Source organism: Sus scrofa, chromosome X, assembly GCF_054392235.1.
Source record: "Sus scrofa isolate SSC_HxYL_T2T_F1_AM1 chromosome X, Sscrofa_HxYL_maternal_Yorkshire_Landrace_v2.0, whole genome shotgun sequence".
NCBI lineage: Eukaryota > Metazoa > Chordata > Mammalia > Artiodactyla > Suidae > Sus > Sus scrofa.
In genome coordinates this window covers 74717252-74861430 of record NC_139401.1, presented here as the reverse complement: position 1 = coordinate 74861430, position 144179 = coordinate 74717252, and positions in this window count along the sequence as shown.

Below are 144179 nucleotides of genomic sequence, written 5' to 3'. Positions count from 1 at the left end.
AGAATCTACCACTCTCCCCATCATCCACATTGGTATATAATGGATAAGATCATGATCACATCTCACTGGGGCTTCTGGGAAATGTATACTATCAAGGACAACATTCTACGGTGGTACTTTGTCCAATTCTGCTTGATCCCCCTTATAAGAGATTAAAGGAAACCTTAACAATATTGGATTTTGCCCTGCTGTTATAGCTATATGTGGATATATGGATACCTGGTTTGTGGCAGAGCTTTTACTAATACTTGATTTCCTAGATCACCTTCACAAGCCAATTTTCACAAAACTGAACCTGTGTGTGGGATGTATATGACCTTGTCTGAATCATTTTTTAAAAGGAGCAATTGAAAGCATTTACAAATGTACTTCATGGAAATTGAATACAGATTGGTGTTATTTGTTGCCTGCAATACTCCCACTATCTTCCAACTGTTCAAGAATGGGATTTTTTTTAAATTTTCAAGAGTGTAATTTAATCATTTGCCTGCATAAAACAAATATGTTTTACCCCAGCCTATTTATTCACTGAAGTTGTGTTCTCACAAACCCATAGGTTTGGGAAGTCTAAACAGATGACAGTATCTTTGCATTTTTGCTTGTCTGAAAAGTTCTTTATTTTTCCTCCTAATCTAAATTATAATCTTGCTATTTAGAGTATCTTCGGTTGTATATTCTTCCTTTTCAGGATTTCAAATATGTCATGCAAATTTTCTGCAAAGAAATCATCCAATAGGATTGAAAGGATTCCTTTGTATATGACTCATTTTTTTTTCTTTTTTTTATTACTCTATCTTTTGCTTTAACCTTTACTCTTGTAATTATGGTATGTTTTGGTGTGAGTCTATTTGGGTTCATCTTTTGGTGACCAACTGTTCTTCCTGTACATGGATATCTGTTTCCTTCTTCAGGTTTGGGATGCTTTCAGCCATAATTTCCTCAAATAAATTTTAAATCCCCTTTTGTCTCTCTTTTCCTTCTGGGACCTCTATAATGTGAATATTTTCATGCTTAAAATTATCCTAGAGAGGGAGGCCATGGTGGCTCAGCAATAACACATCCAACTAGAATCCAGGAGGATGCAGTTTTGATCACTGGCCTTGCTCAATGGATTAAGGATCTGACATGCCATAAGCTGCAGTGTAGGTTGTAAATGTGATTCATATCTGGCATTGCTGTGGCTGTGGCATAGGCTGGCAGCTATAGCTCCAATTCGAACCCTAGACTGGGAACTTCAATATGCCACAAGTTCAACCCTAAAAAAAAAAAAAAAAAAAAAAAAAAAGCACCCTAGATATATCTTCAATTGCTTCTTATTTTAAATATGTTTTTCAACTTGTGGTTCTGATTGGGTAATTTCCATTCTATCTCCCAGATGATATACACGTTCTTCTGTATCACTATGCTATTAATTGCTTCTTGTGTGGGAGGGGTGGGGGTGTGTGTGTGTTTGTGTTAATTTCAGCTATTGAAATCTTCGCTTCTGATGGGGCTTTTCATTGTTTACATCCTTTCTTTTCCCTAATCAGTTAACATTTTTATTACCAATATTGTGAATTCTTTATCTGGTAAATTATTTGTTTCATTATTTATTTTTTCAGGGGTTTTCTCTTGATCTTTCAATTGAAAGTAATTCCTCTGCTTTTTCATTTTGTTTAAATTTTTCTGCCTCTGTGACTTTATGTGAAACAGTTACCTATTTCATATTTGAAGAGGTGTTCTTATATGGGGGCATCCCTATGCACATTGCATATGGAAAATGCCTTTGGTAGGAAAACTTTTTTTTTAAAGTTTGCATACTTATTTATATATATATATATATATATATAATGATTTTAATTTTTTTCATTATACTTGGTTTACAGTGTTCTCTCTGTCCATCTTCTACTCTACAGCATGGTGACCCAGTTACACATACATGTATAGATTATTTTTTCTAACATTATCATGCTTCATCATAAGTGACTGGATACAGTTCCCAGTGCTACAGAGCAGGATCTCATTGCTTATCCATTCCAAAGGAAATGTTTGCATCTATTAACCCCAAGTTCCCAATTCAATCCACTCTTTCCCCCTCCCCCTTGGCAACAATGAGTCTATTCTCCAAGTCCGTGATTTTCTTTTCTGTAGAAAGATTCATTTGTGCCATATATTAGATTCCAGATATGTGATATCATATGGTATTTGTCTTTCTCTTTCTGACTTACTTCACTCAGGATGAGAGTTTCTAGTTCCATCCATGTGGCTACAAATGGCATTATTTTTTTGAGATGGCTGAGTTGTATTCCATGTGTATGTATACCACATCTTCCTAACCCAATCATCTGTTGATGGGCATTTAGGTTGTTTCCATGTCTTGCCTATTGTGAATAGTGAAGCAATGAACATGCAGGTGCATGTGTCTTATTCAAGGAATGTTTTGTCTGGATATATGCCCAAGAGTGGGATTGCTGGGTCATATGGTAGTTCTATGTATAGTTTTCTAAGGTACCTCCATAATGTTCTCCACAGTAGTTGTACCAGCTGACATTCCCACCAACAGTGCAGGAGGGTTCCCTTTTCTCTATACCAACTCCAGCATTGGTTATTTGTGAACTTACTAATGATGGCCGTTCTGACTGGTGTGAAGTGGTATCTCATGGGAGTTTTGATTTGCATTTCTCTAATAATCAGGGTTGTTGAGCAGTTTTTCATGAGCTTGTTGGCCATCTGTATATCTTCCTTGGAGAAATGTCTATTCAGGTCTGTTGCCCATTTTTCCATTGAGTGGTAGGCTTTTTTGCTGTTAAGTTGTATAAGTTGTTTGTATATTTTAGAGATTAAGCCCTTGTCCATTGAATCATTTGAAACTATTTTCTCCCATTCTGTAAGTTGTCTTTTTATTTTCTTTTTGGTTTCCTTTGCTGAGCAAAATCTTGTCAATTTGATTAAGTCCCATTGGTTTATTTTTGCTTTTATTTCTGTTGCTTTGGGAGACTGACTTGAGAAAACATTTGTAAGGTTGATGTCAGAGAATGTTTTGCGAATGTTCTCTTCCAGGAGTTTGATGGTGTCTTGTCTTATGTTTAAGTCTTTAAGCCATTTTGAATTTATTTTTGTGAATATTGTGAGAGTGTGTTCTAGATTCATTGATTTGCATGCAGCTCTCCAGGTTTCCCAGGAATACTGGCTGAAAAGGCTGTCTCTTTCCCATTTTATGTTCTTGCCTCCTTTGGAAAAGATTAGTTGACCATAGATGTTGGTATTTATTTCTGTTTTCTTTATTCTGTTCCATCGGTCTGTATGTCTGTTTTGGTAGCAATACCACACTGTCTTGATGACTGAGGCTTTGTAATAATGCCTGAAGTCTGGGAGAGTTTTGCCTCCTGCTTTATTTTTGTTCCTCAGAATTGCCGTGGCAATTCTGGGTCTGTTGTGGTTCCATAGATATGTTTGCATTGTTCTAGTTCAGTAAAAAAATGTCATGGGGGAGTTCCCGTCGTGGCACAGTGGTTAACGAATCCGACTAGGAACCATGAGGTTGCGGGTTCGGTCCCTGCCCTTGCTCAGTGGGTTAACGATCCAGCGTTGCTGTGAGCTGTGGTGTAGGTTGCAGACACGGCTCGGATCCCGCGTTGCTGTGGCTCTGGCATAGGCCGGTGGCTACAGCTCCGATTCATCCCCTAGCCTGGGAACCTCCATATGCCGCGGGAGCGGCCCAAGAAATAGCAACAACAACAACAACAACAACAAAAAGACAAAAAAAAAATGTCATGGGTAATTTGATAGGGATTGCATTGAATCTGTAGATTGCTTTGGGTAGTATGGCCATTTTTACAATATTAATTTTTCCAACCCAGGAAGGATCATGGAATGTCTTTCCATTTATTTACATATTCTTTAATTTCCTTGATTAAAGTTTTATAATTCTCAGCATATAAGTCTTTTACCTCCTTGGTCATGTGTATTCCCAGGTATTTGGTTTTTTTGGGGGGTGCAATTTTAAAAGGTATTGTATTTTTGTATTCCTTTTCTAATATTTCATTGTTTGTATACAGAAATGCAACTGATTTCTGGATGTAAATCTTATATCCTCCACTTTGCTGAATTTGTTGATCAGTTCAAGTAGTTTTTGTGTTGAGTCCTTAAGGTTTTTTATATATATAGTAAAATGTCATCTGCATACAGTGACAGTTTTACCTCTTCTCTTCCTATTTGGATGCCTTTTATTTCTATTGTTTGTGTGATTGCTGTGGCTAGGGCTTCCAATTGTATGTTGGAAAGCAGTGGTGAGAATGGGCATCCTTGTCTTGTTCCAGATTTTAGTAGGAAGGATTTCAGCTTTTCTCCATTGAGTATTACAGCTGCTGTGAGTTTTTCATAAATGGCTTTGATTATGTTATGTTCCCTTTATAGCCACTTTGATAAGAGTTTTTGTCATGAATGTATGTTGGACATTGTCAAATGCTTTTTCTGCATCTATTGAGATGATCGGGTGGTTTTTGACTTTTCTTTTATTAATGTGTTGTATGATGTTGATTGATTTGCATATGTTGAACCATCCTTGTGCACCCGGGATGAACCCACCTGGTTGTGTTGCATGATCTGTTACATATGTTGTTGGATTCAGGTGGCTATGATTTTTTTGAGAATTTTTGTGTCTATATTCATCAAAGACATTGGCCAGTAGTTTTCTTTTTTTTTTTTTTTTTTTTTTGGTGGTATCTTTGTCTGGTTTTGGAATTAGGGTGATGGGGGCATCATAGAATGTCTTTGGGAGTGTTCCTTCTTCTTCAACCTTTTGAAAAAGTTTAAGGAGAATGGGTTTAAGTTCTTCTTCGTATGTTTGGTAGAATTTGCCTCTGAAGACATCGTCTTCCTGGAATTTTATTTGTAGGGAGTGTTTTAATGACATATTCAATTTCATTTCTAGAGATCTGTCTGGTCAGTTGATCTTCTTGATTCAGTTTTGGCAGGCTGTAAGTCTCTAGAGAGTTGTCCATTTATTCTAGGTTGTAAAAATTGTTGGCATAAAATTGTTCATAATATTCTCTCATGGTTTACTGCATTTCTGTAGTATCCGTTGTGACTTCCCCTTTTTATTTCTTATTTTGTTTATTTGGGTGTTTTTTTCCCCTCTTCTTGGTAAGTCTTGCCAGAGGCTTATCAATTTTGTTTAACTTTTCAAAGAAGCAGCTCTTGGTTTTACTAATTTTTTCTATTTCTTCTGAATCTCTATCTTATTGATTTCCTCTCTGATCTTTATGTTTTCCTTCCTTCTGCTGACTTAAGATTTGTTTTGTTCTTTTTAATTCATTTAGGTGGTGGGTTAAGTTGTTGATTTGAGATTTTTCTTCTTTTTTGAGGAAGGCCTGTGTTGGTATGAATTTCCCTCTGAGCACTACTTTTGTGGCATCCCATGTGTTTTGAGTGGATGTGTCTTCATTATCATTTCTCTTGAGGTATTTTTTAATTTCCTTTTGATTTCCTCATTGACCCATTTGTTTTTTAATAACATGCTGTTTAGTCTCCATGTAGTAATTTTTTTCTCATTTCTTCTCCTGTGTTTGATTTCTACTTTCATGTCATTGTGGTCAGAGAAGATGCTTGAAATAATTTCTATACTCAAGTTTTTTGAGATTAGCTTTGTGCCTCAGTATGTGATCAATCCTTGAGAATGTTCCATGTGCACTTGAGAAAAATGTATATTCTGATATTTTTGGATGTAATGCCCTGAAAATGTCTGTTAAATCTAATTTTTCTATGTTGTCATTTAAGATCTCTTGCCTTATTGATATTCCGTCTAGAGGATCTGTCCATTGATGTGAGTGAGGTGGTAAAGTCTCCTACTATGATTGTATTCCAGTCAATTGATCCTTTGATGTCTGTGAGTATTTGTTGGAGGTATCTGGGTGTTCCTATATTAGGGGCATATATATTGATGGTTGTAATATCCTCTTCTTGAATGGATCCCTAACCATTAAATAATGTCCTTCTTTTGCTTTATGGCCTTCATTTTAGGGTCTACTTTGTCTGATATGAGCATTGCAACTCCTGCTTTCCTGTCTTGATCATTGGCATGAAATATCTTTTCCCATTCCCTCACTTTCAATCTGTATGTGTCCCATGCCCTAAGGTGAGTTTCCTGTAGCCAGCAGACAGATGGTTTTTGCTTTTTTATTCAATCTGCCACTCTATGTCTTTTGATTGGAACATTCAATCCATTGACATTTAAAGTAATTATTGATAGATATGTATTTATTACCATTTTAAACCTAGTTTTCCCATTATTTCTATGATTCTTTTCTTTTCTTTCTTTTTTTTTTGTTTGTTTGGATGGTTTCCATTTGTTTTATGCTTGAGTACTTTTCAGTTTTTGTGGATGTAATGTTCACTTTTGATTTGTGGTTGCCCTTTTTTTTTTTTTTTTTTTTAATTTTATTTTCCCACTGTACAGCAAGGGGGTCAGGTTATCCTTACATGTATACATTACAATTACAGTTTTTCCCCCACCATTTCTTCTGTTGCAACATGAGTATCTAGACATAGTTCTCAATGCTATTCAGCGGGATCTCCTTGTAAATCTATTCTAGGTTGTGACTGATAAGCCCAAGCTCCCGATCCCTCCCACTCCCTCCCCCTCCCATCAGGCAACCACAAGTCTCTTCTCCAAGTCCATGATTTTCTTTTCTGAGGAGATGTTCATTTGTGCTGGATATTAGATTCCAGTTATAAGGGATATCATATGGTATTTGTCTTTGTCTTTCTGGCTCATTTCACTCAGTATGAGATTCTCTAGTTCCATCCATGTTGCTGCAAATGGCATGATATCATCCTTTTTTATGGCTGAGTAATAAGAGAAATGCAAATCAAAACTACCATGAGATATCACCTCACACCAGTCAGAATGGCCATCATTAATAAATCCACAAATAACAAGTGCTGGAGGGGCTGTGGAGAAAAGGGAACCCTCCTGCACTGTTGGTGGGAATGTAAACTGGTACAGCCACTATGGAGAACAGTTTGGAGATACCTTAGAAATCTATACATAGACCTTCCATATGACCCTGCAATCCCACTCTTGGGCATCTATCCGGACAAAGCTCTACTTAAAAGAGACACATGCACCCGCATGTTCATTGCAGCACTATTCACAATAGCCAGGACATGGAAACAATCCAAATGTCCATCGACAGAGGATTGGATTCGGAAGATGTGGTATATATACACGATGGAATACTACTCAGCCCTTTTTTTAAGTATACTGACCACTTCCTATATCTGCTTGCGTTAGCCTTATAGTCATATAGGCTGAAACACATCATTAAAATAAAAAGGAATGTATATTTTCTTACTTTCCTACCCCACATTGTATTTTTTTGATGTCTTTTTTTTTTATTTAACATTGTCATGTTTAGATCTGTATGCTGGCCTATTTAAGTGACTGCTTTCCAACTGTGGTTTCATCCATCCTAATTTCTTCTCTCTCTCTCTTTTTTTTTTTAATTTAGAGATGCCGTTTCAGTATTTCTTTTAGAATTGGTTTAGTATTGTTGTACTCTTTCAGCTTTTGTTTGTTAGAGAAATTCTTTATTTCCCCATCTATTTTAAATGATATTCTTGCTGGATAGAGTATTCTAGGTTGCAATTTTTTTCCTTTCAGCACGTTTAAGTATATCTTGCCCTCTCTTCTGGCGTGTAGTGTTTATGTAGAGAAGTCACCTGAGAGCCTTATGGGGGTTCCCTTATAATTAACACTTTTCTTTTCTCTTACTGCCTTTAGAATCCTCTGTTTATCTTTAAATTTTTCCATTTTTATTATGTCTTGGTGTGGGCCTGTTTGGGTTCAACTTGTTTGGGCCCTTGGTTTTTCCTGTATCTTGATATCTGTACCCTTTAGATTTGGAAAGTTTTCAACCATAATTTCTTCAAATATATTTTCAATCCCCCTTTTTTTTTTCTTTCTGGAATTACTATTATGCATAGATTGGCCTGCTTTATATTGTCCAATATGTCTTTTATATTGCTTTCATTTTTTTTTTTGTCTTTTTGTTTTTCCTTTTCTAGACCACTTCCTGTGGCTCATGGAGGTTCCAAGGCTATGGGTTGAATTGGAGCTGTAGCCACCAGCCTACACCAGAGCCACAGCAATGCAGGATCTGAGCTGCATCTGCAACCTACACCACAGCTCATGGCAATGCCAGATCCTTAACCCACTGAGCAAGGCCAGGGATCAAACCCACAACGTCATGGTTCCTATTCAGATTCATTAACCACTGTGCCATGATGGGAACTCCAACTTTCATGTTGTCTTAATTTGGTTTTCTTTCTGCTGTCCTGATTGGGTGATTTACATTTTTCTATCTTCCACATCACCACTTCATTCCTCTGCATTGTTTGTTCTGCTCTTCAGTGACTTTAGCTCAATTTGCATCTCTGCAAATTAGTTTTCTAGTTTTTCTTGGCTCCTCCTTATATTTTCTAGTTCCTTTCTAATGGAATCTGCATTACTGTTCATATCTTCTCTTAATTCCTTGATATTCCTTGATATTCTACCTAATTCCTTCTGTATTTTCACTATCTCCCTTTTGAACTCAAATTCTGTCAGACTGCAGAGGTCTGTTTCATTGTTGACTGCTTTAGGTGATTTCTCCTGTTCCTTTAACTGGGAGTGTTTTCTGAGCATCTTCATATTGCTTGTGGGTTTTTTTCCCTGTGATTTTGGGGAAACCAAACTGTAGTCTTGTAAGGCTACTTCTATCCAAGTGTACCCATTTGTATTTTGGGGGGGTTAGTCTTTATTTTTGCTGTGGGAGTTTGAATATTTGCTGCCTCTTTCTTCAGTGTGAGCAGACTGTTATCCCCAGGATGCTCAGTGTGTTTTGAGGGAGAAAGAGGCAATGGGTAGGGCCAGCAGTCAGTGCCTGGTTGTTGGACTCTCAAAAGCAGCAAGGACCTGCAGGAAGGTGACACAAGCTACTCCTATTTGCAGGGAAGTGGTAGTGAGCTCTGGGAAGATCTACAAGGTGCCCAGAGCATTTGTCAATAGCATCAGCAGGGTGCGTGAGTTCCCAGGGGAGTGAGAGCAACAACAATTTGTGTTCAATTGCAATGCCCTCCTCTGAGGTGATTGGAACTGCAGGTGGTGCCTGTTCAGGGTCCTCTAGTGGTAGTGGGCCATGACCACATCTGGAGTCAATGATAACTGAGGTGGTTTGCCCCTGCTACCTCTAGACCATGCCTGAAGCAACCTGTCTCAGCCCACATAGGAGATGCTTAACAGGCTGCTCCTAGCTGCAGGATCCTGAGAAGTGACAGAGATCAGGCATGTTGGTATTGTCCAGAGCATTTGGCAGTGGCAGCAGCAGGGTGGGTGTCTTCCCAGGGGTGTGAGAACACCAACAAGTGGTATTCAATCTCAGTGCCCTCCTCTGTGGTGCCCTTGAGGTGAATGGGGCTGCAAGTGGTGTCTGTTCATGGACCCTAGTGGTGGCAAGCCACTCCCATCTCTGGAGCCAGAATAACTGTGGTGGTTTGCCCCCACCTCCTGTAGACCATGCAAGAAGCACCTTGTGCTGCTTAGCCCCCACAGGAGGTGCTATAGAAGCTGCTGCTAGTTTCAGATTCCTGGGAAGGAAGAGTGATCAAGAATATGTGCACTTCCCAGAACATTTGGCATTGGCAGCAGCAGGGTGGCGTGTGCTACCAAGGGAGCGAGAGCAACAACAGGTGGTATTCCACTGCAATGTCCTTCTCTGTGGTGCTCTCTGAGGTGGTTGGGGCTGCAAGTGATTTTTTTCAGATATCCCCATTGGCAGTGGGCCACAGCCACCTCTGAAGTCAGAAATAACTGGTGGTTTGTCCCTTCCACCTGCAGACCATGCAAGAAGCACCTTGTCCCAATTAGCTCACACATGAGGTGCTGTACCAGCTGCTCCTAGTGGTAGGGCCTTGGCAAGGGATGATGACCAAGTGTCTGGGTGCTGCCCAGAGCATTTGGCAGTGGTAGCTGCAGGGCGGTGTTTTCCCAGTGGAATGAGAGCAACAGCGTATGGTGTTTGGTTGCAGTGCCCTCTTTTTTTGTCAATCCCTGAGGTGATGGGGGCCTCAGGTAGAGCCCACTCACAGGCCCCTAGTGGTGGCAAGTCATGACTCCCTCTGGTCTCCAAGATGACTGCAGTGGTCTGTCCCTGACACCTGTAGATAATGCAAGAGGCACCATATCTCACTTAGCCCCCTGGTGCCCTTAACCCACACAAGAGATGCCTGGCCACTAGTAGCCTAGACAAAAAGTGCCCAGTCTCCCTTAAATGAGCAAGAGTCTTCTTTCCACCTGTAGACTTCACCAGAGCCACCCCAACCTCTGAGATCCCATGCACACCCGCTGGAGCACAGGGAGATTCTTATGGCAGTCTGCTCCTCTTCCTCTTGCCCTCCCCAACAATAGTGCTTTACCTCTCCTGTGGACAAGGCCTTCTCCCAGTTCTCTCTCTGTGGCTTTCCACTCTCCAGCCTATAGCACACCACTCCCCCATCCATGGTACACTGCTCCTTAGCCCTTTAGGTTATTCCCACACAGCCAGCCCCAGTCCTCTCCCCGGGACTGGCCTCTGCAGCCTAAGTCTCAGTGCCCAGCCCTCACCTGAGCATCTCAGGCTGTGGTGTCCAGGCCAGTAGTTCAGATGACCTGTGCAGCTCTCACTCTGCTTTTCCATTCTCAGTCCTGCTGCTACACTTTTCTCGGGGACTTTGAGGTCCCTCTGTATCAGCTGATCTTTCCATCAATTAGGTGTCTTCCCAGGATATGGGTTACTTTTCTCCTTCACAGCTCCTTCTCAGGAATGCTAGTCCTGCCCTGATTCCTTCTCTGTCTCTCTCTCTCTTCTTTTTTTCTTTTGTTATACCCTTTTATGTCAAGAGTTTCTTGCCCTTTTTGGAAGTTTAAGTTCTTCTGCCAGCATTCAGTTGATGTTCTGTGTAAGTCGTTTTACATGTAGATGTGTTTTTCTGATGTGTTTGTAGAAGAAGTTGAGCATGACCTCTTACTCCTCTGCCATCTTGCTCTGACCTCTATGTAGTTCTCAGAGCTGGTTTTGACATATATCAAAGTTGCATTTTTCTTCAGGGTGTGTTGATGGCTGTCACCTTGCTATGGAGTGGGTCTAGTGATGGAGTGGCTTGAACCAGAGTTGGCTGTTAGACAGATTTCCCTTCTGCTCACTATCATTGCCCTACCAGCAGTGGAGTCTGATCTCAAGTTCCTGGAGCAGAAGCTCTAAGGTTAATGTATGAGCTGCTTCTATTCCCTTTCAGTGTGTGTTTTTCCCTCTCCCCTCAAGAAGATCCTTTCCCCAAGGTTGAGGAATGGCAAGTTAGAACTAGTAGATGAAGGCGTCAAGAGATTCTATAGTGAGAAGTTATTTCTTTGTACTCTTTTAAAAGAGCACCTTGCAATTTATAGACAGCAAAGTTTTGTTCAATGAGTAAGATAAAAGAAAGAAAATACTTATTAATATCATCCTATCAGACCATTCAATTTAATAGTGCCTTTATTCAAGTCATAAAAGGATTTTTCAATTCCCAATCACTTGGAAGAGGCAGTTTTTTAGTTTTCCTAAATTCTTCTAAGCTAACAAAATGTGTAACCACACATAGACGCCTAATATGTGAGCAAGTTTTAAGGTTTTTCTTTTTTAATATTTTTTTTAATTTTTTTAGTGCTGCACTTGTGGTACATGAAAGTACCCTGGCTAGGGGTCAAATCAGAGTTACAGCTGCCAGCTTACACCACAGCCACAGCAACTTGGGATATGAGCCACATCTTTAACCTGCACCACAGCTCACAGCAATGCTGGATCCTTTAACTCACTGAGTGAGGCCAGGCATTGAACCCACTTCTTCATGCTCATCACCACTAAGACACAATGGGAACTTCCAAAGTCTATTCTTTTTATATATCAGTATAATCAAATATTAAAAAAAACACTACTAGAATGATTCCTCTCATGAGACTGAAAGTGAGTGTGTTTTAGTTGTTAAAACATGAATATTTACTTTAACCACTTTATATAAAATCATATCAAATCTTCTAAAAATACATTCCCTGAAAAAAATGTATGCTTTCATTTTAAGACAGGGAGCATAGGCCTAAAACATGAAAAGTTTGAATCCTTTCTGTTCCAAGCAATGTATATGTTCCTATTCAGTATTTTATTGGAATTGAAAAATCATCAGTTCTTACAGCTTGGCTTTAAGTTAATCTTTTGGTATCCTTCTTTATGATCTGAATTCAGATGGTTCCATCTTGTGGTGAAAATCAGAATAGATTCTGTGTAGTTTTGTTTTTGTTTTGTTTTGCCTATAACAATCCTGAAATAAATACCACCATAAAAATAATAGAACCTTATATCAGAGGTGTTTGAATGTTTTTCCTTACCCTCAAGAAATTTATGGTATAGTAGGAAAAAAGTCTCATAGGCAGATATTACAATATAGTATGATTGATACTAAAAGAGGTTTGTACACCTCTTTTGATACTACTGTAAAAGATCAGTAGTAGTGCAAAGAAGGTGCCTGACCCTCTTAATCGCTTGGTAAGATCAGGTAGAAAATTATCCTGGTTTGTTTATCCTCCATGGCTTGAGTTATTTAACTATGATTTAATGAAAAGAGAAGACAAATGTCAGAATTCTTTCAGAAGCAGAATGACAAAACTTCAAAAATAAGATCAGAAACAGGACTGAGGTAAATATCAGGGTGACAAAATTGAGAGCTAAAAAGGGATCAAATATTCAGAGATGATTTTAGAGAGAGCAATAGAGACAGGCAAAGATATGGATATATGATATCATATGATATGGAAGTTTTCTAAAGATAATAAGTTTGTGAAATGGGATTTTGAAGGCAGGGCAGAGGGTGTAGATTTCCAAAAGACATGGCATTTTGAGGTCATTTTGAGGCACTATGCTGTACCAAACACACAATAATGTTTGGTAAAATATAAATAGTAAAAAAATGAACAAATAATTAGACCAAAAATTAAAACATTCTCTGTGAACACTAAATTTTTTAAAAAAGAAAAACAATGAATAAAGCTAAAGCTATGACCTGCTATTCTATGAGCCCCAAATCTGGCAACTGTTTTAGGAATGATTCTCCAAAAGAGTCCTGGGACATGAAAGTGCTTCATGCAAATTAGTAATCTAAAACTAGGCTTACCAATTATACTAATATCTGTGATTAAGTCCTCCCATTCATGAAAGAAGTTTGAAAAAAGCTAAAAATCTCTGTTTAAGACAGCTTATATAAAGCAACATACCTTGGGAGGCTCAAGAACACAGACCACAGAATCATGAGCAGAAGCTGAGTCAAGATCCTGTAGGGTGAGTGACTGAATCTGAAATATGTCCAACATGACTGTAAGACAGCAATCCCAAATTTTCAATATATACTATATATTAGACACTAATAGCACTGCACTAATCTGATTTCAAAATGCCAATACTGAATTTCCTTTCCTGTAGGTTATCTCTGGCATTGAAAACCCTTTTTATTACCCATGCAACAAACCAGAAATACCAAGGAATTAACGTCCCTTAGAGTATCCCTCAGACAGTGCCCAATGAAATTTGGTGAATAAATATTCCAGCTCCCTCATTCTTTCAGGAAGATATGTATGAGGTGGGTATTTTACACTATATCCCATAATTCCCCAGAAGAATAAAGCTTTGCTTCTCCACAGCGATAATTTTCTTAATAATAAAGTTTTTACTACCTTCTCTTTAACTCACTTCTTCGTGATATTTAGAGTAATTCCTTGGATCAACTCCAAATTAAGCTAGTTAAACTGAAATTACTCTTTCAGTTTCTGATTCGAGGTAGCCCAAAATAAGACACAATAGTTTTGGACTGAAGATATAAGGGGCCTGGGTGAAGGTAAGATCAAAACTGCTAGAAATGAAGAGCTTGGGATAAAATGAGGGAGAGAAAGTATCTCTGATTTTAAAAGCAAATTATTATTATTATTATTACTATTATTATTGACGTTTTAAAAGGCTATAAAATAAGTGTGTTTAGGATACTCATAGAGATAAATAAATGAATAATATTTACAAAAATTATAAAAGAAACAGAGGAAAAAATAAAATGGATATGAATACTAATCTATTAGGAACTTTAAAAAGGAAGATTTTAGTAATTGAAATAAAGAATAGTTGACCCATGAACAACAGGATCGTGTACTATGTGGCTCCACTTACATACAGATTTTTTCAGTAGTAAATACTGTAGTGCTAGACAATCCAATTTGATCTGCAATTGGTTAAATATTCAGATGCAAAACTGCAGATATGGAGGAACTCCAGATACAGAGGGATGACTATAAGTTTTATGTGATGTGTGCAGGGTAATTGCCCCTAACTCCCATGTTGTACAACAGTCATTTGTGTTAATGAACAAGATGAAATTCTATTTAGACTTTGAAGAAGAAATGAGAAAATTGAAAAATAGTATTGAGGAATTCACACATTATACAGAACAGAGAAAAATTCATGATACATGAAAAGGTGGTTTAAAAGTATGATAGACTGAAGGGTGCCAGTATATATTAATAGAAGTTCCAGAAGAATAGAATAAGGGAATGATGAAAAAGTGATATTTGAACAAATAAGAGTTAAAAATTTTTGAGAGTGAAGGATACATGAATTATCAGACACCAAATAGACTCTATTATACTAAGGAAGATAAAGATAAATCTACATGAAGATGTATCAGATGCCTAACAGTTGAGGAAACAGTTTTAAAACTCATGGGATATTTGCCAAGGTGTGTCCTTCAACTTGGTGAAATGAAGCTCTGATTTGTGACTTCCACAGTCAGTGCCCAATAGCGACAAGCTCTAGCACTTGCCACACTGTGCTGTAAATACTTCTGTGTTGGTCTACATCCTCCATCTATATGTTCCATGTACATCTGAGGTGGGGGGCTTCTATCTTGTGTTAATAACACAAGAAAGGCAGTCAGGAAATATTAGGAGTGGATAGAACAGCAGAAAAAGTACAGTTACAGATATACCTTTACAATATGGAGATATTGGGTCCTGACACTTGGGCTAATGTCCATCTGCATGGGACAGTCCTCTCCTTGATGTCCCTATCATTAAGGGAATATAATGTGGTTTGGAGTATGATTTAGGGTAAAGACATTACTCTATTTGAATTAACTGGTAGTTTGCCTTTTTCATTTTAAGGATCTTTGTCTAAACCAGGACTGTTTTCATCTGAGAAGGTACCTCCAACTCAGTATTAGAGTTATTGGCCAGGGTGTCCCTCAATTCCAATCTGTAACACCCCTCTGTGTTTTCATGCCATTTACATTTTCTGAGCTTTCTACATAAATGCTCTAGCCTATACTTCTTCTGACCATACCTGTTGACCTGATTTAGTGCCCAGCACATCACTTTGGATAGTAAGCAACACAATCCCAGACTCTCCTCCCAGAAAATGGCCATTTCTTACAGACACAGAACATGAGGACTTTCCCCTCACCATTTCTGAATTACTTACATGTGGATTGATGCCTCCTACCTCTTATTTTAAGCCTGGACTTCCTTCAGTTTCAGAGTTGCTCATCTCCCTGCTGGACATCTCCATTTTTATGTCCCACTTTGTACTCATGCTTTCTGTGTTCCCTAAATCAGAAATTAGCACACCTTCCTTCCAGTCACCTGTGGGAAATCTTCCCCATTCACCTGCCTTACCAGGTTGAGGTGAGGATGAAAGAAAAGAGAGGGTCACTTTGCCCTAGAGTGTGAACTGTAACAGCCAGTAACCCTCTCTTTCCACTTTTGTATCCCCATGTCTAGTGTTGAGACAGGTCCACATAATAATAAATGTTTGCTGAATGAATACTGTGGGGAGCTGAGAAGATACAAGGAGCCAAGGAAGAGAGCTTGCCTAAACAGTGCAATTCCAAGGGCAGGCTCCTAATGAGAAAAAGGGGCCTGCCTGAACGGTGCAATTCTGAAGGCAAGTTCCTAATCAGGAAAAGGGGCCTGTCTGAATGGTACAATTCTGAGGGCAGGTTCCTAAACAAGGGGATGCCTGCCTGCAAGGCACAATTCTGAGGACAGGCCCTAGAAGACAATAAGGCTTGCCTGCTGACTTTGGTGGGAAACTGAATTTTACAGGAAATAATTTCCATTTAGTGTTACTGAGTGGGGATTGTTCCATGGATGACTTAGTCTTTTCTGTTATTCACTTGCTATTCAGGTTTTTCCTCAGTCTTTCCTGATTATTTGCTTATTATTATTATTTCCCATTCTTATTTTCCTGTGGTGTTTTGTGATTTAACAAAATTACAACAATAATGTAATAAGAATTTCATTCTGAAGGACTTTCCCCTATTTAAATCCAACTTAATTAAAACATAGTGTTTATCTACTAACTAGTTATACAGTAAACTTTAGAGTTAGGATTTTAATGAGGTTCATAGAAATTAGACATATATTATTCTTGACCAAAAGAAACCCAGCTGTGAGTTTTGTCCTTGATTTTAGAAGCTTTTAGTGATAACTGGCTAAGTTGATTTGTATTTTCTCACACTGTCTCTCTGCCAAGGACACTTTGAAGATAGACACTAGTCTGAAGACAGGATTTTTTGTGTCTGTAATTTCTTCAGCTTGTGGGAACTGGCTGGCCATGAGATGGTTTGTGCTGAGTCTCTTCTTTCCCACAAGATATGTTATGCCTGTTTGTCCTTGAATGGTACTCATTAAATTTAGTTAAACTGAAGATTTTAAGACATGACGTATTGCTACTGTACCATATGATCAAAAAACAAAGCCTAATAGTTAACCAATGTACTTTTAACACTATGATGTAATCTATAGTGAAAAACTGTCTTCATAATTAACCACTTATGCCAATAAAATTTGAGCAGTCCAGTGCCCTGAAAGAAGGGACAAAGAGGCTGTCTCCATGTGCAACCGCCAATGCTCATCCATCTCCTTCGGGAAAAAGTGTACACTCCCTGGCCACCGGAGCTGGCCTCTGGCAGAATACATGAAAAAAAAAAATTAAGGGAATAGATAAAATAGAATTTAAGTCAAAATATCAATAATAATTACAGAGATAGTACATAAAAATTAAAGAAAAATCTAAAAAGCTCAATAAAACCATAATATTTATACAGCAGATAATACAGTCTTGAAATACAAAAATATAAAACTAATAGAATGAAATTTTGAAACTGACACATATATGACCATGGTGCAACATTTTAAAGTACCTCTACTAAAAATCAGTTGAGGAGTTCCCGTCATGGCACAGTGGTTAATGAATCCGACTAGGATCCATGAGGTTGCAGGTACAATCCCTGGCCTTGCTCAATGGGGTGGGGATTTGGCATTGCCATTAGCTGTGGTATAGGTTGTAGACACAGCTTGGATCCTGTGTTGCTGTGGCTCTGATGTAGGCCAGTGGCTACAGCTCCGATTCTACCCCTAGCCTTGGAAACTCCATATGCCACAGGAGCAGCCCAAGAAATGGCAAAAAATAAATAAATAAAAACAAAAATAAAAATTTGGGGATAAAGCAGGCGAAAAACTAACTAGAATTTAAAACATTTAAACATGAAAAGTAATAAGATAGCATCAATAGAAGGATTGGGGAGGAGGCAAGATGGCTGAAGAGTAGGGCTACACACTCACCCTCTCCCACAAACACAACAAAAAAACCACATCTACAGGATAAACGACTCACACAGAACAGCAACCAATCGCTGGCAGAAGAACCTAAACTCCAATAATGGCAAGAAGTTCGTGACATTACTGGGTAAAACAAGAGAAAAAAAGAGAGTGAGAGAAGGGGAATCCGAGCTGGACTGACGCTCCTGAAAGGGAACTGAGGAGGAGAAAGGGATCCTGCACCCTGGAAAGTCACCTAGATTGTCGGAAAGATCAACTGAACCAGAGGAATTTCCAGATGCAGAGAAGAGTGTAGCAGTAAATAGGAGTTCTGAAAAGCAGAGCAAGGACTGAACAGATCATCTGAACTATGGGCACAGTCACCAAAAATTGAGACTCCGGGGTGGGGGCTGGACACCGAGACCTCGGCTCTGGAGGTTAGTCCCCAGGAAAGGGCTGGGGGGGTGGGGTGGAGCAGAGACTGCTTGGGAGGTCTAGAAACAGGTCTGTCAAGTTTGATGGGGCAGGGACTGCCTTGGAGACTAGAAAGCAGAGCATCGCAGGGGGAGGGAGCAATACTCTAAGGGCAGGGAAGTGGAAAGCCACATCAGAGGGAACCTGGGAGAAGAGCTGGGTCTGTGTTGGGGAGGGGAGAGAAGAAGGGGAGGGCCCCCATAGAATTCTCCCCACACCACAACGAGATTACTGGCCCACTAGCTATCAGAAAGTTGTGCTTCCCAGTGCAATCCGCCCCCCCCCCCCCATTACGTACATGCTGGACCTGGGGCTGCCTGCCATCTGGGAGGGCTGGCGTCAACAATTGCCAAAAGCCTACCACCACAGGGGCTGTCCCTGCCCTGGCCTGCTTGCCCTTTGGAGGGGCTATACCCCCATAGAGCAGCATCAAACACCGCCAGCCCCTGGGAAAAGACCTGCAGCCCAGAAAAGCTAGAACAATCTTGGCCAGGCAGTGAAAAGATCTGCCTAATTCTCAGACAGTCTTCTGAGTTGGGCTACTCTGGGGAAGAGCCTCTTGGATTTGCAGTGGCCCAGATAGCTGCCTAGCTCTCAGAGGGTCCACACTCCGGTGGAATAGCTGCTCAGCACCCACAGCCCAATGGAGGATACCCTGCATCCCAGAAAAAAGCTAGAACAAGCTTGGCCAGGCTGTGAAAAGATCTGCCTAATTATCGGACAGTCCTTCCGAGTCAGGCTGCCCTGGGGAAGAGCCTCTTGGGTTCGCAGCAGCCCAGCTAGCTTCTCCATCCCTTGGGGGGTGCTGCACTCCTGCAGAAAAGCTGCCCAGCACCTCCAGCCACCTGCAAGAGCCCCTGAAGTCCAGAAAAGATAGAACAAGCTTGGCTGGGCCTTGTAAAGATCTGCCTACATTCTCAGACAGTCCTTCTGAGTCAGGCTGCCCTGGAGAAGAGCCTCTTCAGTTCTCAGGGACCCAGCTAGCTGCTCCAACCCTGGGGGAGGGGCACTGCACTCCTGCAGAACAGCTTCCTAGCACCACCAGCCACCTAGAAGAGCCCCACAGCCCAAAAACACCAGAGCAAGTTCTGCCCGGCTGAGTAAAATCTGCTCCCATCGTGGTGTGGATGTCCCAGTCCTGTCTGCCCTCAGGAAGTCCTCCTTTGCTTCAGAGAGACCCTGTTAGCTCTGCCAAAACTCCAGAAAAGCCACACTGCCTCAAAAAGATTGACCAACAACGCCAGCCCTCAGGAAACATTCCACGGCAGTGACAAGGCAAACACTGCCCAATAACCAAGAGTACAACTCCCTCAGGAGAAAGAAAACAACAAGCAAGATGAAGAAACTGAGAAACCACCCCCAGGCAAACCAACAGGAGAACTCACCTAACACAGTCAACAATGAAACAGATCTCTGCAGTCTGACAGACCTGGAGTTCAAAAGAGAAATAGTGAAAATACTGAAGGAATGAAGAGAAGATAGGAACAGTAATGCAGATACCCTCAGAAAGGAGCTAGAAAATATAAGGAGGAGCCAAGAAAAACTAGAACATTCATTTGCAGAGATACAAACTGAACTAAGGGCAGTAAAAACCAGAATGAATAATGCAGAAGAAGAAATCAGTGATATGGAAAATAGAATAATGGAAATCACCCAATCCGGTTAGCAGACAGAAAACCAAATGAAAAAACAGGAAAGCAATATAAGAGACCTATGGGATAATATAAAGTGGGCCAACCCATGCATAGTAGGAATTCCAGAAGGAGTAGAAAAAGATAAGGGAATGGAAAATATATTTGAAGAAATTATCACTGGAAACTTCCCAAAATCTAAAGGATAATGAGTTCAGGATACAGGAAACACAGAGGGCCCCCAAAAAGTTGAACCCAAATACACCCACACCAAGAGACATTATCACAAAAATGGCCAAAGTTAGTGATAAAGAGAGGATCCTAAAGGCAGCAAAAGAAAAGCAGAATGTTACCTACAAGGGAACCCACATAAAATTATCAGCTGATTTCTCTACAGAAACACTACAGGCCAGGAGGGAATGGCAAGAGATATTGAAAGTGCTAAAAGGAAAAAAATATGCAAACTAGAATACTCTATCCAGCAAGAATATCATTTAAAATAGAAGGGGAAATAAAAACTTTCTCCAACACACAAAAGCTAAAAGAATACAGCAACACAAAACCCAGGCTAAAAGAAATACTGAAAGGGCATCTCTAAACCAAAAAAGAAAGGAAGAAAAGAAAGGGAAGAAAAAGAAAAAAAAGGGAGAAGAAGAAGAACTAGGATTGAGGAAACCACAATCAGAGAGCAGTCACTCAAATAAGCCAGCATACAGATGTAATCATGAACATGTTTCAAAGAAAATAAAATTAAAAAGAAAAAAAAAGAGTCATCAAAATCATAAAATGTGGGCAAGGGATGTTAGGAAATAAATAGACCCTTTTTGTCTCTTTGTTTGTATGTTTCTCTTCTTAATTTTATTATAGTAATGGGGTGTTTGAACCTACAGGACCATTGGGCTAAATCACACAATTATAGGAAGGGGTAAGCATACTTAAAAAACAGGGCAACCACAAGCCAAAACCAAATATTGCATTCGCAAATAATGAAAAAAAAAAACACTCAAACAGATAATAACCGGGGACCATCCAGCCAAAAAAAAGAAAAAAAAGAAAAGAAAAGAAAGGAAGGATGGAGAACCACAGAATCAACTGGAACACGAGGTTCAAAATGGCAATAAATAATCATCTATCAATTATCACCTTAAATGTCAATGGACTGAAGGCCCCAATCAAAAGACACAGAGTGGCTGAGTGGATAAAAAGGCAAAAACCTTCAACATGCTGCCTACAAGAAACTCACCTTAGGACAAAAGATACATATAGATTGAAAGTGAAAGGGTGGGGAAAAGTATTTCACGCCAATAGACATGACAGAAAAGCAGGAGTCACAACACTCATATCAAACAAAATAGACTTTAAAACAAAAGACATAAAGAAAGACAAAGAAGGACACTACTTAATGATTAAGGGATCCATCCAAAGAGAGGATGTTACTATCATCAACATATATGCCCAAAATATAGGAGCACCCAGATACATACAACAAATATTAACAGACATAAAGGGAGATATTGATGGGAATACAATCATAGTAGGAGACCTTAATACCCCCTCACATCAATGGACAGATCCTCTAGACAGAAAACCAATAAAGCAACAGAGATCCTAAAGGAAACAATAGAAAAGTTAGACTTAATTGATCTCCTCAGGACACTACATCCAAAAAAATCAGAATACATATTCTTCTCAAATGCTCATGGAACATTCTCAAGAAACAATCACATATTGGGACACAAAGCGAATCTCAATAAATTTAGGAGCATAGAAATTATCTCAAGTATCTTCTATGACCACAACGCCATGAAATTAGAAACCAACCATGGGAAAAGCAAAGAGAAAAAACCTACTCCATGGAGACTAAACAACATGCTACTAAAAAACCAATGGGTCAATGAGGAAATCAAAAAGGAAAGTAAAAACTACCTTGAAACAAATGATAATGAAGACACAACCTCTCAAAATCTATGGGATGCTGCGAAAGCAGTGCTCAGAGGGAAATTTATAGCAATCCAGGCCTTTCTCAAAAAAGAAGAGAGATCCCAAATGGACAACTTAACCCTCCACCTAAACGAATTAGAAAAAGAAGAACAAAAAAGACCTAAAGTCAGCAGAAGGAAGGAAATTATAAAGATCAAAGAAGAAATCAATAAAACAGAGACTCAAAAAACAATAGAGAAAATTAATAAAACCAAGAGTTGGTTCTTTGAAAAGGTGAACAAAATTGACAAACCCCTGGCCAGACTCACTAAAAATGGGAGAGAAAGAACCCAAATAACCAAAATTATAAATGAAAAAGGAGAAATCACAACGGATACAGCAGAAATACAAAAAACCATAAGAGAATACTATGAACAACTGTATGGCAACAAGTTGGACAATCTGGAAGAAATGGACAATTTTCTAGAATCTTCCAGCCTGCCAAAACTGAATCAACAAGAAACAGACGAACTGAACAGACCGATCACTAGAAATGAAATTGAAGAGGTCATAAAATCACTCCCTACAAATAAAAGTCCAGGACCAGCTGGCTTCACAGGTGAATTTTATCAAACATATAAAGAGGAGCTGGTGCCCATCCTCCTGAAACTCTTTCAAAAGGTTGAAGAAGAAGGAATACTCCCAAAGACATTCTATGAGGCCACCATCACCCTCATTCCAAAACCAGGCAGAGATACCACCAAAAAAGAAAACTATCGCCCAATATCATTAATGAATATAGATGCAAAAATTCTCAACAAAATCTTAGTCAACTGAATCCAAGAACATATCAAAAAGGTCATACACCATGACAAGGTAGGGTTCATCCCAAGGTTCACAAGGATGTTTCAACATGTGCAAATCAATCAACATCATACACCACATTAACAAAAGTCAAAAATCATATGATCATCTCAATAGACGCAGAAAAAGCATTTGACAAAGTCCAACATCCCTTCATGATCAAGACCATGGCCAAAGTGGGTATAGAGGGAATATTCCTGAATATAATCAAAGCCATTTATGATAAACCCACAGCAAATATAATCCTCAATGGGGAAAAACTGAAAGCCTTCTCACTCAAATCTGAAACAAGACAGGGATGCCCACTCTCACCACTGTTATTGAACATAGTACTGGGAGTCCTAGCCAGAGCAATCAGCAATCAGACAAACAAAAAAAAAATAAATAAAAGGCATCCAAATAGGATGAGAAAGGTTAAAACTGTCACTGTATGCAGATGACATGATACTATACCTAGAAAACCCTAAGGACTCAAGCCAAAAATGACTTGAACTGATTAATAAATTCAGCAAAGTAGCAGGATATAAGATTAACATTCAGAAGTCAGTCGCATTTCTGTATACCAGCAATGAAATATTAGAAAAGGAATACAAAAATACAATACCTTTTAAAATTGCACCTCACAAAATCAAATACCTCGGAATACACCTGACCAAAGAAGTAAAGGACCTATATGCCGAGAACTATAAAACTTTAATCAAAGAAATCAAAGAAGATGTAAAGAAATGGAAAGATATTCCATGTTCCTGGATTGGGAAAATCAATATTGTAAAAATGGCCATACTACCCAAAGCAATCTACAGATTCAATGCAATCCCTAGCAAATGACCCATGACATTTTTCACAGCACTAGAACAAACAATCCAAACATTTATATGGAACCACAAAAGACCCAGAACTACCAAAGCAATCCTGAGGAACAAAAACCAAGCAGGAGGCATAACTCTCCCAGACCTCAAGAAATACTACAAAGCCACAGTCATCAAAACAGTGTGGTACTGGTATCAAAACAGACAGACAGACCAATGGAACAGAATGGAGAACCCGGAAATAAACCCTGACACCTATGGTCCATTAATCTTTGACAAGGGAGGCAAGAACATCAAATGGGAGAAAGACAGTCTATTCAGCAAGCATTGCTGGGAAACCTGGACAGCTGCATGTAAAGCAATGAAATTAGAACACACCCTCACACCATGCACAAAAATAAACTCCAAATGGCTGAAAGACTTAAATATTTAAGACAAGACACCATCAAACTCCTAGAAGAGAACATAGGCAAAACACTCTCTGACATCAACATCATGAATATTTTCTCAGGTCAGTCTCCCAAAGCAATAGCAATTAGAGCAAAAATAAACCCATGGGACCTAATCAAACTGACAAGCTTTGACACAGCAAAGGAAACCAAAAAAAAACAAAAAACAAAAAGACAACTTACAGAATGGGAGAAAATAGTTTCAAGTGATGCAACAGACAAGGGCTTAATCTCTAGAATATATAAGCAACTTATACAACCCAACATCAGAAAAGCCAATCAATCAATGGAAAAATGGGCAAAAGACCTGAATAGACATTTCTCCAAAGAAGATATACAGATGGCCAGCAAACACATGAAAAAATGCTCAACATCACTGATTATAAGAGAAATGCAAATCAAAACTACCATGAGATATCACCTCACACCAGTCAGAATGGCCATCATTAATAAGTCCACAAACAACAAGTGCTGGAGGGGCTGTGGAGAAAAGGGAACCCTCCTGCACTGCTGGTGGGAATGTAAACTGGTACAGCCACTATGGAGAACAGTTTGGAGATACCTTAGAAATCTATACGTAGAACTTCCATATGACCCCACAATCCCACTCTTGGGCATCTATCTGGACAAAGCTCTACTTAAAAGAGACACATGCACCCGCATGTTCATTGCAGCACTATTCACAATAGCCAGGACATGGAAACAATCCAAATGTCCATCGACAGATGATTGGATTCGGAAGATGGGGTATATATACATAATGGAATACTACTCAGCCATAAAAAAGAATGACATAATGCCATTTGCAGCAACATGGATGGAACTAGAGAATGTTATACTGAGTGAAATGAGCCAGAAAGACAAAGGCAAATACCATATGATATCCCTTATAACTGGAATCTAATATCCAGCACAAATGAACATCTCCTCAGAAAAGAAAATCATGGACTTGGAGAAAAGGCTTGTGGCTGCCTGATGGGAGAGGGAGGGGGTGGGAGGGATAGGGAGCTTGGGCTTATCAGACACAACTTAGAATAGATTTACAAGGAGATCCTGCTGAGTACCATCAAGAACTATGTCTAGATACTCATATTGCAACAGAACAAAGGGTGCCGGAAAAATGTATACATGTAAAGATAACTTGATCCCCTTGCTGTACAGTGGGAAAAAAATAAATTATAAAAAAAGAATAAAACTACTGAAGTTTAAAAAAAAATAGAAGGATTGAATTGGAACAGACAGTCTCTTGTATGTTCCAAGACAGTTTCAGCAAGTCCAAGGTAGAGTCTTCCACTTAAATTTGCCTTTTAGATAATCCTTCATTGATCAAAAATGGATTGCCATTAGTATTTCACCTTACTTCATCTTTGGTTAAGAGTAATCAAAAGGAAGCATGGCCTAAGCACTCACACAACCACACATAAATATTTCATATGTCTTCCAAAATATTCTATGTTCTACTTGTTAGATGCAGGTGTCTTAAAATTACACAGAACAACTGAACCAATTCTTCACTGGCAATAGAAAACTCTAATGGAAATAAATAATACCTGGTAATCTAATTTATGTGGAAATAGAAGTGGCCCAAAGTGAGAGTATATACATACTTCTTAGCAGTGGCTAATGGCTTATGCACTTACCCAGAACTGTTCCCAGTCATTGAAATACAGTGGGGATACCAGTGCCAGCATATTCTTTCTCTTGGGGACTCCATATAGGCTTTATACAACTTTACCAGAACTTCACTGTGATCTGAGGATCTTCTTACCCAATCCTTTCTTCCCCCTCTTGTTTTACAGGTGCCATACTTGAATCATGTCTCTTGAGTGACAATTAATGTTCCTCCTCTTTATTCTTATACAATTCACAAATAAATGTCTTGCACAACTAATACTATCTTGACATTTACTCTTTAGAAGATAAGAACTGACATACAGGCCATGACATTTAGTCTTCTAACTTTATGTGTATCAGACTAAACCTTCAGCTATGATATAGATAGGACTAATAATTTAAATACATTTTATATAGAGGAATCAAATAACTATCAGGAACATTATTCTGAACATAAGGTAAACACTAGTAGGTAAGTCTAATATTCATTCTGTTTCACATCTCAAGGCTAATTTTTTTGCAATTCATAAGTGATAGTCAATAAGCTGAGAAGCTGAACAGAGATTTCAGACATCTCAAGGAAAAGTGAAGCAAAATTTATAGTTTAAGGCCCAGGAAGGTGACAGGTTTGAGTTGGATTCTCTATGTGAATAAATTCAAGGTTAAAAGCAAAATGCATAAATAAACAAGCGTTCATAAAGACTAAAAGTCAGACTTCATTCAGTACAATTGGAAATTGGATTAAGATGGTGGTCCTCCATTTTAACTGTTTGGCCGAAATGAAAGCTAAATCTTTCCAGAAGATACAAGAAATATCTTCAAATTATCTCCACAACTTTTCAAACAAAATGTTCAAAATTTTAAAAAATTTATGATATAATGGATTTTTAAAATGACCAAAATTCAAGAGGAAAATATTCAAAGGTACATATCAACAAGAGTTCAAGATAGGATCCTCAGAAAGAAACTTTTAAAAATTTATGAAAATTATGTTCAAGACAATAGTGTATAAAATATAGAATTGCTGCAGAGAACTAGAATCAATAAAAAATCAAGTGCCGATTCTAGAACTGATGAACTAAAATTAAGAATTTTAATAGATTGACTAACAGTAGTGAGTGAAAAAAATAATTAAGAATTCCCATTGTGGTTCACTGGGTTAAGAACCTGACTAGTATCCATGAAAGGACAGATTTGATCTCTGGCCTCACTCAGTGGGTTAAGGATCCAGAATTGCTGCAAGTTGTGGCATAGGTCACAGCTGCATCTCAGATCTGGAGTTGCTATGGCTATGGTATAGGCCAGCAGCTGAAGCTCCAATTCAACCTCCAGCCTGGGAACTTCCATATGCCACAGGTGTGGCCCTAAAAAAAAAAAAAAAAAAAAAAGGAAAGAAAGAAAAGAAAAATATAATTAGTGAAATGGAATGTAAGTCATAGAAAAATTCTAGATTGAAGGATTAGAAGAAAAGAAGATGAAAAATGGAAACAGAGACATAGTGAAGCTATGTATAGGATAATATGGAAAATATGTACTTAATTTGTGTTTCAAAAGGAAAGGAGAGTGTGAGGCCAAAGAAATATTTTAAAAGATAATAAAAGAGAAAATAGCAAAGAATTTCCCTAAACTAAGGAAAAATGACATGTCACAGATTCAAGTAGTGCTAAATATCTTAAACAGGCTCTATACATATAAAACCACACCTACACATGTTCATAGTAAAAGTGCTAAATATAAAATCTAAACAGGAAAAGTTAAAAATTTCCATAAAGAAAAATGTATTACCTTTGAAGGGAATCAAGGGAAGCGAGAACATGATGATGAAATATTTTCAATGCACTGAAAGTGCATTTCCATCCAAAAATTCAATAGTCAGTGAATAAACAGAGGCAAAATAGACATTTCAGGAAAGGAAAACCTGAGAGAATTCATCACCAGACAACATAAAAGTAATGAAAATAATAAATGAATTTCTTCTGGCAGAAGTAAAATGATCCTAGATGGAAAGAAAAAAAAAAGGGAGGAAGGAAAGAAGCACAACAAAAAGGAAAACCATGTTAGCAAATTTAAATTAATATGGACATTACAAGTAATTATAATAATCACTCTAGATTTAAAATATTTGAAAAATTAATGAAACAGAACAAAAGACTGGAGGGAATAAAGTTATCTTTCCAAGGATCTTGGATTTTATGTATAAAATAAAATTTATATTTTATGGCAAGACAAGGAAAATTTAAACAAAATTTCCTCTGCCCTTTTCTTCTTCTGTCCCCTCTACTGTACATTGTGTATCTGCACTAGGCTTGGACCAAATCTCCCTCATTAGCAGGAATATCTTCTCAACCATAAAGTATGTTCTCCTAGCATCAATAACACAACTCCTTAAAAGATAATATTCTTTCTTGATCTTGTAAGGGGCCAGATTATTCTTTGCTCTGGATTATGTAAACCTCAAAATACATGATTTAATGTACAGACCTTTCTGTCTCGAAAACTGTATATAACTGCCTTAACTTCTAATAGGCAGAACAGTTCTTAGAGCTTTCTGAGATGCTGTTCCCAGGTTATAATACTCAATTTGACTCAAAATTTTTCACTTCTTTCTTGGATAGACTGATTAATTTTTGTCTCTCTCCATATATATTTTAATAATATGAGGATTCACAATGTCATACTGAAATGGAGTTTAAAGAACAACCCCCCCTTGGTTAAGAAGGCAGCTGCAAGCCTTTCCAGCTGTGCTAATCATTATGTCACCCTTCTTGTAATAATGTAACAACTGTGTGCTCTCTGTCCAAGCCAGCAGCCCTGCTAATTAGGTACCCAGCATTGCTTATCAGCTCTGCTTTTGTAACCTTGCTTGCTCAGTTTCTTAGGGAGGAACACTGTCTGCTTGGGGATGGGGGAGGTCCGGGATGCTTACATGGGAAAATCCAGACCTTGTAGTGTATAAAAGTTACTGAGAACAAAGACCTGGTGCTCAGACTCTGGAGGTGACTCCTCTGAGCCCGCACCGGTGCTGAATAAACCTTGCTTTTCCATATCTCCGAGTGCTGTTTGTCTCCTTCCGTTGTCACAGTTTTTGCGGTTTCCGCAACAACACTACAATTTAAAAAATAGAGGTTCCGTTTCAAGACGGCAATTTAAGAAGATTCTGAACACACTTCCTCCCATAGACACACCAACTCTACAGCTACATATGGACAATTTCTTAAAAAAAAAAAAAAAAAACCCAAAAACTAGCTGAGTGACTCCTATGCATTGGGCAAATAAGAAATAACGCACTTGAAGTGAGTAGAAGAGGCCAATATACAATCTTGCCATAAACCCCACCCCTGGAGTGTTGACCTACAATCAGGAGGGTACTCAAAACTTCAAGTTTCTCTCAGAGGAGTAAAGGATTTGAAACCCACATTGAGTGTCTCAACTTTTACAACCTGTATCTGATAGATGAGCCCCCAATACATCTATCTTTGGAGGTCAAGTGGGCTTGCATAGTAAGGCTATAGCTAGCTGAGAAACAGTTCTTAAAGGATGTGTGTAGATTGAACTTCCCCAGGGCAGAGGCAGAACAGAGGCAGCAGAATGAAAATTGCCCTTGTATTTTGTGAGAGGCTTATTTGGTTATCTTAAAGCATTGGTGTGAGGGGCAGGAATCTAATTTAACACACAGATAGTGACCTATTGAAATATACTACAGGGACAGAGGACAGTCAAGGCCATTTTTTAGAATTTTTAATCAGTTGCCACCCTCAGGGCAAAGCAGAGATAGAACAGACTGAAGCACCCAGTTTTTCTGTGAAAGAGGCCCATTAGCTTATCTTCATAGCTGCACTCTGAGGGACAAGATTCTTATGTAACACACAGCTAAGGGCCAACTATAACCCTCTCTGGAGACCTAAGAGGATAGTTGTTACCATTACACTATCCCTCTGCTGCACACAGAGTACAGTATCTCTTGGAGGGGGCCTGTACGTGCTTTTTTTTTTTTTTTTTTTTTTTTTTTTTGTCTTTTTGCCTTTTCTAGGGCCACTCCTGCAGCATATGGAGGTTCCCAGGCTTGGGGTCAAATCGGAGCCACAGCCGCCAGCCTATGCCAGAGCCACAGCAATGAGGGATCCGAGACAAGTCTGCAACCTACACCACAGCTCACGGCAATGCCGGATCCTTAACCCACTGAGCAAGGCCAGGGATTGAACCTGCAACCTCATGATTCCTAGTCAGATTCGTTAACCACTGCGCCATGACGGGAACTCCTATACATGAATCTTGTACCAGCTGTTGTGGTTGCTACCCAGGAAATGCCTCTTGATTGCCTGGCTCTGGTGATTATTGGGGCTTATATTCCTGAGTCCCATGAGATTGTAATAATGAGATAGTTCTTGGCTAATTAACTACTGTGAGGGCGAAGCACAGAAGAAAAATTAAATACACCCCCAGTTTTTCTATCAAAGAGGCTCATTTGCTTGACCTGGATCTTTGACTTAGGGAGCAGGCTTCTTGGTTGGTATACATATAGGGTCCTACTTAGGTGCTCTCAGAGTATGGAGGGTGGTGGATGTCATCTTTGCATTCTTCCTCTGCTTTGCTTCAACTCACTAAATAAAAATATATTCCAAAAAGGAGGTTGTACCCTTGTCTAGCACCATGATTTTAGTGGCTAATGTCCAGAGAATAACTCTAGGTCACTTATCTTGTGATTAGAAGAGCTAACACTTTCAGGTCCCACAGAACTACATGTGCTTGCTTAATTTAAAAGCTGCTGCTTCAGTTTATGTTTTCCAAATCAGCCTGAATCTAGGTGTTAACCAATATCCCTGACTTTAGGATTGTGAACTGGACTTTGGTACTTGCCATCAGACTCTATAAGGATTAAATCATGAGCCACTGCAGCTGCCAACACACAGCACTCCCTGACTAGAGCTCAGGGTGGAGACAAGGAATGAGGCATTCTGTGCTCTGGGAAAACTGGAAGAACAGGTCGTCTTCAGATAGTTAGATATCTTTAGGAGATTTTATGAGCCCAATTCTTACATCTCCTTATATCTAGAAAAACACTAAAACCCCTCATGATGACTGATATCTAACTAGTAGTGACCTTCATGAGATCAGAAGCAAACTCCTATAAAATGTGTTCATGGCTGCATGCACATCCTCCTTCACTTTTATCACTTATATCTTGATATTTCCCCTATCTTTTTTGGATAGTATTTCTGAACTGTCTGAAATACTTCTCCCTTGGCTGTAGTTAATTGGACCAAACAAAAGACCTCATGGCCACTCCCAAGCGTGACCCAGTGAGCCCTGAGGTAAATTATGAAAGAAACAAAGAATGCTGGCCCATAGCTGACATGCGTATCAAAGGAGTTATTCCAATAAAACCAGACATTTATATCTTCCCATAGAAACCAGTTTTATGTAAATCTGGTTTTCTGAAAATCTTTTTTGTTCCTACTTCCTTCCCTTTGTTGCAAAAATATATATAGCCTAACTCCCCTTCCTCCTCCTTGGAATGGTTTCACAGGGCTACCTGAGATGCTGTCTCCCAGGCTTAAGTCCTAATTTCACCCCAAATAAAATTTAACTCTCAACTTTCAGGTTGTGCTTTTTTTTAAGTCAAAAGAATTTTGACTGATTTGTCACACCTTCAATTACTGAGCGATATTAAAAATAAAATATGTTACTTGGAAAATGACAAAGGTTTAAATGACAACAAAGAGATAGGGTAAGTTGAACAATGTTTCTTCTTCTACAAAAGGCCACTCCTTCAAGACTGGGAGAGATGCCAGTTTTATCCAATGTATAGAAATTGACACAGAATGTCAAGGAAAATGAAGAAACAGAGGAATATTGTTCAAATAAAACAACAAGATAAGATCTCAGAAAAAGACATTAACAAAACTGAGAGAAGTGATTTAATTAACTAACAGTTGAAAATAAGAGCCATAAAGATGCTCACTCAGTTTGGGAGAAAAATGGATGGACAAAGTGAGAACCAAATAGAGTTTACAGAGCTGAAGAATACAATAGCTGAATTGAAAAATGCACAGGGTTTCAACAACAAAAAGAAGAAAGAAAGAAAAATTGAGGTTATTTTAAGGGATTTATGGGACAACATTTGCATTATTGAATCCCAGAAGGAAAAGAGAGAGAAAAGAAAGCAGAAAGCTTATTCAAAGAAATAATGCTCAAAATTGATTTATGATTAAAAAAAAAAGAAAAGTAGTAGCAAGCTAGGAATAGAAAGGACCTTTTCTTATTTTCATAAAATGTATCTACAAAATTCCTGGAGCCAATATCATATTTACTAGTATAATGTTAAAAGCATTCTCCTTTAGATTTGGAATAAGGTGAGGATAAACATGATCAATATTTTTATTCAACATGATGCTGGAGGTTTTAGCCAGTGGAATAAAGTAAAAGGAATAAAAATATAAAGATTAAAGAAGAAATAAGAATATTATTATAAATTGACACCATGAGTATGTATATAGAAAAGCAAAAAGAATCTGCAGATAAACAGAAATATTAATTGGATTTAGCTAGTTTGCTGGAAAAATAACAATTAGGAAAAAAATTAAAATTTAAAAATAATACTTTTTGCTATACATTCAAAACTTCAAGTAAATAAGAATGAATATTACTGAATATATACAAGATGTATGCACAGAAAATTACAAAAATTACTAAAACTAAATTAAAAAGGCATGAATATATAGAAGAATATAATATGTTCGTGAAAGAAGACTCAGTATTGTATAAAAATATTCAATCAGATTACCAGATTCAAGGGAATCCCAGAAGTTACTTTCCTGGAAATTAAGTGATTCTAAAAATTATATAGAAATGCAAAGAGCCAGAAAGGGCCAAGGCAATCTTGAAAAAGAAGAACAAATTAGGAGAATTATACTACCAGAACACCACACTTAATATAAGGCTCAACCAAATAAAATAATTTGGCAGTAATATAAGTAAAGAAAAACATGCCTATAGAATGAGTTCAGAAAGAACCTCCGCCCCCCCCCCACACACACACACTTCACTGATTTACCACCTCTATACTTTATTACTGGTGGTGCCTTATTTTCCTTCCTTTTGAGAAATAAAATATTGCTGGCCATATCAGTAAACAAGGGTGTCATATCAGTGATTGCAGCCACCTCCAAGGGTGAAACTGTGAGCCCTGAGGGAACCGAGGAAGGAAAAAAGAATATCTATCATCTAGCAGCCATCAGATTGTAGCCACTCCCAAGGTGAGCCCTGGGGAAGTTTGGGATGTGAAAACACAAGATCTTGGCCCCAGATGGCTCAGTAATGATTCACGGAGCCCAGACCTTGCATCTTCCCATACATAGTAAAGTTTAAATTCTTTTACTTGAAATATCTACTTTTCTGTTATTAGCAGTAATCTTTTGCTCCTACTATCTGCCCTTTGGTACACAACCCCTATAGATCTGCCAAGACTAGCTCAGCAGGTGAGGGCTGAAGAATGGGTGCTGTTAAACTTAAGGAAAAAGTTAACATAAAACAAGACACAGAGACTTTTATCTTAATTAAAGGGGGGAACTGGTGAACTCAAGGTCTCAGGGACCAAGAATGCCATCTCAAGAAACCACACTGCTTTTCTTGTGCTCTTTAGTATTACATCAAGTGAAGAGGGGGCTATAGGTGCAGGATATAGGTTTTTTTTAAGTTATTTTATTATTTTAAAAGTCACATTGCTGGTAGATGGTTAAGCTTTTACTCTGACCCTTAGGCATTTAACAATAATTAGCATTTGAGGAAGCTTGGTGTTAACTATTTATGCATAGCACCTAGAGAATCACCATTGTGCTTCTGCAAAGGGCATGCCTATCTGCAGCAACCCTGCATGCCTAGGTTTGCACCTTGGTTCTCTTTGCTAATGCATAATCTGCTAACAACTGCTCATAATCCACTTGGGGCAATAAGGTTCATCTTTCTTTTGTTTTAACAGGATATATCATGCTGTGCAAATGGCATGACAATCTGTACAGGTCCAGCATGCTTAGACCAACATTCAGCTGACCACATGAATAACTTATGCCTTTAGGTCTTTGTTCTTAAGTTTAAGTCATTTACCAGCACTGCTACTGTTTTTCAAGCAGGAATATGGGGTAAAGTAAAGCAGGACAAGATGGAGTTTTCAGCAAAGAGGCTAAGAAAATATTGTAGAAACATGTCTCGCAACGTATACCCTATGCACACCCCCCTCCTCAGAGCAGTTTTGTCAGGGTTACTTGAGATGCTGCCTCCTGGGCTTAAGGTCTCAGTTTTGTCCACCAAATAAAACATACCTCTCAACTTTTAGGGTATGCATATATTTTTTATTTGACACTTTTTTCTTAATTGTGACTAAACCTCTCCATACTTATTGGAATTTCATTTTAAAAGTCTTTGTACATGGAATGAAAATGTGTTCCTCCTGAGATGACTTTACAGTTTCTTCTCAGACTTAAAAGGAAGGAATTACCAGTCTTTGAAAACTCTAAGTTAAATTTTCTACTTGAGAATGTAATGCTGTGGGAGGAAATGGGTCTTCTCAATAAATAGTGCTGGATCAATTAGAAATCTGTATGAAAACTGAAGATTGACATTATACAGAAAAAAACACTATGAATCATAGATCTAAGTTTGAAAGATAAATGATACAGATTTTACAAAGTAATATAGAATGCCTTATAGACTTTGAGGCAAAATATTCTTAAATGAGACATAATATACTAACTTTAAAAGAAAAATTGATAAATTATACTTGATCAAAATTAAGACCTTTTCATCAAATAACTATTATATCAAAAAGAAAGTCATAGAGCAAAAGAAATTTGCAATACATATATATGATAAGGATTTCATATTCATAATAAATATATATAGAATTTCTACAGTTAAATAAAAAAGACAGCCATAGATAAGTATGTAATGTATTTGAACCCTTCACAAAACAGGACTATTCATATGCCTATTAAGCATATAAAAAGATAATCAACTTAATCATCATGTAGATACAAATTAAAACCACAATGAAATACTATAACAAACCCACCAGAACTACAAAAATTCAAATGATTAGTGACACTAGGTGATGGTGAAAATGCTGAGAGACAAATAATTTCCCTCATTTGTGTCCCATGTATAAATTAGCATGTTCCTTTGGTTAAACAATTCCACATATATAGTATTGTGTATAAAATGTATAGAATTGTGTATATTTGCGTACCAAAAGAAATATATAAGAATGTTTATAATGGTATTTTTCATAATAGAAAAATACTGGAAGCCATTCAAGTAAGTGAATACATTGTCTTACTTTTATAAAAGGAACAATCTATAGAAATGAAAATGAATAACTAAAGCAGAATGCAATGTGTGATAAATCTTACAAATATTGAGCAAAAGAAGGCATATGGAAAAGAGTATATACCTCATGTTTCTATATGTATAAAATTCACGATCCATAAAAAAATGTGGCTAGAAATTAGGAAAGTGTTTTTCTTTGAAGAGGGAGATTGCTAACAGGGAGGGGCAGAATGAAAGCTTTGAGAATGTAAAAAGTGTTGGGTTTTTTTTGTAATTTTCCAGTTTAATTAATGAAATATATATGGTTAAACAAATTAGCAAGACAGTGGATGAATGTGAACCAATACTTTCTGATTATTTCCTAAATTCCTGCATTTCTCTTAATTTTTTCTAGTTTTAATAAGCTATAATAGACATACAACACTGTAAAATTTTAAGCTCTACAGCATAAAGATTTGTAAAGTGTTTTATCTCATGATGTGGATAGTTGTCATGTGAGAGTATTTACTTTGTGAAAATACACTAAACAAAACAATCATGATTTATGCACTTTTTCTGAAAGCATATTATACTTAAATAAAATAATTAATTCAAATGTACATGAAATCAGAATAGTAGTTGCCTTGTTGGAAGTGTTGGGGACATGGCTCGGATCATCAGTGTCAAAAAATGAGATACATGAACACGGAGAGATCTTGACAAGGCTCTTTACTTCTGCAAAAGGGTGTGGGTGCTCAAAAAGCACATGCACCAAACAAAGGACCCTCCCCTATTTATCCCTAACATAGGTGATATTTCTGACCCCTTCCTATTGGTTGGATCAGGGCGCACATTCATCCTGGTTGGCTAATTTGAAAAACACTGTTACTGGTAGAAGAGGGAAAGAGGGGGTGGGGGGGGTCGCAGGAAGGTGAACAGGAGCAAAATGGAGTAACCAAAAGATTTCCTTTGATAGAAAAGACTTTATGTTACTTTCCACAATTCCCCCCTTTTATTTTTTTATCAAATAGTATTTTCTTCAAAATTTTTGAGCATGGTTTGGCTCTCATGTTCTATTGTATCCATCAGGAATATATTGGCTTGGTGGGGACAGTGTCCCAGTTGCTTTATTAAGGCAGTTTCTATTAATTTTTGAATAAGCCCCCTGGAACAAAGAATTAAATAACATGCAACTAAGACATTGACACTAACTATAGAAATTTGAGGGGTAAAGATTGAAGCTATTAGTCCATTTTATTTTATTTTTTAACCAATTTTCTAAAAGGTCTGTGAAGGGGTCATTAATACCAGAATTCTCTGAAAGCTTATCTGCTAAGGTCATTAATCTGCATAAGGCCTTGGTGATGGTGCTGTCTGGGGCAGTGTTTTGGGGAATGAATATACAGCACAGTACAGCATTACACATACTCCACCCTTTTCTGTCAGCATCATGTCTAAAGCAAGTCTATTTTCCCATGCCATCTTACTAGTTGACCTTAGCTATTCAACTATTTTTTTTATGGCATCTCTAGTGTAATTAATGAATCTTTGTTGATTGTAAAAGATGTAGTTTATCCAATCAACATTTTGTTTATGTTTGACCAACAAAATAGAGCAGACTCAAACTGGCAGCTACCCTATTTCCTGTCTTAAAATTGTTTGGAACACCTATTGAGTTGATATAGACCTGGGGGTCAAAGGACCACCACCCTCCATAGGGGTGATGTCTTGTTTTCTCAGGATTGGCTGAGTTTGAGATTGGGGCTTAAATGCCAGGGTGAAAGGGATGGCCAATTGCATCAAAGTACAGCTGTCACTTTGATATTCTGGAAGGATGCCCATTAGTGGACTCCCACAATACCACTAGACATCTGCCCAGGGCACTTGGAATTGGGATTTATTGTGGGGGTGATGTAGGACTGGCTTTCACTGAACCTGGTCAGATTGCCTAAGAAAGTCACCTTTTCCTCTTGACATTTTAGACATGAGGAGAAGTTAACATTTTCATTCAGCTACTGAACAGTTCTCAGGGGCTGACCCACAGAAGTTTTGACCTCAGAGAATAGTCCAACTGGACTCATTACTTCAAGCTGTTTTGTCCTAGAAAAGGGCTGTCATGCATTCAAGACCCTGTGGGTCTGATGACCATCCCAGAAGAAAGGGAACCACTTGGGCCTCTGGTCTCCCTGTGGCACAAGCATAACAGCTGCTGTTGTGTAGTGTGTCCACAGAATATTTTATCCATTTCAACCAGGCATTTGTGTCCCCATATCCTGTTTTTATACTCACAGTCAGCCTTCTTCCAAAGGTGAGTTTTCTCTTTCCTTTAGTTAATAGGGCAGTGGCAGCTACCAACTGTATGTACTCAGCCATCCTCTGTCAACAGGGTCCAGGAGGCAGGAAAGGAAGGCCACCAGCTGGTGGCTTCCCCCATGTTTCTGTGTGAAGACCCCTAGAGCCATCCCCTGGACCATGCTTACAAATAAATGAAAAGGTTTTAGAAAAGAATGGTAGAGCCAGAAGAGGGGCACCTGTCAGCACCTCTCTTAAATCCCTAAATTGTTATACCTCCTCCTGGCTCCATAGTATGGGATTGGGGTCTTCCTCTACAAGCTTGGAAATAGTCCTTTTATATTATGTCCTTTTTAGTATACATAGTCCCCTTGTTGTAGATTTTGGGGCATCTGATCTTTATCCAAAAATAGATTACTGAGATAAACTTTAGAAACAAGCTTAGAATGTTCTTTTAGAAGCTCAGTTAAACTTTGCAGCAATATAACATAATAGCAAAGAACTATCTAGAAAGTAAGACTTAGTGATACTGACCACACAATTAAAAAAATGAGATTAACAGATTTAGCAAGTTTTCATTGAAACATCTTTCTCTAAAATTACTATTTTTATCAAATATTAGCCAAACCAAGACTAATTTACTTGCCAATAAAGTTTGGTGTCAACAACTTTGGCCTGTTGATTTAAGTGAATAAAATTGATCATGCAGATTTTTTTTTTAATTGGCTTTGTTAGAATTTATGGGGAATCTTAGACCAAGCTTTTTTTTTTTTTAATATAGCAGTTAAATTAATTTCTTTTTTTTCCCATTTTTTATTACTCAAATGAATTTATCACATCTGTAGTTGTATAATGATCATGACAATCTGATTTCACAGGGTTTCCATCCCACAGCCCAAGCACATCCCCCACCCCCCAAACTGTCTCCTCCGGAGACCATAAGTTTTTCAATGTCTGTGAGTCAGCATCTGTTCTGCAAAGAAGTTCCGTCTGTCCTTTTTTCAGATTCCACATGTCAGTGAAAGCATTTGACATTGGTGTCTCATTGTATGGCTGACTTCACTTAGCATGATAGTTTCTAGGTCCATCCATGTTGCGAAAAATGCTGGTATTTCATTCTTTTTAATGGCTGAGTAATATTCCATTGTGTATATATACCACATCTTCTTGATCCACTGCTCTGATGATGGACATTTAGGTTGTCTCCATGTCTCGGCTATTGTAAATAGTGCTGCAATGAACATCAGAGTATATGTGTCTCTGCAAGTCGTGGTTTTCTCTGGATAGATGCCCAGGTGTGGGATTGCTAGGTCAAATGGTAGTTCCATGTTTAGTTTTCTGAGGAATATCCATACTGCTTTCCACAGTGGTTGCACCAATTTACAATCCCACCAACAGTGTACTAGGGTTCCTTTTTCTCCACAACCTCTCCAGCACTTATTGTTTGTAGACTTTTGGATGATGGCCATTCTGGCTGGTGGAAGGTGGTACCTCAGAGTGGTTTTGATTTGCATCTCTCTAATAATGAGTGACATTGAACATCTTTGCTTGTGTTTGTTGGCCATCTGTATGTCTTCTTTGGAGAATTGTCTGTTTAGATCTTCTGCCCATTTTTTGATAGGCTTGGTTCAATAAGTGGTGCTGGGAAAACTGGACAGCCACATGGAAAAGAATGAAAGTAGAACACTCCCTAACACCATACACAAAAATAAACTCCAAATGGATTAAAGACCTAGAAATAACACCAGACACTATAAAACTCCTAGAGGAAAACATAGGCCAAACACTCTCTGACATAACTGACAGCAACATCTTCTCAGATCCACCTATCAGAGTATTGACAATAAAAAGAAAAATAAACAAATGGGACCTACTCAAACTTCAAAGTTTCTGCACAGCAAAGGAAACCCTAAACAACACAAAAAGACAACCCACAGAATGGGAGAATATCTTTGCAAGTGAATCGACTGACAAGGATTAATCTCCAAAATTGATAAACACCTTCTGCAGCTCCATACCAAAAAAACAAACAAGCCTATCAAAAAATGGGCAGAAGATCTAGATAAAGCTTTTAAAAGGCACCTCAGGGCTAGGAAAGTCATGCCAAGGGTTTGTCTTAAAGATATATTGAGGTTTTTACAGGCTACATACAAGGTGGCCTTCCTAATTATCTGATAAAACTTCTGTGAACCTGAAAGTTTCCATTCTCTGCAGAAATCAGGTAGAGAAAAGAAAATGTTTTAGTTTTGCTTACAAAGGTATGAATACCAAACTGCTTGTTGGGGAGAATTTCTTTGTACCTAGAAAACACAGATTAAAAGCCAGTATTATTTTAAATAGAAGCCATAATGTTATAACCATATTCACCAGTTCACACAGTCCAATGTAACCAATCCTTTTTGTTTAACCATAAATTTTTTTTTCTAAATTTCCTACTCAGCTCACCCTTAAATTCTGGAAGTTAAAAACTGGTATTTCTTTAAAAAAAAAGTTCTTTCTATAAATATTCTAGAAAAGGAAACATTTTGCAAATGTATTGGAGTAAAGCCATTAACTAACAGTGACAAAAGACAAGGCACATTTTAAATCTGATTGCAATGCAAATTGACAATGAAACTTGGTAACTGTTGTGACATATAACAATTTGAATAACTAGAAAAAGAAAAGAATTGTAACATAGTACTAGTATATATCCAAATTTATGGAACTTTAAAAGTTCTAGAATATCTATATTAAAACATCTATGTATCTATATAATCTGAGGTTTATCACTTATTTGATAAAACTCTCTATGTATTTTAACATTTCAAATAATTTTAGTAAATTTAACTTTTTTTTAATGACTCAAGGATCCCATGAAACATTTTAAAGTTAGCTGAGTTAAAAGCACTTTAATTAGAATTTGATAATGTTTATAAATAAATCACTTTTTTTAATTTGGTCAGATAGAATCATAGCTCACTGTGGATAATACTTCTCTCTTAACCAAAATTACAAGACATCTCAGAAGCAAATACAGCAGAACACTTAAAAGAACATTATATAATCTGTTATCAAAGTAGCATTCCAAGGAAACTTTATTTTCTTAACAAAGAAAAGCCAAGTTCAAGTTTTGTAACAGCTTATTTTAAAATTAATTTACTCAATTAAACTTTTTTTTTTATAAATTATACTCCATAAAAAGTTATTGTAAAATACTGGCTATATTCTCTGTTCTGTATATTAAACCCTTGTATCTTTTAATTTATTTATTTATTTTTTATATAATTTTTTTATTTTCCCACAGTACAGCAAGGGGGTCAGGTTATCCTAACATGTATATGTCGCAAGACATGTTTCCTTGAAAACTCCATCTTGTCCTTCTTTACTTTATCCCATCTTCTTGTCTTACTTTATCCCATCTTCCTTCTTGGGAAAGCAGTCACAGTGCTGGTAAATGACTTAAGCTTAAGAGCAAAGACCTAAAGGCATAGGTGACTTAAGCTTAAGAACTGTTATGTGCCTAGAGGTCAGAGTAAGAGCTTAACCCTTCACCACCTAAGTGGCTTTTTAAATAGTAAAAGAACTTATATAATAGTGAATAAACCCTGTATCATCCACCCATAGCCACTCCTCACTTGATCTCACAAGAAAAGCAGTGTGGTTCCTTGAGTCCCGCGCTCTTGGTCCCTGAGACCTTGAGTCCCCTGGTTCCCACCTTCACTTAAGATAAATGTCTCTGTGTCTTGTTTTATGTTAACTATTTTTCCTTAAGTTCCACAACACCCATTCTTCAGCCCCATCCTGCTGAGCTGGCCCCAGCATGTATACATTACAATTACACTTTTTCCCCCACCCTTTCTTCTGTTGCAATATGAGTATCTAGACAAAGTTCTCAATGCTATTCAGCAGGATCTCCTTGTAAACCTATTCTAAGTTGTGTCTGATAAGCCCAAGCTCCCTATCCCTCCCACTCCCTCCCCCTCCCATCAGGCAGCCACAAGTCTCTTTTCCATGTCCATGAATTTCTTTTCTGAGGAGATGTTCATTTGTGCTGGATATTAGATTCCAGTTATAAGGGATATCATATGGTATTTGTCTTTGCCTTTCTGGCTCATTTCACTCAGTATAACATTCTCTAGTTCCATCCATGTTGCTGCAAATGGCATGATGTCATCCTTTTTGATGGCTGAGTAGTATTCCATTGTGTATATATACACCACTTCTTCCGAATCCAATCATCTGTCAATGGACATTTGGGTTGTTTCCATGTCCTGGCTATTGTGAATAGTGCTGCAATGAACATGCGGGTGTATGTGTCTTATCTAAAGAGAGTTTTGTCCAGATAGATGCCCAAGAGTGGGATTGTGGGGTCATATGGAAGTTCTACGTATAGATTTCTAAGGTATCTCCAAACTGTTCTCCATAGTGGCTGTACCAGTTTACATTCCCACCAACAGTGCAGGAGGGTTCCCTTTTCTCCACAGCTCCTCCAGCACTTGTTATTTGTGGATTTATTAATGATGGCCATTCTGACTGGTGTGAGGTGATATCTCATGGTAGTTTTGATTTGCATTTCTCTTATAATCAGTGATGTTGAGCATTTTTTCATGTGTTTGCTGGCCATCTGTATATCTTCTTTGGAGAAATGTCTATTCAGGTCTTTTGCCCATTTTTCCATTGATTGATTGGCTTTTCTGATGTTGGGTTGTATAAGTTGCTTATATATTCTAGAGATTAAGCCCTTGTCTGTTGCATCACTTGAAACTATTTTCTCCCATTCTGTAAGTTGTCTTTTTTTTTTTTGTTTTTTTTTTTTGTTTTCCTTTGCTGTGTCAAAGCTTGTCAGTTTGATTAGGTCCCATGGGTTTATTTTTGCTCTAATTGCTATTGCTTTGGGAGACTGACCTGAGAAAATATTCATGATGTTGATGTCAGAGAGTGTTTTGCCTATGTTCTCTTCTAGGAGTTTGATGGTGTCTTGTCTTAAATATTTAAGTCTTTCAGCCATTTGGAGTTTATTTTTGTGCATGGTGTGAGGGTGTGTTCTAATTTCATTGCTTTACATGCAGCTGTCCAGGTTTCCCAGCAAGGCTTGCTGAATAGACTGTCTTTTTCCCATTTTATGTTCTTGCCTCCCTTGTCAAAGATTAATGGACCATAGGTGTCAGGGTTTATTTCCAGATTCTCTATTCTGTTCCATTGGTCTGTCTGTCTGTTTTGGTACCAGTACCACACTGTTTTGATGACTGTGGCTTTGTAGTATTTCTTGAAGTCTGGGAGAGTTATGCCTCCTGCTTGGTTTTTGTTTCTCAGGATTACTTTGGCGATTCTGGGACTTTTGTTGTTCCATCTAAATGTTTGGATTGTTTGTTCTAGTGCTGTGAAAAATGTCATGGGTCATTTGATAGGGATTGCATTGAATCTGTAGATTGCTTTGGGTAGTATGGCCATTTTTACAATATTGATTTTTCCAATCCAGGAACATGAAATATCTTTCCATTTCTTTACATCTTCTTTCATTTCTTTGATTAAAGTTTTATAGTTCTCGGCATATAGGTCCTTTACCTCTTTGGTCAGGTGTATTCCGAGGTATTTGATTTTGTGAGGTGCAATTTTAAAAGGTATGGTATTTTTGTATTCCTTTTCTAATGTTTCATTGCTGGTATACAGAAATGCGACTGACTTCTGAATGTTAATCTTATATCCCGCCACTTTGCTGAATTTATTAATCAGTTCAAGGAGTTTTGGGGTTGAGTCCTTAGGGTTTTCTAGGTATAGTATCATGTCATCTGCATACAGTGACAGTTTGATCTCTTCTCTTCCTATATGGATGCCTTTTATTTCTTTTGTTTGTCTCATTGCTGTGGCTAAGACTTCCAAAACGATGTTGAAGAGCAGTGGTGAGAGTGGACATCCCTGTCTTGTTCCAGATTTGAGTGAGAAGGCTTTCAGTTTTTCCCCATTGAGGATTATATTTGCTGTGGGTTTATCATAAATGGCTTTGATTATATTCAGGAATGTTCCCTCTATACCCACTTTGGCGAGGGTCTTGATCATGAATGGATGTTGGACTTTTTGTCAAATGCTTTTTCTGCGTCTATTGAGATGATCATATGATTTTTGACTTTTTTTTTGTTAATGTGGTGTATGATGCTGATTGATTTGCGTATGTTGAACCATCCTTGTGAACCTGGGATGAACGCTACCTGGTCATGGTGTATAATTTTTTTGGTATGTTGTTGGATTCGGTTGGCTAAGATTTTGTTGAGAATTTTTGCATCTATATTCATCAATGATATTGGCCGACAGTTTTCTTTTTTGGTGGTATCTCTGTCGGGTTTTGGAATGAGGGTGATGGTGGCCTCATAGAATGTCTTTGGGAGTATTCCTTCTTCTTCAACCTTTTGAAAGAGTTTCAGGAGGATGGGCACCAGTTCCTCTTTATATGTTTGATAAAATTCACCTGTGAAGCCAGCTGGTCCTGGACTTTTATTTGTAGGGAGTGATTTTATGACCTCTTCAATTTCATTTCTAGTGATTGGTCTGTTCAGTTCGTCTGTTTCTTGTTGATTCAGTTTTGGCAGGCTGGAAGATTCTAGAAAATTGTCCATTTCTTCCAGATTGTCCAACTTGTTGCCATACAGTTGTTCATAGTATTCTCTTATGGTTTTTTGTATTTCTGCTGTATCCGTTGTGATTTCTCCTTTTTCATTTATAATTTTGGTTATTTGGGTTCTTTCTCTCCCATTTTTAGTGAGTCTGGCCAGGGGTTTGTCAATTTTGTTCACCTTTTCAAAGAACCAACTCTTGGTTTTATTAATTTTCTCTATTGTTTTTTGAGTCTCTGTTTTATTGATTTCTTCTTTGATCTTTATAATTTCCTTCCTTCTGCTGACTTTAGGACTTTTTTGTTCTTCTTTTTCTAATTCGTTTAGGTGGAGGGTTAAGTTGTCCATTTGGGATCTTTCTTCTTTTTTGAGAAAGGCCTGGATTGCTATAAATTTCCCTCTGAGCACTGCTTTCGCAGCATCCCATAGATTTTGAGAGGTTGTGTCTTCATTATCATTTGTTTCAAGGTAGTTTTTACTTTCCTTTTTGATTTCCTCATTGACCCATTGGTTTTTTAGTAGCATGTTGTTTAGTCTCCATGGAGTAGGTTTTTTCTCTTTGCTTTTCCCATGGTTGGTTTCTAATTTCATGGCGTTGTGGTCATAGAAGATACTTGAGATAATTTCTATGCTCCTAAATTTATTGAGATTCGCTTTGTGTCCCAATATGTGATTGTTTCTTGAGAATGTTCCATGAGCATTTGAGAAGAATATGTATTCTGCTTTTTTTGGATGTAGTGTCCTGAAGAGATCAATTAAGTCTAACTTTTCTATTGTTTCCTTTAGGATCTCTGTTGCTTTATTGGTTTTCTGTCTAGAGGATCTGTCCATTGATGTGAGGGGGTATTAAGGTCTCCTACTATGATTGTATTCTCATCAATATCTCCCTTTATGTCTGTTAATATTTGTTGTATGTATCTGGGTGCTCCTACATTTTGGGCATATATGTTGATGATAGTAACATCCTCTCCTTGGATGGATCCCTTAATCATTAAGTAGTGTCCTTCTTTTTTTTTTTTTTTTTTTTTGTCTTTTTTGTCTTTTTGTCTGTTGTTGTTGTTGATGTTGTTGTTGCTGTTGTTGCTATTTCTTGGGCCGCTCCCGCAGCATATGGAGGTTCCCAGGCTAGGGGTCGAATCGGAGCTGTAGCCACCGGCCTACGCCGGAGCCACAGCAACACGGGATCCGAGCCGCGTCTGCAACCTACACCACAGCTCACGGCAACACCGGATCGTTAACCCACTGAGCAAGGGCAGGGACCGAACCCGCAACCTCATGGTTCCTAGTCAGATTCGTTAACCACTGCGCCACGACGGGAACTCCGGTAGTGTCCTTCTTTGTCTTTCTTTATGTTTTTGTTTTAAAGTCTATTTTGTCTGATATGAGTGTTGTGACTCCTGCTTTTCTGTCATGTCTATTGGCGTGAAATACTTTTCCCCACACTTTCACTTTCAATCTATATGTATCTTTTGTCCTAAGGTGAGTTTCTTGTAGGCAGCATATTGAAGGTTTTTGCCTTTTTATACACTCAGCCACTCTGTGTCTTTGGGGCATTCAGTCCATTGACATTTAAGGTGCTAATTGATAGATGATTATTTATTGCCATTTGAACCTCGAGTTCCAGTTGATTCTATGGTTCTCCATTCTTCCTGTCTTTTTTTTTTTTTTTTGGTTGGATGGTCGCCTGTTACTATCTGCTTGAGTATATTTTTTTTTTCATTTTTTGCAAATGCAATATTTACCTTTGGCTTGTGGTTGGCCTGTTTTTTAAGTATGCTAAGCCCTTTCCATAATTGTGTGTTTTAGCCTGATGGTCCTGTAAGTTCAAACACTTCATTACTATATTGAAATTAAGACAAGAAACATACAAACAAACAAACAAAAAGGGTTATTTATTTCCTAACATGCCTTGCCCACATTTTATGGTTTTGATGACTCTTTTTTATTTTTTTCTTTTTAATTTTATTTTGTTTGAAGCATGTTCATGATTAAATCTGTATGCTGGCTTAGTTGAATGTCTGCTCTCTGATTGTGGTTTCTTCAGTTCTAGTTCTTCCTCTTCTTCTTTTCTGTTTTTTTCTCTTTTCTTTTTTCTTCCCTTTCCTTCCTTTTTTTTGGTTTAGAGAAGCCCTTTCAATATTTCCTTTAACCTGGGTTTTGTGTTGCTGTATTCTTTAAGTTTTTGATTGTTGGAAAAAAGTTTTATTTCCCCTTCTATTTTAAATGATATTCTTGCTGGATAAAGAATTCTGGGTTGCATATTGTTTCCTTTGAGTACTTTAAATATCTCTTGCCATTCCCTCCTGGCCTGTAGTGTTTCTGTAGAGAAATCAGCTGATATTCTTACGGGGGTTCCCTTGTAGGTAACATTCTGTTTTTCTCTTGCTGCCTTTAGGATGCTCTCTTTATCACTAACTTTTGCCATTTTTATTATGCTGTGTCTTGGTGTGGGTCTGTTTGGGTTCAGTTTGTTTGGGCCCTCTGTGCTTCTTGTATCTTGAACCCAGTATCCTTTAGATTTGGGAAGTTTCCATCGATAATTTCTTCAAATATATTTTCCATTCCCTTATCTTTTTCTACTCCTTCTGGGATTCCTATTATGCGCAGATTGGCCTGCTTTATATTATCCCATAAATCTCTTACATTGCTTTCCAGTTTTTTGATTCGGTGTTCTGTCTGTTGACTGGATTGAGTGATTTCCATTATTCTATCTTCCATATCACTGATTCGTTCTTCTGCATTATTCATTCTGGTTTTTACTGCCCCTAGTTCAGTTTGCATTTCTGCAAGTGAATGTTCTAGTTTTTCTTGGCTCCTCCTTATCATTTCTATTTCCTTTCTGAGGGTATCTGCATTACTGTTCCTATCTTCTCTTCATTCCTTCAGTATTTTCACTATTTCTCTTTTGAACTCCAGGTCTGTCAGACTGCAGAGATCTGTTTCATTGTTGACTGTGTTAGGTGAGTTCTCCTGTTGGTTTGACTGGGTGTGGTTTCTCAGCTTCTTCATCTTGCTTGTTGTTTTCTTTCTCCTGAGGGAGTTTTACTCTCCGTGATCGGGCAGTGTTTGCCTTGTCACTGCCGTGCAATATTTCCTGAGGGCTGGCGTTGTTGGTCAATCTTTTTTGAGGCAGTGTGGCTTTTCTGGAGTGTTGATGGGGCTAACAGTGTTTCTTTGAAGCAAAGGAGGACTTCCTGAGGGCAGACAGGACTGGGAGGTCCACACCACGATGGTAGCAGATTTCACTTAGTCATGCAGAGCTTGCTCTGGTGTTTTTAGGCTGTGGGGTTCTTGCAGGGGGTTGGCGGTGTTGGGCAGCTGTTCCTCAGGAGTGCAGCACCCCCTGGGGGCTGGAGCAGCTATCTGGGTCACTGAGAACCTAAGAGGCTCTTCTCCAGGGCAGCCTGACTCAGAAGGACTGTCTGAGAATGTAGGCGGATCTTTCCACAGTCTGGCCAAGCTTGTTATAGCTTTTCTGGGCTGCAGGGGCTCTTCCAGGGGGCTGGTAGTGCTGAGCAGCTATTCTGCAGGAGTGGGGCACCCCCTGAGGGCTTGGGTGGCTAGCAGGGCCGCTGAAAACCCACGAGGCTCCTCCCCATGGCAGCCCAACTCAGAAAGACCATCTGAGATCTTTTCCCGGCTCGGCCAAGCTTGTTGCAGCTTTTCTGGGCTGAGGGGGTCCTGCCTGGAGCTGGCAGTCCTATGCAGCTGATCCACTATTTCTCGGCACCCCCTGGGGGCTTGGGCGGGTAGCAGGGCCACTGAGAATCCAGGAGGCTCCTCTCTGGGGCAGCCTGACTCAGAAAAACCATCCGAGAATTAGGTAGATCTATTCACAGCCTGGCTAAGCTTGTTCTAGCTTTTCTGGGCTGCAGGCCTTTCTCAGGGGCTGGTGGTGTTTGGTGCTGCTCTGCAGACGTGTAGCCCCTCCAAAGGGCAAGCAGGCCTGTGCAGGGACAGCCCCTGTGGTGGTAGGCTTCAGGCAATTTTTGAGGCCAGCCCTCCTGGATGGCAGGCAGCCCCAGGTCCAGCGAGAGCATAGGTGGTGGCAGGGGTTGGGGGAGGGGATGCACTGGGAAGCACAGCTTTCTGCTAGCTAGCGGGCCTGTAAGCTTGCTGTGGCATGGGGAGTATTCTATGGGGACCCACCCCTTCTTCTCTCGCCTCCCCAGCACAGGCCCAGACCAGGCTCTTCTCCCAGGTTCCCTCTGATGCGGCTTTCCACTTCCCTGCCCCTAGAGTATTGCTCCCTTCCTCTGCGACAGCTTTGTTTTCTAGTCTCCCAGGCAGTCTCCAATCCGCCCCTCCCCCCCAGCCTGTTCTCAGGGACTAACCTCTGGAGCAGAGGTCTCAGTGCCCAGCCCCCACCCAGGCGTCCCCCAACCCTTTCCTGGAGACTAACCTCTGGAGCCGAGGACTCGGTGCCCAGCCCCCGCTCAGGCATCTCAATTTTTGGTGACTGTGCCCATAGTTCAGATGGTCTGTTCAGTTCTTGATCGGCTTTTCAGTACTCCAACTTATTGCTACACTCTTGTCTGCATCTGGAGATTCCTCTGGTTCGTTTGATCTTTCCCCCGAGTAGGTGACTTTCCAGGGTGCGGGATCCCTTTCTCCTCCTCAGTTCCCTTTCAGGAGCGCCCATCCCACTCGGATTCACCTTCTCTCACTCTCCTCTTTTCTCCCGTTCTGCCCAGTAATGTCACGAACTTCTTGCCGTTATTGGAGTTTAGGTTCCTCTGCCAGCGATTGGTTGCTGTTCTGTGCGAGTCATTTATTCTGTAGATGTGCTTTTTTTGTTGTGTTTGTGGGAGAGGGCGAGCGTATCCCCCTACTCCTCCGCCATCTTGTCTTCTCTCCAATTAAACTTCTTTTAAACTGAGTTCTGACAATGTATAACCCTTCTCTAAATGCCTACTTCCAACAAATCTTTCTGTATCCATTAATTCGTCCCCATTTTCCGTTTAAAGCAAGCTAGAAGACAGACTTACTCTTATTTTCCCTTGATAAAATAGAATTCCATTCCTCATTCCTTCTTACATATACCTTCTATGTCTCTTTTAGTAAGTTCTCTAAGACTTTTTCCAATCCTTTATTTTATATATATGTGTGTACTTATTTATTTATTTTTACTTATTATTTTGTCTTTTGAGGGTTGCACGTGCAGCACATGGAGGTTCCTGGGCCAGGGGTCCAATTGGAGCTGCAGCCACTTGCCTACACCACAGCCACAGTGATGTGGGATCTGAACTGCATCTGCAACTTACACCACAGCTCATGGCAACACTGGGTCCTTAACCCACTGAGTGAGGCCAGGGACTGAACCTGCAACCTCATGGTTCCAAATTGGATTCATTTCTGCTGCACTACTACTGAAACTCCTGACATTGTTTTAACTATCGCCTATGTCTGGAACAAGGCCCTGACATATCCTTTGGTTTTGTTGAGGCAGTGGGCTTTGATCCCACAGGCTGGGGCAGCACACTTGTGCCTGCAGCCTAACCTTCCTGTTCTGACTCTGCAACCAGCTGCAGTGGGCTTGCACCTGTACATGTCTCTGTGCCCCTCCCCTCCTGTGTTAACTTTGTGAGCAGAGGCAGTGCCCTTGTGCCCAGGTGATGGGCTCTGTGCCCCTCCCCCTCCCATACTCCCCTGGCAGGGACAGTGGTGGTGGCTGTGGCTGCAGGGGGGGCAGTGCCATTTTGGGGATTGGAAGGTGGCAGCAATGAGCCAAGAGGGTCCCATGGAGGGAGGAGGTCCCAAAATGTTCTTGGGTTTCCTTCTCTTTTCCCTTTTGGTCCCATGCTCTGAGGTGAAATAGGACCACCAGTCCCCACTGCCAACAGAGAGCATAATAAGTTTCTTCCTGAAACCCTAGTGACTTGTCCTGGACAAACTGCTTGAGCAGCTGACAGACCCAATCCCCATCTGATATGAACTTTGGCCAGAAGACAGATGGGGCGAGAATAGGTGTCTGTGTCCAGATAAAACAATATTTAATCATTCTTCCCATCTTTTTGTCCTTTTTGTCCTATTTAATCCTTTTTCCCATCTTTATGTCCTTCATCCTATTTAATAATTCTTCTCTTCTTTATGTCCTTCATCTGTGGATTGTCACCCCAATACTTTAATATCAATCCCAGAGGATGGTCTGGAGGTATTTGGTCCTCTCCCCCATTCAATCCTCCAAGTGGAGGTACAGGTCAGGAAGACTTACTTCCCATTTCCCAGGATCATGTTCTGACCCTCCAATTTCACCTGAAATCGCTGGTCTTACCTGAGACCACTGGTCTCAGGTGAGACCTTTTGAGGGTTGTGCTCTGATTTTACGATTTCACCTGAAATCACTTGTTTCACCCGAAACTGCCAGTCTCACCTGAGACCCTTTGAGGCTTACCAACCCCCATGCCTGACCACCAAGGACGTACTCGATCACACCCATGATCTTTCCTACCTTGGTCCATTAACAGAAGTTGCCTAGTCAGTTGCATGATTTCCCATGTTGTCGAGAACCCTCCATGGGTTTGAAGTTCACAGGCATGGACTTCTCAATTTAGGGCCACTCTCCCCTCCTTGAGATTGACCAGTGGACCCCAACTTTTCAAGATTGACCAGTGGACCCCAAATCCCGGATGAGCACCCAAATCTGTTGGGGACATGGCTTGAATTGTCAGTGTCAAAAAATGAGACACATGAACATGGAGAGATCTTGACAAGGCTCGTTACTTCTGCAGAAGGGTATGGGTACTCCAAAAAGCACTGAACAAAGGACCCTCCCTTATTTATCCCTAATGCAGGCGATTTACCTGACCCCTTCCCATTCGTTATGTCAGGGTGCACATTCATCCCGGTTGGCTAATTTAAAACAAATTGTTACTGGGAAAAGGGGGAAAGGGGGGGTCTCAGGAAGGTGAACAGGAGCAAAATGGAGCAACCAATATTTCCTTTGATAGAAAAGACATTATGTTACTTTCCACAGAAGGGAGAACAAATGGTGCTTCTGTGGTACATGGCACTGTTCTGTTTCCTTATTTAGGTGCTTGTTACATAGGAATGTCCAATTTATAGAAATTTGTTGTGTTTTAAGTATCAAAAATTTACAAATATACTATATCATACAGACCACATTTCCTAGAGTAACTATCAATTACAAAGAAACAATTTCTTTCCTTGGGGTATTAAAACATCCATTTCTAAATAATCAAGTTTTAAGATGGTATAATGGAAATTATAAGATACGTAGAACAGTCCCTCAGAATTTTTTTATAAATATAACCATCCCTCACATCTGTTTCTGGTACATGTTTATAATTTTTTTTGTGATGAGAAAAATATCAAGTATAGAATTTAATTTAAAGTTGTCTCAGTTTGGTAGTTCCCCCATGTCAGAATAAAACACCAACCTTTCAGGAATAACACATTTTTTACTCGAGGTCACACAGAAATCCTGAAAATTAAATTCCAAGGAAAATATGCATCTAATACTTTAAAATATCAAGACAAACAAATACATGAGGTACCATAAGTGAGAACCAGCTTAAAAAAGTTATCAGATTTATAATAATGAGTTTTTGGATTTTGGATTGATTAGATCAGAATACAAAAAGGGCGATTGCGATATTTGAATAGGTAAAAGGAAAACTTGAAAACATGAGTAAAGAATGACAAAGCTAGGTTGAAATGGAATAAAATAAAATATATAGAAATAAAAATATAAACATTGAAATTTAAATTTTAGCAAATGGATTGAACAACAAGTTAGGCACATCTAAAGGATAATTAGTTAACTGAAAAATAATTCCTAAGAAATTATCTCAAATGTAACTCACAGATACAAAGAAGTAGAAAAGATAAAAGAAGGTTAAAAGACAGGGAGGATAGAATGAGACAGTCTAACAACTTCTAACAAACTCTAGGAGACTAAAGTGAGAATGGGTAATGCTAAATATGTAAAAAGATAAGAGCTGAAAAATTTTCAAAATTGTTGAATAAAAATCCTTAGATCAAAGAAATCCCAGAAACCCCAACAAAAATATACAAAAATTATAAAACACTTTATACCTAAAGATTTCAAAATCTAGATGGTAGAAATATAAAATTTCTAAAACTGTCTCAAGAGGAAATATAAAGCCTAAATTGTGCTATAGCCATGAAATATTGAATCAGGGATTTGAAATCCACCTATTAGAAAAAAAGTACATCCAGGTGGATTTACATGTAGTGTAATCATTCAATCGAATATTATAATCTGTAACAGTAAGTAAACTAGATTTACATGCAATAATATAGAAGAATTTTACAAATACTATTTTGAATAAATGAAGCAAGATGGAAAATATGTATGATGTTTCATTTACATGAAGTTCAAAATCAGGCAAAGTTAAATAATAAACTTTTCAAGGGAATCTGCATAGAGATTTTAGCGGTACAGAAAAGCAAAAAAGAACTATTAATAATTGTTAGGCTCATCCCAGGAAAAACAAAACAGCTCTGGGCCCTTGCCTGGCTCCTGGAGAGACATGAATAATGTTAAGGAAAAACAAGACTTAGCTCTAGGCTCTAGCCCCACTCCTGGAGAAACATAACTAAGACATGACTAAGTCTTCCCTGAAATCATGTGACCCAAGTGAATTGGTCTGTTCCTTTTCATCATATTTACATAAGAAATGGCCAATCAGCTTCTGCACAGAGATCCCCTTTCTTGGCACCAACATATAACCTCCCTCCTTAAATGGCTGACTGCTGACTTACCTTTGTGAGTCAGCCCAGCAGTATACCCCGCTAATAAAGTCTTTTATGCCTGAACATGGGTCTAATCCTTTCCTCTGACCTTACAATAATTAAGAATGCTTGCTTCATCTGGGAGAAAAGAAAAGTGTTTCAATTTGATAGAAGCATTTGAGGAACTGATAGGTACTTATAATAGTCTATTTCTTAACTTGATAGTGGTCATATTTGCTCCTTTTATTATTATTCTTCATATTTTCTGTTTAAAATGTATTTAAAAATTTTTTAATATAATAAAAAATATATTTTAAAAGTAAGGTGGGAATTTCCCTTGTGGCACACTGGGCTAAGGATTCAGCATTGTCCCTGCAGTGGCTTGGTTCACTGCTGTGGTGTTGGTTCAATACCTGGCCCAAGAACTTCCATATGCTGTGGGTATGTTAAAAAAAAAAAAAGTAATCTGGGCAACATTCTACACATAAGAAACAGCACAAATAAAGACAACAAGGTATAGCTTTTCCCTGTTAAATTAAGAATTGAAAATAGTAGCTCACAAGGAAAGGAATATTCATTTTTGCATAGCTCAAGAGAACTGACTAAAGCCAAAAATGTGCAATATTTCCTGATTCAAAAACTTCATTAAGATCTTTATCTAAAAAGATGGCCAATTTCAGTGTTATTCCTACTGAGATTATGTGGATGCAACATAATCACCATATTTTGAACTTTTTTAGTATGCCTTATTTCTAATCAATACTAGTATTGCCCCACAGGCCATCACCCATAACTTAGATGAGGTGAGAAAATAATATGGAAACTCATTCCAAGTCCAGCTGAATTTTCTTCTAAGCACTTTGAAACACAACTTTGAAACGTTAGAATAGTATAACTTTCTCTTCAAGTTTTAAATGTAACAAGAGGGTCAATAAAGAATTTCATCATTTGTGGAGTTCCCATCATGGTGCAGTGGTTAACGAATCCGACTGGGAACCATGAGGTTGTGGGTTCGATCCCTGGCCTTGCTGTGAGCTGTGGTGTAGGTTGCAGACGCGGCTCGGACCCCGCATTGCCGTGGTCCTGGCGTAGGCTGGTGGCTATGGCTCAGATTCGACCCCTAGCCTGGCAACCTCCATATGCTGAGGGAACGGCCCAAGAAAATGCAAAAAGACAAAAAAAAAATTTTCATCATTTTTAAAACAAATTACCCTTAGAAAAATCTTTTAATTATACTTTTCTAGTTCCAGGTTAGCAGGTACTGTATACTTAGGAATGACATGTAATAAAACACCATTATGTTATCTGTTGTATCAGATATTAAAGCACTTCACATACATTATCATATTCTCAAAGCAATAACATTAGTCCAAGCAAAATTATTTTTCAGATAAATTAATTGAGCACTAAAGTAATAAAGTATATTTCCCAAAGTCACAAATCCAGTACCTGAGAGAACTGGGATTTATATTTAAGCAATTTGAACCTAAGCACAGGAGTCCTTTCCTACCTATTTTCCTACCCTATATCCATCCTAAATCAATATGGCAGCTAACAGGTAATGTCAAAATGAAGAGATAGAAAATACATCCCTATACCAAAGAGTATTGATGAATTATTTATTTGGTACCCAGATCCCAAGGCCCTGCTATATGGTCATACTTAGTTATAATATTGAAACTGAGGTATTACAGAACTGTATAAATAATAATTTGTGACAAGGGTAAATCACACTTTCTATTTTCCCTGTTAAAGCTTTCCTATTCTGAAGCTAAAAAAAATTCAGGTAATGCTCTTTGCCTTTCAACAGAGGTCCATTTCTAATAAAGGGGACAGAGGCTACTAAATAAGAGCTAATTACAAGAGAACAGCTAGAAGAAAAAGAAAACTTTAAGTATACTTCCTTTTGAGAATGATCAGAGTCACTTTGAGAAAGGCTCAGTTGCAAGCTCTTGTGTTGGTGAATGAGGATTTCCTTTGCCTGTTCTGATATTCCTGTTTCTCCTGGAAGAGTATACCTGTTATATGTTGGAGCCTGGCCAAAATGCACAACACAGAGGTTTCAGAATTAAAGTGTCAAGAGTATAAATTTAAATGAAGCATAAATATATGTATATATGATACATATATGTAATTGATATAACAATGTGTAAAGGGTATTAGTGTTCACCAAAGAAGTTCAAGAACATATTAGACTTCTTTTTATCCTTTTTATAAATTTCCACTGAGCTAAGGAATGAGGCAGACTTTCCATGCTGAACATATTCAGAATTTATGCAGTTAAAAGAGCTCAAAAAAATATAATAGAACAAAAAATTAAACTACAGTTCAACCATATGTATTCTGTAGCCACATCATGTCTTTACAGATTTTGACTGATAATTTTGAAACTGAGTATGTATCCCAATTTAGATGACTGAATTAAATCACCCTTTAAAAATAAACTTTTTAAAATTACCTTCTCAAAAAGAAAAAAATGAAATTATAAACTACAAACAATTAAAATTTCGCTACCTTTAAGTGGAAGGAAAAAACAGTATAGGAGGAGACAGAAATGAAAGCTAAACTTATCTAAATGTATCCTGCACTATACATTCAACTGCAGAACCAATTAAATGTTTTACATATTTTTAAAAAATTAAAAGGAGAAAAATTGAAAACAAACTTAGTTCCAGCCAAAATGGCATAACAGAGATCAGATTTAATGTTTATCATGGAACAAACAAATAGAAGAATTATAGGAAAGAACCTAGAAGAGTGAAGCTAGAAAAATGGGAAACAAAGAAGAAAAGCCATGAAATTGCTCCAACCCTAGAGAGCCCCCACGCCTTGATGCAGGGAGAGGAAGCCATGAATAAAATAGGTCACTTTTCAATGATAAAGAAGTCCATCCTGCAGTGATATCAGCAAAGACTGCAGAATAGGAGATCCAGTTCTTGACCTTCATAGAAACACTGACTATTAGTTATCTGGAGATGAGAATGCCTTTGTAAGAATTCCAAATGCCAGAGAAGAGATTACAGCACTCTAGTGGAATACAAAAAAATGAGATAAAAACACATCCAAAAATGATAAGAAAAGTTTTAATTTGTTTGCATTGTTTTCCCAAATCAGCACAGCACATCTCTAAATTCTCCAGTGAGGAAAAGAAAAATTGAAGTAGATATTGAATTTTGCCAGTAAGATTGGGGAAAATAGCTCAGAGGCCTATGTCTATGTCACCTCAGGGAAAACACTGATGGTAGACTACTTGGAGACACCTAGAAAAAAGTAAAAGGGGTAGGGGTTCTCAACAGTAAACATGCACAGATATTAGAGGTAGCACTGCAGTCTCTGACAGCTGCATGGCAGGATCGTGGACCCCATAAGCAACCTCAGCTTGATACCGGAATCTGGGTTCTTGTTCACTGCAGTCAAAGTATGAACTCAACCAACACACAGGCAGTAAGAAGCAAAATCTCTATTAAAGGAAAGAAAATAGCTCCCAGGTCTGCTGGGAGAGGGGAGAAGAGCCCCATTCTTTATTGACCCATAGAGATTTTAACCTCTTAAAGGTGGGGAAGAGCTCCAATGTGGGATCCAGAAAGATGTGTTTTTTCTCCCCTTGGCCTTGCTCAATTACCTATATCAGTTCTTGTCCAATAGGGGTTTTAGGGTTGGGAAATGTCCCATAAGTTTTATGGTTTCTTTGTCCTTTTCTTTTTTTTGGGGGGGTGGATATAATTACTTTTTTTAAAATTTTCCCACTGTACAGCAAGGGGATCAAGTTATCCTTACATGTATACATTACAATTACATTTTTCCCCCACCCTTTCTTCTGTTGCAACATGAGTATCTAGACAAAGTTCTTGATGGTACTCAGCAGGATCTCCTTGTAAATCTATTCTAAGTTATGTCTGATAAGCCCAGGCTCCCTATCCCTCCCACTCCCTCTCCCTCCCATCAGGCAGCCACAAGTCTCTTTTCCAAGTCCATTATTTTCTTTTCTGAGGAGATGTTCATTTGTGCTGGATATTAGATTCCAGTTATAAGTGCTATCATATGGTATTTGTCTTTGTCTTTCTGACTCATTTCACTCAGTATAACATTCTCTAGTTCCATCCATGTTGCTGCAAATGGCATGATGTCGTTTTTTTATGGCTGAGTAGTATTCCATTGTGTATATATACACCACTTCTTCCGAATCCAATCATTTGTTGATGGACATTTGGGTTGTTTCCATGTCCTGGCTATTGTGAATAGTGCTGCAATGAACATGTGGGTGCATGTGTCTCTTTTAAGTAGAGTTTTGTCTGGATAGACGCCCAAGAGTGGGATTGTGGGGTCATATGGAAGTTCTATGGATAGATTTCTAAGGTATCTCCAAACTGTTCTCCTTAGTGGCTGTACCAGTTGACATTCCCACCAACAGTGCAGGAGGGTTCCCTTTTCTCCACAGCTCCTCCAGCACTTGTTGTTTATGGACTTATTAATGATGGCCATTCTGACTGGTGTGAGGTGGTATCTCATGGTAGTTTTGATTTGCATTTCTCTTATAATAAGTGATGTTGAGCATTTTTTCATGTGTTTGCTGGCCATCTGTATATCTTCTTTGGAGAAATGTCTATTCAGGTCTTTTGCCCATTTTTCCATTGATTGATTGGCTTTTTTGCTGTTGGGTTGTATAAGTTGTTTATATATTCTAGAGATTAACCCCTTGTCTGTTGCATCATTTGAAACTATTTTCTCCCATTCTTTAAGTTGAAACACTCTCTGACATCAACATCATGAATATTTTCTCAGGTCAGTCTCCCAAAGCAATAGAAATTAGAGCAAAAATAAACCCATAGGACCTAATCAAACCGAAAAGCTTTTGCACAGCAAAGGAAACCAAAAAGAAAGCAAAAATACAACTTACAGAATGTCCTTTTCTTTACTTAGACTAAGTCACCATTCCTCTCATTCCTTTTCTATCAGTTGAGGAGTGGGCTAGAGGTTCACACTTCCTATAGTAAACAAGACCTGTGGGGAATGCACATTTTCTATAATAAAACAAAGCTGGTGGAGGTGTTACTCCTTGGAGCCCTTAAGCCACAAATGTTAATCAATAGCCATATCAAAGAATGTATCAGAGCCCATGCTCCTACACTGACTACCTGAGTTAATATTCTGCCTCAATCTAACTGCAGAACATTACCACCCAGACCTGCCCAAAAGGGAAGGTTCCCTGTAGCTTAGACCAACACTAGAATACCACCAGTAGCCTTATCCAACAGAGGTCCCTGAAGGCTGACACACTATACTGCAGAGCCAAGCCAGTCAGCTGCACCCAAAGTTGGAACCAAGCCATCCACAGCTGCCTGACTATGGAGATCTACCAGTGTCCTTGCCAAATCACAGACCCTGCCAATTGGCCCCATGTAACTGTAAAGCCCAATAAGCCCCATTTGATTATAGAGCCCAGCTGGTAGTCTCTTCTCATCCACAATGGCTATTCGTGGAGCCCTGACAGTGGTCACAGACTCAAAGAAGTTTACAATAAAAGGGTCAGTTCAATAGGAGGATATAAATATAAATATATACAACACAAAAAATTAGGAAACTTTGATTCAATATTTACAATAATGGACAGATCACCCAGACAGAAAATCAACAAGGAAACAACAGACTTGAAAAACACTATAGATCAAATGGCCCTAACAAATATATACAGAACATTCTGCTCAATAGCAGCAGGATACGAATTCTTTTCAAGTGCCTATGAAACATTCTCAATGACAGATCACATGCCAGGTGAAAAAAAAAAAGCATGTCTTAACAAATTTGAGAACATGGAATTCATTATCCAGTCTTTTATGACAAAAATGGAATAAAACTAGAAGTCTATAATAAAAGGAAATTGGGAAAATTCAAAATACATGGAAACTAAACAACACTATTAAACAGATATTGAGTCAAAAAATCAGAGAAATTACAAAATATATTAATATAAATAGAAGAAAAATTATAACATGCCCAAATTTATGGTAGACAAGAAAATCAGTAATAAGAGGTAAATAAATAAGATTAGAATGTTTTAAAAACAGCAACTATTGTAAAGCAGTCAGAGTATAACCAGAAAATACTTCAAGTATTTTCAATCAGGGTATTTAGTGCAGTGACTTGTTATTACCTGACGGAAGAGCTAAAAAGCCACATATGGAAATGAGGTAATCCAGTGGAATGAATATTTAAGCTGAAGGGAAAAAAGGAGAAAACAGTGTTACCTGAAACAAAGGGGATCAGAAAAAAAAAAAAAAAAACTGCTGTGAAAATATACTCCTGGCTTCACCATTTTTAGTGTCCTCCAGTCCCCTAGTGGTGTCCCAATAATTGACATATGTGCCAGATATCAGCTGGCACAGGAGCCAAGGAAATGAACTCTGCAGCAATCAAGCCACTTGAAGGGGAGAAGGATCAATATGGCAGAGGAGTAAGAAGTAACACTCACCTTCTCCCACAAACACATCCAAAAAACACATCTACATGTAAAATGATTCACACAGAACATCTACTGAACTCTGGCAGATGAACTTAAACCTCCAAAAAGGGAAAAAAAACCTCTTGACATAACTGGGTAAAACAAAACCAAAAAAAAAATATAAATAAATAAAGAGGGAGATAAAAGCAATCAGCATGGGAATAGCATTCCTGATAGGGAGCTATGAAAGATAAAAGGAACCCACACTCTAGGAAGCCACCTAACTGACTGGGAGGTTGGCTGAGATGGAGGGACTTCAAAGTCACCAAGAAAAGTGCAGCAGCTGGACTGAGGAGGGCAAAGTAGAATGAAAGCCACACAAATCATCTGCACCACCTCCCAGGACACCATAGCCTGAGATGCTCAGGTGGGGGCTGGGCACTGAGACTCAGGCTCCAGAGGTCAGTTCCAGGGAGAAGACTAGTGTTAACTCTGTGGAGAGAGCCTGAGGGGCTAAGGAGTGGTATGCCATGGGCTGGAGAGTGTTGCACTATGGACTGAGGAGTAGAACGCCATAGCTGAGGGAACCCAGAAGGAGGTCTGGGTCCACAGGACAAGCAAGTTGCCATTGTTGGGGAGGGTGAGAGGAGGAGGGGTGGGCCACCATAGGAATCTCCCTGTGCACATTCAGGCTGTCAGAGGGCGGGTCACCTCTGGTGCAGGCTACAGGTGGCAAGAACCCACTTGCTTGTGCTACATGAGACCAGGCACTTCTTGCGTGGGCTATATATAGGTGGCTGGGCACCTCCAGTATGGGCTAAGGGCAGTGGGGGTCTAAGTATAGTGTGGTGCCTCTTGTGTGGTCTACAGGCAGCAAGGACAAACCAAACCAGTCACCTCAGAAACCAAAGGGAGGAATGGCCTGCCACCACTCGGGGTCTGTGAACAGGCTCACCTTTGACCCCAGTCACATCTGAGGTCAGCAAAAAAGAGGGCGCTCCAACTGAGCAACACTCATTGTTGCTGTAACTCCCCTGGGAACATACCTGCCCTGCTGCTGCTACTCCCAAATACTCTGGGCAGTGCCCACATGATCACTGCCCCTTCCCAAGACACTGCAACTAGTAGCAGCTGGTGCATCACCTCCAGCAGGGGATAAGTAGGATGGGGTGCTTCTTGCATGGTCTAAAGATGGCAGGCCAAACCACCACAGTTATCTCTGACTCAGTGGTGGGCACTGCCCACTGCCACTAGGGGTCCCTGAACAGGCACCACTTGCAACCCCAAACACCTCAGAGGCTACCACAGAGGAGGGCATTGCAAAAGAACACCACCTATTATTCCTCTCACTCCCCTGGGAACACCCCCCACCACTGATACCAATGACAAATGCTCCAGGCAGTATGCATGTGTTTGATGACTGTCCCTTCCAAAAACCCTACAATGAGGAACAGCCATTGCAGCACCTCCTGTGGGAGACAAGTGGGATGGGGTGCTTCTTGCATGGTCTACATGTGGTGGGGGCAAACCACCAGTTATCTCTGACTCCAGAGGTGGGCATGGCCTGCCACCCCTAGGGTCACTGAACAGGTAGTAGTTGCAGCCCCAATCACCTCAGATGGCACTACAAAGGAGAGCATTGCAACTGAACACTATCTGTTGTTGCCCTCACTCCCCTGGGAACACAAACACACTGCCACTGCCACTGCCAAATGCCATGCGCACCTCATAAATCTGCCTAAAGTTCATTAACACTTCCCAGGGCCCTGCAACTATGAGTAGGCTGCACCACCTTTCTGCAGGTCCTTGCTGCTGTTAAGAGCCAGTGGTGGGCATTGCCCACTGCCACTAGGGGACCCTGAACAGGCACCACTTGCCAGACACTGACTACTAGCCCTACCCATTTTCTCTTTCTGCCACAAAACACATTCAACACCCTGGGGATAACAGCCTATTCACACTGAAGAAAGAGAGAGCAAATGTCCAAACTCCCCCCAACAACAAAAAAAAGGGTGCTCTTGCATATTAGTAGCTATCCAAGACTGCAGTTTGGCTTCCCTAAACTCACAGAAAAAGAAAAACAAAAGCAAGTTTAAGAAGCTTAAGAACAATTCCCAGTTAAAGGAACAGGAGAATTCACCTGAAACAGCAAAAAATGAAACAGACCTCTGCAGTCTCATAGACACTGAGTTCAAAAGGGAGGTAGTGAAAATACTGAAGGAATTAAGGCTGAATATCAAGGGCAGATATAAAGAGTAATGTGGATTACTTTAGAAAGGAATTGGAAAATATAAGGAGGAACACAGAAAAATTAGAAAATTCATGTGTGGAGATGCAAACTGAGCTAAAGGCACTAAAGAGCAGAATGAATAATGCAGAGGAATGAATTAGTGATGTGGAAGATAGAATAATGGAAATCACCCAATCAGCACAGCAGACAGAAAACCAAATGAAAAAACAAGAAAGCAATATAAGAGATCTATGGGATAATATAAAGAGGGCCTATCTACACATAATAGCCATTCCAGAAGGAGAATAAAAAGAAAAGGGGATTGAAAATATATTTGAAGAATTTATGGCTGAAAACTTTCCAAATCTAAATGAAACAGATATCAAGGTACAAGAAGCACAGGAGGGCCCAAACAAGTTGAATCCAAATAGATCAACACCAAGACATATTATAATAAAAATGGGAACATTAAAGAGAGTATTCTAAAGGCAGTAAGAGAAAAAAAAAAACTGTTAATTATAAGGGAACCTCCATAAGGTTATCAGCTGATTTCTCTACAGAAACACTTCAGGCCAGAAGGGAGTCACAAGATATATTCAAAGTTCTAAGAGGAAAAAAAAAAATGCAGCCTAGAGGACTCTATTCAGCAAGAATAACATTTAAATTTGAAGAGGAAATGAAGAATTTCTCCAACAAACAAAAGCTAAACAAGTACAGCAATACTAAACCCATTCTGAAAGAAATACTGAAAGAGCTTCTCTAAATAAAAAGGAAGTAAGAATAAATAGGGTGGAGGAAATTACAATTAGAATGCAATAACTTAAGACATCATACAGAACTAAACAGGAAAAAAAGCTGCTGTAAAAGTGACAATAAACAGAAGGAACAGCAAAAGGACAAACATGAAGATGTTTTAAAAAGTCTTCAAAATCATAGAATGCTGGGAAGGAAAGCAAGAAAATCCTGACTCCTTTTTTTAAATAATGTGTTTGAGCCTATATGAATATCAGAATAAAGAAAGCAGATACAGGACAGGGTTAACATACTTTAAAAACAGGGCAATCACAAATGAAAACCAAACATTACAATCACAAAAACCAAAAAGAAAGTATATGAGCATAAAATAAGTAGAAATCATCCAACCAAAGATAGAAAGGCATGAAGGAGAAACAGAATCAACTGAAAAACAAGGTTCAAAATGCAAAAAATACAAATTTGTCAATAATTACCTTAAATGTCAATGGACTGAATGTTCCAATCAAAAGACACAGAGTGGCAGAATGGATAAGAAGCAAAAACCTACAATCTGCTGTCTACAACAGACCCATCTTGGGGCACAAGTGCACATATTGATTGAAAGTGAGGGGATGGGAAAACATACTTCATGCCAATGGACAAGACAGGTAAGCAGGAGTTGTGATGTTCATATCAGACAAAATAGACATTAAAACGAAGGCCATAAAGACAAGGAAAAACACTAATGGTTAAAGGATCCATTCAAGAAGAGGATATTACAATCATCAGTATATATATGCCCCTAATATAGGAGCACCCAGATACCTCCAACAAATACTAACAGACATAAAAGGAGAAATTGATAAGAATACAATCATAGTAGGAGACTTCAAACACCCCACTCACATCAATGGACAGATTCTCTAGACAGGAAATCAATAAGGCAAAAAAGATCCTAAAGGACACAACAGAAAAGTTAGACTTCATCAACATTTTGAGGACATTACATCCAAAAATATCAGAGTAAACATTCTTCTCAAGTGCACATGGAAAATTCAGAAGGATTGATCAGATACTAGGGCACAAAACTAACCTCAACAAATTTAAGAGTATAGAAATTATTTCAAGTATCTTCTCTGACCACAATGGCAGTAAACTAGAAATCAACCACATGAAAATAAATGAGAAAAATCTTACTACATGGAGACTAAACTACATGCTATTAAAAAAACTCCATAGGTCAATGAGGAAATCAAGGAGGAAACTAAAAAATACCTCAAGACAGATGACAATGAAGACACAACAACTCAAAATCTATGGGTTGCCACAAAAGCAGTGCTGAGAGGGAAATTCATAATGATACAGTCTTCTTTAAAAAAGAAGAAAAATCTCAAACTAACGACTTAACCCAACACTCAAATTAATTAGAAAAAGAAGAATAAACAAAACCTAAAGTCAGAAGAATGAAGGAAATCATAAACATCAGAGAGGAAATCAAGAAATGAGAGATTCAAAAAACAATAGAAAATATCAATAAAATCAAGAGCTGATTCTTTGAAAAGTACACAAAATCAATAAACCTCTGGCCAGACTCACCAAAAAGAGGAGAGAAAAAACAAAATAAAAAAAATATGAAATTAAATAGAAATCACAATTATACTGCAGAAATACAATAAAACCATGAGAATATCATGAACAATTTTATACCAACAAATTTGACAACCTAGAAGAAATGGACAACTTTCTAGAGTCTTACAGCCCGCCAAAACTGAACAAAGAAAAAATAGATCAACAGAAGAGACCAATCACTAGAAATGAAATTGAATAGGTAATAAAAAACACTCCCTACAAACAAAAATCCAGATGGCTTCACAGGCAAATTCTACCAAACATACAAAGAGGAATTTATACTCATCCTCCTTAAACCTTTCCTAAAGGTCGAAGAAGAAAGAACACTCCCAAAGATATTCTTTGATGCCACCATCACCCGAATACCAAAAGCAGAAAAAGACACTACCAAAAAAGATAACTATAGGCCAATATCTTTTGTGAATATAGACACCAAAAGTCTCAACAAACTTTTAGCCAACTGAATCCAACAACATATGAAAAAGATCACATACCAAGAGCAGGTGGGACTCATCCCAAGTACACAAAGATGTTTCAATGTATGCAAATCAATAAATGTGATACAGCACATTAACAAAAGTCAAAAAGCACATGATCATCTCAATAGATGCAGAAAAAGCATTTGACAAAGTCCAACATCCATTCATGATCAAAACTCTTACCAAAGTGGGTATAGAGAGAACATACCCTAACGTAATTTAAGCCATTTAGGACAAACCCATAGCAAATATAAACTCAATGGAGAAAAGCTGAAAGCCTTCCCACTAAAATGGGGAACAAGACAAGGATGCCCACTCTCACCACTGTTATTCAACATAGTCCTGGAAGTCCTAGCCACAGCAACCAGACAAACAAAAGAAATAAAAGCTATCCAAATTGGAAAAGAAAAGGTAAAATTGTCACCGTATGCAGATAACATGATACTATATATAGATAATCCTAAGGAGCTCACACAAGAACTACTCAAACTAATCAATGAATTCAGCAAAGTAGCAGGATACAATATTAAAATTCAGAAATCAGTTGCATTTCTGTATACTAACAATGAAATATCAGAAAAGGAATACAAAAATAAAATAACTTTTAAAATCGTATCTCCCAAAAATTAAATACTTAGAATAAACCTGACCAAGGAAGTGAAAGAATTATATGCTGAGAACTATAAAACGTGAATCAAGGAAATTAAAGAAGATGTAAAGAAATTGAAAGATATTCTATGCTCCTGGGTTTGAGGAATTAATATCATAAAAATGGCCACAATACCCAAAGCAAACTACAGATTCAATGAAATCCCTATCAAATTACCCATGACATTTTTCACAGAACAAGAACAAACAATCCAAAAATTTATACGGAACCACAAAAGACCCAGAATTGCCAAAGCAATCATGAGGAACAAAATCCAAGCAGGAGGTATAACTTGCCCAGACTTCAGGAAAAATTACAAAGCCACAGTAATCAAGACAGTGTGGTACTGGTACTGAAACAGACATATAGACCAATGGAACAGAATAGAGAACCCAGAAATAAATCCAGACACCTTCAGTCAATTAATCTTCAACAAAGGAGGCAAGAATATAAAATACGAAAAAGAGAGTCTTTTCAGCAAGTAGTGCTGGGAAAACAGGACAGCTGCGTGTAAATCAATTAAACTGGAACATACCCACACAACATGCACAAAAATAAAATCAAAATGGCTTAAAGACTTCAACATAAGACAAGACACCATTAAACTCCTAGAAGAGAACATAGGCAACATTCTCTGACATAAGCCTTACAAATGTTTTCTTGGGTCAGTTTCCCAAGGCAACAGAAATAAAATAAAAAATAAAGCAACAGGACCTAATTGAAGTGACAAGCTTTTGCATAGCAAATTAAATCAAATAAATACATAAATAAATAAAACCTACAGAATGGAAGAAAACAGTTTCAAATGATTCAACTGACAATCTCTAAAATATACAAACAACGTATACAGTTAAACAGTGAAAAAGCCAACAACCCAGTGGAAAAAAATGTGCAGAAGACCTAAATAGACATTTCCCCAAAGAAGATATACAGATGGCCAACAAGCACATGAAAAAAATGCTCAAAATCACTGATTATCAGAGAAATGCTAATCAAAACTACTCTGAGGTACCACCTCACACCTGTTAGAATGGCCATCATTAATAAGTCCACAAATAGCAAATGCTGGAAAGGGTGTGGAGAAAAGAGAACCCTCCTGTCCTGTTGGTGGGTATGTAAATTGGTACATCCAGTATGGAAAACAGTATGGAGGCACCTTAGAAAACTATACGTGGAACTACCTTATGACCCAGCACCCACATGTTCATTGTAGCACTATTCACAGTAGCCAAGACATGGAAACAACCTTAAAGTCCACTGATAGATGAATGGATTAAGAAGATGTGTTATATATACAAAATGGAATGCTACTCAGCCATGAAAAGGAAAAAAATAATGCCATTTGCCACCCACACGGATGGAACTAGAGACTCTCGACCTGAGTAAAGTAAGTCAGAAAAAGAAAGACAAATACCATATGATATCACTTATATCTGGAATCAAATATAAGGCACAAATAAATCTTTCCACAGAAAAGAAATTCATGGACTTGGAGAACAGACTTGTGGTTGCCAAAGTGGAGAGGGAGGGAGTTGGAAGGACTGGGAATTTGGGGTTAATAGTTGCAAACTGTTGCCTTTTGGAATGGATAAGCAATGAGATCCTGCTGTATAGCACTGCTAACTCTATCTAGTCCCTTGTGATGGAGTATGATAATGTTTGAAAAAAGAATGTATACATGTATATGTGATGGGGTCTCCTTGCTGTACAGTAGAAAATTGACAGAGCACTGTAAACCATCTATAATGGAAAAAATAAAAAACAAAAATTTGAATTTATTTCACATGAAATTAGTGTTTGATTATTTCCCTGGTATGTGTGTCTTTGTGTCTGTGTGTCTGCATATCTGTGTTTATATGTGTGTGAACATGCATATGTATCTTAGTCTAACAACAATAAGAATGTAGAATGTTAAAATTCAGAAGGATCATTGGTCTAACACCGGAGAGAAGTGCTCTGATTTTCTCCCTCAAGGATCAATGGGAAATATGTACTCTTTATAAAAATCTGGGTCTATAAAAACTACCACAATATTTCAAAAATGGAAAGAAGTATTCAAATGACAGAGCCAAAGTGCTGCAAGTGATTTTCATTTCAATTATTGCCAAATATCTCAGGTACATTATTTTGTCTTTATTATTCATCATCCATTAAATATAGGCTTATAGTCCTCATGGCATGTTACATTAAATTTTTCTTAAAAGTGATAATAAAAGAAGCAAACATTTTAAATTAATAACCATTCACCAAGTTCTGCCACAGTATTTATTGAATATGTATCATGTGTCAAATTATACATTAGTCACTGGAGTTACAATGGGTAGGTAAAGTCTAAGGGTCCCATAGCTTTATGGAGCTTACAGTGCAGTATGTCTCAGGGAGAGATCCAATAGTTAAATAATTGCATTAATGAATAAACAGCTACAAACTGAGAAAAGTATTCTGAAAGAAATTAAGCTGGTTTATGATGGAGTAACATTTTAAATTGATGGATAAGAGAAGTTCTTTCAGGAGTTCCTATTGTGGTGCAGCAGAAACAAATCCAACTAGTATCCATGAGGATGTGGTTTCAGTCCCTAGCCTCACTCAGTGGGTCGGGGATCTGGCATTGCTCTGAGCTATATCATGTAGGTCACACATATGGCTGGGATCCTACATTACTATGGCTGTGGTATAGCCTGGCAGCTACAGCTCTGATTAGACCCCTAGCCTGGGAACTTCCATATGCCATTGTGCAGCCCTAAAAAAGAAAAAAAGAAAAGTTTTTTCTATGCTAAAACCTAAAGGATGAGCAGGCCTTAGCTACATGGAGGGGAACGAACCATTCCTGGCTAAGGTAATAATAATATTGTGACAGCCTCTATAAAATGGCATATTAGAGATACTGAAACCCCTGTGTGACTGGGTTGTAGAGTGCAATGGAGTGCACTTTACTGTTAAGACTGGATAGGCTGGGGTTAGACAATGAAAAGCTTTTCAGGCTCTGTTAGCCATTTTTAAAAAATACTTTCTAAGACTAATTGAAAACTGAAATGGCTTGACCAGATTTGTTCTTTAAAAAGATAACTAGTCACAGTGTGGAAAAAATGTGTTGAAATGAGCCATAATGGATACTAGGAAAATATTTAGGGGACCATTTTGGCATTCCATGTAAGAGAAGGTAATAACTTAGGCAAAGGTGATGGCAAAGAAGACATAAATAAATTGACTTAGTGACCAAATAGACATGAAGAAAGAGTGGCATGACTGAGAGGGAGGCATAAAGGATGATACTAAGATTCCATGCTTGAAAAAAGGGGTAGAGTATGGAACACTAATATGAATGAGATAAACTAAGGGTAGAAACCAGATCAGCAGGGAAAATCAAAAGTTTAATTTAAAACATATAAAACATAGATTCCTGTAAGATAGCCACATGAGGATGTCAAGAAAACAATAAGTCCTAGAACTCAGATATTTATACTGTAGATATAAATTCATAAGTCATATGTGTATAGTCAGTAAATGAAGCCATATGTGGGTATGGATGAAATCTTTAGGGAAAGAGTAAAGAGGGAGAAGAGGAATGGGTCTGCAGGAATCTTTGAGGAAATCTTATATTTAGTGATGCAACAATGAGAATAAGATTGCAAAAAAGACAAAGAAAGAGGAATCAGAGAGGTAAGAGGAAAATCAAACAGTGGGTTGTCACAAAACACACAAAAAAAGAATATTTCAAGAAAGCGGGAGTTAAACCCATATGGAATCCTGGTGAAATGAGGATGGAAGATACACACTAGTAACCTTAATAAAAGAGATAGGAGGAGTTACCATTGTGGCTCAGCAGTAATGAACCCGACTAATATCCATGAGGAAACAGGTTCCATCCCTGGCCTCACTCAGTGGTTTAAGGGTCCAGCATTGCTGTGAGCTCTGATGTAGTTTGCAGATGCAGCTTGGATCCCATGTTGCTGTGGCTGTAGCATAGGCAAGGGACTACAGCTCTGATTCAACCCTTAGCCTGGGAACTTCCATATGCTGTGGGGTTCAGCCCTAAGAAAATAAAAGAGAGAGAGAGACGGGACAACCAAGTTTTATGAGGACAAGAGAGAGTATTGTTTTAGTTTAGTATAGTTGTATTATATTTTAAATAGGAGTGACTTGAGCCTGTTTAAAGCTGTGGAAATGATCTAGTTGAGGAGAGTATGAATATGAATGAGAGAAAATACAGAGCATACATAGCTTGAGATAAGGAGATGCCAGCTCTGTTATCAGAAGAAGAAAGAAGAGGCTAAGAGCAGATGCAGTTATATAGGGAAGTTGAAGAGCTTAAACTATAAGCCAAATTGCTTTTTGCAGAGTTGTCTTTTTGTAGTTTAATTTTGTTTGTTTTTTTTAACCAAAGTGTTGTTGAATGAAAAGTAAAAGAATAAGTTGAAATTTCCCCTAGAGTTTATATGTAAGAACAAGAACTTTAAGAAAGAAAGCTATCAACTGAAATTTTTTAAAATGAGGTAGAATTTGGAAAAAGCTGCAAATAAACAAAATCTACTGCTTTCAAATGAACTTTCACACTACTTAGTTATTTTCAAAATACTTTGAAAACACATCCTCATAAAGTTCCTATTTTCGTCTTATATCAGAAATGTGAAAAGAAGCAGATAATAACTTCCATTAATGTTAAGGTTGAAACTTAAGAGAAATTCAGAGGTGTCCTAGCTCTTCATCAGCTCTTCAGCACTTTTAAATGACAGAAATGCCATACTATGGCCCTGGTTTCTTTAACACACCAAAAGATCATGTCACCTCAAAAGCTTCCTTTCCAATTTGGAACTATGCAGTTTTTTGCAAATGTATCTGAATTGCCCCAAGTCAAGGGATCCTCCTATTCACATGGTTTTCATAAGTAACTTTGTGTAATTCCCACTTTTTAGATGACATTTGAGTTGTGTAATTCCATTAAATTCATTCTGACATTTGAAAAATAAGTCATACAACCCTTTCATGGGATGAAACTACATCCTTTATCAGTGTTTGTCACAGGCAAAAAGCTTCCCAGTGTGAGCAGGTCTACCTAATGACCTAGTCTTTTAAAAGACTGGCTCTGTATTTGCATTTTTAAACCTATCCACACTACTCTCCACCTTCACTTACCTTAATTCATTCCATTCAGTCTACCAGGGATAGATCAAAATTAATGCTTTTAAAATAAAGATGTCAAATCAATCTGACTCAGTGACATTTCCTCATAGAGCCCACTTTATGTAATTTGCACTATTATAATCTGTTTATTTGAAGATGTAAAATATAGTTGAGAGACAAAATTTTATTTCATGTATTCAAATCTCTGTAATAACTAGCATATCTGCTTAAATGAAGTATTGACAAGATCAAGGCAGTTTTTTTAAAATGGACTTGATTTCAAAGCTCTACTAGATATATTTATAATTAATATTCATACAATAAACTTTTTTATTTACTGTTTATTGATTTATTTTACAGATATTTATTGCACATTTCATTGAAACCCACACTTGTAGACTCTCAGTATATAGTGGCAAGTTATCATATATATTTCCTGCATTCATGGTAGCTAGCCTAGTGGAGACAAATATCACACATGTGGAGAAGAAAACAACTAAAAGATAGATGATAGATAGAAAAATAAGATAGATAGATAGATAGATAGATAGATAGATAGATAGATAGATAGATAGATAGATAGAAAGATAATATAGTGATAAATTCAACAAATGTGTTCAGAACAAGCCAATAGGCTCCAAATAGACATGTTTATACTAAGCCCCATAGCTCCAAACTATGATTTAATTTAATTATAGTTTTAGCTTTCCCAGAAATGGAATCAAACTCTCTTACACAGAGTGGTCAGGGAAGACTTCTCTGAGGAGATTACATATAACTGAGGATTAAATCATAATAGGAAGACAGATATGCAAGTAACTTAGGAGATAGTGTTTTATGGAGAGGGGGTGACAAGTTGGAAAGCCCCAAGTTGTGAAAAAGTTTGTCAAGTTTAAAGCAGTTAAAGAGACTGTCAAAAAGCAGTGGACAAGAGGGAGAATGGCTCAAAAACATGGGGCTTCAAAGGAAGAGATGAGTCATATTTGTCACAGCTTATAGCCATGCTAAGTGTTTTGGATTTTACTAAAAGTCCAAACAGAACCAATAGAATAATTTAAGAAGGTAAGCAATAAATTTTGTGTTTTAAAAACATTTCTTTGGGTTCTGTGGGAATGATAGATTAAAAGAGTAAAGGAAAACAGAAAAGCTTAAGGCAGTTCAGGAAATAGGTGATAGTAGCTTGGACTGAGATGATGGCAATGGGAATGGAGAATAGCATAGATTCCGCAAGTATAGATACAAGAATATTCATGGCCACACCATTTGTAAAAGCAAAAAAGAAAAAAAAAGAAAAAAAATATATCAATCAAAAGAACAACCAGTAAATACATTGTAGTATAACCTTAAAATGCAATATTGTCATGCACTAAAAATGAGTGCACTACAACTACTCACAACTATATGAATAAATATTAGTAATAAAACGTTAACTGCGGGGAGCCGAGGAGATACAGGAGGCCAAGGAAGGGAACTAGCCTGATGGTACAGTTCCAAAGGCAGGGTTCCTAACCGAGGAAAAAAGCCTACCCGCCGGCACAGTTCCAAGGGCAGGTTTAGAAATAGAGAAAAGGGCTTACCTGGCGGCACAGTTCTGAGGGCAAGTTCTAAAAATAATGAGGCTCACCTGCTAACCTGACAACAACGACAACAATAATAAAGTGAAGGCTTTACACAATAGTGCAAGAATAAAAATTGCTTCTTGGAAAATTCAGTCTTTCCTGTTATTTACTTATTACTAAGTTTTTTCCGTTATTTTTTGTTATTCCTTGTTATTTTTCTATATTGTTTTGTGATTCAATAAAATTAGAACAACAAATATTGGAACAGTAATAAAATAATAAGAGTTTCACCTTGGTGAAATTCCCCCATTCAGATCTAATGCAAGCAAAAACAAAGTGTTCACTGGTTTGTTACAAGTAAAAATAGGTTTTAGAGTTAGGTAATTGTGGAGTGTACAATAGGTTAGAATAGGTTAGACATACATCATTCTTGATGGAAAAATATAATCTTGCTTTTAATAAGTTTTGTAGGGAGCTTTTAAGTTTTATGAAATTAAGTTGCTCTGATATAAAAAATATTTTCTCATACTGTCCCCTGACCAGAATGCTTTGAAGTTAGTACCTTAAGCTTTAATCTAAAAAAGAGTTTTTGTAAATGTTAAATTCTTGTGCTTGTGACCTTTCTAGTTGTTAAGTTCAGCTTAAAACAATAATGGGCAGTGCTTGCTAAAAGTAACCACAAGACGTTTTTATACCTAATTGCCTTATTTTCATATAATGATTTTTCCACATAATGTTTTGTACCCATTATAATTTTGCATGATGCATTGTATCCATTAGTTTTGATTAAAATTTTTAGATCACATTTTATATCTACTGTACCATGTAGTCTAAAATTTAACCTTTGAGAATATGATCTAAGCACTGTGATATAAATTACAATTAAGCTGTCTATATAAACTGTTACCTATGCTAATAAAATTTGAGCAGTCCAGTGCCCTGAAAGAAGGGACAAAGAGGCTGTCTCCGTGTGCTTCGCCGACACTGTCCATCCCCGGAGGGAATACCCTGGCTGCTGGAGCTGGACTCTGGCAGTTAACAGACCAAAAATCTCCAGGCTACATGGAAAACATATACATGTACCCGAAACACACACACACACACACTTTTATAAAGTTAAAAAATGATTTAAACTGATCAATATATTATTATGTGTATGTATCTATGTGAGTAATATGTGATTTCAAAACTATTTCTTAGAAGAAGAGAAATGGTAAATGATACATTCAGGATTTCAGTTACCTGTGAGAGAGAGACAGATGCAAGGAAACAAGATAGGAGTTCATTGCATGGTTTATTGTTGACTTTCTATTTCTCAGATTTAGTGCTGGGTTCATAGCTATTAGATGTATTGAATGAATGAAAAATAAATAAATGCCATGTATGGGTCAATGATTCTAGTGTATAATAATCAAAATATATTACTAATACAATTCTGTATATCTAGAAACATTTTTAAAAATCAAATATATGTATTGGAGGCATATTTTGGAGTTAGGGACCACAGAGTTTGATGTGAGGGATAAGTAAAAGGAAATAATCAAATATGTATTCTACTTTTCTGGGTTTGGTAAATGGGTAGAGGTCAATGTCATTTATTAAGATAGAAGAAAAGCAGATGAGGATCAGATTTGCCCTTTGTAAACACATTGTCTCTGTGGACAAGAACAAATATTGTTTGCTATTTCACTAAACAACACTAAACAAAGAATGTTGCTTGCCATTCCCATAAACAAGAAATGTTGCCTGCCATCAAGTCATCAGCCACATTAGCACCCCTTGCTTTTTTATTTTTGTCCATATCCACAGCATATGGAGGTTCCCAGGCTAGGGGTCTAATCAGAGCTACAGCTGCTGGCCTATGCCACAGCCATAGCAATGCCAGATCTGAGCCATGTCTGCAACATACACCACAGCTCATGGCAATGCTGGATCCTTAACCCACTGAGCAAGACCAGGGATTGAACACGTAACTTCATGGTTCCTAGTTGGATTCATTTCTGCTGTGTAATGATGGGAACTCCAGCACCCCTTAATAATGTGCCCTGAGGGGAATTCAGGATGGAGAAAAAGAGGATACTGGCCTTAGAAAGTTAAGATGCAAATTTAAGGAATAATTTCAATGACCCCTGACTTGTATCTTTCCATATATAGAAGAACACTAAAATCATTAACTTGTGCTGTCTAGCTTTTGTAATTAGCAGTTAATGTTTTGATGTTTGACTACATTATTTTCAGCAAAAATCTCTATATCCTGGTTCCTCTCTTACTTCTTTTTAACAGTTCCTCTGAGCTAACTGAGAGGCTGTTTCCCAGGCTATAGTCTTCAGTAATGTCCCCAAATAAAATGTAGCTCACAACTTTTAAGCTGTGAGATTGTTTTTTCAGTTGATAGCTATGATGTTCTTGTGAAATATGTTAGTGGAAGTATGAAGTAATAGTTGAATATTAACATCTAGACTTCAGAGTATATATCTAGACTTGAGGTAAACATTTAGAAGTCATCAGAGTTGATACTGAATTTGAAGATGTGAAAATGAATATAAACACCTAATGAAAAAAAGTGTAGTGAGAACAGAATATTCAGGACATAATACTGGAGAACTATCACCTTTAGAGGCCAAATAGAAAATTATTGGTCTGCAAAGAAGTCTATAAAATGCCCCAAAACAGAAACACTAGAAGGGTATGATGTCAAGAAAAGCCAAAAAAAAAAAAAAATTAAAGAAAGAAGTAGTCCACTCTATGAAACTCTGCTGACAAGTTTCATAACATGAGGACAAAAAAAATGTGTCCTAAGTTGGCACTATGGAGGCCAGCAGCGATTTTTAGGCAGCAATAACTGGTGAAACAGTGAGGGCAGATTACAGTTAAGTGGAACTGACAAGCTGACAGTATGTAAGGGTAAGTGTCTTGAGTATGTTTAGTCATAGTAATAGTAACAATAATACTTTATAAACATAGAGCACTTTTATTTTTTATTTTATGTATATATTTATTTATTGGGTTTTAGGGCTGCATTTGTAGCATATGGAAGTTCCCAGGCTAGGGGCCAAATTGGAGCCACAGCTGCCAGCCTATACCACAGCCACAGCAATACCAGATCCAAACCATCTCTACAAACTACACTACAGCTCACAGCAATGCTGAATCCTTAACCCACTGAGCAAGGCCAGGAATTGAACCTGCATCCTCAATGGTAATAGCCAGGCTCATTACCATGGAGCTGCAACAGGAATTTCCAGCTTTTAAATTTATATTACTATTTTATCTTTATAACAAAACAAAGCTGAAATATATGTCCTATGTCTTCCTTATACATAAAAAGGATACTGAATAATTAATAAAATATCTGAGATTAGGAAGATCTTCAGGAATTATGTGATTAGCACCTGGGTCTTCTGACTTCAACTCCAGTCCTCTTTGTCCCTCAAGAAGAATAAAGAGGTGGAAAAGACTGGATGATTACAGAGTATCTCCAGTATATCATAGGAAAAAATTTCAAAGACACATTCTACTGATGGTGGTCCAGGCACTCATTTACCTGAAGCACATCATGGCAATTTTATCAATCTCCAATAAGTAAAATATTACATTGAAATTTTATTCTTCTTTTTTTCACAATGGGTGTTAATTCTTAAGCAAAATTAAAATGCAAATGTCAAATGATGAAGTCCCTAAGAATAAGAGGCATTTGAGTAATTGGAGGAAAAGCAAAATTAAAGGAGAATATATGTTTTATTGATAAATTATTGGAGGCATTAAGAATTTTAAAAGATATGTGAATTGAAAGTTAATTATTTAAAATTACTTTGCATTATGAAGTAGCATTGTGCTACCTGACACATACATTAAAGTGAAGGTCACTTAATACTTAGACAAAGACAATTTGATCTGGGGCTGGTTTAAGGCAATTCATTAAGTTTTAAATGAGAATAAAATATACATTGAAACTTAGTCATTTACAAAAAATAAAACAAAACAATTCTAAACCTAAGGAATGATTTCATCCATTATAGAGAAAAATTATTTTGTGTAAGGGGAAGCTTGCCAAACTTACATCTTCTGACTTGTCTTACCCCACCACACACACACATGCACACACACACACACACACACACGTTTGCGCGCACACACACACACACACACACCATTTTTATTCCAGTTAAAGCACTTTAGCCAAATTTTGAAATACTATCTCGTTAAGTTGCTGAATAGTTCTTTAGACATTTTTTCCAATATTCTTTCGGACATATTTGTAAAACTAAAGTGAACTGAACGGCAATTAGAAATGGTGATATGCACCTTAAATGTCAATGGACTGAATGCTCCAATCAAAAGACACAGAGTGGCTGAGTGGATAAAAAGGCAAAAACCTTCAACATGCTGCCTACAAGAAACTCACCTTAGGACAAAAGATACATATAGATTGAAAGTGAAAGGGTGGGGAAAAGTATTTCACGCCAATAGACATGACAGAAAAGCAGGAGTCGCAACACTCATATCAGACAAAATAGACTTTAAAACAAAAGACATAAAGAAAGACAAAGAAGGACACTATTTAATGATTAAGGGATCCATCCAAAGAGAGGATGTTACTATCATCAACATATATGCCCAAAATATAGGAGCACCCAGATACATACAACAAATATTAACAGACATAAAGGGAGATATTGATGAGAATACAATCATAGTAGGAGACCTTAATACCCCCCTCACATCAATGGACAGATCCTCTAGACAGAAAACCAATAAAGCAACAGAGATCCTAAAGGAAACAATAGAAAAGTTAGACTTAATTGATATCTTCAGGACACTACATCCAAAAAAAGCAGAATACACATTCTTCTCAAATGCTCATGGAACATTCTCAAGAATCGATCACATATTGGGACACAAAGCGAATCTCAATAAATTTAGGAGCATAGAAATTATCTCAAGTATCTTCTCTGACCACAATGCCATGAAATTAGAAATCAACCATGGGAAAAGGAAAGAGAAAAAACCTACTCCATGGAGACTAAACAACATGCTACTAAAAAACCAATGGGTCAATGAGGAAATCAAAAAGGAAAGTAAAAACTACCTTGAAACAAATGATAATGAAGACACAACCTCTCAAAATCTATGGGATGCTGCGAAAGCAGTGCTCAGAGGGAAATTTATAGCAATCCAGGCCTTTCTCAAAAAAGAAGAAAGATCCCAAATGGACAACTTAACCCTCCACCTAAACGAATTAGAAAAAGAAGAACAAAAAAGTCCTAAAGTCAGCAGAAGGAAGGAAATTATAAAGATCAAAGAAGAAATCAATAAAACAGAGACTCAAAAAACAATAGAGAAAATTAATAAAACCAAGAGCTGGTTCTTTGAAAAGGTGAACAAAATTGACAAACCCCTGGCCAGACTCACTAAAAATGGGAGAGAAAGAACCCAAATAACCAAAATTATAAATGAAAAAGGAGAAATCACAACGGATACAGCAGAAATACAAAAAACCATAAGAGAATACTATGAACAACTGTATGGCAACAAGTTGGACAATCTGGAAGAAATGGACAATTTTCTAGAATCTTCCAGCCTGCCAAAACTGAATCAACAAGAAACAGACGAACTGAACAGACCGATCACTAGAAATGAAATTGAAGAGGTCATAAAATCACTCCCTACAAATAAAAGTCCAGGACCAGCTGGCTTCACAGGTGAATTTTATCAAACATATAAAGAGGAACTGGTGCCCATCCTCCTGAAACTCTTTCAAAAGGTTGAAGAAGAAGGAATACTCCCAAAGACATTCTATGAGGCCACCATCACCCTCATTCCAAAACCCGACAGAGATACCACCAAAAAAGAAAACTGTCGCCCAATATCATTGATGAATATAGATGCAAAAATTCTCAACAAAATCTTAGCCAACCGAATCCAACAACATACCAAAAAAATTATACACCATGACCAGGTAGCGTTCATCCCAGGTTCACAAGGATGGTTCAACATACGCAAATCAATCAGCATCATACACCACATTAACAAAAAAAAAGTCAAAAATCATATGATCATCTCAATAGACGCAGAAAAAGCATTTGACAAAGTCCAACATCCATTCATGATCAAGACCCTCGCCAAAGTGGGTATAGAGGGAACATTCCTGAATATAATCAAAGCCATTTATGATAAACCCACAGCAAATATAATCCTCAATGGGGAAAAACTGAAAGCCTTCTCACTCAAATCTGGAACAAGACAGGGATGTCCACTCTCACCACTGCTCTTCAACATCGTTTTGGAAGTCTTAGCCACAGCAATGAGACAAACAAAAGAAATAAAAGGCATCCATATAGGAAGAGAAGAGATCAAACTGTCACTGTATGCAGATGACATGATACTATACCTAGAAAACCCTAAGGACTCAACCCCAAAACTCCTTGAACTGATTAATAAATTCAGCAAAGTGGCGGGATATAAGATTAACATTCAGAAGTCAGTCGCATTTCTGTATACCAGCAATGAAACATTAGAAAAGGAATACAAAAATACCATACCTTTTAAAATTGCACCTCACAAAATCAAATACCTCGGAATACACCTGACCAAAGAGGTAAAGGACCTATATGCCGAGAACTATAAAACTTTAATCAAAGAAATGAAAGAAGATGTAAAGAAATGGAAAGATATTTCATGTTCCTGGATTGGAAAAATCAATATTGCGAAAATGGCCATACTACCCAAAGCAATCTACAGATTCAATGCAATCCCTATCAAATGACCCATGACATTTTTCACAGCACTAGAACAAACAATCCAAACATTTAGATGGAACAACAAAAGTCCCAGAATCGCCAAAGCAATCCTGAGAAACAAAAACCAAGCAGGAGGCATAACTCTCCCAGACTTCAAGAAATACTACAAAGCCACAGTCATCAAAACAGTGTGGTACTGGTACCAAAACAGACAGACAGACCAATGGAACAGAATAGAGAATCTGGAAATAAACCCTGACACCTATGGTCCATTAATCTTTGACAAGGGAGGCAAGAACATAAAATGGGAAAAGGAACGTCTATTCAGCAAGCCTTGCTGGGAAACCTGGACAGCTGCATGCAAAGCAATGAAACTAGAACACACCCTCACACCATGCACAAAAAGAAACTCCAAATGGCTGAAAGACTTAAATATACGACAGGATACCATCCAACTCCTAGAAGAGAACATAGGCAAAACACTCTCTGATATCAACCTCATGAATATTTTCTCAGGTCAGTCTCCCAAAGCAATAAAAATAAGAGCAAAAATAAGCCCATGGCACCTCATCAAACTGAAAAGATTTTGCACAGCAAAGGAAACCCAAAAGAAAACAAAAAGACAACTTTCAGAATGGGAGAAAATAGGTTCAAATGATGCAACAGACAAGGGCTTAATCTCTAGAATATATAAGCAACTTATACAACTCAACAGCAATAAAACCAATCAATCAATGGAAAAATGGGCAAAAGACCTGAATAGACATTTCTCCAAAGAAGATATACAGATGGCCAACAAACACATGAAAAAATGCTCAACATCGCTGATCATAAGAGAAATGCAAATCAAAACTACCATGATATACCACCTCACACCAGTCAGAATGGCCATCATTAATAAATCCACAAATAACAAGTGCTGGAGGGGCTGTGGAGAAAAGGGAACCCTCCTGCACTGCTGGTGGGAATGTAAACTGGTACAGCCACTATGGAGAACAGTTTGGAGATACCTTAGAAATCTATCCATAGAACTTCCATATGACCCCGCAATCCCACTCTTGGGCATCTATCTGGACAAAGCTCTACTTAAAAGAGACACTTGCACCCGCATGTTCATTGCAGCAGTATTCACAGTAGCCAGGACATGGAAACAATCCAAATGTCCATCGACAGATGATTGGATTCGGAAGATGGGGTATATATACATAATGGAATACTACTCAGCCATAAAAAAGAATGACATAATGCCATTTGCAGCAACATGGATGGAACTAGAGAATCTCATACTGAGTGAAATGAGCCAGAAAGGCAAAGGCAAATACCATATGATATCACTTATAACTGGAATCTAATATCCAGCACAAATGAACTTCTCCTCAGAAAAGAAAATCATGGACTTGGAGAAAAGACTTGTGGCTGCCTGATGGGAGGGGGAGGGAGTGGGAGGGATCGGGAGCTTGGGCTTATCAGACACAACCTAGAAGAGATTTACAAGGAGATCCCACTGAATAGCATTGAGTACTTTGTCTAGATACTCATGTTGCAACAGAAGAAAGGGTGGGGGAAAAACTGTAATTGCAATGTATACATGTAAGGATAACCTGACCCCCTTGCTGTTCAGTGGGAAAATAAAAAAAAAAAAAAAGACAAAAAAGAAAAGAAAAATAAAAGAAATGGTGATTGAATAGGACAAAGATAATTCATTCAAGAAAAAAATTGCTTTAGAATGGAATTCTTAAAGCTTTTTATTAATGTCCTCATCTGCTCTCAATCCCAACCTTACCATTTTGAAAAGTAGCTAAAATGTAGTAGTTTTTGTAAAGCTATCAGTCTTAACCACTTGAATAAATGTCACATTCTTGTATTCCCCTATTGATTTTAAAAGGAATTTCATCTCAGCTTGTGCAAATGTCCTGTTTGAGTTATGATTTGCTATAATTATCTCTCCTAAATATAAACTACCTCAGTACAAGATCCTGAGAGGGAATGTTGGCCCATTTATATCAATCAGAGTGGAAGATTTGAAATTGCACTACTTTATTTTGTTTACCTAAACAATAACAGTAAAGTGGATAATAACTGTGGTTGCTGCTATGAAGAGCTTCTTTATGAAAAATTCTAGAAGCAGAAAAACAAGTGAGAAACAGATTGTTACCCACAATCCTCCATAGGCTGTAGTAAATTGGTCCTTTCTGGTGACTGTATTCACATGATATTTTTTCACAAAGAAAGTCAGCACAAGGTCTCCTAAAATTTCCAGTAAGAAAAATAGTTGAGTAATTAATCAAAAGAAAGAAAAACACTACAAATATATTAGTGTTAAACTAGATTGGAACTCTAAGGATTTATGATGAATAATTAAAATAATTAAAAGCCTGAACTAACTAAACTATTAAAAGGTTTATTTCTTCAGAGAGCTTTCTATAAATAGTTATGTTTTGATTTGGTTGTATTTTAGTTTTTCTTTTAATCCTCTCAGTCTTTTAGAAGGAAAATAATGCAATTCCCTTCCTTAGGCCCATGTGGATTAATCTGGGGTATTCTGCAAAAATAGTCTCTACAAACTGAATATAACATTTATATTCAGTCTTATAAATACTACTGAGCTGACTCAAGCTAGTGAACTAAAATTAAAGTTAAAACCAACCCATGTTGGTTTTAATCTTTAATGAGCCAGGCATCCAGATTCTTCAAGGCTTTGAAGCAAAGTTGGTTTTTTTGTTTTGTTTTTTCTCCTGCCACCTACAGTCTAGAGTTCTGAGACTCAAATCTCAATCAAAGCTTTTTATTGCTCACACTTGTCTGTAGTCTCAAAAAGTAGACTTAACCATAGGAGAAGTGCTTACTCAAGTACTATCTGAAGGGTGCAAATTAAATCTTTGCCCCCACAGGGAGGGCAGAGCAAGATGGAGGAGTAAGAGGACACGCTCACCTTCTCCCACAAACACATCAAAAAAACACATCTGCATGTAAAATGACTCACACAGAACATCAACTGAATGCTGGCAGAACAACTTAATCTCCAAAAAGGGCAAGAAACTCTTGATATAACTGGGTATAACAAAAAAAAAAAAAAGAGAGAGAGAGAAAAGGAATCAGGATGGGACTAGCATTCCCAAGAGGGAGCTGGGAAGGAGAAAATGAACCCAAATCCTTGGAAGCCACCTAATTGATGGAAATATCAGCTGAAATGGAGGGACCTCAAAGTATCTGAGAAAAGTGCAGCAGCTGGACTGAGAACAGCAAAGCAGAGTGAGAGCTGCACAGATCATCTGAACCACTAGCCTGGACACCACAGCCTGAAAGGCTTGGGTGGGGGCTGGGCACTGAGACTTAGGCTGCAGAGGCCAGTCCCGGGGAGAGGACTGGGGCTGGCTGTGTGGGGACAGCCTAAGGGGATAAGGAACAGTGCACCATGGGTGGGGGAGAGGTATACCATGGGCTGAGGAGGGAAATGCCATAGATGAGGGAACCCAAGAGAAGATCTGGGCCTGCAGGAGAGGCAAGGTGCCATTTGTTGGGGAGGGCAAGATGAGGAGGGGTGGACCACCATAGGAAACTCCCTGCACTGGGAGTGTGTGCACACATGCAGGCTCTCAGAGGGCAGGGGGTCTCTAGTGCAGGCTACAGGCAGAAAGAAGCCTCTTGTTAAGGGAGATTGGTCGCTTATTGTTCAGGCTACTGGTGGATAGGCACACCTTGTGTGGGCTAAGGGCATCAGGGGGCTAAGTGCAATGTGATGCCTCTTGCAAGATCTACAGTTGTCAGGGACAGATTGCAGCGGTCATCTGAGAGGCAAGAGGGAGGCTAGGCTTGCCACCACTGGGGGCCTGAGAATGGGCCACACATGCGACCCCAGACACCCCAGGGTTTGGCCAAAAAGAAAAAAAAAAGGGCACTGCAACCAAACACCATACGCTGTTGCTCTCACTCCCCTGGGAAAACACCCGCCCTGCAGCTACCACTGCCAAATGCTCTGGGCAGACCCAGACACTTGGTCACTGTCCATCCCCAAGACCCTACAATGAGGAGCAGCTGGTGCAGCATCTCTTGCATGGGCTAAGTGGGACAGGATGTTTCTTGTGTGGACTGCAGGTGGCAGGGGCAAACTGCCACAGCTATCCCTGATTCCAGAGGCGGGTGTGGCCCACCACTGCTGGGGATACCTGATCAAAAATCACTTGCAGCCCCATTCACCTCAAGGGCACCACAGAGGAGGACATTATGACTAAACAGCAACCATTGGTGCTTTTGCACACCTGGGAACACACCCGCCCTGCTGCTATCACTGCCAAACACTGGGCAGTATCCAAATGCCTGATCTCTGTCACTTCCCAGGATCTTGCAACTAGGAGCAGCCTGTACAGCACATCCTTTGTGAGCTAAGTGAGACAGGTTGCTTCAGGCATGGTCTACAGGTAGTGGGAGTGAACCACTGTGGTTATCACTGACTCCAGAGGTAGTATTGGCCTGCTACCACTGTGGGTCCCTGAACAGGCACCACCTGCAGTTCCAATCACCTCAGAGGAGGGCATTGCAATTGAACACAAATTGTTGTTGCTCTCACTCCCCTGGGAACTCATGCACCCTGCTGATGCTATTGACAAATGCTCTGGGCACCTTGTAGATCTTCCCAGAGCTCACTACCACTTCCCTGCAAATAGGAGTAGCTTGTGTCACCTTCCTGCAGGTCCTTGCTGCTTTTGAGAGTCCAACAACCAGGCACTGACTGCTGGCCCTACCCATTGCCTCTTTCTCCCTCAAAACACACTGAGCATCCTGGGGATAACAGTCTGCTCACACTGAAGAAAGAGGCAGCAAATATTCAAACTCCCACAGCAAAAATAAAGACTAACCCCCCCAAAATACAAATGGGTACACTTGGATAGAAGTAGCCTTACAAGACTACAGTTTGGTTTCCCCAAAATCACAGGGAAAAAAACCCACAAGCAATATGAAGATGCTCAGAAAACACTCCCAGTTAAAGGAACAGGAGAAATCACCTAAAGCAGTCAACAATGAAACAGACCTCTGCAGTCTGACAGAATTTGAGTTCAAAAGGGAGATAGTGAAAATACAGAAGGAATTAGGTAGAATATCAAGGAATATCAAGGAATTAAGAGAAGATATGAACAGTAATGCAGATTCCATTAGAAAGGAACTAGAAAATATAAGGAGGAGCCAAGAAAAACTAGAAAACTAATTTGCAGAGATGCAAACTGAGCTAAAGTCACTGAAGAGCAGAACAAATAATGCAGAGGAATGAAGTGGTGATGTGGAAGATAGAAAAATGTAAATCACCCAATCAGGACAGCAGAAAGAAAACCAAATTAAAAACATGAAAACAATATAAGAGTCCTATAGGATAATATAAAGTGGGTCAATTTACACATAATAGTAATTCCAGAAGAGGAAAAAAAGGTTTTGAAAATATATTTGAAGAAATTATGGCTGAAAACTTTCTAAATCTAAAAGATACTGATAACAAGACACAGGAAAAGCACAGAGAGCCCCAAACAAGTTGAACCCAAACAGGCACACACCAAGACATGTTATAATAAAAATGGCAAAAGTCAAAGATACAGAGCGGACTCTAAAGGCTGCAAGAGAGAAGCAAAGCATTAATTATAAGGGAACCCCCATAAGGCTATCAGCCGATTTCTCAACAGAAACACTCAGGCCAGAATGGAGTGGCAAGATATATTTAAAGCGCTGAAAAGAAAAAAAAATTGCAACCTAGAATATTCTATCTGGCAAGAATTGAAGAATTTCTCCAACAAACAAAAGCTAAAAGAGTACAACAATACTAAACCAATTCTAAAAGAAGTACTGAAAGGGCATCTCTAAATTAAAAAAAAAAAAAAGATTTAGGTTGGATGAAACCACAACTGGAAAGCAGTCACTTAAATAAGTCAGCATACAAGCTGTCCTTTCTCCATTGTATAGTCTTGCTTCCTTTGTCATAGATTAGTTGGCTGTAAGTGCATGGGTTTAATTCTGGGCTTTCTATCCTGTTCCACTGATCTATATTTCTGTCTTTGTGCCAGTACCATATGGTTTTGATGACTGTTACTTTGTAGTATAGTGTGAAGTCCGGGAGCCTGATTCCTCCAGCTCCATTTTTCTTTTTCAGGATGTCTTTGGCTATTCTGGATCTTTTGTACTTCCAAACAAACTTTAAAATATTTTGTGCAAGTTCTGTGAAAAATGTCCTTGGTAATTTGATAGGGATTGCATTGAATCTGTAGATTGCCTTTGGTAGAACTGTCATTTTGATAATATTAACTCTTCCAATCCATGACCATAGTATATCTTTCCATCTATTTGTGTCATCTTTGATTTCTTTGATCAGTGTCTTAGAATTTTCAAAGTAGAGGTCTTTTGTCTCTTTAGGTAGGTTTACTCCTAGGTATTTTATTATTTTGGATGTGATGGTAAACGGGATTGCTTCCCTAATTTCCTTTTCTGCTTTTTCATTGTTAATATATAGAAACGCTATCAATTTCTGTGTATTGATTTTGTATCCTGCAACTTTGCCAAATTCAATAAGTGGTGCTGGGAAAACTGGACAGCCACATGGAAAAGAATGAAATTAGAACACTCCCTAACACCATACACAAAAATAACCTCCAAATGGATTAAAGACCTAGATATAAGACCAGACACTATCAGACTCCTAGAGGAAAACATGGGCCAAACACTCTCTGACATAAATGACAGCAACATCTTCTCAGATCCACCTATCAGAGTATTGACAATAAAAAGAAAAATAAACAAATGGGACCTACTCAAACTTCAAAGTTTCTGCACAGCAAAGGAAACCTTAACACAAAAACACAACCCACAGAATGGGAGAATATCTTTGCAAATGAATCGACTGACAAGGGATTAATCTCCAAAATTTATAAACAACTTCTGCAGTTCCATACCAGAAAAACAAACCACCCCATCAAAAAATGGGCAGAAGATCTCAACAGACAGTTCTCCAAAAAAGACATACAGATGGCCAAGAAACACAAGCAAAGATGTTCAACATCACTCATGATTAGAGACATGAAAATCAAAACCACAATGAGGCACCACCTTCCACCAGCCAGAATAGCCATCATCCAAAAGTCTACAAACAAGAAGTGCTGGAGAAGGTGTGGAGAAAAAGGAACCCTAGTACACTGTTGGTGGTATTGTAAATTGGTGCAACCACTGTGGAAAACAGTATGGCGATGCCTCAGAAAACTAAACATAGAACTACCACTTGACCCAGCAATCCCTCTCCTGGGCATCTATCCAGAGAAAACCACGACTCGCAAAGACACATGTACTTGAATGTTCATTGCAGCACTATTTACAATAGCGAAAACATGGAAACCACCTAAATGTCCATTGACAGAGGAATGGATCCAGAAGATATGATACATATACACAATGGAATATTACTCAGCCATTAAAAAGAATGAAATACCAGCATTTTTCGCAACATGGATGGACCTAGAAACTATCATGCTAAGTGAAGTCAGCCATACAATGAGACACCAATGTCAAATGCTTTCACTGACATGTGGAGTCTGAAAAAAGGACAGACTGAACTTCTTTGCAGAACAGATGCTGACTCACAGACATTGAAAAACTTATGGTCTCCGGAGGAGACAGTTTGAGGGGTGGGGATGTGCTTGGGCTGTGGGATGGAAACCCTGTGAAATCAGATTGTCATGATCATTATACAACTACAGATGTGATAAATTCATTTGAGTAATAAAAAAATGAAATAAAAAAGTCAGCATACATATCTAAACATGAAGATGTCAAAGAAAAAAAAAGACATCAAAATCATACAATGTTGGGTAGAAAAGTAAGAAAATATAGATTCCTTTTTTATTTTAAAGATGTGTTTCAGCCTATATGACTATAAGGCTGAAGCAAGCAGATATAGGAAGGGCATTACATACTTAAACAAAGCAACCACAAATCAAAGCAAACATTATATCCACAAAAACCGAAAAGTACTCAATCATAAAATAAATGGAAACCATCCAACAAAAAAAAGAAAATACAAACATAAAATCAACTGGAAAACAAGGTTTAAAATGGCAATAAATACATATGTATCAATAATCACCTTAAACATCAATGGACTGAATGCTCCAATCAAAATACACATAGTGGCAGATTGGATAAAAAAGCAAAAAACCTCCATCTCCTGTCTACAGGAAACTCACCTTAGGGCATAGGACACATACAGATTGAAAGTGAGGGGATGGGAAAATATATTTCATGCTAATGAACAAGACAGGAAAGCAGGAGATGCCATACTCATATCAGATAAAATAGACTTTAAAACAAAGGCCAAAAGAAAAGACAAAGAAGGACAATATTTAATGGTTAGGGATCCATTCAAGAAGAAAATATAACAGTTGTTGATATATATGTGTCTAATATAGGAGCACCCGGATATCTACAACAAATACTAACACACATAAAAGGAGAAAAAGGAATACAATCAGAGTAGGAGACTTTAATGCCCCACTCACATCAAGGGACAGATCCTCTAGACAAAAAATCAATAAGGCAACAGAGATCCTCAATGACAGAATAGAAAAGTTAGAATTAATTGACATTTTCAGGACATTACATCCAGAAAAATCAGAATAAACATTCTTCTCAAGTTCACATGGAACATTCTCAAGAATTGATCACATTCTGGGGAACAAAGATAACCTCAACAAAATTAAGAGTATACAAAATATTGCAAGTATCTTCTCTGACCACAATGGCATGAAAGTAGAAATCAAACACAGGAGAAGAAATGAGAAAAAAAAACCTTACTACATGGAGATTAAAAAACACGCTATTAAAAAACCTGTGGGTCAATGAGGAAATCAAGGAGGAAATTAAAAAAATACCTCAAGAGAAATGATAATGAAGACACAACCACTCAAAATCTATGGGATGCCACAAAAGCAGTGCTCAGAGGGATTTTTTTTAATATTTTATTTATTTATTTATTTATTTTTTGTCTTTTTGCCATTTCTAGGGCTGCTCCCGTGGCATATGGAGGTTCCCAGGCTAGGGGTCGAATTAGAGCTGTAGCCTCCGGCCTATGCCAGAGCCACAGCAACGCGGGATCTGAGCCGCGTCTGCAACCTACACCACAGCTCACGGCAACGCTGGATCGTTAACCCACTGAGCAAGGGCAGGGACCGAACCCGCAACCTCATGGTTCCAAGTCAGATTCGTTAACCTCTGCGCCACGACGGGAACTCCCAGAAGGATATTAATTGCAATGCAGGCCTTCCTCAAAAAAGAAAAAAAATCTCAAATTGACAAGTTAACCCACCACCTAAATGAATTAGAAAAAGAAAAAACAAAACCTAAAGTCTGCAGAAGGAAGAAAATTATATAGATCAAAGAGCAAAAAATAAAATAGAGATGCAAAAAACAATAGAAAAAAATCAATAAAACCTTGGAAAGGTAAACAAAATTGACAAACCTCTGGATAGACTCACCAAGAACAGGAGAGAAAAAACTCAAATAAACAAAATAAGAAAGGAAAAAGAAATCACAACAGATTCTACAGAAACACAAAAAAACCATTAGAGAATACTATGAACAATTCTATGCTAACAAATTTGACAACCTAGAAGAAACAGACAACTTTCTAGACTTACAGGCTGCCAAAACTGAACCAAGAAAAAATAGATCAACTGAACAGATTAAATAAATAGAAATGAAATTGAATACATCTCAAAAACGCTCCATACAAATAAAAGTCCAGGACCAGATGGCTTCACAGGTGAACTTTAACAAATATACAAAGAGGAGCTTGTGCCCATCCTCCTTAAACTTTTTCAAAGGTTGCAGAAGAAGGAACACTACCAAAGATATTCTATGATACCACCATCTCCTAATTCCAAAACCAGACAAAGACACCACCAAAAAGGAAAAGTATAAGCCAATATCTTTATTGTGTATAGATGCAAAAATTCTCAATAAAATTTTATCCAACTGAATCCAACAACATATCAAAAAGATCATACACCACGACCAGGTGGGATTCATCCCAGGTTCACAAGGATGGTTAAACATACACCAATCAACCAATGTCATACTCCACATTAACAAGTCAAAAACCACACGATCATCTCAATACATAGAAAAAAGCATTTGACAAAGTCCAACATCCATTCATAATCAAAACTCTTACCAAAGTGGGAACATACCTTAACATAATTAAAGCCATTTATGACAAATCCACAGCAAATATAATACTCAATGGAGAAAAGATGAAATCCTTCCCACTAAAATGGGGAACAAGACAAGAATGCCCATGGTCACCACTGTTATTCAACATTGTATTAGAAGTCCTAGCCAGAGCAATCAGAAAAATGAAAGAAATAAAAGCTATCCAAATAGGAAGAGAAGTGGTAAACTGTCACTATATGCAGATGACATGATACTATATATAGAAAACCCTAAGGACTCAACCCAAAAACTACTTGAACTAATCAACAAATTCAGAAATGTAGCAGGATATAAGATTAACATTTAGAAATCAGTTGCATTTCTATATACTAACAATGAAATATTAGAAATGGAATATGAAGATAAAATTCCTTTTAAAATTGAACCCTAAAAAATCACATACCTGGGAATATACCTGACCAAGGAGGTAAAGGACTTACATGCTGAGAACTATAAAACATTAATCAAGGAAATGAAAGAAGATGTAAAGAAATGGAAAGATATTCCATGCTCCTGGATTGGAAAAATTAATATTGGAAAAATGGCCATACTCCCCAAAGCAATCTACAGATTCAATGCAATCCCTATCAAATTCCCTGTGACATTTTTCATAGAACTACAACAAACAATCCAAAAATTTATATGGAACCATTAAAGACCCAGATTGCCAAAGCAATTCTGAGGAACAGAAACCAAGCAGGAGGCATAACTCTCCCAGACCACAAGCAATATTACAAAGCCATAGTCATCAAAACAGTGTGGTACCAGACAAACAGACCAATGGAATAGAATGGAGAAACCAGAAATAAACCCAGACACCTATGGTCAATTAATCTTTGACAAAGGAAGCAAGAACATAAAATGGGATAAATGACAGTCTTTCCAGCAAGTATTGCTGGGAAACCTGGACAGCTGCATGCAAATCAATGAAACTAGAAACGCCCCCTCAAACCATGCATGAAATTAAACTCAAAATGCCTTAAAGACTTAAATATAAGACAAGACACCATCAAACTCCTGGAAGAGAACATTCGCAAAACATTCTCTGACATCAACCTTACAAATGTTTTCTCAAGTCAGTCTCCCAAAGCAACAGAAATAAAAGCAAAAAAACCAATGAGACTTAATCAAATTGACAAGATTTTGCTCAGCAAAGGAAACCAAAAAGAAAACCAAGCAAAAAGACAACTTTCAGAATGGGAGAAAAGTTTCAAATGATGCAACGGACAAGGGCTTAATCTCTAAAATATACAAACAACTTACACAACTCAACAGCATAAAAGCCTTTTACCCCCCAATGGAAAAATGGGCAAAAGACCTGAATAGACTGTTCTCCAAGGAAGATATACAGGTGGCCAACAAGCACATGAAAACTGCTCAACTTCCCTGATTATTAGAGAAATGCAAATCAAAACTACATTGAGATACCTCCTCACACCAGTGAGAATGGCCATCATTAATAAGTCCACAAATAACAAATTCTGGAGAGGGTGTAGAGAAAAGGGAAACTTCCTGCACTGTTGGTGGGAATGTCAGCTGGTACAACCGCTATGGAGAACAGTTTGGAGGTACCTTAGAAAACTATACATAGAACTACCATATGACCCAGCAATCCCATTATTGTCCATATATATGGCCAAAACTTTCCTTAAAAAAAGACACATGCACTGGCTGCACTATAGCCAAGACATGGAAACAACCCAAACGTCCATCAACAGATGATTGGATTCGGAAGATGTGGTATATATACCCAATGGAATACTACTCAGTGATAAAAAAATAATGCCATTTGCAGCCACTTGGATGGAACTAGAGACTCTATACTGAGTGAAGTAAGTCAGAAAGAGAAAGACAAATACCATATGATAGCACTTATATCTGGAATGTAATATAAAATGGCACAAATGAACCTTTCCACAGAAAAGAAACTTGTGGACTTGCAGAACAGACTTGTGGTTGCCAAGGGGGAGGAAGAGGGAATGGGATATTTTGGGAGCCTGGGGTTAATAGATGCAGAATTTTGTCTTTGGAATGGATAAGCAATGATATCCCACTGTGTAGCACTGGGAACTATGTCTAGTCATTTATGGAGCATGGTAATGTGAGAAAAAGTATGTGTACATGTATGTGTAATTGGGTCATCATGCTGTACAGTAGAAAAGAATAATGTATTGGGGAAATTTTAAAAAAATCTTTGTCCCATGGATCTTGTAATGATTATGTTTTAAATACTTATCGTGAATGAGTTTATCAGATAATTTCCTTCAAGATCAGAAAGAGAATGCAAGGTTCTTCGATGAGCAGGCTGAAAATATGGATTATTACACAAAACAGAATCTCAAATATGTTGGCCAACAATGTAGACAAAATTGATTTACTTGCAAAAAAACTCAGATCATCTTCTTTGGAATATACAGCAATTTGGAGGGCCATGGAAGTAGTCTTGCAGCCTCTGTATATGACTAAGTATTTTGGTAAATTTTGTTTTTAAAATATTTTAATTCAATTAAAATATTTTACCCAGTGCCAGAAAGTGAAAACATATTCAGACTATTAGAGCAATCATAATTAAAGTAAATAAAATTAAATTCATTCTAAATTTTAGATCTTTTAATTTAAAAAAATTGTTTGTCTCTTTAATATCTTTTAATTTTCTTTCTTATTACCACAAAAGCAAAGGGAGATCTTAAAGAAAACCCCAAATATGCAAAGCAAGCATTTAACACCCATAATCCCACATATCCAGAGAAAACTATTGCTAAGAATTTGGAATAAAATCTTCCAAAGCAGATTTCCTATTGTGGCTCGCCTGTTAAGAACGCAACATTGTGTCCATGAGGGTGCAATTTAGATCCCTGACCATGCTCAGTAGATTAAGGTTCTGGCATTGCAGTGAGCAGCATAGGTTGCAGATGTGAGCCCATGTTGCTATAGCTGTGGGGTAGGGTGGCACTGGAATTTTCATATGCTGCAGTGGCTGTAAAAATAAACAAACAACAACAACAACAAAAAAAACTTCTGAAGCTACATATGACAGTTTATGTATTTTTCTTTTTTTTTCATATTTTCTAGGGCCACACCCACAGCATATGGAGGTTCCCAGGCTAGCAGTCTAACTGGAGCTGTAGCCACTGGCCTACACCACAGCCACAGTGATGCCGGATCCTTAACCCACTGAGCGAGGCCAGGGATCGAACCCACAACCTCATGGTTCTTAGTCGGATTCATTAATCACTGAGCCAGGGCGGGAAATCCATGAGTATTTTTCTAATAGTAACTACTTCCCCAGTATTCAAGTTTTTCCAACACTGTCTAAATATATATAGTAACATTTCTATGATTAATACCATTATGCTGTATTAAAATTAAGTAGAACTCAAAGCTAGCAACAGTATATTCATTTGAGGCTAAGTTACCATTTTGTCTAAATAGAAATTCATCCAGCATACTTTGAGTCAAATTGTGTTTGTCCAACTTAGATTTATTCTTCAGCAATATGAACATATCACCAGAATGCTGACTTTTCAGTTTTATTTATTACTCAGCCATATAGGGTCCCCTAAACCAAAGGAATGAGAATGTTCTGATATATCCACTACTGAAACCTTCTAATTTAACAGAATTGCAAAAATATTTATCATTTAATATGGCTAAACTGCAAAGGGAAAGTACCATGGCTTCCAATGGTCTGTATTCAGCTCTTCTTTCCTCTGCATATCTAGGCACAATATTAAGCTAAATCATGATGCCAGGATTAACAGAGTTACAAATAAATCACTGATTATTTTATAATAAAAATATTTCCTTTTTTCCTCTTATACCAGTTGTAGTGATTATCTATACATTATAATTTAAAAATGATACAGTATTAGGAAGATAATGTGTTTTAGCTCAAATTTTCTCACAGAACTATACATAAAATCTATAGAAATCCTGGCCTTCATCTTTAATGTTCATTTTTGCTGGTTCTTAAGATTTTACTACTCATTTTTTTTTTTAATTTAAGTATAGTTGATTTCCAACATTGTGTTAGTTTCTAATGTATAGCAAAATGATTCAGTTATACATCTATATTCTTTTTCATATTCTTTTCCATTATGGCTTATTACAGGATATTGAATATAGTACCCTGGGCTATATACTATACAGTAGATCCTTATTGATTATAATATATATATAATAATTTGTAACTGCTAATTTCAAACTCAAATTTATCCCTCTCACATCACCTTTCCCCTTTGGTAATCAAAAGTTTGTTTTCCATGTCTGTGAGTTTGATTCTGTTTTGTAAATAATTCCATATAAATCTGATTTATATTCCACATTCATTTACCTTTCTCTTTCTGACTTACTTCAATTAGTATGATAATCTCTAGGTCCATCCACATTGCAGCAAATGTCATTATTTCATTATTTTTATGGCTTAGTAGTATTCCATTGTGTGTGTGTGTGTGTGTGTGTGTACACCACTTCTTTATCCATTCATCTGTCAATGGGTATTCAGGTGGCTTCCATGTCTTGGCTATTATAAAAAAAGTGCTGCTATGAATATAAGGGTGCACTTATATACATATTTTTCCTTTTTAGGGCCATACCTATGGCATATGGAAGTTCCCAGGCTAGGGGTCCAATAAGAGCTTGAGTTGCCAGCCTACACCACAGACACAGCAATGCAGGATAAGAGACACATCTGCAGTCTACACTGCAGCTCATGGCAACACCAGATCCTTAACACACTGAATGAGGCCAGGGGTCAAACCTGAATCTTCATGGATACTAGTCAGGTTTGTTACCCCTCTGAGCCCACAGTGGGAACTCCATATTTATATTTTTGGAATAGAGTTTTCTCTGGATATATGCCCACGAGTGAGAGTGTTGGATTATATGGCAACTCTACTTTTAGGGTTTTTTTGGTGAAATCTCCATACTCCTTTCCATACTGGTTGCACCAATTTACATTCCCAACATAATGTAGGAAGGACCCCTTTTCTCTACACTCTCTCCAGCATTTATTATTTGTAAACTTTTAATGATGGACATTCTAACCAGTGTGAGGTGATATAACATTGCAGTTTTGATTTGCATTTTTCTAATAATTAGTGATGTTGGCTTCTTTTCCTGTGCTTATTGACATCTGCATATCTTCTTGGAAGAAATGTCTATTTAGGTCTTCTGCTTTGTATTTTTGTTATTGAGTTATATGACATGTTTGTATATTTTGGAAATTAAGCCCTTGTTAGTTATGTCATTTTTAAATATTTTCTCTCAGTCTATATGTTGTTTTTTCATTTTGTTTATTATTTTCTTTGCTGTGCAAAAGCTTGTAAGTTCGATTAGTTTCCTTTTTTTAATATCTATTACCTTGGGAGATTAATATCTTAACATTTTATATCAAAATTTCAATTATCCCTGGCATTTTCTCTTTTCTATCAGCTTTTTTTTTATAGCGTATGGCCACAAAATAGGCTTTTGTTTAATTTTATTTAAAAAGATGTTTAGAGGAAGAAAAGGATATTTTTACAACCTAGTGAGATTTTCCAGTGGGCACAGAGTAAACTAGAAATTGCCTTCTGTGAACTTACATGACATTTAGCTGGTGGTTTCATTGTTAATGGCCAACCTAAATACAATTTAATGGATAATAAAGTGTACCCTGGCCAGCCTTATTATTTGTCCTTAAACCCTAAGCAATTTCGCTAATTTGCCCCTCATAATTGCTAGAGTAACTTTTATAGTCTCCAAATAAAAGTCTACAACAATTCTGTTCATTTGTGGAGGAGGATGGAAATTGAGATATAAATGTCAAGAAAATATGATAAACCATAAACTAAATTATTTCGCAGACTGTAAAATTTAAGATGAAAGAGGCAGCTCAGTTTAACTGGCAATGAAGCTATGATGGTTTTAGGATGCAAAATATGCTCATATGTATATTTTACTTCAGTACTAATGGAATATTTTGTTTGAATGTAAGTACTGGATTAGAAGAGGGTTTAGCTGCAGCCAACAGTAAAGTCATACATCAGGTATAGTTTAGGGGTATCAGATGTCATTTAGACTATGCTAGGTTTTGAGGAAAAGACACATATGGTATGTATTTTCCTGCTGGAGTCAACATTCCTCAATAAAGTCTGTACTTAAATAATACAGATGTAAATGTTAACAAGGCACATACATGTATGTATTAGGTTAGGAAATTGTAAAAACTATTCTGGAGTCAGAGGTGAATTTTACTCCTTTCTTGTAAATTGGGATGAGGCAAGGAGATGTGAATATTCAGAAAGAGAAGAATGAGATAAATTCTTTACATCTCACTCTAGCAATAGTGATAGTATTGAGTATTAACTCAGTTATAATATAGCTATAATATGTAATATAACAATATGGCTATAATAGCAATAGTAGTAGCTGCAGTGGTAGTATTAGCAGTAGTAGTGGTAAAAGTTAACATTTACTGAAAGTTTATGATGTGCCATGCTTTATTCTAAGACCTTTGACTGCATTATGTCACATAATTCTCACAGCTGGCAGAAGTTGATAGTATTACCACTCTCATTTTACAATTAAGGAGTCTAAAGCCTATCATGATTATATGACATTCTCAAAGCCATAAGGCTAAGTGGTGGTGAAGTTATAATTTTAACTCAGGTAGTCTTATTCCAGAACCTGTTTCTTAACCTTGCTATTATAGACCCTCTACATAAAGGAAAATATAAAACAGTCTACTTATGAGAAGTAAAGCAAATATAGCTTATTTTAAATTTCTTGTTTCTAAAGTTAAGCTCACATATTTACATAAACAATAATATTCATCATATTTAATGCTCTAAAAAAGACAGAAAATGATAGTGAAGCGAATGTAAGACCAGTTCCATTCATGGTTATTTCCAGTGGTAGAAACACCAAGGAAGATGAAGGTAACAGTATTGCTAATGCTTCTCCATATCTTCATGAAATACTTGATGGTCGTATGGGACTTCTGAGAAATGTTAGTTTCTACAGAGCACTTCATGCTCATAGCACAGGCAATAATTCTAAAGAGGAAAAAATGTGTAAGAATAATACTTCCATTTAACTTTAAGGGAAATTGATTACACAAATGTTGAGGACTAAATTAGGATTTCTGTTACTCAAGGTGCCTAACTCTGTTCTAGAAAATGAAAAACATCATTTCCCCAGTATTTACACAATAATGTTTCTAAGACTATCAAATTCTTAGTTTTCAAAATAAATGAGTTTCTACGTCCTTTGCACTGAGGACAAGCTGCCTGCTTTATCATCTTTAGCATTGCCTAATCAGTCCTCTTTAAATAGGGTTGCACTGACAGATTCTAATTAGCTGGCAGCAAATCACTAAGAAACAGATGCTAATAATTAGAAATACTGGACACTTTTAGCCTGTAAAGCAGTTTTATCAATAAAGCAATTTTTGATGCTCAGGGAAAGTTTTACTATTTTATTTTATTCAACATGTTTTAAAAATTATGTTTTCATATTCCTACTTAAAAATCTTTTCTATGCCCTCTCCAAGAGTATTTCATTGCACCTTTCAATCCACCAAAGTGATTTTTGGCCCACAAGGCTGTCTTCCTACTACTCATTTAAGGGTCAGATATTTAGATATTTTCTTAACAATTGGAAGCAGAGTGAGGGAGGATAACATTGTATATGAGATAAGCAAAAACCTTTTGGAACCTCATACTGAATTATTTTTAAATTATTCTATACTGGAGATATGGGGATGGGAGATAGATATTCACACAACTGCAATCCTTTCAGAGAAGACAGATGTTCTTCCACCTCTAATATAAACTTTTTTAAAAATGCAGAACTCCCAGAAAATGGCTCACATTAAAAGCCATAAGGGTAAGAATGCCAAACTAGGAATACTGGATGCAGACTGAGAAGGATATGGGTCAGTTTTGTAAATCCTCAGTTTTGCTCAGGACCAGCCCAGACTAAACAAATAATTCTGTCTTATAACATGATACTTGATGTATAAAACCAAATCACTTGAAATACCATAGGACAAGCTTAATCCTTGTTCTTTCTTTGACCTACAGATGAGGTTACACACACACAAAACCTTCCTCAAGGTCACTTGCCTAGGAAGTAGTAGAGGGGATTGAATCTAATCAATATGTCTCTAGAGATCATGTCCTTGACCACCTTGATATATATTTCATATATACACAAGGTGTTTAATTTGTAGATGATTAATGTTTTGAAGTGTGATGTGTTTAATTGATATGATGTTTTCTTTTACTTTTTTTGGGGAAATTGGTTACTTTTTTTACTAACTTGCTTATGTTTTCTGCCAGTAATTGAGTGTTGAAATGTTCTGATATTCAGCATCATCCAAATATAACCCCCTTCCTTTTTTAAAGAAATACTGTTAACTGTTCCACTCTGGAAGATAGAAGAATGTAAAAACCTTATCTGACATTTCAATTTCTTTTTTTTTTTTTTTCTCACAATGGCTTACAAGAAGACTTTTTTCAGTTATTTCAATTTTGGAAGACAGAATTTCAAAGTATTTTTTGCACTTAAAACATTGTTACCAATGTATATTGTTTTCTCTGTCAATCTGCACTTTTCTCTCTAGTAGTTTAGTTTCAAAGAGCTGCCTCTCCTACCATTGTTATTTAGTGTTGCTTCTTTGTTCTCTAAATAATCTGGATGTTTTTCAAAAGACTGGAAAAGTTCCATGATGATGTTCAATGTTCCAGGATGATTTTTAAAATGTTTTTAATTATTCTATTTCCATTTTAGTCTGACTACTTTAAGTAGGTAGGCTTAGTCAACAATTAATGACCAGCCTTTTAAAAACATGATAGACAACCATCTGCTCTCAATCTTTCACAAAGCTTTTGCTTTCAGTCATAGTTCTGTGTGCAACTTTTGAAGATGAAATTTGAGTTCCTATTATAAGCATACGTGTCTCATGAATAAACAATTTTATTTAGCTAGTGAAGATTTATTTTTTTATATTTTAAAACAATTCCTGGGTAATATTTAAATATCAAAAAATAATATAGGCATCAAAATCCTTAGGTGAATTGTCAAGGGCTAAATAATCTCAAGAGAATATACTTCTTTATTATTTTCATTATTTAATAATTTCTTCTAAACATAGTATTTGGTTACTTGATCATTATCATAAATTTCTTGTTTTCCCACCTGTTATGTGCAGGTTTTATTATCATTTCCTATTCTTAAAATAAATTAAAGTTAAAGAAGCTCATGACCACAAATGTCCATTCCCTTGGGTCAATTGTGATTATTTGAAAGAAATGGGATAATGAAATCCTCATGTAGTAAGATTCATATAAAGCATCTGCTAAAACTCCTGAAATACTACATGCTGTCTGGTGTCTTTTGATGTAGGATAGTTCTATATTTGCACCTTTGAATATCTTAGAGGGGGTAACTGATTAACTATTACCTAGAATATATTACTATCACCATATATTCACTATGGTCAAATATAAGGCCATTTCCAATTCCTGCTGTTTAATACTTACTGAGCAGTATGGTACATTATATGATTTCTCCCCATACATAGTTCCTATTCTTAATCACCTTATGATCTTAGGTAACATTAAGTCACTCTGACAGACATATATTAAACTAGTAATACAATTTGCATGTAAACTGATTATTTTCAAAGATTAATTATAATTTTTCTTTCTATTATGCTTTCTAACTATAGACAGACACACAATCGCAGGTCTCATAAAGAAAATCACCAGATAAAAGATGAAGTAGATGTTGTTTTAAAGTACCTACCCAAAACTTAGGTTATTTCTAATTAATTTTGTAAAAATGACATCCCAAAAAGTATTGAGAGAGGTGGAAATGAAAAATCAATTATGCAAAACCAGAAATATGATTTTTTTCTTTTAGCCAGGGAAAGAACAGCTAATGAAGGTGGCAAGGTCAGGTAAAGAAAATTATTTAAATAAAATTTAGGAATAAAGCAGAATAAAAATATATTTTTATTTATTAACTATTAAATATGGTACATTCCTTAATAAAATGCTTAGAACTGTTAATATTGAGTGCTTACTATATGATAGTCAAATTTCATACATTATTCCACTTAACCTCACAAAAAATACACAAATTGTAAATAAGTTAATTAACTGGCCCAAGGTAAACAACTAGCAACTTGCAGAACATGTATTTGAACCTAATTCTGACTAATTCCAGAACATATGGACTTTCTATTGCCAAATGACATTTCATGTGAAAATAGACAAAATAATCATGCATAGAAATTTATAAAAGATTAAAAGAAGTAATGGAAGGCAAAAGATGGAAGCAGGCAGAAAATGCTACAGCTTCTAGGTCTTCGGTGTTATAGAACCATGAAGCCAAACTCCTCTTCTCCCTTTTCTATCCCCCCCTCACACAACTACCCTAGTTTTCCATTCATTCTCAGAACTTTCCTTCTTCACAAGGTACTCTGTCCAGGCTCAGGCATGACAGCAGATAAGTGCTCTTCATTGTTACCACACATTTGAGCATTTCCCATCTTCCTTTGTTGTCAACCTATTATTTTTATGTGTATGTTTTGCCTTCTTATGTATAAGATCTCTGAAGTCAAGAACTTTATTTTAAAATTATATTTTATCTCTCATAACAATGAGAACAGCATTAAGCATATAGGGGATCACAAATAACTCTTTTTTTTTTTTAAATTAAACTGTATCTCAGGGACAAAGAAAAAAGTTTGACCAGAATCCATTCTAACTTTAGAGATCCTATACAAGGTGATCATCTACACTCCAACCCCCAGAGGTTCCTAATGGAGAAGTTGGAAATTAGGCAAAGTGAGAAAAAAAAAACATAGTATATCTCCATGAAAAGTATTTGAGCTTAATTAGTTTAATTATTTTAGTTTAATTAGGTCCTACTGGTTTATTTTTGGATCAAATTAAGACATTGCTGTGATTTATGTCACAGAGCATTCTGCCTATGTTTTCCTCTAGGTATTTTAGAGTATCTGGCCTTATATTTAGGTCTTTAATCCATTTTGAGTTTAAATTTATGTATGGTGTTAGAGAGTGTTCTAATTTTATCCTTTTATATATAGCATTCTAGTTTTTCCAGCACCGCTTACTGAAGAGACTATCTTTCTTTCAGTGTATGTTCTTGCCTTTCAGTGTATGTTCTTGCCTCTTTGGTCATAGATTAGTTGACCAAATTGAAACTACAATGAAGTACCACTTCACACCAGTTAAAGTAGCCATCACTAACAAGTCAACAAACAACAAATTCCAGAAAGGATGTGGAGAAAAGAGAACCCTCCTTCACTGTTGGTGGGACTGTAAATTTGTACAACCACTATGGGAAACAGTATGGAGGTTCCTCAAAAAACTAAATATAGAACTACCATATGATCCAGCAATCCCACTCCTGGGCATATATCAACATAAAACTTTCATTGAAAAAAACACATGCACCTGTATGTTAACTGCAGCACAATACACAATATCCAAGAAATGGAAACAACCTAAATGTCCATCAACAGATAAATGTATTAAGAAGTTGTGGTACATATACACAATGGTATACTATTCAGCAATGAAAAAGACAAAATAATACCATTTTCAACAACATGGATGGAACTAAGCATTTTCATACTAAGCGAAGTAACTCAGAAAGAGAATGGCCAAAACCTTGATATCACATATGTGGAATCTAAAATATGGCACAGATGATCCTATCTATGAAACTGAAACAATCACAGACATGGAGAGCAGCCTTGTGGTTGCCAGTGGACAGGAAGATTGGGGTTGGTAAATGAAAACTGTAACATTTGGAATGGATGGGAAATGGGGTCCTACTATACAGCACAGGGAACTGCATGTAATTGTGTCACTTTGCTGTACAACAGAAATTAAAGAACTACTGTAAATCAACTAAAAGAAAAAATATGAGGTGTGAAAAAACAGTGATATCAATTACTATGAAACAGAAAGTGATTAATTAGAGTAGTAATATTAATGTAAGTTGTATGTATAAGTTACATACATTGCTTAACTTTTTATGTACAAGTGTGATATGATTTTTTAAATATTTAAGACACTTTTAAAATGATTAAATAAAAATTCTAAGTAAAAAAAAACAAAAGCACAGGGAACTATATTTTCTTGTGATAAAACATGATGGAAGAAAATATGAGAAAAAGAATATATATATATATAAATGACTGGGTCACCTTGCTGCACAGTAGAAATTGGCACAACATTGTAAATTAACTATACTTTATTTTAAAAATTCAAAAGGAAAATAATTTAACATAATAATTGAGGAGAAGTATCAAGATGGTGGAAGAGTAAGATATCATGCTCACCGTCTCCCACAAATACATCAAAAAAACACATCTACATGTGGAATGATTTTCACAGAACATCTACTAAATGCTGGCAGAAGAACTTAAACCTCAAAAAAGGGCAAGAAACCCTCCACATAGGTGGGGAGAACAAAAGAAAAACAGAGAGAGATGGAAAGAAAAGGAATCAGGATGGGACTAGCATTCCTGAGAGGGAGTTGTGAAAAAGAAAAGGAACCCACACCCTGGGAAGCCACCTAACTAACGGGGAGATCAGTTGAGATGGAGGGACCTCAAAGTCACTGAGAAAAGCTCAGCAGCTGGATTGAGGAGGCAAAGCAGAGTGAGAGCCACAAAGATAATCTGCACCACAGCCCTGGACACCATAGCCTGAGAGGCTCAGGTAGGGTCTAGGAACTGAGACTCAGGCTCTGGAGGTCAGTTCAGTGGAGAGCACTAGGGTTGACTGTGTGGAGAAAACTTGGGGGGCTAGAGAGTAGTGCACCACAGGCTGGGAGTAGAATGCCACAGCCAAGGAAATATAGAAAGATGTCTGAGCCAGCAGGAGAGGGCAAGCAGGAGAGGCTGGGGAGGGCAAGAGGAGGAGTGGTGGACTGCCATAGGAATCACCCTGCACACACGGGTTTTAAGAGGGCAGGGCACCTCTGATGCAGGATATGGGTGTCAAGAGGCTATTTGTTCAGGCTACAGGAGACCAGGGGCCTATTGTTTGGGCTATGGGTGGCCAGGTAACTCTTGTGTTGGCTATTGGAAGTGAGAGGTGAAGCATGACATGGCACCTTTTGTGCGATCTAAAGGCAGTAGGGAAAAACCACAATAATCATTTCAGAAACCAGAGGGAGGTGTGGACTGCCCCACTAGGGGTCTGTGAACAGGCTCCACTTGTGGCCCTAGTCAACTCAGATGTCAGTAAAAAAGAGTGCACTGCAACAAAGCACTACCAATGCTGCTCTCACTTCCCTGGGAACACACCTGCCCTGCTGCTGGCACTGTCAAGTGGTCTGGGCAGTGCCCAAACATGCTTGATCACTGTCAATTCCCAGGACCCTTCAACTAGGAACAGCCTGTGCAGCACCAACTGCATGGGTTAAGTGGGGCAGGAGCTTCTTGGGTGGTCTATAGGTGGCCGAAGCAAACCACCCCATTTATCTCTGACTCCAAAGGTGGACCTGGCATGCCACCAGTAGGGATCTGTGAAAAGGCACCACTTGTGGCTCCAATCACCTCAGAAGCTACTATAGAGGAGGGCATTGTGACCAAACACCACCTGTTGTTGCTCTCAATCCCCTGGGGAAAAAAAATCCTACCACTGACACTACCAAATGCTCTGAGCACTGCCTAAATCTTCCTGAGGTTCATTACCACTTCCCAGGGTCCTGCAACTACAAGTAGCCTGAGCCACCTCCCTGCAGCTCCTTGCTACTGTCAAAAGCCCAGCTACAAGACACTGACTACTAGCCTTACCCATTGCCTCTTTCTACCTCAAAACACACTCAGCACCCTGGGGATAACAGCCTACTCAAGCCAAAGAAAGAGACAGCAAATAACCAAACTCCTATGCCAAAAATAATAAATACTCCCCCCACAAAATATGAAGGGGCACTTTTGCATAGAAATAGCTCTCCAAGACTACAGTAATTGATTTCCCTAAACTCACAGAAAAAGAAAAATATAAGCAAAATGAAGAACCTCAGGAAAAATTCCCAGTTAAAAGAAAAGGAGACTTCATCTGAAACAGGAAACAATGAAATAGAACTCTGCAGTCTAATAGACACTGAGTTCAAAAGGGAGGTAGTGAAAATACTTAAGGAATTAAAGGTGCATATGAAGGAATTAAGAGCAGATATGAACAATAATGCAGATTACTTTAGAAAGGAACCAGAAAATATAATGAAGAACATAGAAAAATTAGGAAATTCATTTACAGAGATGCAAATTAAGCTAATGGCACAAGAGAGCAGAATGAATAATGCAAAATAATGAATTATTGACATGGAAGATAGAATAATGGAAATCACCCAATCAGGACAGCAGTCAGAAAAGCAAATTAAAAAATGAAAGCAATATAAGAGATCTATGGGATAATATAAAGCAGGCCAATCTACACATAATAGGAAATCAGATAGAGAAGAAAAATAAAAGGGGGTTGAAAATATATTTGAAGAAATTATGGCTGAAAACTTTCCAAATCTCAAGAAAACAGATCTAAAGATACAGGAAGTCTGTTGTATAGCACTGGGAACTATATCTAGTCACTTATGTTGGACCATGATAATGTGAGAAAAAGAATATAAATATGTATGTGTGACTGGGTCATCTTGCTGTATAGTAGAAAATTGACAGAACACTGTAAACCAGCTATGATGGAAAAAATAAAAATAATTTTTAAAGATTCCATCTCAAAAGATACAGGAACCATAGATGGCCCCAAACAAGTTGAACCCAATAGGCCCACACCAAGGTATACTATAATAAAAATGGCAAAATGAAAGGTAAAGAGAGGATTTTAAAGGCAGCAAGAGAAACACAGTGTTAATTAAAAGGACTGATTTCTCTACAGAAAAACTACTAGCCAGAAGACAATGGCAAGGTATATTTCCAGTTCTAAAAGGGAAAGATATATTTCCAGTTCTAAAAGGGAAACATTTGCTGTCTAGGAACACACTACCCAGCAAGAATATCATTTAAAATAGAAGGAAAAATAAGGAATTTCTCCAACAAACAAAAACTAAAAGAATACAGCAATAGTAAACCCATTCTAAAAGAAATACTTAATGTGTTTCTCTAAATAAAAAAAGAAGAAAGAAGTAGGATAGAGGAAATCACAATTGGAAAGCAATCACTTAAATAAGCCAGTATACAGATCTAAAAGGAAAAAAAAAAAACCTATTGAAAAAGTGATGATAAACACAGCAACAGCAAAAGGACAAACTTGAGGATGTTAAAAAAGGACTTTATAAACATAAAATGACTTTATAAACATAAAATGTTGAGAAGGAAAGTAAGAAATTCTAGACTCTTTAATTATGTGTTTAAGCCTGTATGACAATCAGGCTATAGCAAGCAGATATAGGCAGGGTTACCATACTTAAAAAACAGGGCTACCACAAATCAAAACCAAACATGAAATTCACAAAAACTAACAATAAAAGGACGAAAGCATAAAATAAAAGGAAATCATCCAACAAAAAAAAAGTAAAGAACAAAGGAAAAAACATACAATCAACTGGAAAACAAGGTTTAAAATAGCAATAAATACATATTTATCAATAATCACCTTAAATGTCAATATAATGAATGCTCCAATTAAAATACACAGAGTGGCAGAGTGGGTAAAAAAGGAATAACCTACAATATGCTATCTACCAGAGACTCATCTTAGGGAACAAGACACATACAGATTGAAAGTGAGGGGATGGGAAAACATAGTTCATGCCAATGGATAAGACAGGAAACCAGGAGTTGAATTACTCATATCAGACAAAATGGACTCTAAAATGAAGGCCATAAAGAAAGACAAAGAAGGACACAATTTAATGATAAAAGGATCCATTCAGGAAGAGGATAATACACTCATTAATATATATGGCCCTATTATAAGAGCACCCAGATACATATGACAAATACTAACAGACATAAAAGGAGAAATTGATGGGAATACAATCATAGTAGGAGACTTTAACACCCCACTCACATCAATGGGACAGAAGGGACAGATCCTCTAGACAGAAAATCAATAAGGCAACAGAGATCCTAAATGACACAATAGAAAATTTAGAATTCATTGACATTTTCAAGACATTACATCAAAAAATATAATATACATTTTTTCATGTGCACATGGAACATTCTAAAGGATTGACCACATACACAAAAATAACTGCAACAAATCTAAGAGTATAGAAATTATTTCAAATATCTTCTCTGACCACAATGGCATGAAACCAGAAATCAACCACAGAAAAAGAAATGAGAAAAACACTGACTAAATGAGGACTAAACAACATGCTACTAAAAAACCAAAGAGTCAATGAGGAAATAAAAAAGGAAATTAAAAAAATACCTCCAGGCAAATATTAATAAAGACACTACCATTCAAAGTCTATGGGATGCTGCAAAAGTAGTGCTTAGAAGGAAGCTCATAGCAGTTCAGGCCTTCCCCCAAAAAGAAGAAGAATCTCAATGTGACAAATTAATTCACCACAAAAATGAATTATAAAGAGAAAAAATAAAACCTAACATTATCAAAAGGAAGGAAATTATGAAGATTATAGAATAAAACAATAAAATAGAGATTCAAAAAACAACAGAAAAAAATCAGTAAGACTAAGAGCTGGTTCTTTGAAAAGGTAAACAAAACTGACAAACCTCTGGCCAGACTCACCAATAAGAAGAGGAAAAAAACCCCAAATAAACAGAATAAGGAATGAAAAAAGGAGAAATCTCAAGGGATACTGCAGAAATATGAAATAGAAATAAAAACAACAATAAACCAATGGGACCTGACCAAACTAACAAGCTTTTATTGAGCAAAGGAAACCACTACAAAAAAAAAGACAACCTTCAGAATGGAAGAAAATAGTTTCTAAAGATGCAACTGACAAGGGCTTAATTTCTAAAATATACAAACAATTTATACAACTCAGCAGCAAAAAAGCCAACAACCCAATTGAAAAATGGGCAGAAGACCTAAATACACATTTCTCCAAAGAAGATATACAGATGCCCAGCAAGCACATGAAAAAAGTGCTCAACATCACTGATTATTAGAAAAATGCAAATCAAAATTCCTATGAGGTATCACCTCACACCAGTCAGAATGGCCATCTTTAATAAGTCCACAAATAACAAATGCTGGAGAGGGTGTGGAGAAAAGGGACCTTCCTACTCTTTTGGTGGGAATGTAAATTGGTAAAACCACTGTGGAAAACAGTATGGATGTACCTTAGAAAACTATACACAGAACTACCATATGACCCAACAATCCCACCCTTGGTCATATTTCCAGATAAAACTTTCCTTGAAAAAGATAAATGCACCCACATGCTTATTGCAGCACTATTCACAATAGCTAAGACATGGAAACAAACTAAACGTCCATTGACAGATGATTGGATTAAGATGTGATACACACACACACACACACACACACACACACACACACAGTGGAATACTACTCAGCCATAAAAAATAACAAAATAATTCCATTTTCAGCAATGTGGATGGAAATAGAGACTCATACTAAGTGAAGTAAGTCATAAAGAGAAAGAAAAATACATATCACTTATATCTGGAATCTAATATATGGCACAAATGAACCTTTCCACAGAAAAGAAACTTGTGGACTTGCAGAACAAGGGGAAGGGGGGGGAGTGGGATGGACTGGGAATCTGGGATTAATACATGCAAACTATCACATTTGGAATGGATAAATGATGAGATCCTGTTATATAGAACTGGGAGCTGCATTTAGTAACTTGTGATGGAGCATGTTCGAGGATAATATGAGAATAAGAATGTATATATATGTGTGCGTGTATGTGTGAGTGACTGGGACAATTTGCTGTACAGTAGAAAATTGACAGAATACTGTAAACCTAGTATAATGGAAAAAATTTAAATCATTAAAAAGTACAAATTGATTCAGCTATACCTAAAAGCCTCTCCATGTATTAACAACCAATCAAAACCAAGAATTCTTTATTTCCATATGCTTCTACAGTTAAAAGTTAGGAGAAATGTCTTCTTGATATTTTTATAGTAATGTTAAAATTTATTTAAAAAACATAGAAATTAAATCTTCCTTTGCAAGAAAGAAATGAAAAAATTGCAACTTACCAAAAAACAAAATAATTCAAATGGCCTGTGCAAAGAATATTTCTCTTTAATCTCATTCCAGTATATAAAAAAACAAAGGAGACAATGACCTTCTTCAATGATCTGGCTACAATTCCTTCAACAGTCTCTTTTGCCTCTTAACTGTTATTTCATACTGGTATTTGATATGATTTGATATTTAGGTAAGTTTCAAAATTACTAGCCTTATATGACTATATTTATACTGAACTGTATCCTTATAATGCTTAAGAGAATAAATTTTACATTATGTAATTTTACCACAATTAATTTTTTTAATTAGCTGAGCTTTGTGTAGAATTGTTTGCTTCAGGAATACTTTAAAAGTAAGAGATTCTGATCTGTTGAGATCATATTCGTTATGCTCCTGTGTGAAAAATTCAGCTATATAATCATCAACTCATTTCTTCATCTTTCTGGGTATCAGTTTCTTCACTTGAAAAATGATGAGTGGGAGTGAATGATCTCTAAATTTCCTTACAACTGTAGGGTTTGTTCTAATTTTGTACTTCTGTTTTTAATTTTGAAGAAGAGTAAACAGGAAGTGTGTATCACCCTGAAAAATGGACAGGACAAGCACATGGTATAGATAACTAAAAACAGACAATGTTCTGATAATGTTGCTATTCTAACATATTAAAGCAAACAATGTAGTAATTAGTGTTTTACATGTAAATCATTTTAAAAGTTTGAGAAAAGTGAGGAAATGAGATTTGTTGTGTTTTTATACTAGTAAAGTTTTAATCTATAAATTGATTTAGTCTTTGGATTAATGTGAAATATATACTATTTTGTACTATTCAAACCTAAGTTTAATCATGTTGATATTGCATCCTAACCTGAGAGGAGAAAAAGTACTCATAACAAAATATTTAAGCCTGATGCTTTATCACCCCTCTAAAAATCGTCAATGGTTGCACTGGGTTGTAATTCTTAGATAATTCATAATCAATTCAATCAACTAAAATAAAACATATATTACTGAAGTGTAAGATTTGACTAAGGGAATTCCATCATGGTCTATTGTTTAAGGACTTGGTGTTGTCACTGCTCTGGCTCAGATTTGACCTCTGGCCCAGGAACATCTGCATACTTTGGGTGTGGTAAAATAAAAGATTTGCCTAATAGAACAAGTCACAATAAGTCCAGTGTTTTTCAGTGTATAGAGAAAAGAAAGCTACCATGTCTTAAGGAGAAATGACTTTTATAAGCCTTTGCTGAGAAGCCACTCTGTAGTGGAGAAAGACCAGCATTTTCTGGTGCTCTACCTGAATTCAAGGCTGACCCCATTGCCCTAAAATGTACAAAACCAGGCTGTTCTAAGATTAAAACTAAGTCTTTCCTTTCTTTAAAGTGGATTTCTCACTGTGCATTTTAAATGCCATAACAATACATAGGGAAAAAAAAAACCTAGGAGGATATATACTAAAATATTGCTTTATGTTATCTTTGCATGTTTGGTTATAAATCCTTTGTAAAATTGTAAAATTTCTTAATATTTTGCAATAAATATGTGTGATATATAAGAAAAAAAATGAAACTGTTTTCCAAAGTTACAAAGTGTGTGACTCATACACAGTTAGTAGCCTGGTAATTTACCAGGTGTCTGGCATAAAGAGAAAATCTGAGAGGCAGAAATGAGTAAGATTTCTTTTCATTACATTGAATAGTGTGTAAGGCTCACATATCCTCAAGGATGAAGAGAAAACAGGAAATAAGAATATGATATATTGAGTGCTCATTTATTGAGCTCTCATCATAGTCCAAGTACTGTCTTAAGCCATTTACCTCTCATTTTTAATACAATGCAGTCATACAGTGAGTAATTAGAAGAGCTGAGATTTACATTCAGATTTTCTTAATTTCATATCCTATGGTCTTAATCACTATCCCATGATATATATCTTCCTCCATTTCTTTTTTTTTTTTTAATTTTTATTTTCCCACTGTACAGCAAAGGGGTCAGGTTATCCTTATATGTATCTTCCTCCATTTCTACCTCAGTTAAAAAAAAAAAGCCTGACCCTCATCATACGAAAAAGTATTTAACTATAATGAATAATAAGATATTTTCTCAAACACAAAAACATGAGTGTTTGTTCTACAATGACTGTTTCATCTATTGAAATATATTCTGCATTCTGCTCATTGCAATATCTCCAGAATTTATCCACCAAATAATACTTATTTCTAAGACTTGATCTCAATAATAAAAAATAAAGTACAAACTAAAAGTATACAAACACAACTACTAATGAATGTTCATTCATTTCTAACACAAAACCATTTATGGTTCTCTGTTATACCACATGTTTCTAAGGAATTAGATATGAACAGTCTACAAATTATGTTTATGAACCATATACATCTCAAAAGTCTATATTTAGAATTTGAAGGTATCAATGTTATGAATTACAGTTACATTTCCAGACCATCACACAAAATCTATTTAACCCAGAATATAGCTCATAAGTAGTAGCAGACTGAGCTACATATCCTGGAAGCCGAGGTCCAGCAGTGCTGGAAGTTTTCCCTTTAGTTTTATTGGATAAAAGACTAGCCTGGAACAAAATTTTAAAATTAGATTTTTTCAAGTCAGCAACAAAATATCTCCTCCAGCTGTATCATTTTGTCTCTTTATATCAAAAAATCCAAGGTAAATTTAGAAATGCAATATGTCACTTAAATGTTTGCCACTTTTTTTGGTCATACCCATGGTTTGTGGAAGTTCCTGGGCTGGAGATTGAACCCTCACCCAAAGCAGTGACCTGAGACCTTGCAATGACAATGCTGGATCCTTAACTGAAAGACTGCCAGGGAACTCCAAAATGTTTTACATTTGATTATGCCTGAGTAATGGTTCTTAAAATTTAAAGCTAGATGTGGTTAGTAAAGTGCATTTACTTTTAAAGAATCTGTAATCCCTGTATAGAAAGCCAAAAGGCCAAAGTGATTTAAGAAATTTATTTAAAAAAAAACTAAAACATTTTCTTCTCTATGGCATTCAGCAGTGGATCACTAAAGAACTAGTGCCAAACACCTAGGTTAAGAAAAATGAAAGTTATAGAATTGCAAACTTTTTGGAAATTTTTTTCTAGAAAATTACTCATAATCTAGTGAGTTCCTCTGAGAACTATAATCAAAAAATATTTTGTACAAGATCAAGTATTCCTACTCAACACATCCCCTAAACCCAACCTCCAGTTGCTGAAATTATACTAATTCTTTAAAGACCTGAATGACCTCTTCATGAACCCTGTATCACTCCATCATAGAGCCTTGTTCATTTTTGTATGACTAACTCCTATTATGATATCATACACATTCTATAAAATGCTTCATAAAGGTGACAAATGGCTATTTCCAAGGCTTACTTTGGCCTAGATCAGTGCTTCTCAAACAGTTTGTGGTTAAAAATCAGTTTTTGTCAATTATAATAAAAATGAATTACTACAAAATGAAGCTTAAAAAATACCTGTAAAACACAAGCCATCCTGTATTATATTAAAGAGATTGTTGAAGACTATAAAAATTTTCAATTTCTATCCTAACCAACAGTTCATGGATCAGCACAAGTCCATCAACCACACTTTGAATATTATAGGCCTATATCACTATGAACCATTTCACAATGTCAAGACACATTCTATTAGCCCAAGATATTCTTGTTGTGCAGATGTCATAGCAATGCATAAACTCTTGGGGCCATACATGACAGGAAATTTAATACCCAAATAAGATTTTAAAATAAAAATCATAGCTTATTTCTGTCTTTTCTCTCAATAAAATTAGCCTTGATTTTTACGTGCTATCTTGATTTATTTCATGTTTGTTTCTTGATGAATTCAATAAGATTTCTCAGAGTCTTTAGCACTAGACTGTAAATTTTAATTAAAGGTTTGAGTATTGATTCCCATATGAGTAAAAGTGTTTCTTAGTAATTAAATTCTAAAATAAAAGTTCATGTCTGTCACTGATTCATTACAGATCTTTAGGGAGTTAATTTTATCTTCTTTCTTAAGTATAAGATATTTAAATTAATTTTCTCATTCTTTGATCCATTTCTCTATGGGGCAGGTTGTGTGTGAAACACAAAAAAATGATAAATACAAGTACTTTCTTATACAGAGGTGGTCTCATGATGTGTAATCTAAAATTTCCCTAGTAATTTATGCATTCATTTGTACATTTATTCAAAAAGTAACAATTGAATCCCTACTGTGTTCAAGTCTCATGACAGATCTTCTTTCTCATATCATTCTCAGCAAAAACACTGGTTCATGGGAGATGGGATTAAGATGGTGGAATAGAAGGACTGGAGCTAAATTTCTCTCCTAAAAACAACAAAATTTACAAACAAATGCTTAGCAATATTCAACCAAATGGACCAAAAACTTTCAAAATGTTATCCTACATGAGAAGACAAAGAGGAGGTCACATCAAGAGGTAGGAGGGGCAATTACATGATATAAGCAACCCCATAACTCCCAGTAGGGAAGCCTCACAGACTAGAAAGGAACTGTATCGCAGAGACTCACCTACAGGAGTGAGAGTTCTGAGCCCCACATCAAAACCCCACATGTGAGGATCTGGCACTGGGAGAAAGAGACCCTGGAGCACCTGGCATTGAAGTCTAGTGGGACTTGTGTTCAGGAGGTCCACAGGACTGGGGGAAATGGAGACCCCATTCTTGGAAGGTGCACACAGACTTTCGTGTGTACTGGGTCCCAGAGCAAAGCAGGATCTCCATGGGAATCTGGGTCAGACTTGATTGTGGTTCTTGGAGGATCTCCTGGGTAAGCAGGGGTGAATGTGGCTTATTGTGGGGGAAGAACATTGGAAGCAAAGCTCTTGGGAATATTCATCAGCATTGCCTTTCTGTGGGGATGGCCATTTTGGAAAATATGGCCCCACCCATAATCACTGAGAAGCCCCAGGCCTTACAACAAGCCAGGTGGGATCACAGCCCAGCCCCTCAGTAAACAGCCTCCCTAAAGACATTCCAAGTACACAGCCACCTCTAAACACACAAAGAGAAAAAGCCTCACCCACCAGAGCAATAGGCATCTGCTCCAACTACCAGTGGGCAGGCATCAGTCCCTCCCATCAGGAAGCCTACAGCAAGGCCGCTTACCAACTTCAGCCACAAAGGGGGCAGACATCATAAGCAAGAGAGGCTATAACTCTATAGTTAGACAAGGCTCAACATTAAAGGTATATATACAGTAAAGATATGAAATCATCCATGCATAATTATGCCACCAAAATCAGAAATCATGAGAAGAGGTGAGTACAAATGCAGGACACTGGAGATGTGCTTGCAATTTAGAGAATGACAATTAAAACCAATCTCATATATATATAGACTCATATCAAAATATCAGGGCAGCTACAAACCAAAAATCTACAATTGATACACAAACAAATAAGATAAAACAAATCAAATACATCACTAGGTTAGTCATCCAACCACAAGAGGAGAGAACAAGAGAAGGGAAGAAAAAAGAGCAACAAAAACAAATCCAAAGCAATTAATAAAATGGCAATAAGAACATACATATCAATAATTACCTTAAATGTTAATGGATTAAGTGTCCTAACCAAAAGACATAGACTGGCTGAATGGATACAAAAACAAGACCCATATGTATGCTGTCTTCAAGAGACCCACTTCACTTCCAGGGACACATAGAAATTGAAAGTGAGAGGATGGAAGAAAATATGCCACGGAAATGGGAATCAAAAGAAAGCTGCAGGGGTAATACTCATCAGTCAAAATAGACTTTAAATGAAGAATATTTTAAAGGACAAGGAAGGTCACTACCTAATGATCAAAGGATCAATCCAAGAAGAAGATAGAACAATTTTAAATATCTATGCAGCCAACATAGGTTCACTGCAATATATAAGGCTACTGCTAACAACCTGAAAAGGACAAATCACAACAACACAATCACAGTGGGGGACTTTAACACTCCACTTGCAGCAATGGACAGATCGTCCAGAGAGAAAATCAGTAAGGAAGCACAGTCCCTGAATGAAGCATTAAACCAGAGGGACTTAATAGATATTTATAGGACATTCCATTGAAAAGCAGCAGAATACACATTCTTTTCAAGTGCACACAGAATATTCTCTAAGATTGATCACATCCTGGGCTACAAATCCAACCTCGGTAAATTTAAGAAAACTGAATTCATATCAAGCATCTTTACTGACCACAATGCTATACAGCTGGAAAACAACAACAAGAAAAAAAAAAAACTGCAAGAACACAAACATGTGGAGATGAAACAACATGCACTAAAAAAAACAATGGATCATGGAAGAAATCAAAGAGGAAATTAAATACCTAGAAGCAAGTGACAACACAGATATGACACTACAAAACCTATGGGATGCAGCAAAAGATGTTCTAAGAGGAAAGTTTATAGCCATACAAGCCCACCTCAGGAAACAAGAAAAAGCTCAAATAAACAAGCTAACTTTACATCTAAAGCATCTCAAGAGAGAAGAACAGACAAGACCTAAAGTTAGTAGAAGGAAAGAAATCATAAAGATCCGAGCAGAAATCAATGAAAGAGAAACAAAGAAAAGCATAGAAGACATCAATGAAATTAAAAGATAGTTCTTTTAAATGATCAACAGAATTGATAAATCCTTAGCCAGATTTATCAAGAATAAAAGAGAGAGGACTCAAATCAATAAAATTAGAAATGAAAAAGGAGAAGTAACAACAGACATCACAGAAATACAAAGGGTCATAAGAGACTACTATATGCAACTATATGCCAATAAAACAGAACGCCTAGAAGAAATGGACAAAATCTTAGAAAAACACAATCTTCCAAGACTAAACCAAGATGAAATAGAAAAGATGAATGGACCAATCACAAGTAGGGAAAGTGAAACTGTGATTAAAAAACTTCCAACAAACAAAAGTCCAGGACCAGATGGCTTCACAGGCAAATTCTATGAAAGATTTAGAGTAGAGCTACAGCTATCCTTTTGAACTATTCCAAAAAATTGTAGAGGAAGGGACACTCCCAAACTCAGTCTATGAGGCCACCATCACCCTCATATCAAAACTGAAGATACCACAAAAAAAAGAAAACTACAAGACAATTTCAATAATGAACATAGATGCAAAAATCCTCAACAAAATACTACCAAACCACATCCAACAATATATTAAAAGGATTGTACATCATGATCAAGTGGGATTTATACCAGGGATGAATGTGTTCTTCAATATCCACAAATCAATCAGTGTGATACACCACATTAGCAAACTGAAGAATAAAATCCATATGATCCTCTCAATAGATACAGAAAAAGCCTTTAGCAAAATCCAACATCCATTTCTGATAAAAACCCTTCAGAAAGTGGGCGTAGAGGGAACCTACCTCAACATAATAAAGGCCATATATGACAAACCCACAGCGAACATCATTCTCAATGGTGAAAAGCTGAAAGAATTCCCACTGAGATCAGGAACACGACAAGGATGTCTGCTCTCACCACTACTCTTCAAGATAGTTTTGGAAGTCCTAGCCATGGCAATCAGAGAAGTAAAAGAGATAAAAGGAATCCAAATGAGAAAGGAAGAAGGAAAACTGTCGCTATTTGCAGATGACATGATACTATACACAGAGAATCCTAAAGACTCTACCAGAAAACTGTTAAGAGCTCATCAATGAATTTGGCAAAGTCGCAGGATAAAAAATTAATACACAGAAATCAATGGCATTTCTAAACACTAACAATGAAAGATCAGAAATAGAAATTAGGGAATCAATCCCGTTTACCATCACATCCAAAAGAATAAAATTCCTAGGAGTAAACCTACCTAAAGAGACAGAAGACCTGTACTCTGAAAACTATAAGACACTGATGAAAGAAATCAAAGATTTCTTTGACACAAATAGATGGAAAGACATACCATGCTCTTGGATTGGAAGTCATATTATCAAAATGACTATACTACCTAAGGCAATCTACAGATTCAATGCAATCCCTATCAAAGTACCAAGGGCAGCTTTCACAGAACTTGAACAAAATATTTTCAAGTTTGTTTGGAAGCACAAAATTGCAGAATACCCAAAGACATCCTGAAAAAGAAAAATGGAGCTGGAGGAATCAGGCTCCCGGACTTCACTCTATACTACAAAGTAACAGTCATCAAAACCATATGGTACTGGCACAAAGACAGAAATATAGATCAGTGGAACAGGATAGAAAGCCAAGAATTCAACCCACACACCTACAGCCAACTCATCTATGACAAAGGAGGCAAGAAGATACAATGGAGAAAAGACAGCCTTTTCAATAAGTGTGCTGGGAAAACTGGACAGCCACATGGAAAAGAAGGAAAGTAGAACACTCCCTAACACCATACACAAAAATAAACTCCAAATGGATGAAAGACCTAGATATAAGACCAGACACTCTAAAACTCTTAGAGGAAAACATAGGCCAAACACTCTCTGACAAAAACGACAGCAACATCTTCTCAGATCCACCTCTTAGAGTAATGACAGTAAAAACAACAATAAACAAATGGGACCCAATCAAACTTAAAAGTTTCTGCACAGTTAAGGAAACCCTAAACAAAATGAAAAGACAACCCACAGAATGGGAGAAAATCTTTGCAAGTGAATCGACTGACAAGGGATTCATCTCAAAAATTTATAAATACCACCTATTTCTCAATACCAAAAAAACAAACCACCCCATCCAAAAATGGGAGGAAGATCTCAACAGACAGTTCTCCAAAGAAGACTCCTCAGAAAACTAAAAATAAACTACAATTCGATCCAACAATCCCACTCCTGGGCATCTACCCTGAGAAAACCATGGCTCACAAAGACACATGTACTACAATGTTCATTGCAGCACTATATGCAATAGACAAGACGTGGAAGCAACCTAAATGTTCATTGATAGAGGAATGGATAAAGAAGTGAGTGGTACATACAAGCAATGGAATATTACTCATACATTAAAAGGAATGAAATTTTTGCAGCAACATGGATGGATCTAGAAATTATCATGCTAAGTGAAGTCAGTTAGACAATGAGACACCAACATCAAATGCTATCATGTACGTGTGGAATCTAAAAAAGAACATACACAAAAAAAATAAAGAAAAACAGGACACAATGAACTTCTTTGTAGAACAGATACTGACTCACAGACTTTGAAGAAATTATGGTTTCCAAATGAGACATTTGGATTTTGTTTGCCAGAAGTTTTTTCTTTTTTTTTAATACAATGATTTTTATTTCCATTATAGCTGGTTTACAGTGTTCTGTCAATTTTCTCGTGTACGACATGGTGACCCAGTTACACATACATGTATACATTTTTTTCTCGCATTACCATGCTCCATCATAAGTGTCTAGACATAGTTCCTAGTCCTACACAGTAGGATCACATGCCTAATCCTTTCCAAAGACAAAAGTTTGCATCTAAAAACCCTTAGCTCCCAATCCATCAAAATCCCTTCTTCTCCCCCTTGGCAACCACAAATCCATGATTTTCTTTTCTGTGGAAAGGTTCATTTGTGCTGTATGTTAGATTCAAGATGTAAGTGAAAACATATGGTATTTGTCTTTCTCTTTCCGACCTACTTCGGTCTAGTGTCTTGTTCCATTCATGTGGCTCCAGATGGCATTACTTTGTTGTTTTTTATGGCTTAGTATTCCACTGTCTATATATACCACATCTCCCTAATCCAATCATCTGCTGATGGGCATTTGGGTTGTTCCCATGTCTTGGCTATTGTGAATAGAGCTGCGATGAACATGAGGGTGCATGTGTCTTTTTTAAGGAAAGTTTTGTCCAGATATATGCCAAAGAGTGGGGTTCCTGGTCATATGGTATTTCTATATATAATTTTCTAAGGTACCTCCGCAATGTTTTCCATAGTAATTATACCAATTTACATTCCCACCAACAGTGCTGGAGGGTTCCCTTTTCTGCACACTCCTTCCAGCATTTGTTATTTGTGGACTTATTAGTGATGGCCATTCTGACTGGTGTGAAGTGGTATCTCATGGGAGTTTTGATTTGCATTTCTCTAATAATCAGGAATGTGGAGCATTCTTTCATGTGCTTGTTGGCCATCTGTTTATCTTCCTTGCAGAAATGCCTATTCAAGTCTTTTGCCCATTTTTCCATTGGGTGGTTGGCTTTTTTGTTGTTGAGTTGTTTAAGTTGCTTGTATATTTTAGAGATTAAGCCCTTGTCCATTGCATCATTTGAAACTATCTTCTCTCATTCTGTAAGTTGTCTTTTTGTTTTCTTTTTGGTTTCCTTTGCTGTTCCAAATCTTGTCAGTTTGATGAGGTCCCACTGGTTTATTTTTGCTCTTATTTCTGTTGCTTTGGGAGACTAACTTAAGAAAGCATTTGTAAGGTTGATGTCAGAGAATGTTTTTCCTACGTTCTCTTCCAGGAGTTTGATGGTGTCTTGTCTTATATTTAAGTCTTTAAGGCATTTTGAGTTTATTTTCCTGCATGGTATGAGGGTGTGTTCTAGTTTCATTGATGTTCATGCAGCTGTCCAGGTTTCCCAGCAATGCTTGCTGAAAAGACTGTCATTTATCCCATTTTATGTTCTTGCCTCCCTTGTCAAAGATTAAATGAGCATATGCATCTGTGTTTATTTCTGGGTTCTCTATTCTGTTCCATTGGTCTGTCTGTCTGTTTTGGTACCTGTACCACACTGTCTTTATTACTGTGGCTTTATAATATTGCCTGAAGTATCGGACAGTTATGCCTCCTGCTTGCATCTTGTTTCTCAGAAATGCTTTGGAAATTCTGGGTCTTTAAATTTTTGGATTGTTTGTTCTAGTTCTGTGAAAAATATCATTGGTAATTTGATGGAGATTGCATTGATCTGTAGATTGCTTTGGGGAGTATGGCCTTTTTTACAATATTGATTTTTCCAACCTAGGGACATGGAATATCTTTCTATTTCTTTGCATCCTCTTTAACTTCCTTGATTAATGTTTTATAGTTCTCAGCATATAAGTCCTTCACCTCCTTGGTCATGTTTATTCCCAGGTATTTAATTTTTGGGAGTGAAATTTTAAAGGGTATTGTATTTTTGTATTCCTTTTCTTATAATTCATTGTTAGTATACTTTCTGAATGTTAATCTTATATCCTGCTACTTTGCTGCATTTCTTGACCAGGTCAAGTAGTTTTGGGGTTGAGGTCTTAATGTTTTACACATATAGTATCATGTCATCTGTATACAGTGACAGCTTTACCTCTTCTCTTCTTATTTGGATGCATTTTATTTCCTTTGTTTGCCTGATTGCTGTGGCTAGAACTTCCAGTACTATGTTGAATAGCAGTGGTGAGAGTGGGTATCCCTGTCTTGTTCCCAATTTTAGTGAGAAGGCCTGCATCTTTTCTTCATTGAGTTTTATATTTGCTGTGGATTTGTAGTAAATGGCTTTGATTATGTTAAGGTATATTCCCTCTATATCCACTTTGGTAAGAATTTTTATCATGAATGGATGTTGGACTTTTTCAAATGCTTTTTCTGCATCTATTGAGATGATCATGTGGTTTTTGACCTTTCTTTTGTTAATGTGGTGTATGGCATTGATTGATTTTGGTATGTTGAACCATACTCATGAACCTGGGATGACTCCCACGTGGACATGGGTATGATCTTTTTCATATGTTGTTGGATTCCATTGCCAAAATTTTGCTGAGAATTTTTGCATCTATATTCATCAGAAAATGGCCTACATTTTTCTGGTGCTGTCTTTGTCTGGTTTTGGAATTAGGGTCATGGTGGCATCATAGAATATCTTTGGGAGTGTTCCTTCTTCTTCATCCTTTTGAAAAAGTTTAAGGAGGATGGGTATAAGTTCCTCTTTGTATGTTTGATAGAATGCTCCTGTGAAGCCATCTGGTCCTAGACTTTTATTTTTAGGAAGAGTTTTTATGACATATTCAATTTCATTTCTAGTGATAGGTCTGTTCAGTTGATCTATTTCTTCTTGATTCAGTTTTGGCAGGCTGTGTGTCTCTAGAAAGTTTTCCATTTTTTCCTAGGTTGTCAAATTTGTTAGCATACAATTGTTCATAGTATTCTCTCATGTTTTTTTATTTCTGTCATAGCTCTTGTGATTTCTCCTTTTTCATTTCTGATTTTTTTAATTTGTTTTATTTTGTCTCTTCCTGGTGAGTCTGGCCAGAGGTATGCCAATTTTGTTTACCCTTTCAAAGAACCATCTCTTGGTTTTCTGGACTTTTTCTATTGTTTTTGCATCTCTATTTGATTGATTTCCTCTTTGATCTTTATGATTTCCTTCCTTCTGCTGACTTGAGGCTTTGTTTGTTCTTCATTTTGTAGTTCATTTAGGTTGTGTGTTAAGTTGTCAATTTGAGATTTTATTCTTTTTTGAGGAAGGCCTGTATTGCTATGAAATTCCCTCTGAGCACTGCTTTTGTAGCATCCCATAGATTTTAAGTGATTGTGTCTTCATTATCACTTGTCTTGAGGTATTTTGAAATTTCCTTCTTGATTTGCTCATTGATGCATTGGTTTTCTGGTAGCATGTTTTTTAGTCTCCATGTAGTAAGTTTTTTCTCATTTCTTTTCCTGTGGTTGATGTCTAGTTTCATGCCATTGTGGTCATGGAAGATACTTGAAATAATCTCCATATTCTCAAATTTGTTGCATTTAGTTTTGTGCCCCAACATGTGATCAGTTCTTGAGAATATTCCATGTGCACTTGAGAAGAATGTATATTCTGTTTTTTTTTAATTTAACATCCCAAAAATATGGATTAAGTCTGATTTTTCCATTGTGCCATTTAGGATCTCTGTTGCCTTACTGGTTTTCCGTGTAGAGGATCTGTCCATTGATGTGAGTGGGGTGTTAAATCCTCCTATTATTATCATATTCCCATCAATTTCTCCTTTTATGTCTCTTAGTATTTGTCTGAGGTATCTGGGTCGTCCCATAATAAAGGCATATATATTTACATTTGTAATATCCTCTTCTTGAATGGATCCTTTAAGCATTAAATGGCGTCCTTCTTTTTCTTTCTTTATGGCCTTCATTTTAGTCTATTTTTTCTGATATGAGAATTGCAACTCCTGCTTTCCTGTCTTGTCCATTGGCATGAAATATCTTTTCCCATCCCCTCGTTTTCAATCTATATGTGTCCTTTGCCCTACGGTGGGTTTCTTATAGATAGCAGATTGATTGTTTTTGCTTTTTTATCCAATCTGCCACTCTGTGTCTTTTGATTGGAGCATTCAGTCCATTGAAATTTGGAGTGATTATTGAGAGATGTTTATTTATTGCCATTTTAAACCTTGTTTTCCATATCAGAAGATTTTTAAATCACAATTTCAATTTCAGTACTTGTTTTTGGTTTGTCCATACTTTCTACTTCTTCCTTGGTCTGTCTTGGAAGACTGCACTTTCCTAAGACTTTATCCATTTGTTCTAGACTGTCCATTTTTTGGACATAATTTTGCTTATAGTGGTCTTTTATGATCCATTGTGTCATTTGTAAATTATCCTTTTTCATTTCTAATTCTATTGATTTGAGTCCTCTCACATTTTTTTCTTGATGAGTTTGGCTAAAGATTTATCAATTTTTGTTTGTCTTCTTCAAGATCCAGCTCTTTGTTTCATATTTTCTGTTGTTTTCTTCTTTTCTATTTCATTTATTTCTGCTCTGATATTTATGATTACTTTCCTTCTAACTTTGGGTTTTGATTGTTTTTTTTTTTCTAGTTGGTTTAGGCATAAGATCAGGTTGATCAAGATTTTTCTTGTATCCTGAGATAAGATTATACTGTTATAAAGTTCTCACTTAGAACTTCCTTTGCTGCATCCCATAGGCTTTGGATCATTTTTATATCTGTTCAGTCTCTGTCTTTTGTTTGGAGCATTTTGTCCATTTACATGTAAAGTAATTATTGATATGTATGCTCTTATTTCCATTTGGTTAATTGTTTTGGATTTTTTTTTGGTCATTGTTTTTGTTTGGCCTTCTTTCTTCCCTTCCTTTGCCTCTTCTCTTGTGGTTTGATGACTATGTTTAGTGTTGTTTTTGGATGGCTTTTTCTTATATATGTGAGTGTATCTATTGTAAATTTTTGATTTGAAGTTATTTACCATGTGTCTTTAATATAGGAATGTATATACAGGATTGTTCTATGTCATGGTTTCTTAATTTCAAATGCATTTCCAATATCTTTAATGTGTACTCTCCTCTTCTCAAAATTACTAGTTTTTATATCATATTTGTGTGTGGATGATTTCCTATCTTTATTATATGTTTGTCTATACCAGTGAGCCTTTCATTTGTAATTTTTTTTTGTTTACAATTGTGGTCTTTTCTTTTCTGCCTAAAGAAATCCCTTTAGCATTTTTTGTGAAGCTGGTTTGATGTTGCTTACGTCTCTTAACTTTTGTTTGTCTGTAAAGCTTTTGATTTCTTCTTCAAATCTGAATGAAAGCATTGCTGAGTATATTATAATTTGTTGTCGGTTTGTCCCTTTTATCATTTTAAGTACGTCATGCTACTCTCTTTTGGCCTGCAGTTTCTGCTGAAAAAATTAGCTGATAACCTTATGGGAGTTCCCTTTTATGTTATTTGTTAATTTTCCCTAGCTTTTTCAATATTTTCTCTTTGTCTTTCATTTTGGTCAGTTTGATTAATATGTGTTTCAGAGTGTTTCTCCTTGAGTTTTTCTATTTGGGACTCTGCTTGCTGGATTTGAATGAGTGCTTTCTTTCCCACGTTAGGGAAGTTTTCAGCTATTATCTCTTCAAATATTTTCTCCAGCCCTTTCTTTCTTCTCCTTCAGACACTCTTATAATGCAAATGTTGGTGAGTTTTATGTTGTCCCAGAATTCTCTTAGACTTTCTTTTTGTTCTTTTTTCCTTATTCTGTACTGCATCATTGATTTCCACCAGTCTGTCTTCCATCTCATTAATTCATTCTTCTGCCTCATGAAATCCGCTATTTACTACTTTACTGTATTTTTTTATTTCACTTATTCACCTCTCTCTGTTCTTTACATCTTCTGTTTATTTTTAAAATATTTCCCTTGTTTTATTTATCTTTGCCTCCAGGTTTTTCTGAGATCATGGATCATCTTTACTATCATTACTCTAAAGTCTTTGTCTCCACTTCATTTACTTGTTATTCTTGGGTTTTGTCTTGTTCCTTCGTCTGGAGCATATTTCTTTGCCATTTAATTTAGTCGAGCTTTCTGTGTTTGTAGTCTCCTTCTGCAGGCTTCAGGGTTGCAGTCTCCCTTGCTTCTAGTGTTTCCATACCTGATAGGAGGGACTGGTTCCTGCCCACTGGTTTGGGGAGCTTAATCTTGTCCCTCTGGAAGGTGGAGCTGTGTTGCTGAAGGAAACTAGAGGTGGCTGTTGGTCTAGGAGAACTTAAGGCAGCCTGTCTGCTGATGGGTGGGGCTGTGTTACCATCCTATTTTTTGTTTGGCCTGGGAATTTCAAGCACTGGTGCAGGCATGAAGTTTGGTGGGACCATATTTTTTCAAAAAGGCAGTCTCCAGGGGAGCTAACATTGATGATTATTCCCTTTGACCTCTGCCTCCAGTGTGCTGGCCTGGGCAGAGTACTCTTAATTATAGTTTTTTCCCTTTTATCCCTTTAACTATATTGTGCCACTCCCTATTGGCCTCCAGAGTTTCTGCTAAAAAGGTTCCCTTGTATGTTATTTGTTGCTTTTCCCCATTGCCTTTAATATTTTCTCTTTGTCTTTAACCTTCATCAGTTAGATTAGTTTTAGCATGTTCCTCCTTGGGTTTATCCTGTAGGGGACTCTGCACTTTTTGGATTTGAGTGAGTATTCCTTTTCTGTGTTGAGGAAATTTTCAACTATTAACTCTTCAAATATTTTTCTCGGGCCCTTTCTCTCCTTCTCTGGGACACCTATAATGTGAATGTTGGGGCATTTATTGTTGTCCTAGAGGTCTCTTAGACTGTCTTCATTTCCTTGAATTCTTTTTCTTTATTCTGCTCTAAGTCAGTGACTTCCCCTCTCTTTCTTGCAGTTCACATACTTGTTCTTCTGCCTCAGTTATTCTGTTATCAATTCCTTCTGGTGTATTTTTCATTTCAATTATTGTATTGCTTATCTCTGTATTTCTTTAAATCTTCTATCTTGGTGTCAAATATTTCTTGTGTCTTCTCAGTTCATGCCTCTATTCCTTTTCTTGAGATCTTGAAACATCTTTACTATCATTACTCTGAGTTCTTTTGAAGATTTCCCCATCTCCACTTCACTTAGTTGTTCTTCTGGTGTTATCTTGTTCTTTCCTCTTAAACATATTTCTCTGCCTTCTCATTTGGTCTTTCTATGTACATTGTCTTCATTGCTCAGGCTACAAGATTGTAGTTTCTTTTGCTTCTTGTGATGGGTGAGGTTGCTTTAGGTACTTGTTCAATCTTCCTTGTTGGAGAGACTGGTGCTTGCCCACTGATGGGTGGATCTGGGTCTTGTTGCTCTGGTAGCAGGGCCATGTCCAGAGGTGTGTTTAGAGGCAACTGTTGGTTCAGGATGACTTTTGGCATCCTGTCTGCTGTTGGGTGGGCCAGGTCCTCATGCCAAAATGGTGACCTCCAGATGAGATCACACTGAGGAGCATTCTCTGCCCTATGCCACCAATGTCCCTATCCACACAGTAAGCCACATTCAAGCCCCACTTCCTCAGGACACCCTCCTTGATTTACAGGTACACCTAGTCTATGATCCTATGAAGTTACTGCTTTGCCTTGGGTCCCAGCACATGTGAAAACTTGTGCTTGCCCTCCAAGAGTGGAGCCCCTGTTTCCCTAGGTCCCATGGATTTCCTTTACTCAAGTCCCACTGGCCTTCAAAGCCAAATACTCTGGAGGATCTTCTTCCTGATGCCAGACCCCCAGATTGGAGAGCCTGATGTGGACTCAGAGCTCTCACTCCTGTACAAGAACCTCTGTGATATAATTATTTTCCAATTTTTGGGTTTCTCATCTGGCAGGTATGATATTTGATTACACTGAAAATGTTTGGAGTTCCTGTCATGGCTCAGTGTAAATGAATCTGACTAGTGACCAGGAGGCTGCAGTTTTGATCCTTGGCCTCACTCAGTGGGTTAAGGATCCAGCATTGCCGTGAGTTGTGGTGTAGGTCACAGATGTGCATGGATCTGGCTTGCTGTGGCTGTGGTGTAGGCTGGTAGCCCAAGCTCCGATTTGACCCCTATGCTGGGAACTTCCATATGCTGCAGAGTGTGCAGCCCTAAAAAAATTAATGTGCCCCCCTCCTACCATCTCACTTTAGCTTCTTTTCTTTGTATGTAGATTATCTTTTTTGGTAAATTTAGTCTTTTTGTAAGTAGTTGTTCAGTAGTTAGTTGTGATCTTGATGTTTTTGTGAGAGGAGGTTAGCTCAAGTCATTCTACTCTGCCAACTTGTCTCCTTCTTCAAAAATTGATGACATCCTTCTAAGATGTGAGATTCAATACATAGGTTCTCTGCAGCTTGTGTAACTCTGAACCGTAATCTCTTTCTAGTCTTGGGAAATTTTACTCTCTATCACTACTTATGCTTCTCTCTCCTTAAATTTATACATTCCATTCTTTATTTCCAAGCCTATTTACATCTGATTACCTGAGCCTCTGGAAAACTGAACTGGAAATATTATATTTTCTGAAAATATCTTCTGCATTAACACTTAATTTCAACCTTACTCTAGGACTAGAAGGACAAATTAAGAAAAAAAATACAGCATGAACAAAATACGTATGTATTATCCTGAGTTATGTTGAAAGTTGGGCCTGATTCAAAAGGTTTTTCATGTAGATAGTTTATTTTGGAAATGATCCCAGACAGTAAGAATGAAGAACCAGACAGAGTAAGAACTATCCAATTATGCAGAATAAAGTTGGCTACTACTGTGGATAATTGATATTCAATCTAAATGGACAATTCTTAGGAGATGCATAGAACTGAACTCAGAATGATCACCTGTCTAAAGGGTGTTGTCTTTCCATTGAATCATGGCCCCAATTTAGCTAAGGATAGGACTTCGCTATTGAGATGGAATACTATCAGCTTGAAGTGTATTTAAAGATTACAAATCACTTTTTTTCATTAAATGGTTGGAATCAGACCTGAGGATGAGATCCTATGAGGCAGTGCTCAAGATGTGTTCTATAGAGTTTATCCATTGCACTCACTATCTCTAATTCTCTCCATTAAGTTTTTAATGCAGTGGCCAACTGCATTCTTTAAAAACAATACATAAGGAAGTTAATGGAACATGCTACTACTCTCCTCGCAACTGGTGCCAAGTCTGTATTGGTATTTATTATCTCACTCTTTCCCCAGTGGTCTATTTTCCCCTCATTCTCAATCAGTAATTTAGTTGTTATATATTGCTTTCTCTGGTTGGATTATCCGAACTTTCTACCTTCAGGGATCCGAGTCCTTAGCTGACTTTCTTTGCCAGTCTACAGTTAGAAATTATAATTGACTATTAATTATTATTATGAGATGTGGAAACGCAAAGAAATACTCTGGTAAAACTCCCTTGGTTCTAGAAATTTATTGCTACCTCAATCATATAAGTGTTACCTTAGCTCTTTATTACAATAGGTCCAGTTTCTTCCATTAATATTAACTTCTTTCTTTGATTTCTGGTCTAGTTTTATGGAAAGTACTAAATGAACAGATGGGGGTTGTAGTTTCATGATAAATGGCACCCTACATTCTCCCTTTTCCCAGAAGCATTTTTTCCCAATTGAAATCATAGCATTGAATCTGGCAGAGCCTAAGAACTTAGGAATAGAAAGTCATAACCTACAATGTTGGAGAGAAGAGCCAATCCCATTATTCACTGGACCAATTTATTTTAGATATTGAGGATAAAAACTACATATCAGCTATTTGCTCAATGAATTTGAGTATCCTTTATACTAGAGGATTATGCCTCAACCCAGTAGGGTGTAGTTTCCAAATATAATATTCACTGAGCATCTATGAGGCCATTTAATTAGGCTGACTCATCTCAGATGATGTTACATATGGTAAAAATAGTAGGCACAGAGGGATTATATCATTAACCAACAACAGTGGCTGGCAGGTCTCTTTGAAGGATCATACTATCAAGAGCTCAGTATCAGTCATTGATGCTGGTAGCTTTGGCAGTGAGCAGTAGAGGTAAGCTATATCAACCTTGGTGAAAGGAAGCCCTTACCTAGCTCCTATTCCTGCCAAAATAAGCACTGTATTCATGATTTCATTACAAAAGCACTGAGATATCTTAGTAGAGAGATTGGCTGATATTTATAGGGTGGATGTTGAGGACATCCTCAAAATTAATGCACGCCACAAAACTTGCCATGTTTTGTGTCATTCACATGCCTCTAACTTAGACTTGCTTGTCTCCTATATTTTAATCTTGCTATTTCCAGGCCTCTGACCAGCAAACCAAGCAATTTATCAATGCATGGAAATCTATGGATATCCATACTTCCAGTCATTTATCTTTTCATACTGTATCAGCTATTGTTACATAATAAATCACCCATATATTCAGTTGTTTAAAACAACAAACATGTATTTTTTGCTTATGAGAGTTTGTCAGTTGAATGGTTCTATTTTTCTATATCTGGCTTGGTTTATCTCAGCTAGGACTGTTCATGCATATACAGTCAACAAGGGCATCATCTGGGAGATGAGAGGTCTAGGAGAAACTTTCTGTCATATCTGGTAACTTGTTGCATATTGGCAAGGGTAATTGGGGCCACATGTACTCCATCATCTGGCAGACCATCATGGACTTATTGATATGGTCATATAAAGATTCTGAGAGAGATAGGGGGACATAGAAAGCCTCTTTTTTTAATTACTCAAATGAATTTATCACATCTGTAGTTGTATGATGATCATCACAATCCAATTTTATAGGATTTCCATCCCATAACCCAAGAACATCCCCCCACACCCCAAACTGTCTCCTCTGGAGACCATAAGTTTTTCAATGTCTGTGAGTCAGCATATGTTCTCCAAAGAAGGTGAGTCCATCCTTTTTTCAGATTCCACAAGTCAGTGAAAGCATTTGATGTTGGTGTCTCATTGTATGGCTGAGTTTACTTAGCATGACAATTTCTAGGTCCATCCATGTTGCAAAAAATGCTGGTATTTCTTGCCTTTTAGTGGCTGAGTAATATTCCATCGTGTATATATACCACATCTTCTTGATCCACTCCTCTGATGATGGACATTTAGGTGGTTTCCATGTCTTGGCTATTGTAAATAGTGCTGCAATGAACATCAGAGTATATGTGTCTCTGCAAGTCGTGGTTTTCTCTGGATAGATGCCCAGGAGTGGGATTGCTAGAGCAAATGGTAGTTCTACGTTTAGGTTTCTGAGGAATCTCCATACTGCTTTCCACAGTGGTTGCACCAATTTACAATCCCACCAACAGTGTACTAGGGTTCCTTTTTCTCCATACCCTCTCCAGCACTTATTGTTTGTAGACTTTTGGATGATGGCCATTCTGGCTGGTGGAAGGTGGTACCTCAGAGTGGTTTTGATTTGCATCTCTCTAATAATGAGTGATGCTGAACATCTTTTCATGTGTTTGTTGGCCATCTGTATGTCTTCTTTGGAGAACTGTCTGTTGAGATCTTCCGCCCATTTTTGGATGGGGTGGTTTGTTTTTTTGGTATTGAGAAATAGGTGGTATTTATAAATTTTTGAGATGAATCCCTTGTCAGTCGATTCACTTGCAAAGATTTTCTCCCATTCTGTGGGTTGTCTTTTCATTTTGTTTAGGGTTTCCTTAACTGTGCAGAAACTTTTAAGTTTGATTGGGTCCCATTTGTTTATTGTTGTTTTTACTGTCATTACTCTAAGAGGTGGATCTGAGAAGATGTTGCTGTCGTTTTTGTCAGAGAGTGTTTGGCCTATGTTTTCCTCTAAGAGTTTTAGAGTGTCTGGTCTTATATCTAGGTCTTTCATCCATTTGGAGTTTATTTTTGTGTATGGTGTTAGGGAGTGTTCTACTTTCCTTCTTTTCCATGTGGCTGTCCAGTTTTCCCAGCACACTTATTGAAAAGGCTGTCTTTTCTCCATTGTATCTTCTTGCCTCCTTTGTCATAGATGAGTTGGCTGTAGGTGTGTGGGTTGAATTCTTGGCTTTCTATCCTGTTCCACTGATCTATATTTCTGTCTTTGTGCCAGTACCATATGGTTTTGATGACTGTTACTTTGTAGTATAGAGTGAAGTCCGGGAGCCTGATTCCTCCAGCTCCATTTTTCTTTTTCAGGATGTCTTTGGGTATTCTGCAATTTTGTGCTTCCAAACAAACTTGAAAATATTTTGTTCAAGTTCTGTGAAAGCTGCCCTTGGTACTTTGATAGGGATTGCATTGAATCTGTAGATTGCCTTAGGTAGTATAGTCATTTTGATAATATGACTTCCAATCCAAGAGCATGGTATGTCTTTCCATCTATTTGTGTCAAAGAAATCTTTGATTTCTTTCATCAGTGTCTTATAGTTTTCAGAGTACAGGTCTTCTGTCTCTTTAGGTAGGTTTACTCCTAGGAATTTTATTCTTTTGGATGTGATGGTAAACGGGATTGATTCCCTAATTTCTATTTCTGATCTTTCATTGTTAGTGTTTAGAAATGCCATTGATTTCTGTGTATTAATTTTTTATCCTGCGACTTTGCCAAATTCATTGATGAGCTCTTAACAGTTTTCTGGTAGAGTCTTTAGGATTCTCTGTGTATAGTATCATGTCATCTGCAAATAGCGACAGTTTTCCTTCTTCCTTTCTCATTTGGATTCCTTTTATCTCTTTTACTTCTCTGATTGCCATGGCTAGGACTTCCAAAACTATCTTGAAGAGTAGTGGTGAGAGCAGACATCCTTGTCGTGTTCCTGATCTCAGTGGGAATTCTTTCAGCTTTTCACCATTGAGAATGATGTTCGCTGTGGGTTTGTCATATATGGCCTTTATTATGTTGAGGTAGGTTCCCTCTACGCCCACTTTCTGAAGGGTTTTTATCAGAAATGGATGTTGGATTTTGCTAAAGGCTTTTTCTGTATCTATTGAGAGGATCATATGGATTTTATTCTTCAGTTTGCTAATGTGGTGTGTCACACTGATTGATTTGTGGATATTGAAGAACACATTCATCCCTGGTATAAATCCCACTTGATCATGATGTACAATCCTTTTAATATATTGTTGGATGTGGTTTGGTAGTATTTTGTTGAGGATTTTTGCATCAATGTTCACCAGTCATGGCCTGTAGTTTTCTTTTTTTGTGGTATCTTTGTCTGGTTTTGGTATCATGGTGATGGTGGCCTCATTTTATTTCTGTGGTTTTTTCTTTCTCTATTATCTGAGTTATAGTTCTCTGTCTTTTCATTTTTATAGGTTTTTGGCGTGGTGTCCTTTCTGCAGATAGTAGAGTTGTACCCTCTCTTACTTCTGGTGTCTGTCCCCCTTGTGGCTTAAGTTGGTGAGAAGGCTTGCTTTAGGCTTTCTGATGTGAGGGACTTGTGCCTTCCCACTGGTAGGTGGAGCTAATTCCTATCCCTCTGGTGGTGGGGCTTTTTCTCTGGGTGAAATTAGAGGTGGCTGTGCGCCTAGGGTGTCTTTTGGCAGCCTATTTACTGATGGGTGTTGCTGTGATCCCACCTGGATTATTGTTTGGCCTGGGTCTTCTCAGTGCTGATGGGTAGGGCCAGATTTTCCCAAAATGGCCACCTCCAGAGCACACTTATGAATATTCCCTGGAACTTTACCTTCAATGCCCTTCCCCCACAACAAGCCACATTCACCCCTGTTTTCCCAGGAGATCCACTAAGAACTGTAGTCAGGTCTGACCCAGATTCCCATGGAGACTTTACTTTGCCCTGGGACCCAGTGCATGTGAAAGTCTGTGTGCACTTTTCAAGAATGGGGTCTCCATTTCCCACAGTCCTGTGGACCTCCTGCACACAAGTCCCACTAGCCTTCAATGTCAGATGCTCCAGGGGGGTCTTTCTCCCAATGCCAGATCCCCACATGTGGGAGTTTGATGTGGGGCTCAGAACTCTCACTCCTGTAGGTGTCTCTTTGATACAGTTACTTTCCAGTCTGTGGGGCTTCCCATCTGGGAGGTATAGGGTTGCTTAAATCACATAATAGTCCCTCCTACCTCTTGATGTGGTCTCCTCTTTGTCTTCTGGAGTAGGATATCTTTTTGAAAATTTCCAGTCCATTTGATTGAGGATTGTTCAGCATTTGGTTGTAATTTTGTTGTTTTTATGAGAGAAGTTGAGCTCCAGTCCTTCTATTCCTCCATCTTAATCCCATTTCCCTCCCCAAAAGCAGTCTAAATGCACTCAAATACTCCACTCAAAGAATATCAAGATTAAAATGGAAACTTTTATAGCCAAAGAGCTATATTATTTAAAATATATATATATTTAGGAGTTCCCACTGTGGTGCAATGGGATCAGCAGTATCTCTGCAGCACCAGGATACAGGTTCAATCCCTTGCCCAGCACAGTGGGTTAAATGATCCTGCATTGCCACAGCTGTGGCATAGGTTGCAACTGCAACTGATCTGACCCTTGGCCTGGGAACTCCATATACCACAAGGCAGCAAAAAAAAAAAAAAAAAGAAGAAATAATATTTCTTAAAACAATGCTATAAGATTAATAAACTCCACCTACTAACCCAACCTGTCCAGAATTGTATAAATTAACTCATATTTTCTTATTCTAACCTTATTTTTTATTTCTGTATTCCTTATATCAGCTTACAGTACCACCATGTTACACATGCTAGAAACCTGAGAATTATTCTTGACATTTCTCCCTTACCTTATATAGCTAATCTATTACCAAATTCTGTTAATTTCATTTCATATCCCCTTCTCATATCTACCTCCTCTTCTCTATTTTCAATGTATCAGTTCATGGCCTCAACATCTCTCCCTGGGACCAGTGTAAATCTTCCTAGCTTCTCTTCCTATATCTGGTCTCATCCTCATCCAAACCATTCAAGATATTGCTTGTGAAAGTTATCTTCACAAAATATCAAATTGATTACATCAATGCCTATCTAAAACACTTCATTGACTCCCAGCAATGAAGAGAATAAAATTCAAACATATGAAAAATGTTGGTCATTACTTCACTCAAATGTACCTCTCCATTCTCAATTTGTATTACTTTCTTCCTCTAATTTCATGCTTTAATGATAAGAAAATATGTGTGATTGCTTTAAAACAGTATGCTGTTCTTCACCTCTGTGCTATGGTCATATTGTTATTTGTTCTCAGAAAACCATTCCTACTTTTCTTCTCTGGATAGTTTTTATTCCTCCTTCAGGATGCAATTCAAATATCATTTTCTCTAAGAAATTAAATTGTATCAGTTATCCCACCTCAGCATTCCATATAACACTATGCCTCTATCACTGTATTTTATTTGATATATTGCAGTTATTTTTATTCTCTTCTGTCTCCCACACTCTACTGTAAGCACCCTCTGAGTAATAACATGTTAATTTATAGATCCCTTGTTCTTAGCATTTTGCCTAGCACATAGTAGTTTTTATCAATATTTATTGAACTAAATAAATTATTAACCTACCTCTTCAGACTTACACTCTAACATCACCTTCAATATACACTGTACTGTACCCTTGATAAGCTACTTTCTATTTCTTAGACTTGAATTACAGAGTACCATGAGCTATTGGAGCAAAAATTCACAAGCAGAAAATTCCTGGGGCAAGTACCAGGATAGGAAGACTTAACCTTTAATTTGCAAATTTTTAGAGTATCAGTGTGGACAGATCTAAAAATTTTAAAAACCTGGGGAGGCAGTTATAGAGGGGTCCTTATGCTTTAATTCCACAAGCTCTACCAGGTTCTTGAAGTGGATATAGACAAAGAGAAAAATCCCCTTGCATTTCCTGCAGAGAGGGGAAAAAGAATCAATTTTAAATACACCAGAACATTCTGTTCTTTTTTTAAAAGAATTATTAAAGTTTATTTGATTTAAAATGTTCCTCCAATTTCTTCATTGTAGCAGAAAAATGCAGTTTATCATCCCCTTGACAGCAGTTATATAGATGCAACATTTGGAGTTCTCAGTGGTGGTAGCAGCTCACATGTACCCAGAGCACATATTGGAAGCAATGGTATAATGCTACCTACTCTGGAGTCTGGTGGCTGCTAGGAGTGGGGTCTGTGAGAGAGGTGACAGTTGTTCATGGTTCATGGGATTGCTTTTGTGTCAGGGGATAGCACTAGCTTCTGTGACCCCTCCTGCTACCAGGTAGCTCTCAGGATCATTTCCTGTAGCTGGCAACATTATCAGCTGCTCCTGCAGGCCAGGGAGCCTCTCTAGACTTCTCTCTGTAGTTGTGGGGGCAGTCACCTTTCTGTAGTCACTCCCTTTGTTTGGCCACTCTAAGGAGCATTCTCTGTATCTCCAAGGGTGGGGGCTGTTCTTTAACTGTTGCTACAAGGCTCTCTCTGTAGCAGTAGACATGTGTCAGTCATGCTCCTGCTGGGCCAATGGCAGAGTGCTCCCTGTAGATGTCACAGAGCAAAACATATGCCAGGGGGCCTCTCTTGGCTTTTTTGGCCAGCCACACTTCTGTTTTCCCCTGCCTGGCTGTTGGCAGGGATCACAGATCTTGTGCTCTTTCTGAGGTCACTCTGCTGGCCCTTTGGGCCACTTTCAACTCTCTGGCCATTTGTGCTGTTTCAGAATTCACTTTGACCACCCACTGGGCCATTTGTGCTGTTTTGGAATTCACTTTGATACCCACCGGGCCTTTCATGACTCCCAGGACTATTTGTGCTTTTTCTGAAAATCACATTTTGTTCTTTTAAATAAATCCTGAACTCGAGAGAAACTATTTTACCAAAGCCTAAACTACTAGGAGCCTAACCAATCTGGGAGACTTCAAGTATCTTCTAGTTTTCAACAAAGGGGAAGAGAAATACCCAACTTCTGCCATGCTAGTTATTCTGTACTACCTAATAAGAGACAAAACTTCTAAGTACCTGTGAGGTGTATGGCCCAGAGACATGCACTCACTGAAAGACTAAGGCCTAATCGTAGAAATATAGACTGCTTCCCTCCCCCTATACCTTACCACTGTACCACCAAAAGCCTATTTATCACCATGTTTTTATCTACTATATCATGTCTGGCTCTCAAAAAATTAAAAGACATACTAAAAGGCCAAGAGATAGTGCAAGCATCAGATCCAAATTCAGATGTCACAGGGATGTTGGAATTATCAGATTGAGAATTGAAAACAACTATTATTATGATGATAAGGGGCTAAAGGAAAAGTAGACAACATATAAGAAGAGATAGATAATATAAGCAGAAATATTAAACTTCTTAGAAATAAACAAAAATAAATGCTAGAGAAAAAAAGAAATGAAGAATGTCCTTGGTGGGATAATTAGTAGAATGGGCACAGGTAAGGGAAAGGATCTCTGAGCTTTTATATATGACTGTAACAGACACTTCCAAAACTGAATAGTGAAAGAAAAAGACTAAGAAAATGGAACATGATATCCAAGAACTATAGGACATATTTTTAAAATGTAGCATAAGACTAATAGGAATAAAAGAAGGAGAGTAGGCATTCCCATCATGATGCAGCAGAAACAAATTCAACTAGGAACCATGAGGTTGTGGGTTCAATCCCTGGCCTTGCTCAGTGGGTTAAGGATCCGGTGTTGCCATGAGCTGTGGTGTAGGTTGCAGACACAGCTCAGATCTGGTGTTGCTATGGCTATGGTGTAGGCCAGCAGCTGTAGCTCCAATTAGACCCCAAGCCTGGGAACCTCCATATGCAGTGGGTGCAGCCCTGAAAAGACAAAATATAAAAAAAGAAGATATTTTTGAAACAATAGTGAAGAAAAATGAAGGAGAATTAATGTCACACTTTAATTCAATAGATCCAGGAAGCTCATCTATTCCAAAGGGGGATATGCCAAAAAATCTACACCTAAGTATAGAATATTCAAAGTGTGGAAAATCAAAGATACAGAAAAAATCTTGAAAGAAGCCAGAGGAATAATATATCTTACCTATATAGGAGAAAAAGAGAGAATGAATTACATCTTATTTCTCCTCAAAAAACATGCAAGCAAGTGGAATGAAATAGTTAAAGTGCTTAGAGGAAAAATAACACACAAACCAAAAATTCTGTATACTGCAACATCTCACACAAATAAAAATTGAGAAACTCTGTTGCCAGTACACCTGTCTTGCAAGAAATGTTGAAAGATGCCCTTCAGAGAGAACAAAAATTATATATGTCAGAAACTCAGGTCTATATAAAGAAAGAGGACTGGAGAAGAAATAAAAGAAAACTTTTTTTATTCTTAATTGAGATAATGGATAATAGTCTGTATAAAATAATAGCATTAAAATCAATTTTGTATGCTCATATGTATTATATACGTATATATGTTTATGTGTAAGTGAAATGAATGATAGCAATGATATAAAAAATGGGAGGATAGAATTAAGAATATTTTAATTGACAAAAGGGAGTATAATTGACATGCCAAGAAAGAAAAGTAAATAGAATATAAAATTTTCAATTAAGCCCCACAAAAGGCAAAAAAGAGTAAATATAGAAAGACAAATATAAGAGTAAAGAACAAAGGCAACAAATAGAAAACAATAGTAGATATGATAAATATAATGCTGATATATCAATAATCATATTAATATTATTGGTCTAAATACAGCTATTAAAAGACAAAGATTGTGAGAATGGGCCAAAAAGAAGACCCAGATATATACACCAAACAACAGATCATCAAAGTATACAAGGAAAAAACTGATAGAACTGCAAGGAGAAATAAAAAAATCCATTATTATAGTTGGAGATTTTGACATCCCACTATCAGAAATGAACTGATCCAGAAGGCTGAAAATCAGGAGACACATAGTTGAATGCCACGGCACCTACAATCAGCTGAACTTAATTGACACTAAAGATGACTTCATCCAACAACAGCAGAATACACACTTATTTCAAACTTATATGGAACATTCACCAATATAGACCACATTCAGAGCCATAAAACATACTAAATATATATACATTTCATATATTTATTTTAGGGCCACACCTGTGGCATATGGAAGTTCCTGGGTTAGGGGTCAAATTGAAGCTGCAACTGATGGCTCATGCCACAGACACAGCTACTACAGATCCAAGCCACATCTGCAACGTACACCACAGCTCCTGGCAATGCCAGATCCTAACCTACTGAGCAAGGCCAAGGATCAAACCCACATCCTCATGAATACTAGCCAGGTCCAATACTGTTGAACCACAATGGAAACTCCCACCTTAGATATTTTAAAATAATATAAATACTATGTCTGCTTTCAATCACAGTGGAGTTCAACCAAGAATCAATAACATAAAGACAGGTGGGAAATCCCTAAATACTTGGAGTTTCAACAACACAGTTCTAAATAACACATAAGTCAAAGAACTCTGAAGAAAAATTCTTAAAATTTTTGAAATAAAGAAATATGAAAAGAAACCAAAATTTGCGGTATGCATTGAGAGCAGTGCTTAGAGGAAAATTTATGTCACCGCATGCATATCTTAGAAAAGTAGAAAGGTCTAAAATCAATAATCTCAGATTTCTCTGGTGGCTCAGTGAGTTAAGGATCCAGCTGTGCCTGGGGTCACTGCTGTGGCACAGGTTTGATTCCTGGCTCCAGAAAACTTTCACATCCCTCACTCAGTCAAAGCCAAAAAATATTTTAAAAAGATAAAATCAATAATCTAAGCTTCCACCTTCAGAAAGCAGGAAGATGAGGTATATATACAGAATGGAATACTACTCAGCCATAAAAAAGAATGAGATAATGCCATTTGCAGCAACATGGATGGAACTAGAGACTCTCATACTGTGTGAAAAATGTCAGAAAGAAAAAGACAAATACCATATGATATCACTTATAACTGGAATCTAGTGTACAGCACAAATGAACCTTTCCACAGAAAAGAAAATCACAGACTTGGAGGCTGCCTGGGGGAAGAGGGAGGGTGTGGGAGGGATTGGGAGCTTGCAGTTAATGGCTGCAAACTATTGCTCTTGGAATGGGTTTACAATGAGATCCTGCTGTGTGGCATTGAGAACTATATCTAGATACTTACATTGCAACAAAACAACGGGAGGAAAAAGTATGTATGCATGTATGTGTAACTTGGTTCCCATGCTGTACAGTGGAAAAAAATAAATAAAATAAAATAAAATAGAACCTAAAAAAGAAAAGAAATCGGAAAACAAATCCAAAGTAAATAGAAAAAAATAAATTATAAAAATTAGAGCAGAAACCAATGATAGTGACAAAGAAGGAAATCAATACAGTAATTTTTTTAAAAAAGCTGGTTCTTTGAAAGCATTATTAAAGTAAACAAGCCTCTAATAAGACTCAGGGATAAAAGATAAGAATTACTAGCAGAAATGAAAGAATATACATCATTTCAGATCATATGGATGGAAAAATAATGGAATATCATAAACAACTCTATGCTCACAACCTAGCTGAAATGGACCAATTCCTTGAAAGACACAATCTAACAAAATTTATGCAAGAGAAAAGAGACTATTTGAATATCTAAATCTATTAAATAAGTTGAATCAATAATTAATAAGGTTTCAAAATAACACCAGTTACAATTGGCTTCACAGGTAAATTTTACCAAATGTTTAAGGAAAGAACTATACCAATTCTCTATAATCTCTTCTGGAGTATAGAGGCAGAGGTAATACCTCCTAACTCATTCTATGAGGCCAGCATTGTCTTAATATCAAAACCAGTAAAAGACATTATAAAAAATTAAAACTGGTGATAATCTCTCATAAACAAATATGCAAAAATTTTCCATTAAAATCAATAATGTAGTAAAGAAAGTATGCACAACTAAGTAAGATTTTTTCCAGATACACACACCTAGTTCAAGATTGGAAGAGCAATTAAAGTACAGGCCTACCTCATTTTATTGTGCTTCATTTTATTGTGCTTTGAAGACAGTACGTGGAAGCCCTGGGTCAAACAAGTCTACTGGCATTATTTTTCCAACAGCATTTACTACTCACTTTGTGTCTCTGTGTCACATTTTGGTAATTTTTATAATATTTCCTACTTTTTCATTATTACATTTGTTATGGTGGTCTGCTATCAGCTATCTTTAATGTTACTATTCTAATTGTTTGAAGTGTCATGAATCATGCTTGTATAACCTGGCAGACAATAAATGGAGTGTGTGTTCTAACTACTCCACCAACAGGACATTCCCCCATTTCTCTTCCTCTCTTTAGACCTCCCTATTCCCTGAGACACAACAATATTGAAATCAGACCAATTTAATAACCCACAATGACCTCTAAGTGTTCAAGTGAAAGAGTCACACGTCTCTGACTTTAAATAAAAAGCTAGAAATTATTAAGCTTTGTGAGGAAGGTACGTCAATAGCCAAGACAGACTGAAAGCTCGGCTTCTTGTGAAAAAAAATTAGCCAAGTTGTGAATGCAAATGAAAAGCTCTTGAAGACAATTAAAGAACCATAACTTTCTTTAATTCTATGAAGGCTGAGAGAAGTGAGAATGCTGCAAAAGAAAAGTTTGGACAGCAGAGGTTGGTTCATGTGGTTTAAGGATAGAAGCTATCTCCATAACATGAAAACCCAAAGTGAAACAGCAAGTGCTGATGTAGAAGCTGCAGCAAGTTATTTGAAAATCTATCTGAGATAATGAAGAGAGGTGGCTACACTCAAAAATAGATATTAAATGTTGATGAAACACCTTATGTTGGAAGAAGGTTCCATCTAGAACTTTCATAGCTAGAGAGGAGAAGTCAATGCCTGGCTTTCAAAGCTTCAGAGGATAGACTGACCCTCTTATTAGGTGCTAATGCAACCTGGTGACTTTAATTTAAAGCCAGTGCTTCAATCATTCTGAAAAATCATAAGACCCTTCAGAATTGTGCTAAATCTACTCTGCCTCTGTTCTATAAATGAAAAGCAAAGCCTGTAAGACAGCAATCTATACAACATGGTTTGTTGAATATTTTTAGAAAAGTTTTGATACGTACTGCTCAGAAAAAATTCCCCTCAAAATACTACTGCTAATTAAACATGCACCTCATCACCCCATAGCTCTGAGGGGGATGTACAATGAGATTAATGTTTTCACATGCCTGCAAAAAAAAAAAAAAAAATCCATTCTGTAGTCCATGATCAAAGAGTAATTTTGACTTTCAAGTTTTATTTTTAAGAAATACATTTCAGGAGTTCCTGTTGTGGCTCAGTGGGTTAAGAACAAGACATAATGTCCCTGAGGATGCAGGTTTGACCCCTGGCCTTGCTCAGTGGATTAAGGATCTGACATTGCCACAAGCTGCAGCATAGGTCACAGATGCAGCTCGGATCAGGCATTGCTGTGGCTGTGGCATAAGCTCTAGCTACAGCTCTGATTTGACCCTTAGCCTGAGAAATTTCCATATGCAGCAGGTGCTGCCCTAAATATATATATATATATATATATATATATATATATATATATATATATATATATGTTTCATAAGGCTATAGCTGCTATAGATAGCAATGGCACTCAGAAGTGAGGGACATGGGCAAAAGAAGTTGAAAATTTTCTGGAAAGGATTTACTACTCTAGATGCCATTAACAATATTAATAATTAATGGAAAGTCTTAAAAATGTCAACTTTAACCAGAATTTAGAAAGTTGGTTCCAACCATCATGGATGACTTTTGAGGAGTTCAAGATTTCGATGGAGTAAATAATGCAATATGGTAGAAATAGCAAGAGAACTAGAATTAGATGTGAAGCCTGAAAATGTAAATGAATTGCTACAATCGCATGATAAAACTTTAAAAAAGGAGGAGTTGCTTCTTTTGGATGAGCAAAGAAACTATCTTCTTAGGATGGAATCTACTCCTGGTGAAGATACTGTGAAAATTGTTGAAATGACAACAAAGGATTTAGAATATTACATAAACTTAATGCATCAGCAGCAGATTTGAAAGGATTGAGTCCAATTTTGAAAGAAATTCTTCTCTAGGTAAAATGATATCAAACAGTAGTGTATACTACAGAGAAATCATTCATGAAAGGAAGAGTAAATTGATGCAGCAAACTTTATTGTTGTCTTATTTTAAAAAAGTCACCCAAATCTTTATCAACCATCACTCTAATAAGTCAGTAGCCATCGACATCAAGGCAAGATCCTCCTACAGCAAAGAGATTATGACTCACTGAAAGCTCAAATGGGGAGTTCCCTCTGTGGCACAGTAGTTGATGATTCGGCTTATCTCTGTGGTGGTGCCAGTTCAATCCCTGGCCTGGTGCAGTGGGTTAAGAATTCATCATTGCTGTAGTTGGGGTTCTGGCTCAGAATCGATCCCTGGCCTGGAACTTCCATATGCTGTGGGGATGGCTGAAAAAAAAAGCTCAGATGATGGTTATCTATTTTAGTAATAATTGTTTTAATTAAGATATGTACATTATTTTAGATATAATGCTATCACACACTTAATAGACTACAGCAAACTATAAATATAACTAGGGATTGAATCAGAGCTACAGCTGTTGGCCTATGCCACAGCCACAGCAACATGGGATCTGAGTTCCATCTGTGACCTACACCAGAGCTCACAGCAATGCCAGATCCCCAACCCACTGAGCAAGGCCAGGGACGAACTTGCATTCTCATGGATGCTAGTCAGATTCTTTTCCACTACACTACAGTGGGCACTTACTGTAAATATAACTTTTATATGTACTACAAAATACTTTAAAGTAATATTTACTTTATTGTGGTGGTGTGAAATCACACCCACAATATCTCCAAGGTATGACTGTAATACAACATATCAACACATAATAGAAGAAAAATCAAATGATCATATCATTTGACAAAATGCAGATGTAGAAAAGGATTTGATGAAATCCAATACTCATTCATGATATAAACTCTCAGAAATCTAGGAATAGAGGGGAGCTCTCCTAATTTGATAAAGAATACCTACCAAAAAACCCTAGGGTTAACATCTTACTTAATAGTGAGAAAATCAAAACGTTCCCGCTAAGATCAGGGACAAGGCAAGGATGTTTATCTCATGACTTTTTTCCAACATGGTACTGGAACTTCTGTCTAATGCAATAAGACAAGAAGAGGAAATAAAAGTGATACAGATTAAGAGAAGGAAGAAATAAAATTGTTTCCATTCATAGATGACATAATTGTTTATGTAGAAAATCTAAAAGAATTGGGAAAAAACTCTGGGAACTAATAAGCGATCATAACAAGGTTTCAGGATACAAGGTTAATAAACAAAAATCAATTTATTTCCTAATCTAGCAATGAATTAGTGGAATTTAAAATTTAGAACAATATTCTTTACCACTAAATTAAATAATTAGCAAAATATGTATAATATTTATATGAGGAAAACTACAAAATTTGTTGAAAGAAATCATAGATTAACCAAGTAAATAGAGAGTCCATGTTCATGGGTTGGGAAGACTCAACCTTGTCATGCTGCCAGTTCTTCCCAATCTGGCTTAGAGATTCAATGCAATTCCAATCAAAATTTCAGCAAGTTCTTTTTTGATATTAAAATTAATCTAAAGTTTGCATAGAGAGGCAAAGACACAGAATAACCAGTATAATATTTAAGGAGAACAAAGTTGGAAGACTGACATTACTTGACTTATAGACCTAATATAAAGCTATGGCAATCAAGACACTGCGGGAATGGTAAAAGAATAAACAAATAGATTAATGGAACAGGGTAGAGAGCGAAGAAATAGATCTACATGAATATACTCAACTGATCTTTTGACAAAGAAGCAAAGTCAATACAAAGGGGAAAAGACAGTTTTTCAACAAATGGTTTTGGGACAACTGGACATTCACATGAGAAAAAAAAAAAGAATCAGACATAGACCTTAAACTCTTCACAAAAATTAATTCAAGATTAATCATAGGAGTTCATGTTATGACTCTGTGGGCTAAGAAACTGATTAATATCCAAGAGGAGGCAGGTTTGATCCCTGGCCTCGCTCACTTAGTTAAGGTTCCGGCATTGCTGCAAGCTGAAGCATATTTCACTGATGTGGCTCAGATCAGGTGTTGCTGTGGCTGTGGTATAGGCTTTTGGCTTTGGTTCCAATTCGACCCCTAGCCTAGGAACTTCTATATGCCATGGGGGCAGCCTTAAAAAAAAGATAAATCATAGACATTATTGTAAAATTAAAAACTATAACACTTCTAGAAGATAACATAGGAGAAAATCTAGACAATTTTGTTATAGTGATGACTTTTTGGATATAATGCCAAAGGCACGATCCATGAAATAAAAAAATGTGTAAACTGAATTTAATTAAAGTTAAAAACATCTGCTCTGTGAAAGACATTGTCAAGAGAATGACAAGGCAAGCTACAGACAAGGATAAAATATTTGCAAAAGATATCTCTCATGAAGGATTGTTACCCAAAACATAATAAGAATACTTAAAGCTCAACAATAAGAAAATGAACAACTGATACTCAAAATGGCATAAGGCTTAAACAGATACCTTGCCAAAGAAAGTATACAGGTGGTAAATAAGCATATGAATAGTTGCTTTACATCATAGGCAATCAACGAAATGCAAGTTAAAACCAAAATGAAATATCACTACACACCTCTTGGAATGGCCAAAATCCAAAAGAATGACAACATTAAATACTGGCAAGGATGTGGAATAATAGGAATTCTCATTTATTGCTGGTGGGAATGAAAAATCATACACTTGGAAGACAGTTTGACAGTTTATTTTAAACTAAAACATACAATCCAGCAATCACGATACTTGTATTTACCCAAAGGAGTTGAAAACTCCTGGTCATACAAAAAGCTTGTACATGAATGCTAATAGTAGATTTATTCATAATTAGCAAAACTTAGAAGCAACCAAGATGTCTTTTAGTAGATGACCAGAAAAATAAACTGCTGTGCATCTGGACAATCAATGAAACACTATTCAGCCCTAAATATAAAATAAGCTATCCAGCCATGAGAAGACATGGAAGAATATTCAATGCATATATCAAAGTAAAAGGAACATGTAAAGTGGAAAAAATCTATGAAAGCTACAAACTATATAATTTCAACTATATGACGTTCTGGAAGAGGGAAGACTATGGAGACAGCAAAATTATCAATGGTTGCCTTGAGTTAGAGGAAAGGGAGGGATGGAATGGTTGAGTCAGAGTATTTTTAGGATATATGATATGGTAATGGAGGATACATATAATTTGTAAAAACCCATAAAATGAACAATACCAAGAAGAAAAGCAAATATGAGTTATGGACTTCAGGTAATAATGTTCTGTAAATATAAGTTCACCAGTTGTAACAAATGCATATCTTTGCCAAAGAATGTTGACAATGGGGGAGGCTGTATATATGTGGGGATAAGGGATCTATGGGTAATCTCTGTGCCTTCCATTCAATTTTTATGGGAAACTATAACTTCTCTAAAAAACAAAGTCTTGGAGTTCCCGTCATGGCACAGCAGAAACAAATCTGACTAGGAACCATGAAGTTGCGGGTTCAATCCCTGGCCTTGCTCAGTGGGTTAAGGATCCGGCATTGCCATGAGCTGTGGTGTAGGTCCCAGAAGTGGCTCAGATCCTGCATTTATGTGGCTGTGGTATAGACTGGCAGCTGTAGCTCCAATTGGGCCCCTAGCCTGGGAACCTCCATATGCCATGGGTGTGGCCCTGAAAAGACAAAAGACAAAAAAAAAAAAGAAAAAAAGAAAAGAAAAAACAAAGTCTCTAAAAAGGAGGCAGATAGTTATGCATTGTGCTCCTTACTATATGCAGATAAACATTTCACTTGAGAAAATATCAACTTTTCCTATCTTCCAAAACTACATTTTCTTTGACAAGTTTGTCTCCAGACACCTTCCTCAACTACTACAGTAATATCTGCTGTGACTATAGGTTAAAAATAATTAACTCAAATAGCTCAAATAATTATTTTTTATCTTCCCATATGGTTGCTGTTTGGTAGAGGGTTTAGAGTAGTAAAAGTGAACTCTTGGTTTATTTTCTTCTAGTCACCCTATACCTTTCAGTCATTTAGACTATATTGCTTAAAATAATATTTGACTATTCTATTTCATTTAACACATACATAGTTCTCAGATACTGTTGAATGTATCTGCAAAATGTCTCCACATTCTCCCCACTGTTGTCATCTTATTTTAGGCTCTTATCAGCTCTTTCTTGGACTCTTGAAACAGTTGGTTTTTGCTTACACTCCTGAGCTCTCCAATCCATCTTCCTCCCTAGAGTTGAGTGATTTTTATTTCTTAAATACAAATCTGATTCATCCATTCTTCTACTGAAAAATCTTCAATAGATCTCTAGTGCTCATAAGATAACATCCAAATGCCTTAGCAGAGCTTTTAAAACATTATTACCTATCTTTAAAGTACCTTTCCACCTTCAAATTGTGTAAATCTCTTTCCCTGACCAAGAATCTTATGGTCAAGTCACATCAAACTAATCATCATTCTCCAAATTTATCATCTGTTTCCATGCCTATACATATTTACTCATATTTATCCCTTTAACAACTTTGCCTTCTGTTTTCTTTTTGTCAAAAACGAAGCCCAGGACAAATAACACTTTTTCTGTGAAGACTTTTAAATTGTACAGACAGAAGAAATTGGTTCTTTCTTAGAATGTCAAAGCACTTTGTTCATATCTCTTTTATTACAGTAATAATTTAGTACTATAATTTTGGCATAGAGTCAGTGCTTTTATAAATGTTTAATTATTTTATTCTTGGATTAATTTCATTATTACTCATGAAAACCCTATTCTGAACAGCATCAAATCTCCAGTTGACACTGAGAAAGACTAAGAACCATCTGCATCCATTGCAATAGAAGGATACTTGGCTAGGAGTTTTAATAACAAAAAGTGAGGATGAGAGGGTGAGGGACTTAGTAAATTTTACTACCCTTTTCCCTCCAAGGCCACATAGATTGAGGAGTTCAGCATTTCATGTGAAATGGTGGTTAAGAGGACAACATTTGAAGGTAAACAGATACAGATTGAAATGTTAATTCTATTGGATCGCTTACTAGTTTTATGATATTGAAGAAGTTAGATAACCCCCCAAACCATCAGTTATCCCAATTATAAAAAAAGGATAATAGTAATACCCACCCATGTAATGGGATTGTTGTGTAGAAAATGCACATAAACAACTATATCAAGGAAATAATAGGCATACATAAATAATAGATTAATGACAGATTGCTATTATTACTACTGCATGAAATTAGATATCTTTTTGTCATGGATAAATTCACCCTCCAAAAAAGCCCTAGTGTTACAAAAAACTTGTACCAATAAATAGCTTACTAATGACAGTTTGAGGAATTCCAGCTTCAAGTTTTGTTTATAGTCTGCCACTCCTAAATTGGGGGGAAGACCCACAGTCAAGAAAAACGAATTAATAGTCAGGAAGAGACCTCAGCATTAGAGGACTAGGAAACCAAGAAACCAGATTTAGGAAAACCTATTTCCTTCAGGTCATCTTAAGCAAGAAATTGAGGAATTTTGCTAAAAATCCTTATGACCAAAGTATCTATCTTAGTGTTTAAAATGTTTTACTTGTTATCCTACAAAAAGAATATATTAATT